Below are 144,179 nucleotides of genomic sequence, written 5' to 3'. Positions count from 1 at the left end.
ATTTAGCTGCCCAAGGTTTTACATTTAAGGTTTTGGAGAGAGAAATGGAAAATTGCTGATGAGTTGGTCTACAGACATACTGAAGGGCTGGTTTACGGGAGGGACATTTTCCATCATTCTGAGATACAAGAAGGGAAAGTGTAATTCTCAGCTGAGGTGAAATAAAGATGGGAACAGATTTGGCATTAGCAAATATGCTATGTCTTAATTTGATTCTGGCTTGCTGGACACAAACAGCAATATCATAGCCAAACCCTTTCACATCTCCTGCAGCCCAGCTAGCGAAGCCAAGCGAGGATACGTACCCTTGAAGGAGTCAGCATGCACACGTGTGCACACACACACCTGCAGACACACGGCCATTTGGTTCCCCGACTCCATCACATGATTTGCTTGCAGCAAGCGGAATGCAATCGCTCCTCTCCACCCCTCTGATGCATCGGCAAGAACTAGCATTACATGTTTTATTGCCATGGGTGTAGAAAAACTTGACTGCGCGTCACATTGATCAGGGAGCCGGTAAGGCGAAGAACGCCTCCTGCGATATGGAGCCTGCAGAAGCACCGCCAAGTAGCGCCTGCAGCACTGCCAAGTGTCACTGCAGCCAGGCACAGAGAGACTCAGTGCTGCATTAAATAAAGGAGGGGGGATGCTGCATTTCCCAATGCAGCTAAAAATAATATTTTATACCTTATCACCTTTTTGCCAAAAATTGCTAAGCGCTTTGCACAAATTAATGACGCTCAGGCTCCAAGCACCAGTACGCGGCAGTTTTCCATACAGCAGAGGGTCTTTTTCATCCCTAACAGTGCACTGCACTCATTATTATGCAGTAGATTTTTTGTTTCTGTACACCAGGCCTGGGTTCTTACAAGGAAGTGATTATGCTTGCCTAAATGGAGATTCTGGTGACAAGATAATTTACAACGCTCTGTTGCATAATCATTGAACCAAGGTCAGGGAAACCATTGATGTAGCACAGTCAGGGCAGCTGTAAATAAAACACACATCACGAAAGGGTTCACTCTCAGTGAGAACAGACAGACAAGAAAGAACCGCCAGCACGCTCGCCATGGTAAAATCTTATTCCCCTCCCTTGCCTCCACAGATCCTGCGGTTGGCTAATTAAAGAAGGAGGTGTAACTACCAATCTAATCTCACTTGTTCTCAGATTTACCATAATTTCTACACTGAGAGGCTGGTGAAATGAAACAGCACTACTACAGTTTTCCATTCATCAGCAGGAAGCAGAACAACTCAGGGAATTGGGCTAAAAATAATTAAGAAGCAGGATCAGGTGCTGCGTGCATGCATCTGTGTCTGTACAGGGCGTGCAGGCACACAAGCATTTACTGGAGGTAGCAGCAGTAGCGTAGGGGGAGATGAGCACCACCAGTAATTTTATCTCAACGTATGAATGCTTGCAGATGTGCTCACAGCATACTTATTAGAGAGGCAAACACGCACCAGAAAATGGCAATCAAATTATGCTATAAACAAAATCAGCTTTTTAAGCAAATACAGCCACCAGAATGATACCATCAGCAGCGCTGCAGATGCCGCTTGGGAGCTGCAGGGGCACCCACAGCACACAGGGTGCTCAGCATGTGGCCCCTGCCCCAGCGCGCTGCGGGTGCAAGGCAGGCAGGTCACCTTCGGGCAGGAAGTTTGACATTTTCTGGGAGCATCGGTGTTATTCCACGTGCACTGCCATTGCCTCGCACTTGTGCAGTAACACCAGAGCTTTTCAGAAAGTATTGCAGCAAGTTTCGTAGCTTTTCCATACAGGCGCAGTAGCGAGGCGCAGGGATGTTGCCAGGGGCTCTGCTTGGCACAGGATGGATGCAGCTGGTCCAGCACCTCCTTTGAAAGACAGGCTGGTCAGACACACAAATATCCTGGGTCACCAGAGCTGTTCTTCAAAATCCACTCAGATGAGACAGCTGGGAAGGAAGACGTACCTGAGGGGCAGGCGCAGGACGGAGGGTTGAAGTAAAAAAGCAGCTCTTCCCTGAGGAATCAGCTATCCAGCAGAACAACTTATGAGAAAGATTCCACATCACAACTACTAGCCAGCCTAAATACACAATTATTTGCCATCTTCTAGGAAAAGCCTTTCTCTAGTTTGCAGCTCCCCTGAAAAGGGTATAAAGAAGTGATAAATGGGCCAGATCCTCAAGCCAACGTACATCAATGCTACTTGCTTTCCTCTGCTAGAACACCCACTCTTTACTTCAGTTAAAGAGCTGACACACAGTATCTTAATATGCATTTATGTTAATATCTTCACTTTGCAGCGGTAGGTAGATTGCGTGGCTGGCACATGTCAGATTAAATGTCACTTCCAAAAGCTAAGGGACCTAACTGGAAGCTGCCATTCAGAGTGACTAGCTGATAACACGTGAAACCTCTCCGGAAAAGCCTTCCCACCTCAAGCACCTCCTTGTGATTAACCTTTCAGATAGACAATACACATTACTATTTTAAAAAAGCCAATTTTTTAAGGACAGAATACATTAACGAACAGAGGAAAATGGGAGCAAATTAGCAACTTCAGGCACTGCAAGACAGAGGGAAAGACTACACAGGGAGAGTAGCCAGGTCCCTTCAGAGACCACAGCTGTAGCCCTGCTCTGCCTCCTGGCACCAAGACAGGATTCAGCCCCAGAATCTAGACTCTGTGCCAATCGCTCCAGAGTATTAGAATTCCAATCAACAGTTCTTTCCCACACGTTGGTGTGGGATAGGTAGCAAACGTGGACATGAAAAGCGAGTGAGCTGCCCAGTAATGATGGGGGTTTGGATCACGCAAGCTTAGAAAACAGTCTGGAATAAAAAATGTGTGCATTACTGCCTTTCACACTGTATCTGATCTTGCACTGCTACACAACCTAAACTATGAGTATCTGGCAGAATTCAAGATATTTCGCAAAGACTTGTCATCCTCCTTCACCAGATTGCTCTCTGGTGGAGATGATGGAGGGGGAGTTGGAATACATCATATTAGAATGAATATAAATGGTAATGATCATGCTCCTCCACAACACTTCCACTCTAAAGAATCAGTTAATTAACCCTGAATCAAGCTGGCTTGCTAGTCAGTAACACAGCAGTTGAATGGAAATCAGCTTCCTGACCCCTACTTCTCAAGGACAAGATTCGGTAACCCCTATTTATGTAAAACATTAGCTTACTCTGTGAGGAACCTCCAGAAATCAATAGGGATTGCGCTACACAAGGAAGACTGGCAGGATCTGATACCAATTACAAACTCAGATTGGCCCTCAGATGGGTATTTCTGTCAGCTTTTTAATTTTTTCTTTTCTTTCCATGTTCCTCCTCCCCCATGTCTGCACCCAAGAAAATGCAGACTCTTCCCTCTTATAGAAGGCATTTGAATTGTTCCTTTTTCTCTTTAATCCAAAAAGTATGAATATTTCTTGTTAAAGGAAGGTAATGTTTGACAAAACTTGGCAGATTTGAGTGTATTTCTAAAGCTGGAAGGATCCCAGCCTTTTCGACAAAATGGAAGCAACGATTTGTGGCTTTTGAATGTGAAGTGGTTTATTTCTTCTTCAAGAAGAAAGTGTAGCTGAACTCACTAGAGAAAGCATTAAGGGAAGCAATCTGCGCTTAAAGAAAAGGAGATATAAGATCTGCACATTATCTTTTTTTACCAGAGTGCGTGGGGGAAGAGGTGGATAGAAACAAGGCGACGTATTTTCCATTTGCAGTTCCTTTCCCCAAATTTTCCCAGAAGCAGAACAGACCATAGTTGAGTAGAGGAACCGAAAGCCCAAAGATACTGGTAGAGAGAAGAATAGCCATGTGATGTAAAAAGGAGGCAGGAAAGAAGAATCCTTCAGCCTTTTCTTTTGAGAAAGCTCAAAGTTAAATTACATCTCACTGCACGGGGACACCATGACCCCCGAGAGCTGCAGCTTGGGTGTCGGTGTCTCCTTTCTGGTCTGGTCTCCTATACTGGACTCCTTCTCCTAAAATGTCACTGCCACGTTCTGCCTACAATGATCTCCTTGCCTCAGTCGAGGCAGAAAAGCACATTTTAGCAGGCGGGACGGGGAAGCTGGGGGGCAGGGGGGCAGCTCCCCCCAGCCTCGCAGGGAAGCAGCTCAACCTTCCACCCTTTGGGTTAGCCCAGCGCACCGAGGGACAGCACACTCTGGCTAAGCAACCCTAAAAGCAAGCCATTTTTTTTACGTCTCCTGATGAATGAGTTGTTACGAGTTGTCCATGTGGCAGAAATGGCTTTTTTTTTAAAAAAAATCAAAACCATTGTTTTAAGGGGAAATTTAGAAGCAGGCCTGTTCTTACAGGAAAGGAATAGTCCCCCCAAAACCCACTGGGATCTCAGGAACAAAATCACGCAGAAATCATCCTTCCAACACTGATGTGCCGGCACAACAGACACCAATGTTTTCTGTTACTGAATGACTCCTGTTCGCTCTGCCTTTCCCAAAGCTGAGTGACAGATTGTGCTGGAACAAGATGGGAGGCATCGCTCCCTTGAAGGCATGTAACTGTCTGTGACTTTGCAACAACAACTAGTTGTAAGTCTCTATTTCCCCTCAGTTTAGTAGGTACTCTTCTGTATGAATTAGATGCTTCCAGACTTTTTGAGCTTGTTTTTCACATCAGACACTGTCTGACTGCCTGAAACTATTGGATACTTAGCAAGCTAAAAAAAAACAAACCCAGAGCTGTGTCTGGCTCTGGTGGTGGTTTTTTGCTCATGTCCTAAAGCCATCTCAGGTTGAAATAAGGTACACAGCATCCCTCCCATCCTCCTTCAACAGTGTTCTGGTTTCCATGGAAAAGAAAACCTGGGGCATATGCCGAAAGGGAATTGCAGCGCGGTCACAGAGGTCCCTGCCACGGAGGAGGGGGCAGCAGGTCTGCAGGCACCTGCCCAGCTGCAGGGATGGAGTCGGCGGCTCGGGGGTGTCTCACTCTTCCTGTAGATACAGACAAGAAGATTTATTGCTGAGCGTAGTATTGCCTCTGGGGCTGGAATTGGATTTCTCCCCAAACTGTTACTTCATTTCACGTTCCTTTCAAGCTCCTCTTCTGCGCAGAGAATTTTAGGAAAAAATGCCACTGGATTACACAGCTGCTGTCTGCCTGGGCTTTAAATGTGCCAATCTGCAGCAGTCTGCAGGCAGTGCTGAGAGCAGGCTGAAGTGTCTGCAGCTTGCCTGTGCTACTAGTAATATCTTACTTGCAAATCTGAAACAATCGAAGTGAAAAGGGGCAGTAGAACTAGAAAGAGCCAGCTCTGAGCTACTAAAAAAAATAAATCCCTCTTTTCTTCTGGGAAAAGCATGTGCAAAACGCAGCACTCTTGAGGGATGCCCTACAAGATGTCAGCATGAAGCTACAGTAATTGATGGAAGAAAAATGAGGTTCACAAAGTAAAAATGTCCCCGTTTGTGTAACTGATCAGGCTGGGAATGAAAATCGTTGAGAACAAGCCTGTCACTAAACACACTGAACACTTTTTAAAGAGAAACAGTATCACTGTACTATGAGAAAGCTGATTCCTATCCTTGTCTTGCAGTCACAAATAATTTGGGTATGAACCCAATTGCAGAAATTCTGGTCAAAAGTGAAGCTCTTCAGCTTTGCAGTTACCCTTTCTGTCAACAGATAAGCAGGCACATTGTTAGGGGAAGCATCACCGTGTAGCATAACTACAAAATCTTCTAATGTTACCTTTACAGTGGGCAAGCAGGTTTTCACGTCTCAGAGAGCCCTGCTATCTTGCTGTTTAGTCTCCGGGTTATGCAAGGACTTTGTACCTTGGCAGACTCAGAAGAAGAGGAGGCAATGTGAACAGCCTGAAAATTGGCTGTCTGCCTTCCCTCTTGTTAAATCAATTCTGCTGTTAAGAGCTGTCTCTTGGGAACCAGACAGAGATACTGGGCTAGGATTCCAACATGAAGGAACTGCCTTGCATGTTGTCTGCACATCCTCAATTTGGGACTGGCATATATGTGCGAATAAAGCGATTCAAATTTAGAATACCCTCAGACTTCTTTTACGCCCAGGAGGAAGGCATGAGCATCTGCTAGTGATGCACAGAGCACACAGATGTTAGAAGGCGAGTCAACAAAACTTCAATTTACTGTCACTTGCCCTCCTTTTGACAGACTTTTAAGGGGTAGAATACAGGGAAAACACTAGATGTGCTCAGTGCTTCCTTAGAGGAAGGTAATAAACACTTCAGGCACAAACACTGGCGAACCAAGTTAGTAAATTTTGTAACCACCATTCTAGAGGCACCAACCTTTGCTGAACGTTAAGTAACGTTATTTCAAGACATTTCTAAATATTTATATCAACAATATCATGATTACAATATTGGCTACTCAGGAGTGCCTGACTTAAGGTTATGTGCTTCATTGCAGCTGGCACATTTGGGGAGCTCAGCGTTCAGCACCGCAATCTAAGCCTGAGGTGAAGCATTTAAAAAGCCCTTAACCAGTAAATTAACATCCCCGTTTTCAAACGGGTGTGTGAGAAGGAAAAAAAAAGGCAGACTCTCCAGCTAGCACTTAAAAACTTAGGTAAAGATCATACAGCATTATTGAGAGAAACTAACTTGGACAGCTGCTGCTCTGATTATCTTGTGGGATTCGTTAAGGCCCTGTTTGACATTCAAATAAGTTCTTGTTTCTGGTGGCAAGAAAGAGAGCGTGTACTTTAAAGAAATTACAGGATTTAGAAATGAAGATGAAAGATTCAGAACCCTCTGGTAGCTACTTTCTGCTCCCTCTGCCCTCTTATGAACTGGAAATATTTTGACAAGAGGTACAGTGTCCTCTGATGTACTGCATAGAAAGAAATGAGAAAGTTAATAGGGGAAGCACCAAATTAAGACACCTGAAAGAAGAGGATTAGAAGACGAATAAGAATATTATAGCACTTGTCAGCATGGCATTATAGAGCCCAGCTTCATTTTTTTTTCAGGTTTTGTTAAGCAAATGACTGGATAGGGCCACTTCTCTCACAGACCTGTGCAGCCTATTAAAAGGGTGGGATACACTCACTCCGGTATTTGCATGCCAACAACACACAAGGCCTGAAAAATTCTTCCATGAACGATGGAAGTTCCTACGGATTTGTATTTTACATCTCTCCTCCTCATCCTAACCGCCCATCACTTTCCCAGGTAGCCCGATCTGTGAGTGGGTCTGAGCAGAGTCCCACCCCCGCTGCTGTGCATCCTCGTAGCTGCTTCACCGGCATCTCTGCAGCCAAGGCACAGATACTCCTTGTGCTTATTTTATTAAGTACATAAGTGAATAGGGTTTGCATCACATAATCCGCCCTTCCTCCTCCCTGACCTTCCCCCCAGTCATCCCATGATAGCATGTAAGATCAGCTAGAAGTTTCCACTATAGCTTTAGGGGAACTGAAAACGTGTGTACGTTCTGCTCCTCATTTATCATTCAGCAGCATTCCGACACAAGGTGTGGACCTTACTGATGCAAGATCAGAACTCGAAGCATCTTAAGAAAATGCTTGCAAGTGCTAAAGATGTCATTAGCCATTCAGGCTTATTCCTCCTGGACTCCCATTTGTTCCTGAATATCCATCAGCCATACGCAAGAGTATTTCTTTCCATACGTGGGGCTGTAGGAGGTAATGCTCAAATACTATGATGATGAAGATAATCTAAAAATATATAAAATCTGAGTGGATTAGACTAAAATAAACACAGACGAGGATGTGTTGGGAGATGATCCTTTTACTTGAAACTTTCACCTTAAGCATGGCAAGGATTGAGATTTTTTTGCTCTCTTGCTACATTATAAATCCTGCATTTTTCCTTCGGCAAAAAAATGTATTAAGAACAGTGTAAGTGGGTGAAAAATATAAGAACAGGCAGATTGAAGGGTCATGGAACGTGTTCTGCTTTTTATCAGCTTATTATGTGAATTTTGTATTTGGTTTTGTGCTGGTTGTATGCCTGGGAAAGATATATTTTATAAATTAAAAAAAAAACAAACAAAACCAGAAAAAACCCAGCACAAACCAAAAAAAACCCAGCATATTGCAGCATGTCTTCACCTGTTATATGCAGGCAAATTCTTCTTAGGAATGGGTTTTCACTTTCTGAGTGGTTTTTAAGAAGTACATTTTGACCTTTAAAACCAACGTCAGTTGTATAGAGGTTTTGAAGCTACACACATTAAAGACTGAGACGCTCAGATATTATACTAACTGGACTGACTGGTATGAACAATATACAGCTATCAGAAACCAGTATGATTTTCCTTTTTCTTTTCAGTTCACACAGTTTGTATTACCTGGCACCTCGCTTTAAAATTTAGCTGGAAATAAAGCTCAGTCAAAATTCACTCTTATCAGAGTGAATTCCAAATGGTTTGGAAGATGGTTTTGTATCCGAGTGCCTCCATTCCCTCAAGCACTCCTTTCTAGAAATAAGAGGTTGAGTTTTAAGATAATTAACAACATTAGACAAGATTCCAGTTGGTCCAATTTTCTTTCACAAGACTTGATCTGTGTTTCACCATTTCTGGCACATCCCCTTACATAAGCTGTACATCACCCCCCTGTCACCATGCTGCATCTGCAGGACTGAGTAACTAAAGCTTTGCAGTTACAAAGGGATGTTCAGCCCGCGCCACTAATTTCTAGTTCCACCTATACGATCCTACTTGATTTACCAAAGGCTGCTCCCTTAGGTATCTGCTCAACCTGTCCAAATTGGCTCACGGGAAACATAGTTCTTGGCATACATACAAGGAAAAAAATGAAAGGAAGAAGCAGGAGTGGAAGGGAAATGATCAGAAAAAAAGGCAAAATAACTGTTCTGTACTAGTTAATCTCCAAGAGTTTTCTTTTATTTTGCATTTTGTCACTGTATACCTCTCAAATACTTAATTACTCCAAATTTGTTGTTATTTTCACAGGGGCTGTGGCAGATTGATCTGGAGGAGCTCTATTTTGGATGTCATTAAGTATTATCTGATCATTCTGACAGCTGATCTATGACACAAAGTCAGCTGTTAGCACTCCTCTTTCTCTCATATTCAGAAATAAACATTTCATTTGAAATATTCTCATTGCAAATTTCAGAATATCTTTTTACACCTGACATTATCTCACTCATTCTGGCCCTCTGAAAAAAAACCTAGGGTTGTTTTCAACATCTTTCATAAAGCCTACACTTCAATAAAGATGAAATGTTTATGTCTTCAACTTTTATGCCTGGAACACATCTATACGACATGAGAATGCATTTACAGAAGTGCTACAGCAAGGAGGTTAAATGCCCACAGACATGTCATGTCGTAAGAACTGATGTAGTTTGGTTAAGGCATCTGACACTTCCTTTTCATGTGGGGACATTCCTAAAGGAGTATCTTGTACTTTGGGAACACCCTTATCTGCTATGTGACCTGAATTAATCCTTTCTTATACCACATCCTCTAATTTGACTTTCCATACTTTCTTCTGTTGAAAGAGTTTCCTTGAGAATCACAGCAAGTCTTGTGTCTTTACTGCTTTTCATGGCCGTTGTCTCTCTTGGAATCAAAATACCATCGTGGAAATCTCCAACTCATTCTCTTTTAGATCCAAGACCTATGTAGGCATCAATTTCCAAAGATACAACCTCCTTTCCCCATCAAAGCATGTTTCTGGCAATGATGCTGGGAAATCATACGCTGCCCAGCTCAGCCTCCTGGCTTCTCTTCAGCTTTCAGTTACATTTTGCCATTACAGGGGCTCCAGAGCAGCCATACTTCCATGCAGTCACGCTCTTTCCCATCTCTAGCCCCATACAACAAGCCCACCCCAACAAGTCCTTGTTCACTTCCAGGTCACATCCCTCCCAGGACATTTTGAAACCTCCAGCTTCATCTTTGTCTATCAGGGAAGACTTTTGAAGCCGTGGTGGGGTCAGGGTTCAGACCCTTCTCTGGAAAAACAAAAGAAGATTTTAACTGTAGCTTATGAGGAATGGTGCAAAGCAACTGATTGCATTTTTTCGAGGAGAATGTACTACACACAGGCTACCCAATAAACAAATCAGTTAAAACAATTTGCAAGCCGTATCGACCCCACGTTCTTTGAGGGGGTACCCTGAAGGATTTTAGAGAGACATTTATGGAGCAGTTGTACTTACCAGGAAACAAAGCACTGACCAGTACTCTAAAAGACTATCAAAGAAATCTAAGCAGCTGCATATTGGAGGGAAATTTCTTCCTTTTCTTGAAATGCAGAAATTTCAAACCACAAAGGGATTTCTAAAGCGCAAGGAAAGACAACAAAAGTAGGATAGCCTAAATCACTAGTGCAGGATTTCCAGACACAATCCATCATGGAAGTAGGTACTCTCATACAAAACAGCAGGAAAGAAATATGTTGCAGAAAAGGAACAGGAATGCATAAAACTAAATGCTAGTCATATACACTGGTCCATTAATGAGTTAGGATAATTATCCCACAGCAACAACAGAGAGGATTATTAATCTATAACCAATCTTGAGAACATAAGGAGAGCCGACCAAGTTCCCAGACAACAATCAGGCCACACAAGTATCCCTTGCATCTGGATGAGAGAGAGTAAGAGGAGCATAAAAGATCCTGAAGGTTGCCAAGATGTTCGAAGGATGTTTGCTGCTTAGCAGAATGGAAAGCTGCATAGGCAAAGGACTGGCAATACAAACAGGACCTGAGACAGCTGGGAAAAAAGGCTGGTATGGGTAAGTTTCTCGATGATCCTTCTGATGTCGTGTGCTTACGAAAATAAGTAAAGACAACTTGAATTCCTTGGACAAAATCCCTTGACTTCATGCCAACTTGCTCTAATGACATTAAATCTTGTTTTGAAACCAATGAGGTTATACAGGGCAAGGGCAGGAACCGGATCCCTATTCAGGGAGATGCTTACAGCTCTCCAGAGGACGACAGGTAATAACACAAAGGCAGCTTTTACTCTTTAAACTTGACATTAATAATGCCAGGCTATTCCCCTTCCCACACTCTTATAACAACTAGTTGTTTTTGTTATTAATAGTAACAATTACTGGTGGTGCAGTAGCGCCCAGAGATCCCAGTCAAGACCAGCCCCACCGTGCTACGTGCTTTGCAAACCCGAGCGAGCCAGAGTTTGCCTCACCCTGCCCAGCACCTCACCTCTAACAAGACACAGCAACCGAACGGTAGGAGGAGATCCGAGCATGAGAGACAGGAAGGGATTCGGCTGGAGGACACATCCCAATATCAGAAGGAAAAGCAAAATGAGGTGCTGGGCTGGATGAGCACCAGCCCGTGCCAGCAGCAGCCTCTTGAGCCCCGGCTGATTGCACTGGTACCTTGGTGACGGGTTTCCAGAGACCTGACGCTGATGAGGATGGCTCTTTCAAAACAGAACTTGCACAAAATCCCCAGATTACTTGCCTACACTTTAATTTTGTGATGCAGGTGTTTGTCAGCCTGTAGTAGGTAGTGTAGGCTACTTAAACAACCCGACTCATTACATTTTTACACTGGTACCTGGTAAAACGAGCAATTTGAGCCCATGGTACGGTTAACCAGAATAACCTTGTCTCTTTTTTGATCCAGGCATCCTCGGCTCCCTTCTGTTATAGCTAGTTATTTGAGACAGGCAAACAACTGTTGGTCTCCCCAGCTCCAGCTGAAGGCAACGAATGTCCAGTGGAAAAGCCAAAAACGTGTTTGATGGAAGAACTACAGTCTGAACACCAGCCTCTCATCTGAAGGGATCACAAAGCAGTTTCCAAGACTGATTAAAAGCTGCCCCCAGCTGCAGGGGGCTGGGAGGTGGCAGCCAGGCTGGCAACTAGCGCATCCTCGCTGCAGGAAGACGGGGAGGTGGAAATTTCGATCAAGGATATGAACACAAATCCTTGTTGCTACCAAGAGCTATAAAATCTGTAACACTGAATCAGTGGAGACCAAACAGGTTTTGTGCTTTTTTTAATCCTTTCAGAGAACTTCAGCTGTTTCTTGCCTATAAAATAGATGGAACACCCTGGAACAAGTTAAAATACATATATTTCAGAGAATCTAAATGCTACAATATTGTTAATCCTCAAACCCAGAAATATCAAGAAATTTTAAGAGGACTCAATTATTTTTCTTTGGGGTTTTTTTGGCACACCAAACTCATGTTTTCCAACTTCTTAACTGCAGATACCAGAACTTTTTTTTTTTTCTAGAAATCAGTATTTTAACATTATTAAATTATTGTTGAAACAGGAAGCTTAGTAAAAACACCAACACAACGTTTAATAAAAACACCAACACTCAGACAAATGCCAATGCTGGTGATGCGAAAAACCATTAAGTCATTTCATCTGACTAAACAGCATAAGAAACAAAGGCCTTTGAATTGCCAACAAGTTAAATTGCAAATTGTAGGTTTTGCTATTAAATATAAATACCACAGGAAATTTTATCACAAACGATTAGAGCTGGCATTAATTTGTGCTCAGCTTCCACTGCACAAAGCCCAAGTGCACCCCTGAGAGGGGAAATCCTTGTGCCTGTGGAAAATCACTGTGAACTTTGCCCTGTGGTAAGTTTGCAAGAGGCTGACACAGGAAAAAAGAAGTGAGTGGAAAGGATCTGACTGGAAACACAATAGCAGACTTAAAAGGCTCTGATAAATGAAAAGTCATTCCAAGATTAGCGTCTCATTCAAAAAAATAACAAAGACTTTTTCTGGTATGTGGCTGAAAATAGATTCCATATGAAAACGCTTAGCAGAGCTTATCAATATTTTTCATTCTCAGCCCTCTTTGAATAAATGCAGCATTTTTAAAAACTAAACTGGCATTTTTAGAACTCCTGAAATTTAGATGCAGAAGCTACACAATTAATGTTTTCATTTTTCAAACCAATAACATAGTTTTAAAGGATTTTGATGTCGCAATTCCTTCATGCTTTTTTTCCCTTTCATCTGCCTGATCCTGTCCTCACTTTTCGCAAAAATACTACACATGAGGAAAAAGAAAACAACTTTCCTTGCCTTAAAACTGAACTGACTTCGGGTCAGTTGATTCAAATGTTCCAGAAGCTTCATGGAAAATTTAGAGAAAGCACTGAGAAATGTTTAGCATTTTCAGATCGTCTCTAGTATTCAATGAATCTTTAAATCTCTCTTATCAGGATGTATCTAGGATTCTAAACTCTGTAAAGGACTGTTGCAGACAGAATTTGTTTTCCTTTTCTATTAAAAAACCCACACTGATTGAATGAATCTGAAGTGCAATTTTAAAAAGACAAAGCAAGTTAAAAAACAAAAAAACCTCTTAAGTTTTCTCAGGTTGCCTAACATCTGTTCATGGTACCACACACAAAAATTAATATAATAATTCAGTTATTTAACAGTAAAAGCACACCTGGGAAAAAAGGTTATTATTCTGTTGATACATTAGGTATCAAAGCCTTGCAGCACAGAGTTAAACTGCTTGTAAGTACAGGCTTAAAGCACTACTACGTTCCTTACACAGTACATTAACTTGGGAGTAGAGATGGTCATAAATGGCACACCGGCAACCTCCCATTTACAGGAATCTCTGCCAGAAAAACAAGACCCGGTCTCCCTAGAGTAAGCTTGCTCTGAACAACCCCTCCAGTCCAAAGGGGTGAGGGACGTTGCTGTCTAGCGCTCTAACTCCCATATTTTCCTTCCAAAATAAACTCCAGCTGGAAACTCCCAGCCCAGGCCACCACGGCTGGGGACAGGAACGCAGAAGACCATGTAGGAGAGCGCCACCTAGCGACTAATGCCTCAATCATACCAGTGCGAGAACCACAAGAGGAAGGGAAACACAAAACTTCGACGAGCACTCGTGCTACGTCCAGTTTATTTCTATATTTTTTGCCTCTTTGTCCTTGGAGAGGTCTCACTGTGGCTAATTATTGTTGTAAGTCAAGAGGCAGTTTAGTTTAAGTTCAAAACACTGGGTTTTGGTAAAACATATCCTCTACGTTTTAAAACAGGCAGGTCTTCTATTAGAATTTGCACTTTAAAACACCGTAAATACGCCGTGTAGGAATCTGGGAATCCAAAACACCAAAAATTCAATTCTGCAACCATGACTCAAGTGAATAATCATGAGACATCTGTGGGACTACTTCCAGGAGTAGGAAAAGCAGCATATGTCTCTGAAAGTGCTTAGAGCAGTACGATTCTGCCAATTTTATCACGAATCTCCTATCTGCTGGTTGAAGCTGCAGCTTCTGGAGTCAAGTGCTTCCACGTGAATCTGAATCTAAAAAGAAAAATTAATTTCTGACTGAAGTTCAGAGAAAAAGCTTGGGGAAGTGTGAGACACATGAACCCCCAAAACCAGAAACCACCATGAGTAATAAAGTAGCATCACTTAAAAATCTGTTTGAATGCCACCGGGAGAGCGTGGGCATGGGCGTCTGGAGCTGACAAGACCGAGCAAACCCTGAACCTGGCTCTTGAGCACGGTGGCTCAGGCAATCGGCCTTCCAGGACAGCCCACCACAGCCAGGCTCCACAGGCTGGATCTGCTGCTGCCGCCGTCTGCTCTTCCCAAACAACCCCGCGCAGGAGGTTGGAAAACCGTTCTGCGTTGCTTTGGGGCCGAAGGGGGAGGAGAAGGGATACTAACAAATCCTATTTATTTTCACAGATCAAATGTGGCAACTGCAGATAATTATAGTCATGTTAACTTGTACAACTTGTAACTACAACGCATCTTCCCCAGCAGAGAAGTAGCCTAAATGCATACAGCTGCAAGAGCACAATTACTCCTCTTTGTGCTTCTATTAAACAAATAAACTAACAAACAAATCTAATTATATGGCTTGTTTCTTCCCATTTCCACAATGATCCCAGGTTTTCTGGGATAGCAGAATGAACCAACCTGTAGTAGCAAACGTTTCCTCTTCATTTTCTGAACTCTGGCAGATCATGTGGTTGTAAGATACTACAGGAAACTTATTTTACTGTGTTTCTGTTGGTGTTTTTACCATTATGTGAATTTTTTGTTGCTTTTCACACCAGTTTGCATCCTTCAGCTGGAAGTCAGTGTAGCATCTAGACTTCTTCAAGCAAAGGCCTTGTGCAAGCTGATGCCCACAGTGGCTCGGTTTAGAGGTTTGCTCTTGTCAGGGAGTAGGGAGAACTTCCTCCTGGTTGCTTCTGAAAGCATCTTTCTTCACTGCATTTTCCATCTGCACTCTCTTTTGTTTACCACTGAGGTCAAGTCTGTGTGTTTCTCCCCACTCTGCCTGTTGCATTAGTGGCACTCTGAAAGTGAGACTTTCTCTGGATGGGAAATGTTTGGTGAATTTTTAAATACCATTATTGATTTCACATTAATTTTCTTTATGAACCAGGAAAAGCTCTTATGCGAGGCTGTAACAGCCAAGAAATATTTGACAAGTTGTTTAAAATCTACTGCCTGGAAGCAGTCTGATAAATTAGTTAATCTATTTTCCTTATTTTTAAGTATATTCTTTAAACATACCTTATCTTCGCTGACTAGTATTATCCAACCTGAAGTACACAGCACAAAAGTGATCTCCTATTACCTGCTGCAGAGATGACTACCTCTTGGACTTCAGCTACAAGAGGTAAGGATATTTTGCCCAGAAGTGGGTTTTTTCCCTTCCTTCAATGGCACATGATTAGAAAATTATTTTGCCTCTGCACCAGCCAACACCACTTCTGTGGCTTCTGTTTTAGGGCATCAAACCTGTAAAAGGGCAGGTTCTTTCATATAAGCAAACTTCTTGCCTGTTAACATCAGTTACTTCACACCCCTTAAGTCTCCTTTTGGATACAGATTATTGACTGCTCTTTAGTGAATAACTTTTTAGTCATTCTTTGGCCTCAGAAAATTACCTTTGAAATGTTTTATGCAAGGGTATTCATTATGAACAATTAATGTACTGAAAATGTCAGCACCTCAGGAAGGCATTATATTATATAAAAGATGAGTAAATTTATGTTCACACATCATCCAAACTTCCTGTACTTTTCATTCTTCTAAAATTTATGTCTTACATTGTAGTACAATAGCTTATATGAATTTGATGACCTGAATGGAATAATGTCAAAACTGCCTTACTGTGTATTTTAGAAAAGGAAAGCAATCAATTAAGAGTTTTCTTTGCTCTACCACTATTTTTAGTTAAGACATCTGGCAGCTTGATAGTAATTCAAATACTTACCCTGGAACATCTCTTTGCATGCATTTTAGTCAGGAGCCAAAAAAAGTGTTCAGAGGAAGCTACAGTCTACATAGGGACATTTATGTAAAGTGAGAAATGTCTTTGATATCAATTGGGGGGTGAAAGGGTTACTTGCACCCACTTATCCTGATATTTACTAGGTTTTAAAGTGTAGAATGATCTGAATTCAAACCTCAAACTTTTCTCCTTGACACATGGAAGGATCTAAGATCACTTTGCATCATTTAGGAAGGTTTAAGCTTTAAAGATGATGCATGTTTCACACCACAGTCCAAATGCTCTACACAGTATTTTAAAGACACTGCCAGCTAATTAAAGAAGTCCAGGAGCAGCAGATTTTAATCTAACTTACAGTATCGTGTGAAGTAACAGCATCAGTCACTTCAGTTGGTTTGCAGGGCTGGAAGGGGGTTAGAACACAAGCTACTCTACATGACCAGCTGCAGTCACGGGTAGCACGTACCTCTCACCATGTCACAGCACCACACCTACCTACGAGAAGACAGAGAAGTTCAATGGGTGGCTCCTCCTTGGAAAAACAAACAACAAAGCCCCCCAAAACCCAGAAGACCCTTCAGCTCCTGAGTTCTCAAAGCCATTGATCAGCCTCCTCTGGTTTACAGCAGTTGCTCTTCCAGGCCACAATACAAGTGCCATCTTTTTATGATTTTAAGGGAAGAAGCACAAGAAGGCTTGTGTTCATGAGAGAAAGGTTTACTGATTGGGCTTTATTCATTTTTTGGCTGACAGAGATAAATGCTAAGTTAATACTAAATTAATAGTAGTATTAATTTTAGACAAAAGTCATTAGATTGCAGACAAATTAGGGATAAATACAATGCCAGTTGCATATCTCTCATACACCACAATAAGGGAAATACTGTTGGAATAAGGTCTGTATTTCAATTCAATTATATTTGGCAGGTCAATTAGAATTGCTCACTAACTGTAATACAAATATTTCCTCCTTGAGTGTCCTATAGTAATGGGTATTTTTCCTTTTGTCTCACGATATGAGTGATGAACAGGATGATTCTAATTAAAACCAACGCCAAACATTCCATTCCCCAATCTTCATCTTTTTATGTTCCTTCACTGACTTCCTTCCACACCTCCAAAAAATTTGACTCATAAATTGGACTGGTACCTTTTTTTTCCCCCACACCTCATAGGCCGAGTACAGAAATACTACCTATACATAGTCTAAGACAGTGTCTTGCAACAGAACACAGTTAGCTGTCAAGACACTCACGCAGGCTGTGGAAACTCGATGATTGTGACAGCTGGACCTCCCCTATCACCCAAACATGTTCAGAACTGTGCAAAATCCCAGCACTGCCCAGCATTGACTACTGCAACAACGTCACGTTGGAACAGAGTTTACATAAGGAAAATTTGATTTGACGCTTTTTCTTCTTTTCAGTTGTTTTCTGCATCACATACCACTGACAAAAATGAAGTAAACTGCCCAGCTCTGTTTTTTGTTGTGAACAAACATTATGCTAGTTCATACTGAAAGCGGTTCACAGAAGTAATGCTATTTACACAGATATAAATCTAAAAAACCCAACTTGCATCGAAGTGTGCCTGGTTTTGCCAAGCAACATTACAAGACAAAGTCATCCATTTAATCACACACAATAATAAGATCACCAGTGTGATAAAAAAGGAAGACAAAGATCAGCTGTTAAGAAATGAAGATTACAAAACAAACAATAAAGGTTGAACACTTATAAACTTCTAGAGGGACAGCTAGTCTACCCATCTCAAACATGCACTTGCAGTGACTGCCAATAATCTGTGTACACAAAACAGCATAGACAAATCCCTTCCCTGAAACCCATTCCTAATAGGAAAATTCTTTAAAAATATTAGACTAGTCTTACTCAAGTTTTCCTTCTCATCTTAGCTAACTGAGACTTGAAAATACATGATAATCTTGATTTTCCATTTTCCTCTTCTGCTTTGCTATGAAGAAAACAATAAAACCTTAACCTGAGCAATGGGAAGACTTTCAGTGACTTAGTAAACCTGAGTTTGCAGTACTCCACAAAGCGAGGAAAACCAGACTTTGTTTAACATATTTACACCAATTGTTTCGTAAGCTGTCTTTACAGTGAGTATGCGTTTACCTATACTATATACATTTCTTCAAGGCCTAGATCACACTGATGCTCATCAGCAATCATTAGTGGAGAGGATTTTACACTGCTATTGATCTCATTTACATGCGCATTCTTCTGAATGGATGATCTCTTCTCCATCTCTGCTTGTCAGCATAAAACTGATGAGATCCCAAGACATTAGTTATAGGCAACTGAAAGAGAGGAGAGCATTTTCCATATACAGCACAGTTATTCTTTATCAGTTAATTTGGGTGAATTCCTGTTTTTATGTCCTCTGCATAATGAAAAGGTCACATATCTTTTGGTATTTATGTTCACATGCTGGGTGACATATAGTTAAGACTAGAGAATACACACCTATAGGGCATATACTACACACTCTGCTAAGGAAGCAATGCAAGCACTCTGCTCCCTTCAACTGCAAAATCCTTGGGTCTTCCAGGGATGCAAGCTACCACTCCACCACCTTGGCAAGCATAAACATCCACCATCTCCAGATTAGCTACTTAGTGGCAAACAAACATTCAAGACTCATTACAAAGATTTTCAGCCTGAAACAAATCAATATTCCACACAAACCAGCCTTTATTCAAAGTCCTGGAGTCTCAAGATGGTCAGAGATAAAAAGACTTTGCTTCAACCAGCAACGCCAGAGCGAAAGGCAGCGAGAATGGTGTCTGGAGAAGGCAAGAGCTGACCTACTGAAGACAAGAGTTCAGATCTCACCAGAGAGACAGGGTCACTGGGGAGACAAAAAGATCATACCCAAGCCTTTGACTGATGTGATAAAGACGGGATAGGAAAACCTTCTAGATCTAGAATAACCTAGGATGACAGCCAAGCAAACATTCAAAAGGAGACACCTCCAGCGTGCTACCTCAAAAATCTCTTATACTTTGTCAGTTATCCTTCGCAAAATACTTTCTGTTGCTGATTAGCTCACCCTGCTGAGGTGTAAGAATATTTACGTGTAAAATGCAGTACAAATAGGTACAAAAATGTCCCCACCGTGTGGATAACTGGAAAAACCATGCAGCACCAGAGCAATTCATCCGTAGACATTGACCTGTAAGACATTCCTTGCCAACTTGTCTGCCACTTGCCCTCAGCAGTGGAAATCCAAAGCTCCTTGAAGGCAACAACCAACATCACCACCACGTGGCAATGAAAAGAAACGAACTGCTTAAAGTCATTATACAGCTTGAAGTCTGTTCTCGTTGTGGAATCCCATGTTGGTCATCTCTTGTGGACATGCCGCCACCTGCTTAAACGGATAGCTCAGTCAAGAAACACAATGTGGCGTTTCAGCAGCAGTCCAAACAGATCCTACAGCGAAGCATTCCAGTAAAACATATCTAATTAAAGATGACTTTCACCCAAAGGCCCAAAGGGAAATGCTAAAGGCGTGCTCCCAAGAACATATTAAGCCGGTATCTGTGCAAGCTTCCTTCACCACACAGGGGCCGTCCTTTCCCACCACTTCTCTGTGCTAACACTTGCCCATGTGCCTGAAAAATAGCTGTGCTTTCATCTGCATTAGTTTTCAGTCGGATTACCTCCTTGATCTGCCTAACTGTGCTGCTGCATAAATGCTAGTTGACAGAACAGGGGACAGCAGAGGGGAGTAAAAAGATGCCTGCAAAGAGCAGGATTGCTTCTTAATGGAAATGACAGTTTAAAACCTAACTGCAAAACGCTCTTCAGGATATTCAAAAACCCTTTCTGGGGAAATATCTTTCAATAACAAGGCTAACTAGACCTTTTTGCTCCCCTTGTCTCAGATAAGCCATGACTGAGAGATGCAACTGACACTGGAAGATGGAGGAAAAGACTTTCATTCCTCTCTTCTAGCTGCCCAATCTGGAGAAGGAGCAAAGTGGCAAGACATACATATACGATGTGCTACATTTTTTCTTTTTTTTTTTTTTTTCCTTCCTGGGTGTGTTCATGAGAATTTATTTCACACCCTTTCTATATTTAAAGAACTCCTCTGTAGAAAAGGGTACAGGATAAAATGGCATTAGCCTACCAGGCAGCAAAGTGAAAAACTATAATATCGCTCACATTCTTCCCTTTTAGCGTGAAGAACTTGTTCCCACCAGTAAACAAAATCAGTTGTTGGTAGGGTACAATTGTCAGATAATACCAATAGCATCCACAGCCACCTGCTCTCAAGATCTGAAGTAAAGGCAAAAATGTACCAAATGTACTTCAGCTGAAAGTGAAGCAAAATGCATAACCACCACGTATGCACGTGCTGATGGTGAGACTACAGACACTTTTGGTTTCTTGTCTCCAGGACTGAAAGTAGTATCTGGGACAGCGTGGCCAGCAGGACCAGGGCAGTGATTGTCCCCCTGTACTCTGCACTCACAAGGCCACACCTCGAACCCTGTGTTCAGTTTTGGGCCCCTCAGACTCGAGAGGCACTACAAATACAAGGTATATCCCATGCTTCTTCATCTCTGTACACACATTTGAAAAGTAGTAGTGAGAAGTAAACCTTGAACAAATGACAACCATCAAATCAAAATATATCTCAGTATTCTATTGCATCTATACAGAATATTCAGGGAGAATCACGCTATTTTGCAGGTGACCCATAAAATTATATGATTTCTACCCAATATATTTCAATTAATTTTAGCAATGTTGCTTTGCATGAGTTCAGACTATCTGAAACATCTAAATTCAGTACAATCCAGGCAACCAAGCTTGGAGACTTCAGTGGAGGGCAGCAGGCGTCACTGGGAAAACAAGGCTGAAAAGATAAGATTGGATGCTTGAGACCGTTCCACCTCTACATGCAACAGATGCCATCCACTCTACCTCAACATCAATTCCCGTCATCGACTGTAGGCTCATCTGCACAGTGACATCTCTGCCCCAATGCTACCTTAAAATTGTCATTCAGGCTTCATCTCTAGTATTAGCTGTTGCTCCTTTCACTCCGAACTCCAGACCTCTTACAATCCTGATTTATAGCTGAGACTGAACATACAATTTTCTCAAAATTTCATTAACGTGAAAAGTAGCTATTGGTCCAGTTTCCTACATGCCCCCATACACAGATCAAGCTGCACAAGCGAGCATGGCACTGAGCCCCGCTGCAAGCCTGCTTCTGACTCTCAAGGGCCAATGCATTAGTCCCAGTGTGACAGCCCTGCCAGAGGCCAGCACTCACAGCTGTGACAGTGGCCCACAGGACCACCACCCCACCCCTCCCTCCTTGCTAGTGACCCAATAAATATATTAACTGGGTGCTTTTCCCCCCCATCAGCTGACATCCCTCACATAGAAAGAGCTTCATAGCCATTCCCCCTCCCCTGAAAATACTCCCCAAAAAAACAGAAGATGGGTGATGCATATATATATATCTATCTGCTAACAAAATTTCTACCAGGACAACCAGCCTGGTAGACAGTTTTAAAACTCAGACACCATCCCTCCAGAACTTTTTTCAGCAGTTACTTTTATTTAAAATATTAATGAGAACTGAAGTACCATTCAGGCTTCCAGAGAGCTTTTGTTAGGGCAGAATCAAATTAACATGTTAGATAAACATGTTGCAACAGTCACGTGAGCTTGCAGGAAACAACACACATTTCCCCACCCTAAGGTCTTTATTCTTTCTGCAGAAATCAGGTTGGTACAGCAAGAGAAAACATCCCAGCCACAGACATTCACCCAGAAGGCAACCCACTAAGGTCACCCAACATCAAGCTAGACTTCAGGAGACATGGGTCCAGGTAAATGGAGGGGACATTTAAAGAGTCTTTTCCTGTAAGAGTGGGAAGGTTTAGCTGCATTAGATGGGATATAAAACACAACCAAGATGAACAGAGTGTCAGAAAAATCGCAGCTAAACAGCATTAAAATTTCAGCAGCACAGCAAGCAGGTTCAACCAGTTCTAGGTATCACTATTTCTGAAAGGCTCATTTCTTCCAAGCTTATGAGAAACAACCCTCTAGGTTTAAAGAATTTAAAGTCAGTAGTCCACACTGGGTCAGGCCCAAATCATCAGTGCAGTATTTTTAGTCCAGGGATATATTAGCAGCTTATGAGATGGTTAGAAATAATAGGTAAAAGTCTTGTGCTTCTGAAAGCAGCAATGTGACACTGCAGAGAAAGCCTGAGATAAGGACTCCTGTACCCTGCGTTCTATCCCTGGCCCCACTAATAGCCTGTAAATGCTCTTGGGCAAGTCATCTCAGCCCTTTTTGCTTCACTTTCATCTGTAAGGAGCAGGAGACATGGGGCTCCTTTGCAAAGCCACTTGAACAGATTAAAAAGCACGATGAAAACTGACTTAAATTACTTGCTCAAATCCACGAGCTGTAGCTAAAGGCTCTGCAGCGAGCTTTGTGTAACAAACTGCAACAGTGCTCTCAAAATATTTCTTGTTCTCACAAATATTAGGAAGCAAAAGCCAGTGAGAATACTGTGTATTTTCCACTTAATTGCAAGCCAGCAATTCAGTGGTGGTTGGTGTTTTGTTTTGTTTTTTTTTTTTTTTTCAATTTGCAGTTTCTGAACAATTTTTAAATGGAGCTTTAGGCCATCATATACAAGTTGAAGTCTGTTCTTATCTTTTTGTGAACACCTCAGAAATAATTCACAGATCACCATTCACTGAAACCCATTATCCTAGACTTGTTTTGATCAACTGTTAAAGCAATACTCACATCCTCAGGGCAAGTAATGATCCTAACTTACATGAATCTGTCCCACATTCAAAGCATTTCTAATGGTCTCTAAAGCAAGGCTTTTCAGTCTACTTTGCTGCTAGATGTGTACTTTAAAGGGAATAAAACAGCAGTGATTCCTGCAGATCACCCTGGCCTGAATCAGCCTTGCTGACTTCACATTTCACACTGCCCCACACCCATTTCCCAATCCTGCTCATTCTGTGGCCACACCATCTCTAGTCTCTCATCTATTCTCTGCTGAGATTCCAGAAAAGGAGTACCTAGCTGTTCCATTACCTTGATCAGATCTTCAAGTTGTTTTAGCTGTCCTCTTCACTTTAGAGCAATTCAGCTGAATCAGTCGCTCTTCTGTCTCTGCATATCACCCTCACAAATAGGAAGCCCTGTATCAGTATTTCCTTCACTACAACTTGCACTACTTCTCTCTATGAAACTGCCTCATTAGCTTAGCTACAAAGGTTTAACTATTCTATGTTAGCACATAATTAACAAGTTACTGTTATTACCACTAAGCTCTCTGTGGCATCCCTTCCTCCATGCAGAAAGGCGTCTCTTCAAAGCAGCAGCCAACTCTTCATGTACATTCAGAAAACCAAATATAATTAACATTTAAATACATCTTCATTTTGAAATTCAGCGCAGCTTAGAAGATAGTCTCTCATGATGAGCTAGCACTTGACAACTCTGCCCAAACTGCTTATCCTATAAATGTTCCACATAAACTCTTCACCCAGGTCTTAGGCCTTTCTGTTCATGGGTCATCAAAAGGTGATTTGTGGTCAACACAACCAGCCCAGCAAGTATTTTTGTGGACAATTATGCAAAAACATCACATTATAGTCTAGTTCCACTTTCCATTCCCTGTCTTCCCAATTTAAATAAAAAGCTGTCCTGACAAAGCCAAAATTATCCTGCCAGTGTAAATCTCACCTGCATTCAGGAATGGTTTATTAGCACATCACACAGCATGGCTTAAAGAATCTCCACAGTGGTCAATACAATGAAGCCTGAATATTAGTTTGGCCTTTCAGTGTCATTTTCATGATAGACTAGTGTTTTTCCTCTCAGAGGCTATACAGCAGCAATGGAGGCACAGGAGAGCCAAGATTTTAAAGACTGTCTTAAAAAACCCTGAAGTTACAATGATCAAGTCCCAGTCATCCGAAATCAGATAGGACAGGTTTAATTTTGTTATGAGAAGAGATACAGAGTTCTAGTCAAAACTTTTAATGATTTTTTTCAGGCTTTCTAATGTCTGGCCTTCTAAAGCACAGCCAAGAATATTAGACATCTGCACTGTAACTATTTCTCTAGTCCATGCCTTGTAAGCTACCAATGAATGCTATCACTTTTTTTCTCTAAAATCAGTAATTTATTTAGTAATTTCATCAAGTTTGTCTTACTCAACATATGAGTTTCTCACTGTATCCCCTCAGAGCATGTTTCACAAACTTCTGCATTACCTTGCAGAGATTGCCCTCAATGCATTTTGGCTAAAGTCAGTGAGCCTACATATTGGACCTGCTTATACATAGACTCACATTTTTCCCTATTTAGAGGGAAATTTGCCAGACTCCCACCATCATATCCCTAACACGAGTTACCACCTTAAAAAGCCAACTACAGAAAGTTTTTCTTAGGCCAAGAGATCATTTGGTTTCAAGCTAGTTCAAGACTTTAAAATCTAAAGCCCACTCTGATTCAAGTTTTCAATGAAGTTTTATTCTAATACCAGAAGCTTTAAATTCTTCCATGCTTTAAGTGAAAATTACTTTGTCATCCATCTTGACCCTTGAATAGGTTTTCAAAGATTTAGACAGAGTACTAAAAGCTCGGAGTACACTGATACTGAGCAGTTTCAGGTAACCTTGCGACACTAAGAATTCATTTGTTAGATCTCAGTGAAGAGAGCACAAGTAGAATGGTCGAACAGAAACGCAGTTAAACTATTAAAAGACCATGTTTTAGGGATTATAGTTTTTTAATTATGTGAATATCCTTAACCATGACACAGTAAGTTCACACAGTTCTTCAGTATGGTCATTCTTCCCATTCAAGAAGGAAAAATATTTTTGTAATACATACATGTAATTGTGCAGCTCTATGGAATGTTTACTACACTAGCCTGGCAATTGTTTATGACAGAAGCTGGCCCCAAATGGAGTGACATTTATTCTCTTTCCATATGAAGGTCTTTTCACAAATGCTTAACTTTATTAGTTCTTCCCCTACTATTAGAGAAGGTGGGAAGAATTACTTTTGTCAGGCATGGAAAACAATCCTCCGCTGTTTCTTCAGTCATTCCTCAAGGCAACAAAATGCCATGTACTGTAAAATTTCTCATATGTTTATTTCTGGTCTGGTAGGAACTTAAAAGCACCATTCACTGTCCCTTACTTTAAAAGCACAAGTAAAAATGTTTCTAAGGCTTTTTTTTTTTTTAGAGCTGTCATTTCCTATAGTTACATTGTATCTTCATTTGTCAGCTTTGAACAAGCTCCTGCCTCATGTGTTTTTAATTACAATCATTTATTTAACTCAAGATAACACACTTTTGCTTTTCAGGCACACACACGGGCCCCAGTTCCACAGCCTCCAAGTGCTTAATTTAAGTAGGACTACACACAAACCCACCTTTGCAGCATAGGAGGCTCCTGAGCAACCCTGCAAAGAGCAGGTATCTTCCTTAGTGCTTGGATTTTGACATCCATTTTATTAAGTGATTTCTGAAAAGGAAAAAAGAGCACAACTCACTTCAATCATTTCCTTCCCCCCCCCCCCCCCGATCTCAGGCCACCAGCTGAGCACCAACATGACCAACACAGCCATGCAGAGGGAGCCTGGTACATTGGCTGAACTGCCAGCCCAAGACAAACAGCACCGTATTAGCAAAAGGTAACCAAACGCGAGTGACCAGGGCACACAGACATGCCCTCAGCCAAGAGTTGTTAACAACCAGCCAGGAGATCCGCAGCCAGCCCGTAGAGACCGAAACGCGAGGGCACCCCCAGCCCCGGCCGCACCACGGCCGAGCCCACACCCAAGGCAGGGTTACCAAGGCACGCAGTACACACAACAAGGCATTTTCGGCAGTCGCCACCAGCCTCCCTTCCCCCAGCGGAGGCCTGCGGGCGCTCGGGCCCTTCGCACTCCCTCTGCGGCGGCCCCGGCGGTACGGGCCGCTGACAGGCACCCGGGCTGCCCTCACAGAGCCCGCTCCCGCCGGCCCGGCCCGCCCCCCTCAAGCGGATCCGGTGGGACGGGACGGGGCGGGGCGGCGCGGCCCTCCCTACCAGGCCCGGCTCCCGCGCCCTCGCCTGACGCTCGCCGCCGGGCCTGGGCCCCGCCATTGCCGCTCACGCCGCTGCCGGCCCCCGCGCAGCCGCCCCACTCCCCACACCCGCCGCCCCGGCTCTTATATAGTGCTCCGCCACCCCACCCCGCGCCGCGCCGCGCGCCCGCCCCTCCCCACCCCGCGCCCCATAGAAGCGGCTCGGGGATTGGCCAAGCCGCCGCCGGTCGTTTGTGTGGGAGGCGGTGATTGGCGGAGCGCGGCCGCCAGCAGTTGCCTCCTTGCGAATGTGTGTCTCTGGCAGTGTCAATGGCTCCTCCTGCCACGGAGCAGCGACGGGCTTGAGACGGGCAGGACCGCGGGGCTCCTTTAAGAGAGGGATTTTCGGGGGGGGCCGGGGAGGGGGGCCGCGGCGCGAACGTCCCCCACAGCCAGCGCTCGGGAGAGCCAGCGGCCGGCGGCTCCTCTGCCTCTCGAGCGAGCCGGCGAGGAGGCGGCAGCGGCGGCGGGACCCGCGCCTGGAGACCCCCCCCCCCCCGCCTTCCCTGCTGCCCGCTGCTGCGAGGCGGCCGCCCCGGGGCTCCCTCCTTCCCTCCCCTCCCCGACGAGGCACCGGTTGCCGGAGGATTCCCCCCCTCCCCTCCCGCCACCCACACGAGTCGGCAAATGAACTCGGTCCGAGCCGCCAACAGGAGACCCAGGCGAGTGTCCAGGCCGCGCCCGGTGCAGCAGCAGCAGGAGAGGAACAACGCCGCCGCCGCCGCCGGGGATCGGGGTAAGCCAGGCGCCGCCGCGCCGAGCGGGGGCCTGCGCGGGGCTCAGCGGCGGCCCAGGGCCGCGCCGCGCCCGGCCGGGCACCGGCAGGAAAAGCCCAGGCTGCTTCACCCTTGGCTCCCGCTCAGGCCGCGCTTTGTTTGGCTTGGGCTCTGCCCCGACTCGGGGCCGCCGGGCCCTGCCGCCGAGCGGGGGAGAGGCGGGGGCTCGGCCCCTTCCCCGGCCGCGCTCCCGTGCCCGCTGGGGAAGAGGCAACCGATCGCCGCCGGCCCCTCGGGACGAAGCGGGTTCGACGCCACCCCGAGCCCCCCGCCCCGTCCCCGGGGGCTGTGGGGAGACGAGCCGCCTTCGCCCGGGAGAGCCGGTCCCTCCCCGCGGGGAGCGGCGGGCTGGGCCCCCTGGGCCGGCGGAGGGAGAGGTGACGCGGGGGGGAGCGGGGACTGCGGGGAGGCGGCGGCAGCGGGAGGGGGGTCGGTGCCGGCCAACTTGCGCCGACACCTTCCCCGCCACCGCTGAGCGAAATGGTGCTCGGGGGCGGCGGCCCGGGTCTGGCCGAGCCTCCGCGGCCCGCCGCGCCGCGCAGTGTTTGCTGCGCAGTTCGGCGCCCAGGCTTCGGTTACAGCGCCCGGCGGGGGGGCACGGGCCGCGGCCGATCGGCCATTTATTTACCTCAGCCACACCGCCCCCCTTCCCCCCCCCGCCCGCCCCCGCCGCGGCAGCCGGCGGTCCCGAGCCGGCCGGAACGGAACGGGGGCTCCGGCCCCCCGCGCCTCAGCCCTGCCCGGCGGGTCCGCCCGCGCCGGTGGGGCCGGGGCCTAGCGTAAAAATAGTGATAATTTGGAGCTAATGGGGGGAAGCACCATTGTCTGAGGGGATGAGGAAGCGGCGAGGTGGGATTCCTCCCCTAATGGAGCCCGGAGCGGGGTCGCTAGTGCTGGGGTAGGGGGGGAGGGGGGGCTCAGCCCTGGCACTGTCGCCCCGGTGATGGCTCCTGGGGGTGCGAGTGTGCGTGTGCTCCCTGTGTGCAGTGCTGGGGGGGGTGGTGGTTTTTTTTTTTTTTTTTTGAAGGCGAGATGGGGGTGGGATTGGAGGAGACATTTTGCATGTCTTATCTGGTGGATTGGATTTTAATTTTTTATGCATTGGCTGTCACAACTCTGGCATGATAAAGGAGACTGATCTGTGGTGCAGTTTTAGATGTACAAATGTCTTTTTAAAATAAAAAAAGCGCCTTCATTGTCATCTGAATGTCTTTTGTTTGAGTATCTAGGGTATCGCGTCGAGAACAAGGTATTTTAACTACAGAGATGCATCGTGATAAATATTTCAGTGCGTTTTACGCAATCAAAACATTTTAAGCAAATGAAGTAAAGAAAATTTAATCTGAGGAAGTATTTTTAATTCTCCATTCCTCCCCCCTTCCCCTCCTCCCCTTCCTTCCCCCGCCCCCCCTCGCACACATTGGTCAGAGCAAAGAATGTTACCCAGACCAGATTGCTGTGTATATAACCAGAGGATGTGATGTCTTATGCCCAATTATGGGTCTTGTGTAAACCTTCCAAAATCTTCAGTAATTATATAATTAAAATGACTTCTCGGGTATACTGACATTTAAAAAAAACAACACAACCAAACACCTGAAAAACAACAAAAAGAACTTCCTCCTCTCAATGATATGCACTGAGGATTTTCATCATTGATGGTCCATATGCAGAATATAGAATTTTTTCTACCCCACAGTTTACTTTTTCGTTTAACAGATAAAAGTAGGGTTTCTAAAAGGCATCCGGAAAGGTGTGCTTATGGATTAAATGCTGTGATTATCCAGTTTTGCACTAGACTGCCTGACTCGAACTGTTCATATGTTATTAATCTGCTAAAGATACAGGCAGAAACTTTTTCTGTTAAAATATGAGGCTGCAATTTATTTGTATTACTCTGATGTTTTGTGGAATTCTGCAGTCACCTAATTTTAATTTTTTTTACATTGTTACATTGTTCATTGCTGTTTGCCATTCAGTGGTGATAAAATTGTAACAAAATCAAGTTCCACAGTTTTCTGAAATTACTGTTCCATATCGATCACTGCTGGCTTTTTCTTTGCATTTTTGAAGGTCAGTTGCATTAGGTCTGGCTTGCCCAAAAACCTATCCACAGTATTAGGGTCTTCTGTTATTACTGTTATATCTACATTTGGGGTGTCTAGTGCAGCTCCTGTTCCTATCTCAGAACTTACAAAGTCTGATCCACTGTATCTGGAAGTTTTCCATTTATAATGGCAATTTTACCTGTGACTTTGATCATGTTGTACAGGGCTGTTACTGTAAAGGATGATGAATAATGCTGCTAAATTATAAGCCAATACAGTAGGGTTAGATTATACCACACAAGTCAGTGGTGACTTTTTTCACCTTTATTCCCAGGCAATGTAGGTCATCTTAAAAAAGGCTCTACAAAAGAATCAGTATAAGTTATTAGGAAAGGGTTTATATTAACCTCAGATTTAAATTTGTGGTTTTTTTTTTTTAAATTATTAGATAATGTGAGTACAGCTGTGATTAAATTAAAATTATTCTTGATTATTAATTTCTTCTCATATTACAGCACAGCACTTTATAAGTACAAATATCATGGAGCAGAGTTGATAATGTAGCATGTAGTTAATCTTTGGAACTTCTTGTTTCATATCATTAGATTGCTTAGTAAAACATGTACCAGGTCTTGAGCTTTATTTATTATTTAATGCTGCATAAGTAGACAGTGTTTTGCAACTGTGTAACAGCTGTTACATTTTCACCACTGGGTAATAATCGAGTTATGACTCCTGTTGTTAATAAATAGATCACTAGGACAGAAATGGTTTTATGAAAGTCCTTCATCAAAAGTTCCTTGTAAGGGCTTAAAAATCATAAGAGCACTGTGTTTTATACTGTGAAGCAATTCTTATTTTGATGGTTTTTATATATGTAGTGTGAATAGATCTAATAAATGCTTAACCATGCTATCTATATTATACATTGATACACAGTGACTGTATACCTGTATTCTGACTGTTGGGGAAGGGAGATCATAAATGATCACAGATAAAAAAATTTTCTTCCCCAAACTCACTGTATTGTACAGCCAAGATAAGATGTCATCAGGATATACTTCCCAAGATGTTTTGCCTTATGTTCTGCTGTTCATGCCTGCCTCCATCTATATTAGCCACTCTGGCTACACTGTGCTACTGTTTCACCTCCCTCCTGATCTCTCCTCAGTCACCAGTGGGGTTGCCAGTGGTTTATTCTGTGGTTTTGGAATTCTGCACAGAAGATGCAGAAATAGAATGGTCTTTTCATTTTCTTTAGGACAATGGTCTACCCAAAAGGAAATCTGGACTGGGTGATGTCTGTGTTTAAATATTCCTGTGTTTGCTTATAGTGCCTGTTTGGTTTTTCTTTTTCCCTTGAGCGTATAGGTTTAGCTACAGTTTTAGGAAGAAGACAGTTAGACAGTTATTTACAACAACAAAAAAAATCTTGTCCGGAGTGCAGCTAAAACTGCCAATCTCAGAGCTATGACATGATTTTTGTTTTATTGTTTCTGTTCTTTTCAGAATAATAACTACATTGGGGCATATGTGCTCCTTTATAACATAGCACATTACTGGATATGGTACTAATGAGGTTCTGAGCTTTATGTCCAGTATTAGGTGCTTTTAGGATTGGATCCTGTATACTGTTAAGTACCAAATGTGTAGCACCGTGGCAGCTGCGTCTGCCACAATCCTGTGTGTTCCTTTTAGGTGGTAGCAGTGTCCATGTGACAAGGCAGTGAGCTGGCTCTGGAGCTGCCTGCGCCAAATGCTAACTGCTGCTTTTTTTTTGGCCTTTTTTGGGGGGTTTTTGGTTTTGTTTTTTTTTTATTATTCCCCAAGTTGATTTTTGGCACAAGTGCTGGTACAAGGGAAGGGATAACACTGAATGCCTGTGGGTGTGGCGGAGCTGTCGCAGCTCCGATTTAGGTTGGGTTGAGCTGGGTCAATACTTCTGGAGTTGGGGCATATTTAATATATACAGCCTGTAAACCTACCTTTCAAGTTTGCTTCCCCTCCTTCCCCCCAATCTATTTTCCAAAGAAAACAAGACTTCTACACCCATACAGTCTGTCTGTCTCTCACTCCGCGACTTCTGAACTTGTTAGCTCATTTCAACCAGATTTGACAAAGGAGTGTGAAGTTCTTAAGTTTTGTGGAAATGATTGGCTGGGTAGAGGAAGAAGACAATGAGGGAAAGACATTTATAACTTACCCTCTCTACCCGTGCCAAGAAGCAGCAACCAGCTGGCCTGTCGGCACACAAGGTAATTGAATTAGTCATTTGTCTGTATAGGGGACATGAGGGCTTGAGGTACTGGGAAAAAGAGTAGGTTAGGCTGTGTAAGATGCAAACATGTAGCAACTAAGCTCCAGAAGATAGCTTGCTCACAAAGCTTGAATTTTGTAATGCTGAGATAAATATCTCAGGAAAGTTAAGGAGTCTTTATTTGGCCCTGTTAGAAGTGTGTGTGTGTAAGCATATGCGTGACTATATTTTTGATATATTTTTTTTTAATATATGTACCAAAAGGCTTATGGTGGTGTGTGCTGGGCTGCGATTAAATGACTCTTATTCCGAAGCAAATGCCCAGACTTGCATCAAAATAACTAAATTGGTTTCAGTTTTTTGTAGGATCATCTCTTATGGCAAGAAGTCAAGAAGTCAGGCATCAGTCGCTCCAGGTGGAAAGAAATCTAATTCAGACTTTTCCATATTCCTTGAAAGAAAGTCCTAGACTGGGAAAAGATATATTTACATATGGATATGTAATCCATGTTTCTGCAATGAAAAGTTACCAAAGTCTACCTTACAGATAAAAGTTTTGAATCTATAAACTTGGTACTTAAAGTACAACTTCTGTTTTCCAAAGCCAGATTCTGCATCATGAGTACAAAAGAGTGTCTGCATACCCCTGTTGTCCTTCAGGTAGGACAAGTACCTAAGTTTATGCTAAAGCTTTCTGTGTGGAAAGATGAAAATCAAGTGGTTTTGTTCTTGCTACACACAGTAATGTTCATTGCCCATGATTTTTGTCATATTTTTGTCATTCATAAGACTATTAACATCTGTTAGTTTCCCAGAAATAGGAAATCTTTTTCAGTTTAGTTTCTGTGTTACAAAAACTCAGCCCAACAGTTTAAGAGGGAACATTTGATACCTTTCTGCTTTGGGGGAAGGTAATGCTCTGTGCCCCTCTCCTGCTCCGGTGCTTCCTGGGAGAATCACAGCTATGGAGTAGACCAAAGCTGTCCAATGTGTCAGGCTTTTACTGCAGGTGTGCTGGGCACTAAGCGCACTAGATATGGAGGATTTAATGTATATGCATACAATTGGAGCACTGTGAATGCTTTGTCAGCCCAGCAGCTGCCTGGGAACGTCAGGCTTGCAGCTTGCTTTACCGCGGCAGTTTCCTCACCAGCGTGGTAAATCTGGTGTGCCTAGCAAGTGCTGAATTTGCAGTGCTTGTGCAGAGTGGCTGCTGCCTACATGTGTTTATCTGGCACATTAGGCACACTTACTCTGCCCATGCACAGTGGTATCACAGGGGAGGCCAGGTGCTAACCAGAGGGAGGACTAGTGGTTTTGCCCACTCTCTGGTCGGGGTCACTTCTGTAAAGGGAGTGAGTATGCACCAGGTGTATGGTAATATGGGTCACCTGTGGCAGCACTTGAAAAGTTCCTGTTACAGCTTGTGGCTGTAAATTGTGTGGTCTGTTGAGAAGATGAGGTAGTGTGTTTCTCTAAGATTTCTAAACTGGGCTGATTACATCTGTATAGTCTTATGTATTATAAGAGACAATGCAGAAAAAGTAAATCAGAACTGTGCAATGCATGGATGATAAAAGCAAAGGAGAGAGGAAAGCATAACTGAACTAACAGGAGTTGGGAAAATGGAAGGTTTTTTTCAGTTACTTTGCCATTAGCTAATCTTCTCATGTTTTCTGGTTGTTAAGTACTTCTGTTTCTTGTTTATGTGGTGTTTCTCTGTTCAGCACTTGAATAGGAGGGGAAGCATACTTGGTGATTTCTGTTGTTCATGGTACTAAACTGTAGTATCTGAATATAGCTGAGGATTTTAGCCCGAGTCCTTCAGTTCATGATTAAATGAGCAGGGAGTGGGGGGGAGGAACGCACTAAAACATGCAGTGAGTTACAGAATCTGCTTTTGTAATATATTGGTACTTTTAAAAAAGACTTAAATTCTTGTAAAAGAGGAGAGTGGGATCTAGGTGTAGATTCTAAAGTAGAGACAACACTCTAGAGGAATCCTCTATCATTTAAATTGTGCTTCCTATTAGAAAGTTTAGTGAACTTTTTTGAGCTGATTAAAATCTCTGAATCTGGAATACTTCTTAAAAGCTGACTTTCATAGCAGTTATTGTAGTTCTTGATAGCTGAGTTTTGCTGCTTACTGCCTGTTCTTAAAATGTTGTTGCTCATCCATACATAGAAGCTGGGAGGACACCGACAGGCAACAAATAAACAGTTGTAAAATGTACAGTTCTTTCAGCAGGTGTTTAGGGACTATCTCTTATGCTCTCCTCTGAGATACTTCATTTAGTTGCATTTTGACAAGATAACTAAGTAATTTCAGAGCCTGTTTGGCTAGAGGAAAGGGGGTTGTCCCATTATTCCTGCTTCTAGCCCTGTGTTCTGATCCTCTGCTTTGTGTCAGCACTTGCAGCTCCCTGAACCACATCACCCCAGAAATTATGCCTCCAAAACACCCTGAACAGTTATCCGCTGGTTTAGCACTTCAAACTATCTTAACTGCAGAATTTAGTGAGTGAGTAAAGAATAGTGGTCGTCATGTACGCGGTTAGGAGTGGGGGGGGGAGGGAAGCGGGACTGCCCCTCGTCCTCACAGCGAACCGTCAGCTCGGTTTATCCGTCATGGGAGACGGGAGCCTTGCATGGTGACTGGCAATGGTCCTGTCCCTTTGAGAGGAGCTGTCAAAATGCTGCTGTGGCTCTGTTCTATGATTCGTGCTGTGATACGTACAATGAAACCTACTGTTCGTTGTAACAGAAACCTGCAGTTTCCACTCCATTGCCAGGTTTGTCAGGTCCCTCCTGATGTCTTAAATGTGAGTTCAGGCACTGCTTTGTTCTGGGAGCTCAAACTGCGGCATAGTTGTTTTCTGCCTAGAAACATCGTTGCTGAGGCTCCTGGGTTTGTTTCTGTTAAGCAGCTATGTTTTATTGATTCTACTGTGTTTATTCTGCAAAACCGTATAGAGATACCATTCCAATACATACCGGACATTACTGGTATTCTGATATCAAAGCAATAGTAGTGTTTATCTTCTTGCGCAACTGGTTTTGTGTTCCAAAAAACTGATTCAGCTGTATAGCTCTACCATTTGAGTGCCAGTCTAATGTTGATAGAGTGTATAAAGTTTTTCTTCGGTTTTTCTCTCCTGCTTGACTTTATTGAGCTTGGTAGGTATTTGGGTTAAGGTGGGTTGGTTGGTTGATGATGACTTTTGCAACCATTAGTGAAAACTGAATTTGAAAATTATCTAAACCTCTTATCAGATAGTGCTCCTGGGCTGGGAAAATACTGGGGGTGAACAGTAAGAGTACATGTGGGTTATTCTAGCTGGAAGCCACTGGAAGGATTGTCCTCCTTACGTTCCAGAGAACTCTTTAGTTCCTAGCTCCCAGAGAAACAAGCATTCCTGGGAATGAGGTTGGGAAGCAAAAGGTTGGGTTTTGTTCTACTATGAATTGCCATTAAAAGACAAAATCAACAACCATATTTGGAATCATTACACTTGCTTTAAATAACCCCTGTTCAGACCGGCAGGAGAGCTGAATTTGCAGTCTCATGGTCATCATGCTATGTGCCTGCTTCTATACCAAAGGACTAGTTAGCATGACTAGGTCATGTTACTATTTCCTTTCGGTAATCCCAATTTGTAGTATTTGGAAACAGCCTGTTTACCTTAAGGGCTCCGATTCGTGGGTTGTCTTCTGTTGCTTGTTTTCAGCTTACACATCTAGAAGCAAAGGTTCAAGGGTTTAGCCTTTTGGTTTCTAAATAGAGGTGAGTTTTAGCTCTCCAGCCAGTCTGAATTTCAAGCTACCTTTGTATTTGGACAGGTTATTGTAGGATGACAGGTTACCATATGTCAGCTGATCTGTGGTATCTGATTCACAGTAATTGTTCATTGTGTAGCTCTTAGCCTGTGGCAAATGGAAGGTAATTTGAGTTAGCTTGACCCTCTTTCATTACGCTTTTTCAAGGCACTCCCTTCTCCACATGGATTGTTAGACCTGCTGGAGTGCCTTGGCTAAAACAATAAGGCAGTTTCTGTCCCCGAGCTAGTTTGGGTGTATCTGTACAAGAGTAAGATGAGGACTTCACCACAGTTTCCTGTATTGTTGCTGTTTTGAGACCATACCTTGCTGAAGGAGTGAATACTATGAAGATGCTGCCCGAAACAATCGAGTCAGATGTTTATAATTACCAGGTGCGTTATTCTTAGCAAAACCTGTGAAAGCTTTTATTAGTGCATAGTAAGACACCACAAATAGTAATTTATTTCACAGTATCTTGGTATACTTCTTTCTTGTTTTTTAAAGAAGTAGGTTTTACTTCGGGTTCGTTCAGAAGGTGCTTGGTAACTGAAATATTCTAGCACTGCAATAATGCTTTTGGATGTTCTGATTCAAAGGCCGCTGAACTCCTGGGCTAGCTGAAAGATTCCCATGACCACAAATGGCACTTAAATTTGATCGAGTGATGTGAAAGGTAAAACGGTTGTTTTCTTAGGGCTTAGCTCTTAATTGAAATTTTATTTTGCAACAGTAAATACATAGCTATCCGTGTCTGGTTCATCATTGAAATGTAAAATGTTACTCAATGCATACAGGAAAGTACTTTTGGTAGTCAGTACTGCCATGCTGGCTTGCTGCCTTACTGAATTCTAAGACTCCCAAAGAGAAACTCAAAACTGCGTTTTGACCCTACCTTGTTTCCCCCTTCTCCCACAGGTGACTGCACTACTGATCCTGTGTGTATATGACAAATAAATAAAAGCTTCTTGCCCGTGTTTCATCTTATGTGGCCATGATGAGGTTTTTTTTGGGAGTATTGGGTGAAACTTACAGTTCCCAGGCTTCTTGTGCTTGGAAAGTGAGTGGAAAAGTGTGCCTTTTTTTTTTTTTTTTTTTTTAATTCAGTCTTCTGAAGACATAGGCCTTGGTGCAGACTTGCTGTAGTCCTCTGAGAAATAAATAGTTGTGAAAGTTTGTCAACATACATTTAGAGAAGACTTTTTGCTGCCAGAAGCATAGGGGAAAAAATGTAAAATTTTAATAATTTTTTCTAATAGCTGAGGTGAAAATGGTATGCTTTTCAGCAAAATAAGCCTTTCCTGACTATTAGGAAGCAAGAGACCAGAAAGATGACCCAAATGCTGTTGGTCATCACTTAAGTTGTGTATAGTAGCTGTTCAAATTGATGTTTGCTATTTCCTTAAGCTGTTGCGTCTTGAAGGAGGAGGGCAGCAACTTGTTTAGATGGCTGTTACATTAGTCCTTTGGTAGATGTGACATGGCCTTTCTCTGAAGGAAGGTGGGAGGATCTGTGGCATCTTTTTTGGCAGAAGGCTTCACCGTCTTCACAGTCCTTCGTGATCAGTTATTAAAAATAAACCAGAATTTACTCTGGAACTTCACTTGCTCTGTTTTGACTTGTATTGACTGCAGCTGCCCAAGTCAAGGTCGTGGATAGGGACAGGAGGTAGCTGAGCACCATACCGTTATGACCTTGGAAGTTGCAAGACTGAAGGTGTAGGGTGGCTGCAGCTTATGAAAAAGGAGTAGTGGGGGTTCTGTCACAGAACCATTTTATTCGTATCCATTTGGAGCTTCTGCAAAGCCATATAGTAACTGAGCTTCTGAGGGATATGCTTGAGATTGTTGTCGAGAGAACCTCCTTCACCATGAGCTGTGCAGTCATTCGGCTTAGCTAAGCACTAGCAGGAGGGCAGGAGATAAAGCTTGGGCTGCTGTTGCTATCTGGATGATTAGAATAAGAATGGTGTGATTGTGATAATAGGTATATCTGAATGACTTCAGGTGGCCTTTTGGTAATGAGTTCAGACCTTTCATACTTGTCAAATTTCTTACCGGCAGCTGCTCATTGTCAGCAGTTTGTGATCATAACCTGCTGACCACCTTGACTGTATCAGTATGGATGCTTGCCTTGTCAAGTTTTGCCTTAATTTAAAGGTTTAAGGTAACTGAAAAAGGCATACCAAGTAGGTTCAGTGGGTGTCTAATGAAGCTCTGTTCAGAAGTTGCCGTAGTATACGTCAGTGTGCTGTTGGATTTCCCATTTTGTCCAAGTAACGTTTGAACATCTGAGCTTGTTAACATTGCGTTAACAGGGAATCATGTTTACTGCCAGCTCTGTCTCATCTAAACCTATTTTTTAAATGCCAGAGAAGAGTAAGAGGTGAAATTATTCTGATTTTCAGTTATAGACAAAATAGCTTTAATATGTAATTTTAAAGGGAAATAATACATTGGCCAGGCTAAAGATGAAATCTTTATCTTTTAGGGGCTTCTTGCTTTAGTATAGCTATGAGCTATAGTTTCTGTAAATGGGCTGAAAACACAAAGTGAGTATAAAGGAAGTGTTAATTTATTTGTAAAAATGTGGAGGGAAAATAATGGAAGATGAATTTTAAACAAAATTCTATTTGAAATTTTCAATATTGATACTATGTGATAGTCCAGTTTAAGATCAGTTTTCACTTTTGCACCATGATTTTTTTCAGCCTGTGTTTTTAAGAAACTGAAGATTTGAGAGTGCATTCTGCTGTGTGTGGCTCCTATGCTGATTAATACAGTGGAAGTTAAAAATAGGTAGCGTGTGGAAAAATCATGATTTTTAACTTCTGTATTTGAAAGGCCTGCCAAGCAATACCTGCCATCTACTGATGCTGTAAGAGTGGATTCATTACCATGTTCTTGGGTAATCCCAACAGACTGACTGTGTAGTTTTTCATTATTTCAGTCATCTTGATAACCAGAACCACAAAGAGCACTATGAGCTGTCAGCGTTGGTTTTTTTGTGTGTGTGTTAAGATTTAGAAATATTATACAATGATGCAAATCAAGAACAGTAGCTGAAACACTGAGCATGCTGAAATCTGAGTTGAACACAGTGCCAGGCTGGATATACTTTGGGTGCCACCCCAGTGTTTCTTCCTGAGCAGCAAGGTTGGACGTCCAGCATTCCTCTGCCTGCCGCTGCTAACAGATAGCCTGCTGAAGCAGTACTGTAATGGCCGGAGATGGCAGAAATTTTCAACTGTTTCTGTCACTTGAGTGGTGGAAATAATTACCACTTCCATAATGAGCAAGTTATAAATAGTAAGAAAAGCTGAATAAGTGGTCTGTTTCAGTATCTTCGTGATGTTTTATTTAGGTGTAGTCACTAAAATTGTTTATATACTGTGTTAACATTCACCATGATATTTTTTTTTTTAATGTTTGTAGGGTCCTGTTAGCAGGCAGGTTATGTGTTTAGTAATATAATGCTGTGTGTCTGTTAAGCAGTTCCTCCAGCTACCATGAGCCTGGGTGTTCTTTTGTAAGATTTCTGGATAAATATTTCTCTCTTCCCAACAAATTCTTCTAGTACTGCAGAAGTGGCCAAATATATTACAGAAAATGAATTTTAATTCCTCTAGTTTGTGAAATCAAAATATGGTTTGAGAAAGGGGCAAACAGGGATAGATAAGAATAGCAAGATTTGAGAGCTTGGTGTCCACAAATCCTGCTTGTGTTGGTTTTGTAGACTAGTTAAAAAAATAAAAATCAAATCAACCTGCTCCTTTTGTGTTAATACAGATAAGAAATATATTTCCTCCCAAGGCATGCCTCCTCTCCCTTGCCCCAATCAGATATTTTTCACATATGTGGAACAAAATTCTTAAGTATCCCTTTCTCCAAACCTAACTGGCAAAGTATCCCTACCTAGATAAAATTCCTGTTAGTGAAAGTCTCTGTAAAAGACTTAATGATCTTGGGGATTTAAATGAAATAAGAAATTACTTTTTCTAGTGACTTTTCTTTTAAGAATAGGCTCATATGTATGTGTGCATATGTAATTTTTTTTCTTTAAAGTGAGAGGACTAATTTGGTGGTTCTTTGTTTCCTCTTTCACTAATTCTAATAACAGTAACGCAGTGGGTGGAGTGAGGCTAAGGAGCAGTTTCTAGTCCAGTAGGTTCCTGACTTGCTGATTTCTTTACAGAAATCCTTATTTTTGTATATGAAAGAGTTTACTTAGGGGAAAAAGCTGCTCAAGCATTCAGTGGTGTAAAAAGATACTAATCAGTGGCACTCAGTTTTAATCTTTCCCTTCTGCCTGAAGGTCTTATGTTGGGGGTTGCAGTAAATGTGGGGAAATGTCTTTTATCCCACCATTTCTTAACAGTGATTCTGGTGATGGCCTGGAGTACTTTCAGGTACTGGTGAAGGGTCCCCTTTGTTTTACTGATTTGGATGTTTGTCTTGCAGTACTCTTGTGTCTTGTAAGCTTTCACTCCTGCCTGTAGCTGTCCTCATTGCACACCTGGGATGTAGCAAAGTACCATCATTCTGACTTCAGCAGTGGGAAATGAAAGCGTAAAGAAATGACATAACTTGCCCAGAGTCACCAGGGAGGTCTGTAAGCACAGTTTCACCGTTGGTTTAAGCAGTGTAATTGCAGATGGACACCAGAAGGGATGTTCTTGGTGGGGCTTTCCTGCTTCCTCTGTAGGTTTTGGTGACAGTGCACCTGTATAATCACAGAATGTTGCGTGAGGGAGGTGGTGGGAAAAGGTCTGTGCTCTCCTTCCTGGTAGTGTTCTACTCCTAAATTGGTTTATCATGAAACCACATCTGCGGCAAGGCACAGAATTGAACATGATGCTCTTGGGTTCCGGGGGTTGGTAGTCTAGTTCTGAACCATACAGTCTCTCTTGATACAATACCCGTCTTCCTTCTGGACCTTATTTCAGTGCTCAGCTTCTCCCAGGGTAAAAACAGATACTTGAACTGGGAGTTGTTTCTCTCAGTTGTCATTTGTCCTGTGTTCCCAGCTGATCCCTCTTCAAGACAAAGATCACTGAACAGCTCAAAATAAGGTTGCGGTGGTGCTTTAATCTTTCAGGGCAGCAAATTAAGGTAAACGGGAATTGCAGTTGGCCAGCTTAATTATGCTAGGCTGAAAACTGGAGCTGCTCTTGAATTGCCACGTGAGCTGTATGGCCATCTGTCATTGGGGCAACAACTTGTATTCTAAGGGGCAGCTGGCAGGGTTGAGGCTTGCTTCAGCTGGCAGATTTTTTTTAATTTGCCACTGCATGTCAGTCAGAGCTCTTATTTGTGGGTAAGGAAGAGAGTAGGGGTTGCCTTAATTGTTTGTGCAATTAACTTAAAAAATCCCAAGAGGAACAGTGGGCATTTCTGTGAGAATAAATTAAGTTTGTATAACCTGCATTCTGTGTTCCTATAGCCTTTTTCTTGCGGGTTGGAGATCCAATATGTGACAGTTGTGTAGCCATAGGTGTGCCTGTGGGTGTGTTGAACCATAGATAGGGCATAAGAAAATGGTACCTTCTTGCTAAAATGCAGTGTTACATTGTAAAAGCACAAATACTGAAGGAAATATATTTCAGAGACAGCCTACAGAAAGGATCCTGTGGAAGATTCAAACATTTATATTTTGTAGTAGCTCTTTAGAAACTGTATCTTAGAGGCTCCTGAGTAAGGATGCGGTAACTCTTAATGGTACTGATCATATGGACACATTGCTGTGAGCAGAGAGAGAGAAAAAACACTTATAACATCGTTTTATCTGAGGGAGACTGTGTGGGTTTATGAAAGGTGACTGCTGAGAAAATAAGTAGTGGGAGAGTACACTGCAGTTGGCAGTCAAACAATATATAGCTTTTAATTTTAAATGCTGTGAATATTTTTATCAGAAACTGGGGTGCTGATCCCTTTGGTTTTGGCTGATTGGATTTTTTGCTCTTGATTTTTCAAGACCCGGAAGAAGTTGATGGTTTACTGAATTTGGGAATTCTCCGGGAGCCCAGGATAGCATTTTACACTTGGCTCTTGCATAAGTCTAACTGTTACTACTTCTTCATCCCATGCAGCCACCTGATACGCTGGGGGTAGAGGGCAGGAAACAGCATAACTTTAATAATGGATTCTTAGTCCTCAGTCAGTCTGGACTGGTACAGGTGATACTCTGCTCTAACTTAAACCAGCTGCTGGCTGCTCTAAAAGGACCTTTATAAAGGTGATGGTAGGTGGCATCCATGTGCTCCGTCCACTTCTTCCAGTTTTCTAGCATGCCCAGTAGACCAGAGACCATTAAAGGGAATATGTGCAACATGCATTTACTGACTTTGTGCTGGTAGGAGACACTGGTTTGGTCTCAGAATCTGTCTCAGGGCTCGTTGTGCCTTTCCAGTGTTTAGAAATAATTGGTAGGGCCACCAGGTTATGGTTTGAGTCTTATGAACATGCAGTAGAGCATGTCTGAAGCATCCCCTCATTGTTACGTGTGGCTCAGAGAAGAGTCTGGAATTAAAATTTTCTGTAGAGCTGTCCTACTAAATTATGACACTTGCTAGGTGAAAGCAAATTTTTGATGGGAAACTTTTTTTTGCTCTCAGATGTGGTGGAAGTCTTTAATTGCTTCAGATTTCCAGGAAATTATATTTAGCTCTCTGTACATTTCAGTCTGAAAAACATGGTTGATTTGGGCGGTGGGGGAAGACTAGGAATGAAAAGTTACAATTTTAAGTACCAGAAGGGGCAATGGCAAACTATTATTCTCGTTTATACTGGAGAACGAAGTTCAGTGGCACTTTCAAAATTACTTCCAGTGTAATTATTTCTGATGAGGGATTTGCCTGATACTGTCTGTATTTTGAAATGTTCAAGCCCTTGACTTAGTTGCCTTGATTTTGATCTTTATTCTATTAGGAGGCATGGTACAGTTAGAGCCAGCTCTGTGTTGGCAACCATGCTGTCTTGTCTGAGGCTGTCCCATTGCATGGGGCAGAAGCTGTGGAGTCCTGGTATTATTATTTATTTTTTTAATGGTTTTTTAGCTTGTGTTTTAATACACATTGCTCTCTTGTTTCCAGTGTCGTTTGTAGTGATAAGTGGGGAGAATGTGGTGGTGGTACAACTTTTTCCCCCCCTCTTCTGTCTCAAGTCTCTTCTTTGGGAATCCAGAGCTTTCCTGTATTTACAGGGAGCAACTAGTTCACAGTAAGATTTGGCTTCATAGAAGATGAAAATTCATTTTGAACTGCTCTTTACTCAAGATGTCTACAGCTCTGTGTTTATCCACTAAAGGCACCAAACCAGGTCTCTTTTGGCACTTCTGTCATTAGCAATTTTGTTGCTGTGTTGGTTGTAGACATTTTCCCTTTGTATGATTTTCTTCCGTTCCCAACACTGTCATAGCTGAAAGTTTGCAGATATTAGCCACAATTCATTAGTTTTCATTAAAGGAAAGCTGCTCTTCATAGCCACATTTTCTGAACACCATCACAAATACTTTAAAAAGGCTTTTTTCTTCTGCCTGAAAATCTAAGCCAAAGTAGCCAAACTGGATTTTGTTTTTGAAATGCATGTGACTTCTTTTATTTTACTTTTTAGGTTTGAGGGCACTAGCTCTCAAGTGTCAAATGTGATTAAAAAAAATTTTAAAAATCTGTTATGTTTTCTCACAGCTGTTCATGTTGCAGGAATTCTGACATTTTCTGGCTAATAGGTGACACCACATGTAGCATGAATTATTCTTGCCCTTGGAACATAGAAGAGTCTGCTGCAATGAAAGATGGATTTAGTTTTTTACCTGGCTGCTGCTCGTAAAGTCTTGTTAGCATAATACTGTTTTGTGTATGCTTTAATTATATGTATTCCACAGCTTACTGCCTGGCAGTACATCTAGTCTCTACATATGACTTTTACTCTTCCAGTCTAGGTGGTTATAAATGTTTAATGTTATTTTTTTTAATTCTGATAACTGCATTTGACTAGTGTACTTGATCTAGAAAGTATCTAGTATGTTATTGCTATATGATTTACTTAGTACCAGATGGGAGCCCATGATATATGTGAATTGCTTTTCTGTATGTTTGTTAAAAGTAATAGGTGCATATTGCTTAAAGGAGTTGTCAGCTTCTTGCCTGTATGCAAGGCCTAGAGCTGCCTGTGGACTGTTTCTCATACATGGTGTCTGTGTATGTGCTTTGAGTAGCACAGACTGCTGTATCGTCCTCGTCTCAGTTAAGATATCAGTGTGACATACAGCTGTTACCTAGCACCAGCAGAGCTCTTTATTTGTGGGTGAGAGGGTTGGTGATGGGAAGAAGGTAGGAATAACAGTTCCTTCTGCTGAAACTACAGGAGAAATTACTAGAAAATAAGAATTTAGAAGTTTGTTTTGAGTAATTCCTCTCCTTCCAGCCCCCATTCAGGAGAATTGGAGGGTGTAGAACAAAAAAGCGGTAGGTTTTTTTTTTCTTCCTTACAGAACTTTATTTTTAATTGCAATAAGTATAGAGGTCAATATATTTTTTTTTAAAATTATAACCTAAACTCCGAGTGGTTAATGTTTCGGTTTTGGGTGTGGGTTTTTTTTTTTTCCCATTTCCAACTTATGTCTGCTATTAGTCTTGAAGAACTTGAATGCTCCTTCAGTAGGAGAGGACATGTCACAGCACTTGCATTGATGATGGATTCCCTTGACTGTGTTGGGTTGCTTATTTGGCTGGTGTCTCCTGTTTCGTATTCCTGCCCATGCCATTGTATTTGGGTTTGTTGTCTTTATTGTGATAGCTGCCTTATTCGCATGTACTGTATGTGCACACTTGGATAACTAAAAGTAGGTGGATGAGGATATCTGGAAACTCAAAACTTTGACTATACCATGCAAGTGAAGCAGATTATTTTTCTACTGAAAAAGACTTCAGGTTATCTATTCCCAGCTGTGTCTGTGGAGACCAGTTGACAGCTGAGGAGGGAGAGGTTTATAATTTTGCAATTAAGGATGGTAGGAGTAGAGGAGAATCAACTGCAGGTAAGTGTCCTGACTCAGGGCAGGTGTCTTGTCCTGCAGCCTCTTTTAGCCCTTAAAACCGAATGACCAAATGTAGGCATCTCAACCTCACTTGGAGAAGTCTGTTTTGTGGTCAAAAACTGGAAGTAACTCAGTGGTTGGGTGCATCCTAGGTGTGGACAGAGATGCAAATGCAATTTGATGAGGAGGAAAAGGCAGAGAAGATCTTAGCGGTGTTTTATATTGTTACTGATAGGTGGGTGAAGGCTAAATTGTTAAGTTTCAATGAGAAGGAAATGAAGGGAGAGAATTTTAGAAATGGGTAGATGTATTCTGGAGTATGTTTATTTCTTTGCCTAAATTATTATAAAAGTGAATCTTAAAGAGGTAGTGTATACTGGAGAATTGTGCTGCGAAGGCTTCATCCTCTTATTTGTGCTTTATGCCTTAAACTTTTTGAAATGTTTGGGAGCCAGCCACAGCCGCTGTGGCGGTCACTTTGTGTACAGATCCATAGGTCTGGAATCCTCCTTTGCTGCCTTCTGTGGCTTTTTCTGCAAGTGAATTTTGTAGTCCAAAACACTAAACCCTCAGATTTTACAGAAGCTTTGCATTAGATAAGATTATCTGTATTAAAAAGTTTGTACTGGTACTGGTTATTTAAAGAACAGATGGAAAAATATTTTAGATGCCTAAACCAAAGGGCAAATAGCTTCTCACAGCTTTCTGTTAGGGTACATGAGGAAAAGGTAAGCAAAAGATGAAGAAAATGTGGAAGAGGCAAGATGGTAGTAGAATTTTTCGGTTTTCATGTTGCAAAAAAAAGGGAGTCTTCTGCAAAGGGATTTATGGTTCTCGGCAAATTAAACTAGCCATTGCTCCTTAACAGAGGTAGAAAGTTCTTGGAAGGAATACTCATTCCTACCAATATACTAGTCTTTGAAGTTGGGAATAAAAATCCCCAGTAATCTACTAACCCCCAGAAAGCTAACCCAAATGGCATACTTGGATCGGTATCTCTGCTATACCCAGATGATGTATGTGGAGGAAAAAGGGTAAAGTTCGTTGTAGAAAACTTCTGAATTAACTTCAGAATGGTGAGACATGATCTTTGCTGGAAATAAATACTATTAAATAATTACTTTTAAAATCTGTATTCTGTATAAAATAGTCATAAAATTGTCAACAAAATGCTTCAATAAATATACTGTATTTACATAGAAAATGTTTATTCAAGCTATAGAATATGAACAGTTTGTTTTTAAATTAGCCATAGTTTGAGAATAAACATTTCAGGAATTCAATCTGACAGTTGTTTAGAATACATCTTAAGACAATTTTTGTGGCTATGTTGAGCATGAATATAACAAAGATGGCTAATACTCCATGTGCTCAATCCAAGTACGGGGGGAGTGTGGCAAAGCTCAGTGCACTACTTGTAAAATATTCTTGATGCATATTAGAACACTTAAAATATCCCAGTTTTGCTAGTGGAAAAACAAACAGTGAATGGAGACCTAAGGATGCTGTTCTGGATGGAGCATAATTAATGGTTGACAAGTACCGCATATCTTAGTTCAGTGGAGGAAAATATCCATGTACTTAGTAGGCTGGATTTAACTGTGTTCATGACCCATGTGGCATAATATTTTTAAGTGCACAAAATACATTTTACTTGCTAAAAACGTTTTGAACGCTTGTGGTTTAAGAACAGCTCGTGAAGGATGCTTGAGTGTTCAGCGATACTGAATCTGCTTGTGGCTACGCTTGCACTTCAGATACAACAGATTGGATGAGTGTAGTTATGTAACGGGGTCTTTTTATGCTTCCAAATGAACGGTGTCCTATACGTTCTGCACGCACAAGATTTGAAACTTACTGTGATAGGTTGTACTGGGGTTGCACTCTATACTCTCACTATCCTATGATAGGTATTGGTCTGCTGGGAAAGTGGATGGGGCATATGGAATGGCTGTGTAAAAGGTAGTATCATCAGTTTGTAGGTGCTTTGCATGCCAGGTCTTCTTCTAGGGAGACTTAGGAGCTCTAGAGAGGATCTCATCAAGGTAAAGATGCTGGATGGTCAATAAAAACCACTTGCCTTTAGAAGTGATGGTTAGTACTGGATTGGTGCTGAATTGTTGGCATTGACCAGCGTTTGCTGAAGCATTGGAGTTCTTCAGGATCAAATCATGCAGGAAAGGTGAAAGGACAGGAGCAGAATGAAGCAGGCTCTGGCACTTCTTAGTTTTTAAGGTTCTTTTTTATTATCTAGAATCTGTATGCATGCATGCGTAGCTCTTATTTTGTGACAGAGGTCTTGAACTTTCCTCCACCAAAGACAGAACTTGCTGTAAGTCCTTTGAGAGTCTGAGATATAAAGTGAAATATTTTTTTTCTGGAATTTTGTTTTTATACTTTATAAACATCTTTGAGAGGTGTCTGTTAATGGAAATAAATTTTTATGGTGATGTCTGTTTTGCTTACGTGTTTATTTCTGGTTATAACTGGACACTTCTAGCTACCATAACATTTTCCCAGAATATAACTGGTAGATAGCTCAGTGCATCTGTCTGCTACTAGTGTCCATTGTGCCCATCGACTGGAAATAAAAGATTAATTCCATCATAGTTCAGGCTCTGGCCTGTTTCTCATCTTGTACCAGTATCAGAAATCCACACAGCACTGACATGATACAATTCACTGGCTGTTAAGTATTACACTTCAAAAATAGCAGCCTGATTTGACGTCAGGCTTCATAGTTTTTCAGTCACGGTTTGACTGATGCACCAAAACTTCTTTGTGCTCCTTACTTCTTAGTCACTTAGTCATCAATGGTGGCATATGCTCTGACATCGGGGGGGGGGGGGGGGGGGGGGGAGGTGCAATATTGTCAGCCAGCTACTGTACACTGACAGGGTTCTTCAAGGTGTAATCTGTGTTTCAAAGTAGCCTCCCTTCTAGCCTCACTGGCTGGAAGCCTTAGGTTTCTCAGGGTTTGACTAATGCCTGCTTGTCCAGCCCTTACTTTGCAGCATAGAGAAACCATGGGCTGTGTGGATGTTCTTCACAAGCATAACTGCTGCCCAAAGACCTTCTGGGCGTGATATGTTCCTGAAACACATGCATGCTTGCGTGGCATCAACATGCTTTCATTATCTTTGGGGGGTGAAGGGAAAAGGTGGCCATTCTATCAAAATTTCAGTTGCACAGTAATGAGCAGGACTGTGTAGTTTGCAAGTTCAGTAAAGGAAAATGTGGGGTTAGTGGGGTTAATGAAATTAAGGGCTTGTGGTACTGAATTGATCTCCTAAGCATTAGCATGAGGTAAAGTAATTCAGGTTGAAAATTGGAAACTGTAGTTCACTAGGTGCTCCTTTATAGTCACTAGCAGTTTTCAGTAGTATTTAAATTCAACGGGGTTCATAGAAAATACCCCTGCTGTATAGCAGTGATGTCTGAAAGAATATAAGCAGCTATATGTTTTAAAGCCTCCCCACCTACTTTTGGAAGACATTAATCATTTATGTGGTCATGAATCAGGTAGAGTATGTTGAGATGGCAGCAGCCAGTTCTGGATTGGCTCCAACAGTTTCAAGCATGTCTTTGAAGGCAGAGGTCTTAAACAGACGTGGCCATCTTCCTAGATGATCAACTTGGAGAAGAGATGACTGTAAGCAAGCCAGCAGGGACAGAGATGTGAGTGTTGTTCCTGTAACCCCAAAACATTGTACAGTCAGTATGGAGGTATAAGCCTCTGTGAAAACAAACTCAACATGATTGCTTTTTGTGTCTTAGCTTTCTCTGGTTCTCTGTCTTGCTCGCAACTGTGTCTGTGAGCTCTTCAGAAATAGCGTGGGTTTTCCCCCTCTCCTTTAAGTGTTCTAAGTGACTAACTTGGCTGTGTCTCCAGGTGCTACTGCAAATTAATCAAATTAATAACAGTGGAACAATTGAGTAGTTTACAGGTGTGTCAGATTGGCAAGTTCAGAACAGGTGAAACTGTGACAGGATGACTTGAAGGAAACTGAAACTAAGACAGTGATTACAAGGATTGACAGAAAATAGGGCCAGGAAAATAAATTCAATTTGTGGATGTTATATAACCATCTTAGTGCAGTCTGTAGATTCATTAGTTTGAGAACATACTTTGTAAGGTAGAGTGATTGCGTGTGGCTTCACTTTTAGCAAATTGACTGTAATTTAGAGTGAAGGTGTAGGAGGTTGAATGTATTATTACTCTGGTTTTCTAGCTGGTGTGATCTTGTCTAGCAGGTGAGTCTTTCAGTGTGTTCAGCCAGCATGTGTTCTAGCATACTTCAATATACAGTTGCAAAGATCCTTGAAACCATGAACTGGCACAGTAGCACTTCCTGATTTTTATTTTTCTTTAAACACTGATGTCCTAAAACAGTACTATGGGGGGGAAAAATGAAATGCCTCTTTTTTTTTTTTTTTTGTGTGTTTGTTTGTACCAGGAGGATACTTGCAGATTTGTACAAAGATGGTGTACAGTAGTAGTGTAAGTATTTCATTTCAGATGAAAGACACGGCAGGGGGACATAATATTTTGAATATCCACCCTTAAGTAGGTGGTACTTGTAAGTCAAGTACGTCATCCATCCTGGCACAAACAGAAATGACTGGAAGAGCAAGAGATGGGGATAGGAAGAGAGCTAAGGGAGCTTAGCTTGCTGCAGTTATCTCTGCTGGACGCTCATTTTTTCCGAGCCATGGGTGAGCTCAGTGTGTACAGCACAGGGGTACGTGCCTGGCAGGACTGTGAGCCTCTGCTTGGGTCGCCATGCCCAAGAGGGCTTTACTTCTGAGCAAAGGTGGGAGGTTATCACTGCTTTGTTCCCACCCTAGCACCTGATCTTGAAATTCTCTTAAGGAAGATCTGTTGTATGTCTTGTATGTTTGTCTCACTTTTTTTCTCAACTCCAGTGGTAAGTGGTAAAACTTTCCCTATAGCTCTGTAATCAAAGCTTTTATTTTTCTTATAACCAGGTTTGAGCAGTGTAAATGAGATCACATGGTCAGGCAGCAGTTTCTTTATTTCTGGGTGGCTGTCTTCATGCCCACCTTCCAGGGTAATCACAAATATCTCTTTACCTTTTGGAAAATAATGTGGAAGGGTGAGGAGGGAAGCAGCTTGAGTCCTCCCGTTTAAAACTTCTGCAGATTACCTTTGAGATTGTTTAACTATATCTACAGGAAAAAAAAAAAAAACACAGGAAAAAAAAAAACCACAGAAAAGATCAAAGTGATGTTTTGATCAGTTACTAACCAGCATTCAATTTTGTAAACAGGTTGCTACTACTCCTAAAATAGTTGGGTTTTTTCTTTACAAATACCTCATCAGTTGCTAGCCCTGTAGCTGTTTTGTGATTGAACATAGTGTGTTGTAAAGGCTTGGTGATATTTCACTCATCTGGTCAAGTGTGTAGAAGTACCCTGTGACATTTTGCAACCTAACTCCTGGTCAAAATACTTGGTAGTAGTGTTTTTCCCCCTCATACCACTGGACCAGGAAGATGATGAAATGAAACAGGCTAACAGTTGGGAATGAATAAGGATATCTACCAGAAGAAGGGAGTTTCTATAATTGCAGAACACTTTAACAAGATATATTTTAGTACTTTTAATTATAATCAGACCTTTAAATCACTGTGCTGAGGACGTTTTGACTTAACCTAAAATATTCTTCTTACCCCTTCATAATAGGTTTCTTGCTGACAAAATACATTTTGGTACAGATTCTTCAACTGCTTCACATAGTAACACTTGCCAGTGTAGAAGACATCCATGTTTATTTAGCTGTGTAAAGCTGTGTAGTTTTACGGGCGTATCATTGAAAATACTGTGGGTCTGCATTCCTGTCCTGATGTCACAATATCTGGGATTTTTGGATGTGTGGAGTACTCAGCAGGGTGAAAATGGGCTGAGGTTTTATAACAAAGCGTTCTTTGGGTAAAAGCAGGTGGTTTGGAGCTTCAGTGTACTAGTGAGGCCATGTAATTGGAAATCTAGAGGGTAAAATACTTAAAAGTCTTGATATGTTCAGCAGGAGTGGGAGAGCTGTTGCCTGCCTCATGGGAATATTGGAGTCAAGCAAGGAATGAATCATTCTCTGGTGGTACCTTCTCCCTTTGCTGACTGTTTAGGGGGTCTGGGCTCCTAGCTCTGGTGATCCTTCAAAAATGGATGGAATATCTGTTGCTGATCTTTTGCTTATTGTCTTGTTCGAGCTCAAGCCATATTGGCAAAACCATGGCACCCTTGGAAAGAGCTCACGGTCTGGAGACTCCACACACTCTCCAGGCAGCCTGTGCCAGTGCTCAGTCACCCTCACAGTGGGGGTGGGGAGCTTTTTATGTTCAGTTGGAAAATTTTCTTATAATGTCCTTCCAGTGCTTAAATGCTTTCTTACCTTATTTGTGTAGAGCTCTAAGCTAGGTGAACTTTTGCAGTGCTTTGAGCCAAAGTCGTCTTTGGTTTTACTTTAAATAATATTTGAGCAGTTTGTTCTCCAGAAGAGATAATTATCTGTAAGATTATTTGTCATACATAACTTATCTGAAGGTTTGTTAGCCATCTGTCTTGTTTGTAATATGATGTTCTTCTTCATGTTAATACTCTTTATGCCTGCAGCCTTTTAAGGATATAGTCAGATGACCTAAAAACTACAATAAATTAATACTATGAAGTGGCAGCTCTCCTGAACTGAGGTATTGCAACTGACCTGGTCTGTTGATGTACTAAGGAAAATTAGTTTGGCTAAATGAGTGGTGTTTATCTTTTCTGTTGGATCAGCATGTCTGGAGCTGTTCCAGGGCTGTACACCTGTGACTCTTCTCTTAAGATAAATTTTAATATATATATATATATATATCTTAAAATTGTCTACAGAAGAATGCCTTGACAGCAAACAGCTACATTTCTTTTCTGTATGTATTTGTTTAACTTTCCATCAACACTAAGAAGTACTAAAAGGGACAGGATCAAATTGTGCAGGCTTGTTGGGAGTAATGGGGGTAGAGGGAGAGTCAGCACTAGTCGTGGGGGGGAGGGGAATCTCCCTATGGGGTAGCTGCCATCTTTTGACATCTTTTAACACTACATAGTCTTTTTCCATTTTTTTCCCTATTCTTTCTCGGGGGGGCGGGGAATACCACCAAAACCACCAACAACCCATACCTGGGAAATGTAGATGAAATAATCAGAAAAGGAGTTTTAATGATTTTGTTTTTTTCTGCATGTGTTTTGTCCGCTGACTTTCCAAAGTGTCTTGGTCTCTAAATACCCTGCTTTGTGTATATGCCTGAGAAAAAGTACATGAGGCAGATGAATACTGATAGAACTATCCAGACATGAAAGGAGAAGTTGCATATTAAGATGGTCAGTCTTCTAGATCATCTTTAATTTTTTGGCATGGTGATAAAGAACCCTTCTTCCTCTTAAGCCTGTTTAGGTCCTTGTGGCCTTCTAGCATAAGAGTTATGATAGCTGTTTCAATTTGTATTTTAGTGGCTCACGACACAGGATTACTGTGTGTAGTGAAGGGCTTTGAGAGCCTGGAGGGGGCTTTGTGTTACTTGATTCTTTTTCCAACCGTTCTATTTCCCCACTGCTTTTTGTTGCATGTATTCAAACAGCTTTTGCAGTCAATGCACGTTATTTTGGAATAGTTTTTAAAATAGAAACTTACCATCCTCAGGCATGACAAATCATAGGGAGCTTGTAGGAAGCGTGGTAGGTCAGGGCTTCAAAATGGATATGGAGTAAATGAGAGAGCGATTCTGTCTGCTCTCAAAATGGGTGAATATCCACAACTGTGGAACTAAACAAAATGGAAGTTTAGGTGCACGAGGAGGAGGACCTGTTTAAGAAAAGGCCAAGTTGGGGATTCTGCTGTAGATAGACAGAAAGACAGGACATAAAAGGTAGTGGAGAGAGGAAGAACATCCCTTTTGAAAACTTTCCACACTTATTTCTGGATATCGTAGACAATATGAAGAAGTAGTTGTTCTTCTCTGTTTTCTGCATTAAGCTTACTCTTGGGTAACCAAGCTTACGCTGGGAGAGGGGACTCTAAAAGGCTTTTATATTTTTTAAGATGATGTTTCCATATTGTCTAGTATAACAGAGCTTTAGCCAAATCGGGACCATGAGAAAAAACAGTTGAGAAATGCCAAGAAAAGAAGCTATATTTTATTTATTTTTTTAAATGAAAATGTCAGCAGTTGAAAATAGTTCAAGATACAGGGCATAATCCACCAAGTTTTAGACTTGAGAGCAGTCACTGCAAACAGGTCTCAATTTGGAAACTCTTGAATTAAGCTGCCATTACATTTTATTTCAGAATTTCTCAGAGAGAAAAAAAATGTATCTGCGTTGGTGTAATTAGTTGCCAAAAGACATAATAGACAGCCAAATAGACTGATTTTCTTGCCCTCCACCCCTACACACCTTAGCAGCTGCAGGTGTTTTAGTCTCCGATGTTTTACTGAAAACTGAGTTCCTCTGTCAAAATCAGTTGTACTATGTGTTAAAAATGTATTTTTTTCCTGAAGTTTGAATACACTCAAATATATACATAAACCCATGTGAAGAGCTACTCACAATGTGAGATGACAGTGCTAATAGAAAATACTAATAGAAATTTAATAGCTGCTTAGAAAAAGCTTTTAGAAGGTCATTGATGCAGCATTTCGTGCATGATACTGCTTTTAATGGTAAAAATAACATGATCAGGCTGCATCTGACAACATGTTTCCATTGCAGCTGAAAACAGGGGAAGTTAAAACTAGGTGAGTGTTGTAGAGTGGCTGTGAAGTGCTGTGGAATTAGCTGCGTAACTAATGTCTATAGAATTAACACAGTGTATTTACATTTTAAAAAAGTGTCTTTACAAATAAACATGGCTGAAAAAAAAGTTCTGTTTAGAAGGAAAGAAAATAAACATCATAGGTAGAAACTTGGATTAATATAGCAAAACTGTGCCATTTGGTTTTCTAATAAAAAATCAGGATGTAATTATTTCCCCCCCTCCAGATGTCCAAGAGCATTAACTGCTGGGTTGGGGTGCTTAGGCGATCCTTACTCTACAGGGCAAGGAAGAACAGTGTCTCCTCCCTGTGCTGCAATTTCCTTGAACACATAATACAAAACCTTGTTTCCAGCTTTCCTGATGTTTGTTTTGCAACACACGTTGGCTATGGAAAACAGATAGTAGCGTTCTTCAATTTTGTATTTATATACTGTATTAATATTGTAAAACTTGGTAGAATAACAATTTAGGCTTCCCTCCCAGAGTAGAAGGTTTGAATATGGTTGTTCCCTGTACAGGGTTTCCTTTCTCAAAACAGCTTGGGTTTAGGTAGGCTGTTCTTAGTACTACAGTGTTTGGTGTTGATAGCATTTTTTTTTATTTTTACTGTAGCTCTGAACAGATTTAGATTTGAATCAGAAGTTGCCTACTACACTGGTGTTACATAGTTCGATGACAGTTTTCTTAACCCATCTTAATGACATATATGCTGGCAAATAAGTAACGAGTAACAAAGCATTTTCTTCCCGCATCTTGATGATGCTCGCTTTTACTATAGTTCCAAACGCTGTTTTCTTAGTCATTTCCCTGAAGTTAAACAGAGCCATGCTTTCCTGCTCTTGTCAGGCACTTTGGAGTTCATAATTCAAGTAATAGAATAATAGGAGCAGTCATTTAGAAAAGTTTGCAAAGTAGTGATCAGATAAGTCTGACTCGGTGCATGCAAACCTTGCCAGAGTTAGCCTTGTACAATTCAGCCTTATTACAAAGTACACTAGATGCAACATACTTTTGATTGATCCAGGGATAATAAATGTTCGCTTTCTTTTTTGTGCGAGCATGTTTCTGCCTTAATTATCATTGAATAGCCTTGCTGAAAGTCAAGTTAAAAATAACTATGTACTGTAATAGAGGGTCTGTCTTTTTGGTGTGTAAAAGAACACTAGTTTGGGGGGATCTAAGGTCATGGGTTTTCCTCCCCAGTCTGTAGTGTGTTTAAGTTTTCAGTATACTGTTGCTAGTCATGTTGTTAACATGGTGGTATTTCATGGAGGTTTTTTGAGGTTGGTTTGGTTTTTTTTCGTTTCAGCTGCAACATCTGAAATACTGCATAAGTGTTGGTTGTAGTGCTTGGGCAGGAGGAGAAAGTAGTTTGTGTGTTGATTAGCAATGTCGTTAGGGAAGGTTAGTGAGTTAGGGGGAAATAGCTGAAACAGGTAGCAGAACTTATATTTGACTTTTTGCAATTCAGTTATCTTTTTCTAGCGACACACTCTTGGATATCCAAAACTGTGAGTATTATTAGCTCAAGGTGTGTTTCCTCCCAGCTGTCAAAGTTGCAAGGTCTAGCTTTTTGCCTCTGAACTGTTTGGTGTTCCTCTGCTTCTTCCTAGACTCACGGTTGCTGTAAATTGCCACTGCAGCTGAACATGGCTTGGAAACTTTGCTTGGTACAATGTGTATTTGCCCATCTGTACCAGCAGGGATTTTTCCAGAAAACCATGCTTCATAGTCTGTTCGCTTGTATTGTTTCTGAAGGCTATGACAAAGTGTTACCTGGGATCTATAAAAAAAGTCAAGAATGATAGGAAGATTTTCTTGGTGACCATCTCTTTTCCTAGTTACGTTAAATTGTATAAAATGCTTAAGTTGATGGTTCCTGGTTGTTCATGATTATTTTCCTTTTCTTCCTCTGGCATAACATAATAGTAGGATACAGAAAGGGAAGAATGACAGCCAAACCCAGTAAGCTTTAAAGTACTGTAAATGTATTCTTTCCTCCCCTTTCTTCTTTCTTGGAGGAAATAATACTGTCTGTACCCCCCTTGCCCCCCAGCACACAGAAAGAACTGTCTGGCCTTCCATCTTAGTTGCCTTTTTTTCCTTAGGTTTTTTGCCCCTGCAAGACAGATCCGTGATTGCCTTTCCTTGTCAAGATGGGCATTTCAGAAACTCTTAATTCTGAAGAACCTTAGGAAATTCCTAGTTTAGTATATCAAAACTGCTCCTCGACATAACTAGCTTCCAGCCGGGCCAATGTATTGATAGATGTCAGTCACTTCTGATACAGAGTCCGTAAAAGGCAGATGGCTTTGCATGGCAAGTATCCCCAATCTGCTACTACTCTTAGTAGCAGGAGATACATGTGTTATTTTTTTCCTGTTTGTGTTACAGTAGTGCTCTGCAGATGTGGCTTACGGCAGAGAAATCTGTGGGAGTCTTTCATTTCCTGAAAATTTGGTGAAATAATTGTGCCCTGAGATTGTTTTACAGGAGCTATGCTTGAATCGTTGCAATAACGTTCAGTCATAATGAGGCTCATAGCTATGTGGCTGTACACATGAACTTTCCTGTGCTTCCAAGGGGAGCCATGTTTCTCTGAGCAAGGTTTCTCTTCGCTTCCTGTGAATCACAGAAAATCTCTGCAAGTGGATCAGTAACAGGCCATAGAAAACTTGAAGTGTGACTAGTAGATGCATTAAGTGAAATCTCTACATTCTCGCTGAATTTACTTGTTCCTGTACTGCGGGTTTCCCCCTGTGTTTTGTTTGTTTTTTTCCAAAGATACCAGAAACTCAAACAGAAAAAAATAATGCAGTCATGTTCATTCTTTGGTTCCAGCAGTGCTAAAGGCAGTTACTCATGCAGGATGAGATTAGGCTGGAAATAATTGCCACCGGAAGTTAATAAACCCAGGAATTTACAAACTTCTAATTCATTCTCTTCAGAGTTTATGGGTATCAAGAATATCCAGACTTATTCTAATTAAAGAACGTAAGCTTTCTGCTTCGTAGCTCAGCTATTCTCTACTTATTAGAAATAATCTATCCTCACAAATATCTCATATTTATTTCACATATGCTGGCTATGTCATTTTTCTTGGAAAAATGTTATCTAGTCTGAGCCAGGCTGTCAGACAGGGTAGAAATAATGATTTGTCTTAATGGCCATTCCATAAAACTCATTTACTTAATTGTCCCAGCTGACCCCAGCCAGAGTCTGCCCTCTTCCCAATACATATGTTCTGGAGGCAGGTTTTCACCCTATCAGTATTTAGCCATTTTGCTAACAGTATAATTCAGGAAAGCAAGTTCTCTGGTTTGTGGGGGGGTTTTTTTGTTTGCTTGTTTTTTGAAGTGCTGGTGACTGCTTGGTTCAGTAATTCCTTTCTGGTACCAAAGGGCATGTGTTCTTCTGGTCACTTCGGTGTTGCTCCTGGAGAATCTATTACTTCTTGCTGTCTGAGATGCCACCTCCTGGTAAAGTGGGATTTTTGTAATGAGGAAGAAGAGGATTGTGTTTGGATTTTTCTTTGGGGGTTGGTTTCTATCACGGTAGCTCCAAGGGTGTTGGTCACAGGGTTGTATTCTCACCTCTGTTCAGGCACCTTGAAGTACTACCTGAAGTTAAAGTATGGCAGCTGATAAGAAACTGTCCTTCTGGTCAATTGTGATGCAGAATAAAATGGGAATAGCTGAACCTTTTTCAGTTGTTTTATTGTTGTCACTGGCTGTGCTTATTTAATGAGATGGAAGTTGCTGTATTTCAGCCAAAGAGGGGGATGATGTTGGAGACTGGTAACTTGACTGCTCCAGCAAACTAAGCAATATGACCAGGTAGAAATTTTATTTAAATTGGTCCTAGATGCAAACTCGACTCAGTATAGACTGAGAATAGACAGGAAAGAAATAATCAGCTTGTAGCAATGAAGTCTTATTTTCTTTAGTATCACTCAGAAGCATAATGAGGAAAGGCTCTTAAACACGATATATTCCTGAACCTTTAAAATCTACTTGGTCAGCTTTTTCACTGGAATATCAAGGAACCATGCAGCAAGGCCACAGATTTGAAAGTATTGCTTTATTAATGAGGAATGCACCCAAAAAGGGATCCTTGTCCCTTCTCAATGAGAGCTTGTCAGAGCAGGAGTCAAGCTGCCTGTTAAGCAGGAAGGGAAGTTCTCATAATAAAATACTTGCAAAGCAACCACCTGGAGATTTGTTTATTAGTTTGTTAAATGTTATAGACGGTGCTGTAATAAAGTTATCATCAGTTTGGGAAAGCAGTGTAATTTTAAAAAATACCAAAGGAAAAATCTATCTCCTTATTCTGGTTTGTTGGTGCTATTGTTTGAAATGCGCTAATGCTGCTTGTTCTAAAAATTAAGATTTATTTTTTTTCTTCACTCTTTAAATTGAGTTATCTAACAAATAGCTCAAGTATACAGGTACTTGCACAATTATTCTTTATGTCTAATAAAAAATGCATGTTAATGTTTGATTTTATTTTTTTTTTGGGTGGTTAGAAATTCAGTCTTTAACCTGGTATTAAAGATCTTTTTTGGGGGAGAGGGGTGGGATGGAAAGAAACTTGAATTTTTCATGAAATCCTAATTATAATTTTTTGCTCTTGGTTTCTGAAAAGGAAAGTAGTCTTCATAGTACCTAGAGTGGTTTTTAACTGGTGTTCACAAATAGTTTTTGTGCTACATTGTTGTAGACTGTGAACTCCCTAGTGAACAAGGTTCAGAGGTGTGAGTAGCTGTTTGACAGCTGACAATTTTTAAAGAAATATAGTTGGGGACAAATTTTGGGCTTGCAGCCAGTTTATCTTTCCCAGTTGTCTCTTTTTACTTCCTATCTGCTTTGTGCCAGCTCTAAGAGCTTAAGTTTTTGCCTTGTGTATATGAGCTGTATTTTAGTATGCAGCATGTTGAGGGTGCTAGTTGACCTAACAGACCTTTGAGGGAGGGTTTTCTCTCCCATTTGATTAGTGACCTATGTAAAAAATGCTGTAGTGGGTTTCACAATACATTGAGAAGGAGAAAAGATTAAATTCTTAGATAAAATTTCCCTTGGATCCTAAGAATAACAGAAAAAATAATCTGAGCCTTAAGAAACCCTCTACCTGGATAGAAGTAGTAGTTTTCTTTGTAGAAAACACGTTTAAATGTGTTGCAAAACTTAACATGCGCTTTTGAGCAAATACAGAGTTGAGCACCTGATCTGTTCTTACTCTTTTTAGGCCATCATGACTGCACGACCTATTTCCAAAGAGTAATAAGCTGACTCATTTGGGTATCGATGTTTAAAAGCTTAAAATGTAAATTTCAGAAGGTACTGTTTGATTTTTGGGGTGGGAGTGGCTATGTTTTTGTTTTGTTCTATAGAAGTACCCAGTCTTTTAGCTTAAAGCATAAATTACTTTCTTTCCACTCTGAATTTAAGAATCTTATCTAGAATTTTTCCTATATGGATTCCACATAATTTTTGTTTATCAAATGAACTGTTAAAAATCACAATAAGCTGGCATATTGTTATATCATATATCTTTGGTTTATTATCAGTAAGAAATTGTATGTCTATTTAAAATATTCTACTAGTCAGTAATGGTTATTGTGTCTAGTTGTTGCTTCCCAGAAGGCAGAATCTCCTTATTCCATATGGTGTTCAGCAAGTTGGATCTTCCCGCAGTCTTTAAGAAAGCATATATTTTTAATGCTAGGTCTGTCCCCTTCCCAAACTGAAAGCCTGCTACTCTGAGTAGAGATCTGATACAGTCTTTTCCTTGCTGGTTCTCTTCCAGTTCCAAACAGCCTTGACTCCTGTCGGGGATTAATCCTTCTCATTGACCTGTGCCATCAGAACCTAACAAGAAGAGCAACCCTTAGATTTTTATCTTTATGTGAGTCAAGCTGCTTTGGATATTGCTTGGAAAATACTGCAGGGTTTCTTTCCCTAATGATAATTAAAATATATTATAGTATTAAAGTCTCTCTTGTGTTTAAGTAGCTGCAAACTCATCTACTACTCTTATTTTAATACCAATTTTTTAAAACATTAAACATAAAATGGAGTTGCTGTATACATGCCTTCTGTTTCTTTTGTGGTTGGGTTTTGTTGGTTTCTTTTGTTATTTTGGTTTTTTTGAAGTCCGCTTTGGAGAAGTGGAACTTGACAGTGAAAGACCACCAAAATGGTCTTGCCTTTAGGACATGTTGGATACAGGCTCAGTGAACTTTGCATGTGATCTTTCTCTGTTTTGGAGTTTGGGTTTGTTGCCTTTGGGTTTTTGGTTGTGTGTGTGTGGTAGTATTCCTAGCTAGTGGCTTTCTCTTTGGAGAGATGCTCAGATAACTCTCAAAAGGAAAATGGTCTTACTTCAAAAGCAACCTGCCATACCCAATTTAAACTAACCCTTAAATGTTGCCCTGGATCAATGGGAAAGCTTCTACTGGTGTGAGAAACTTTTGCTTTGAGATACAGAGTAGAATGTACCATTTCTATACTCGGTATCTTTCAGGTTTTGGTACTATATCTGCTTTTAAGTGTCAGCAACTTGTTGGGAGTGTTTGCAAGGACATAGGATGAGTGTCAGTCACACTGCTGAGACATAGATTTATTTAACAGCTCGCTCCCAGAGCTTTTCCTGCCTAAAGAAAAATGGTGAAGACGTGGGAAGACCCAAGGACAGTCTGACGCTCCATAGTCACAGTTTAAAGATTCATCTAGTTGATGTCTGTGCCCGCTGCTGAATTTCTTACCTGGTGGCTGAGCTGTCTCTCACTGACTGTGGTCCTGGGAAGAGTGAACTGCTATTTGTTCCTGTGCATAGATTAGATGGTGAGAGCATAAAAGACAGATCAAAGTTAATTTTTTATGGAAAGTGTTTTCCATGGGTTTTTTTGGGTTGACAGTTTGTAGCAGAGATGTTCATGTTTCTGCAATTGTTCTATGTGCAAATAAAGAACACCTTGTATTTCTCTTCTTTTAAGTTATTTTGCCTTTGTTGCTATTAGTTTTGTGTGTACTTTCCTCTTGTGTCGTCTTCTCCGTTGTAATTTTAAGCTAATCCAGCAGCGAGGTAGTTGGAGCTGTCATCTCACAGGTTGGCAGTATGCCTTATCCATGTTTCGCCAAATATATGGCAAGATTTGCTCTACCCAAAGCAACTGAACTCTATCAGATCACATTTTTAGATGCATTTATCAGATTTTCTTTTAATTATGAAGATGGACAGCATTGGGACTTTTTTGCCTTAGCAGTTTATTATTTCATTCCAAAATTGCACCAGTTCTACTGAAGACTGTACGATGAACGCTTGCTACTGTTGGAATTTGTTTGATAGGCAAGGTGAATTATGACTTCATTCAAATAGGTTCAGTATGGGTCAGTTTTTCAGTGGTGCTCTTCTAGGACCTACTCCCGGGTTGATATGGATTGCTCTATTCTAAAACTGGTTGGTTGTTTTTCACCATTCCCCCACACCCCCCAGTCTGCAGGAAAAGTTTCAGTGCTCTGTCTGTTTGGGAATACCTGCCGCCCCCAGCATTTTGCCTCTCTTGACTACAAATTCTTTTTTGTTTTGTCGTCTGTGTCCATCCACGTGTCAGTCCCCCCCACCATTTTAGGAAGATATGGAAAAACAGCACAAAAAAAAAAGTGAAATTGCAGTGTTGGAACTAAGTGGTTAAACACTACAGCTTAGTGTATGAGCTTCCTCCCTTGAACCCCCTGCCCCCCTTTCTCTTTTTTTCTGGTAAGAATGTATTTTAGGGGTTTTAAATACTTTTTAAAAAAAAAAAAAAACAGAAAAGTATTTATCAGCCTTGCTTTCTTTGCAACAGTTGTTGTTAACGTTCAAGATGACTTCTGGAAATATTATCTGAACACATGTAAGGTAGAAGTGAAACCACATGTGCATCTTTCTTTGAAGATGGTGCAAACATGATGAACCTTCTTTAGAAGTTAATTATATATTTTTTAATAAACTATTTTGATAGCCTTTGTCACTTTTTTGGTAACTTAGTGTGTTCATTAAACAAAGTTAATTGTGTACTCTTGACGTATACACTTAAAAGTATGCAATTCCATAGCATTTGTGGAAATATAAGACAGTCTTGATTGATTTTAGTAGTTGGCAGAGTGGCAGATTAATTTTTTCTTTCCCTCCTGGAAGTATTTGTGCTTACTGGTCTTTTGTGGGTGTTAAAGCTTGCAGTGTTACGGGTCAGGTTTCATGAACTGTTTTGAACTATCAGATAAGATACTACTTAGTGACACTGACAGGTCACAACTTGCACTTAAGTTTTTAATTTTCAATAAGCATAATTTTTTTTCGAAACTGTACTATCTTACTGTACAATATAATTGGTGTAAAATATTCAGGTAAATATTTATTTCAGAGTAGACAGCTTAATTGAATCTCTTACAAACTGCAAATGTATTGATGGTTAAAACTGACAGCATCTGGCAGTCATTTCAGCAGGTGTTTGTATGAGGATATTAACACTACACACACATTCCTCCAAATATGTTTATTGACTTTTATACTTATACTGTCAACAAATGCAATTATAATGCTTCTATTGATGTTACTAGATGCAGTAGCTGATACTGTTACCCTTTAAAATAGTGGGGGTTTTTCAAAATATTTTGGAGGCAGTGAGGTTCTGTATTGTAGAATTGATTTTTCCACTTATAAGCAGGCATATATCTGTCATGCCAGTGTGTTTTTTTTTTAGGGGAGGATTTTCAAAATTCAGCTCTTGAAGTTCTTCTGCGTTACGAGTGCCTTGCTTGCTCAGGGAAGGGTAATGCATTTCCTGAAGACTGCACTCCTTTGAGGAGTATTGATGTGAAAGCTAGGCCTGTAGCTGGGTTGCTCTGTTCGGAGCTTACAGTGGAGCATCTGGAAGGCTAAAAGCAAGCACCGAGGCTATTCTGTTACAGATTGCTTAAGACTTTCAGGTTTCCTGGTAGTTACTGTCAAGTGAAACACTACACAAGCCACATTTAGAAAAATATTACCAATCGTCGTTCTTTCTGAAATGTTAGAAATCTATGTGGAGGCCGGTCAGCCCCTCAGAAGTGTGACAAAACCTGCTAGTAGAGAAAGAAGTCATTAACTCACCCGGCTCTCGTTATCCTTCTATAGCCAGCAAATTACCTGTGCGCAATTAGCAGGTTTGCAGCAGGGTCAGGCCAGAGGCTCTTGGTTCCCGAAGCACTCCTCTTTCCCAGTGAGTGCCGCCGTCCCGTGTGTTCCGTGAGCACCGTCGCTGGGTGTGATGTCCGCCGCCGTCCCGTGTGTTCCGTGAGCACTGTCGCTGGGTGTGATGTCCGCCGCCGTCCCGTGTGTTCCGTGAGCACACCACCACCTGGGCACGTGCCTGCAGGCCAGTGCTGCTCAGCAGTGATGGGTTCCTGGGCACCCTTCTGCTTCCCGAGCGCTCTGTGGATTCGTGCTCCCCTCCTGCCCTTTCCTCATCTTCCTCACCATTCGGATGGAAGAAGGGAAGTTTTTAATTCTTTTGATACCTGCTGTGAATCTGAGTGAATGTATGCATGTCTCTTGATGTCATCTGTGCCAGAAAAGTGATCTTTGAGCAGGACTCCTGCCATCCTCCTAAATCCACAGCAAGAAAATGAATACATTGCTGCTGTCTTTCAGCGTTCCAGTCAAACTGACCTTTACTTTCCTTTTCCCCCACAGGCTTCTGCCTTCTCTTTCCAGCAGTAATATGTTTTGTCCTTAGTGGCATCCACTGGTTTACTTCTAAGGACCTGACCTGGGGGTTGTCTCTGCCCTTTTCATCGCCTACCAAGGGATCAAAATTCTGTGCTTTGAGGGGCTTTTTTTCTTCCTCTGTCGTCTTTGCTCATTATGCTGTTGCTGTGTTTTATGTGGCAATTTTGAGCTATAGTACGGACTGTCTGGAACAAGGGGAAAACTCCAGCCGTTCTGACAGTCACGTTGTATCTTCAGTGCAAAATAGGGGAACAGGTTCAAGGCAAGATACTCTAGATCCCTGAGGAGCATGCATCTGGGGGATATTAGCAACAGAAATCACAATTACTGTATCTGATCTTAAGTAGAAATGGGGAGCACAAGGTATGTTTGAGTACGCTTTGGTGTTTTGCTATGAGTGCCTTGCTGCTCGTGGTGGCTGCTGAATTCCTCCTGGCAGAGCCCACTGCAGACCTGCAGCTCCTTTGCGGCTCTGGTGTGCAAGGGAAGGCTGGGAACACTCCTGTAGCAGCTCTCTCCCACCTGCTGATATCTTGTTAAATTGCCAGGGTATTTGCAATCAGAGATGAAAAGAAACAGGTAAAACTAGGCAACTGAATCGTGAGTATGCAGTGGGTCTGCTCTGGGGTCAGAAACCTCTTGCAGGTGCATGATGGCAATGTTGGGCCAGATGCTCCTCCACTGGAAAATGCTCTGCAGGTCGTTTATCAATATCCTTTAGGTTTTTTGCATAATGCATAAATACTTAGCCATAATACATAAATACTTAGCCTTCACAGGTAGAGGAGTATTCAGATGCTTACGAGGTGTGTTGTGTAAGTAGCAGACAGGGAGAGTGAGCTGAAATACGGAGGTCGCTCTGTTTTAAAAAGCGGTGGGTTTTTTTGATAGTCGTTTCACAGTTCACTTCTGTCCTTAGAAACCTGCGCTGTTGCTGCAGAAGGGGGTGGTGGCTCTTCCCAGTCATGTGGTCTCATCCCTTCCTCATGGCTGTGCAGAGCTGGACCAGCTGCTGCGCTGGCGAAAGGCTAACTGTGGAGGTGGTACTCACAGGGTTAGTTTCCAGGTGGATTAATGAGCTGACGACACTCTCTTAGATTGCCCTGAGCTGACTGTTTGAAGCTGAACACATACCACCAGCTAATTTTGTTTTTACCAGCTTCTGTCCTCTATTTAGATGTCCTGGTAGTGTTGTGATCTGTTCATGATATGTGGCAAAGTTGGCAATTTATAGATACCTGCTAAAGTAGAAGAAAAACTGGGACAAGAAAGGAGCAGGAGGACACTGAAATAGCTTTTTCTTCAGAATTTTGTTGGTTTGCTGTCACTGATGTGGCAAATAGGGCTATGATGGCATGTGTAATCCTATATAAATGCAGTGTTTTGTAATTTATGTTAAAAAAAACCAACCAACCACCAAACAAAAAACCAACAACAAAAAACACCACCACCAACAAAAAACCACCAAACACAAAACCCTTAGGAAAATCATCAGATTAAAATCTTGAAGTGTAAGTGAATCTTTAGACCTTTTTAAATTGCTTTTCTTTGTTTTTTAAAGAGAGTGGTTTAATATTTGAAGGGTAGGGTGTTCCATGGTGGGCTGTTTTGGGGTTTTGTGTCGTGGGTTTTTGTGTTTTACATCAGTCTATCTTCATGCTAATATACTCAGGAAAAGTGCTTACTTTACCGTATTTCTTTTCTGGCTATCACTTCTACATCATGTTTTACCCAGTTTAAAAATGAGAAAGCAGTTAAAAAGAAGTCCAAAATTATTTTCTCACAGTTAAGAATCTGCAGAAAGTATACCTCTTAAGTGGAGCTGGGCTGCAGCTTATTTTCTAAAGATGGCTTTTGTTCTGGCCTTTCTTAAATTCTTCTAACTTTATAATGTGATGCTAGTTGTAGGGTGTGCAGTGATAAGTTTCCTTGCTTGTTTCAAGGATGTTCAATAAATGTATGAACACAGAAGACTGAAACTCATGAATTAATAACCCTTAAAATTATGCTCATCAAGCTTTCTGTGTTTTTTTGTTTTTTTTTTTTTTTTTTTTTTAAGTGGCAGGGAGAAAATATACTCTTACTTTTCTAAGTATAATTTAGGCAAACAGAATGTATGTGTTTAAAACTACCTCTTTTTTACTGAAGGATTTGTATTCTGGCCTGGGCTATTGCTGAAATGTTTAAGAAAAATCTGCCTTGAGTTTTGTACTAAATGCCATGTTTACCAAAGGATTTCTTGATAACATCTGGTTAATAATTGAAATTTCACTGTTCCTCGTTATGCTGATAGTGTTAGGTGAAACATTTGAGGTAATGAGGTGATAGAATTAGCACAGTGAATTATATGCTTGCAGAGAAACAGAAAGCCTAGGGTTTTGTGGTTTTGTTGGTTGCTTTTAAGCAGTTTTTGGTATAGCTGGTGTTTACATATGGAAAACATAAGTTACTTCATGTGTATGTTCTCATGTAACTTTATGCCATGTGTATTCTGAAGTTCTCTGTGCTCTAGCACTTCATCCCCAGCCTCCTGACTGGATGTACTGTGAAAATTTCTGCAGCATTTTTCTGGCATAAAACAAAACTACAGTTCCAATAAGCAAATTGCCTTTTTTTGTGTGTGTGTTGACAGATGATGATGTACCTGCAGATATGGTTGCAGAAGAATCAGGTCCTGGTGCACAAAATAGTCCATACCAACTTCGCAGAAAAACTCTTCTACCTAAAAGAACAGCTTGCCCTACAAAGAGCAGTATGGAGGTAACTTCTGTTTTCAATTGTAAAGTAAAGATTACTGTTTTAAGAATACAGAGTTAACTGATCGTTTTCATAAATTGCCTAATGACTCAACTAATTCTTATTAATTTCATTAAAGGGTGCCTCCACTTCAGCTACTGAAAACTTCGGTCACAGAGCCAAACGTGCTAGAGTATCTGGAAAATCCCAGGATTTATCAGGTAATAACTTTTTGTACAGAATAGGTGGTAGTGGGATCGGTGGAATCATTTTGAGTTCACACACACACACGCCACCCCCAAGCTTATTTTTCCTGTCTTGTTTTCCAACTAAGGAACAGTAGTGAAAACACAACTGCAAACTTGTTCTGAACTTAAATTTGGAAGCATGATTTTAATCTGATTTTTTTTTTTAGAGTCTGGTCCTTCAGTCTTCCTGCTTCACTGCAGGCATGTCGGTTTGGGGGTTGTTTTTGGTTTTTTCTGTTTTGTGGCGTTTTTTATTCTCCTCAGAGCACTGCATAGTTGTATCCAAGCTACTGTTAGAAGCAGTAATGCTGTGATAGTGCAGTGCTCTGTCGAGGCTTATTTACCATTTCTCATATCGATGTATTGTTCCACTATATTGTTTAGAGGTAGTGTTGGTATGTCATTATAGCACTTCATTGTGGAGAGAGGGAGAGAGGGTGTGTTTATAAAAAATACACATATACCTGCTTGTATGTATTTCATACACATTTACAGTATATGTATGTTGTATAACACATTCATGCAATACATCTGTGTGTAACTATATTGTATGTTTATGTGTGTGTGTTCTATTTGGCACACATATCCTACTTGTTCTTTTTTCTACGTCATTTTTCAGTGTCTCTCTTTCTACCCCTTTTTGTCTCCTGACACGCTTTTTAGTTCCAGGGGATCTGCTGTCACTTTTCCCTGGAAAATCAACACCAGTGCTTGCCAACTCTCCTTGATGTGGTTTCTGTTGCTTTTCTTGGGTTTTTTTTTAGTCCATGTCTCCCTTAACATAGTGAATTAAAACTGAGCAGCTGGCTGGCACAAGGCTTTGGTCCATTTTCATTGTTTCTGTTGAAGTCTGCTCTATCTGGCTTCTCACCTTCTCCACAGTGTATATTTCATCTTTCAAGTCCTCTGTCTCTTTTCTTTCTCCCTGTTTTATTCTCATCCTCCTCTGATTAACTCTTTTAATTTCAGCAACTGTTTAAGAATCATTTAACCTCAGATTTATACACTTGAAATAGCCAGAACAAACTGAACATCAGCCTGTGTCATCTACTTCCAGTTTCGTTTCCTGATTTGATATCTGAAGCCTTGTGCAAAGTCGTCTTGTTATAATCTCGGCTTCTCTTGCCAGTTCGTAATTTCTCCTTCAAGGTCATTCACTTTTGACGCGTTCCTCATTACACTTTTACTTGCCTCCTTGCTTTAGTGAAGGTATGTAACTTTAGTCAAGTCCTGTGGTACAGATTGCAGCATGAATGTTGCTAATTTCCAAAGGAATTCTCCACACTTTCACTGCGCGTTCCTTTTGTTACATTCTTGAGTTCATGTGGGGAAAGTATGGGGATTGTGGAGGCTTCTCCAGCATGGAATTAACAGAGGAATTGTAAACAATGATTTTATAATTGTACTTTTAATAATGTATTCAAACCAGTTGCAATCTAACAAGGGAGTGTCCTTCTCTATCCATTTTGTATTTACCTCTTTCCCGGTATGGATAATGGTTAGTTTTTATTTTCCCCATTGAGTTTTTGAAATATTCCTCCAGATTTGTACAAGCATTGATTGCGGTGAGATTTCTTTAGGGTTTTTTCCCCTGGTTTTTGTTAGCCTAGGTAATGATAGCTGTTGTGACTGAGTTGTAACCATGAGACTTTCTGGATTGTCATCAGTGAAGATTGTATATTGTCTTCTGGAACATATAGTTGTTTGTTTTAGAAATGTAGATGAAATGAAGGCATGGGACTAGAAACATAGGAAGATGTCTTGGTGGAGAACCATTCCTTCTTGTATGGACCTGAGGGAAATCTGCCAGAGATGGAAACTTTAATTGACTGGCATTTCTCCTTACAACTGGAGTGGAGCCATTAGTGTGAAAAACAGAAGACTATTCCTTATTTTAATACCGATTTCAGAATTAGTGGTGCCGAGAGAAGGCTGCTATTTCAAATTGTAAGAAAGAAAAGAAAATTGGGCTTAGATACTGTCAAGAAGAACACATTAGACTTTTGAAATATTGACATGGTTCTCTTTCTGTTATTTGTAAATCTGTCCTCCGGTGGACAATGAGTTCTTCAGTCCTGAGGTGGAAAGATTAGTGAATATACAAAAATTTTGATGAGAAAGCTACACATAATAGAAAATATGTAAATATTTTTTCACTTAAACTCTTGTAAGTAGAAAACCAAAACATGAAGAAACAAAAAATTTAGATAAGGAAAAAGTTATAGTTATGATGGGGCTGTGCTGCTTGCATCACAATTGACTGGTGCGTTTGATTGACATCTGTGGAAAATATTTACAGCTTTTAGATCTTACTGATATAAATATTTGTATCATATGCTAATATAATACTTACTGATTTACAGAAAGGTTTAAATTCAGCATATTCTGACTGTTGCTTTTACGTTACCTGAACTGTAAATGTACGCTACTGTTTACTGGGATATTTCAGTCTTCAGTTATACTTGTCTCCTCATGTCATTTTAATCCAGGGTTTTAATTATTTGACATACTCTTCCTTTTTGTTTATTACTGCGTAGGTTTTTTCCTTTCTTGCTTTAAGATCACTATATTTGCATAGCTATTACTGGCTAGTGTTGCTGACTTTTAATACTCTGGAAGACCAGTTCAGGGACAAGTAATGTCTGTCTTTTCACTGAACTCCAGAGTTGCAGTAGATACTGAGACTCTGGGCTACTGCATTGCTTGTTGGTGGTTCCATACATTAGGTACATGCACAGCTTGTAGTTCACAGAACTTAATGCCTATTTAAATTTACTCTTGACTTTTCCTGTTGATTTAAAGGATATTTTTCCAAGAACACAACATAATATGTTTTCTGACATATTTCAACTTCTTAACAAGAAAATATTTTTACTAAAGGCCTCCTTAAGGAACAAAAGCTATGTTTCTCCACTAAAATGGACAGAAATGTATCTGTACAAGATATAATTTACAACTCAAGATTCATGAGATAGCGTTCTTGGTGTCTGTACGAAGAAGGTAATTCGCTTTCAGGCAGATTTCCCTGCCCTTTGTCTTGGTATTACTGTACTAGTTTCTGTCTATTAAATGATCAAAATTGAAACTGAATTAGCTTCATGTATATCCTGTGGAAACAGAATGACATAACGAGATGTGTTTCTAATTTTCAGTTGTCTAATATATTAACACTTTATTAAAATCATAAATAGTTCAACTGACAGCTTATGTTAGGGCAAACATAAAGATTGGTGATGACCTCTTGCACTTTCTTATTTTTGTCTCTTTTTAACACTTACTTGGAAAACTGACAGTTTCTTAAGAGCGTGCATTTGGTGCTTAACCTTCACTTTGTCAATAGGCACAGAACCGTCAGGAGCAGCAGCACACCAGCCTTTCTGATTTGGTGGCCAGACAAACCTTTAAAACTGTTCTGGCTTATTTTTGTAAACTGGGAGGAAGAACATATTGAATGCATTCTTGCTTTGACAGATTACTGAAAGATACCCTAAATATGAAGTGTGATTTTACGAAACAAAAACATGGAGTTCTTTCTTGAACCCAGAGGATGTTTAAGTCTTCACATTAAGAAGCAAATTAGGTTTTTCAAATTTTACTGAAGAATTCCACCTAGTAATCGCTGTGTCAGTGATTTGAGTGGAGAAAAAAAATCTTAAATCAACCCCTTCTTCTTAATTGAGCAGAAGGGCAACATAAATTAAATCTCTCACTTCTGCAGGATTTTGGAAAAAGGTTTGGGTAAGGATAGTCAAACCACCTGTAAAATTATCATATTCATTTTTAAGCAGCACTTAAGTTTCCAAGTAAATATATCCTGAAAAACTGACGGGGATGTAGGGTTTATTGTGGCTTTTTTTTCCCTTATTTTTTCTTTAATTGGAAGATATTTTTTTTTGACAATTTCTAAGTTGGTCCCTGCCCCATGCAGTGAGGGAACACATCTGGATTTCAACTTCCATTTTGAGATAAGACCTAGGGAGAAAAATGGGAATATGAACTGTTAAGCAATGGGAGGCACTATACCATGAACTTCCCTCTTCGGTAAAAAATTAATTAAGGTCCTAGTATATACAAACGTGAAGGCAGAAAAAATTCTGCACGTTGTTTAGGAAAGTAACTGATTGTCTTGGGAAGAAGATCAAATTGCGTACCTTGGGGATTTCTGTGTTAAAAGCAGAAGACAGGTTGTGGGGGGCTTGTGAGGATGTACTGCCTTGCATTCTGAACATCACATTTCAGCTTGTAAGCCAGCAGAAGAGTGAACCTCCATATCTAACTGGAAAGCTACCAGAAAAAGATGAATTCAGAAGCAGTGTCCAATTATCCTGTGATGCATTTCAAGGGTAATTAGGACTGTAGAATGAATTGCTGCTGCCTGATAGACGCAGGAAAGAACCTTTCTATTTCCAGTGGAAAAGGATCTTTTTAAAAACCAGCATTGATCATGTACGTAACTTTTTTTTAGTGATGCCCAGCCATGCTCACCTTATAGACTGCTGGTATATGGTCCCCAGACTTAGGGTTCCCCAAGTGTCTTGAACATAAGACCTTTCCAGACTACTTGGCTTTTTCTTAGTTTTGCTAACTTACTGGCTGCTGAAGTGGGGGGTGGGGGTGAGTTTGGTTTTTTGTTTGTGGGTGGCTGGGTGTTTGGGTTTTTTAATACATTTTTTAATCTGGCCTTAATAATACTGCTGCTGAAGAGAGTATCTTGGCCAGCTTCCGGACATTCTTTCCTGTCTCCTTCCTTGTGCTTATGCTAGCACTTCTGTAGCTTGCTGTGAACTGCAACAAGGCACTGATCCATAAAAAAATCAGTTTGGAGAAGGATGGGTAAGGATGAAGAGGAAAAAAGTTCTGGTTTATTCTGTCCACGATCAGTACTAGCAACCCAAAGGATACTTAGGGAGCAAATAGCTATGGGCATGTGAAGCGGTGACACTCATCCTTTTTGTACAGCATAGATTTTTGTTGATTAAAGTGGCATGTACCTATACCTTGTGACTGTAAGCTGTGTTACTGTTGAGAGTAGCCATCAGTCAGTTGGGTAAATGCCTGCCTAGCATCTTAGTGGAAATCAGTATTTGTGAATAACCAGGGTGACATTCATACAATGGGGAAACAGGGAACAGGTTCAGGGAAAGTCAGTAATATTTCAGAATTTCTGCTAACTGATCTGACCACAGATGTAAGCTTGACATCCTGGGAAAAAAGCTGTAATTGGTTCTCTCATAGTACACTGGTTCTGGTGATATGGTCTGTAGACCACAGTTTAGCATCTTCATAAAAGCCACAGTTCTGGTCCTTGCAATTCATATCTTCTTTCTCTTCTAGCTAGAGCTAATGTAGTTTTTTGTGCAGCTTGGCCCAGGGAGGACTTGGGGCTTACCTCTTTTTCTTTTTCTCTTGTGTGTGTGTGTGTGTGTCTGTGTGTTTGTATAATCTCACGTGGACACTATTTTTCAGAATATTATTCCCTCAAATTTAGCAGATCATCTTTCTGAGGGTCACTTTAGTAGTCTTCCTGTAGTAGCCAAAATCATGATCCTATTGCTCCCTAGGTTCAGATGTTCTAGGAAAAAATGAATAATGCAAGAGGCATTACATGGATGTAATTGTATTATGAATGTAGCAGGAGTTTTTAATGCCTTGCGTACAAATCCTCTGAACTTTGGAAGCTGTCCTGTACAGTTCTGCCTGAGGAAGGATCCCAAAGACAATAACCAAACAAGTGACCTGTGCAGACAGATCTCTGCTGTGAGGTTACCTGCCACAGAAGGGTCTGGTGAGAACACGAGCGACAGCTGGGGGTTTCCTATACGATCTGTTGTATGTAGTGCACGTGTGCCCAGGAGCGGGGGGTTAACGAAGTGCACTCGGCATCTCCACACAATGGTACGGGAATGCCGCTTTCTCAGACCTCTCTCAAGAAATACTTCTGGCAAGGGTAATGCTTCCTCTGGCTTAGATTTTTCATTTTAAAAGAAAGAGCATGAATGGGAGTTAGTGGAAGGGAGGAGACTTTGGAATTGTTGCTGGCTACTGGTTTCCTGCATCCCAGACATCCCTTCTCCCAGTGTGTTCATTGTGGGAGAACAAGGGAGTTTTGCTAGTAGCTCTTCCAGACAGTGATTATTTCTGAGTAAATTCTTTTGTGTTTGAAAACATTTGCAGAGATTCTGACTTTGGGGCTGTATTATTATTATTATTATTATCCTATGGATAATGTGGGTTAATTGAACCACAGTGAAGCTAATAGCAGTGAGGAGCCAGTATATCTGGAACGTGCACAGTAGCCTACTTAATGTCTGCAGTTGTATGCAGACTGATTCCTCCAGTACAAAAGGTGAACTAAAAAGTTTTGAAAGAGGACTTGAAGCCTGTAACTCCTACCTGACTCCAGAGTCAACTATTTAGCTCTTTTTTTGCCTTTAGATTTAGATGAAAGGAAATTTTTTTTTTAAAAAAAAAAAAGTTCCTTTGAGATCATTGACATTTTAAATGGGACTCATTCAAATGGCAAGTTGGTGATCTGTTTTGGTCAGGATTTGGGCTGGTTAAATATGTCGATAATCTCACATAGATTACTGTTTAATAGCAGCACCTGCAGAACAGTATCTTCAGGAGAAGTTGCCGGATGAAGTGGTTCTAAAGATCTTCTCCTACCTGCTGGAGCAGGATCTCTGTAGAGCAGCTTGTGTGTGTAAACGCTTCAGTGAGCTGGCTAATGATCCAATTTTGTGGTAAGTGAAAAGCTATTCCTCATTATCTTGAGAAATGCTGGATGTGCAGCAGGAGATGCCAGTACAATAGAAAAATTGAAATGTTGGTTACAATTAGTTAGATTAAAACCAGTTGTGTTTTAGTATGTCTGGTTTACTTAAGCATTATTTGTTACTTAGGAATAGCTGGTTATGTGTTAAACAGTGAAACTTCTGACTCTCTAGTAGTGTAGATACTAGTTAAATAACAGCTCTTTTAAAAAAGATTTTTAAATCTTTTTTTAAATATACCTTCAGTAGCTACTCCTTTCCTTCTTCCTCTTCAAAGTTTTTCAGGCTACTGTGGGGATTGTGTTACTTGATGCAGAAGAAACAACACGTTTTTTAATATTAGATGCAAGTTTTGTCTAGTGTTAATTAGATTTTTGTGTGTATGTTTATTTCATTTGATTTTTTGTTTGTTTTGTTTAATGGTTGGATAGTCAGGCTGTTTTCCCTCATGAATCCACCCTACCTCTGGGTTTTTGAGAGCTTGGATAAATGGGATCTAAATTATCTGTAATTTTTATAAGAGAAAAAAATCACATTTCTTAGGCTGTTTTTTTAAAAAAAAAATTTAAGACTAAAAGAAAAAAAATTGAATATAACATCATTAAAATCCCACCCCCTTCTTTTTTTCCTTACTGTCCTAAAGACAGTTCTGGGGATATCTTGTCAGATGAAGTACACCTTCTGAGATTCAGTGGCATCCTGTAAGTCTGGGCTTAATATCAGCACACTCAGACAGTGCAATTTTTTGTATTCTGGCACTAATAAAAAAATCCAGTTGTGTGCTGTTTCATTCTTTTTAAGCCACTGTAATCTGTCCACTGATTAACTCTTTTTGAAATACAGTGCATCGTTTGTTCTCCATGAATGCATTTTTTCAGCCTTTTTTTTTTTTGCCAAGGTGAGGAAGAAGTGGTAGCACGCTTTGTCTTAAATTTTCTTATGGTACTAGCTTTTGTAAGTGTTAAGGCAGTGCCGTAGCTGATGTGCAATTAGACTCTGATTCCACACACAGTGTAACTAACTGCTTAAATTTCTTCATGAAAATTACATGTTGAGAACTCTTTGCTTGGATCGTGAAACGCATGTCAAAATTTTTTCTTAGAAAAACAGCAGTCAGTCCAACAGAAAAATTGTTGTGGAAATGTTTTTAAGTGGTTGTTACTGATCTTGGTCAAAATCACTGTCACAGACTGGCAAATGCTTTTGGAAAAAACCCAGTTTCTAACATTTGGCGTTACATTCAAATGAAAGAGTAATCAGAAATACATTAATTTTCTTTTCTGCTTGACATTTCTGCTCAGGAAAAGATTGTATATGGAAGTATTTGAGTACACTCGTCCAATGATGCATCCTGAACCTGGTAAATTTTATCAGATTAATCCAGAAGAATATGAACATCCAAATCCCTGGAAAGAAAGCTTTCAGCAACTGGTAACGATAATATTCATTTATATTCCAATTTAAAGGTGATTTTATAAAAGCAAAAACCTCAACTTCTGAAATGTGGCTGACAATAGTAATTATTTTGGTTTTAAACTTTAAATAAGATGATGGGACTGAGGAGGTGGGAAGAGATATTCCTGTTGTGTTATGCAGTAGGGGAGTATCTGAATTTATTTCCTGTTTTGAGGCACACTTTAGAGAGACACATCATGGTAAAGTGGAATGCTTGAGCATCCAGCTCTCCTGTCTTGGGTTTGCCTGGTGTTTTGCATCACTGAAATCCCGTGGAAGAGATTGTCATGATCTGTGGCACACAAATAAACTTCAAATATATTGTTGTCGTCATATCTTACTAAACCAGTGTGCATGCTACTTATCAGATTCATATGCATCTTCCTCTAGTAAACCAAACAATATATTGATAATATCACTTAAGCTTAGCGATTTGCAGCTGACATGACTGGAGCTAAACAAGTTAGCTTTAAGGTGCATGATTGAACCTCTAATCCAAAGTGTCAAAGGTGTTGTAAGGATGGCTGGGCATGATATTTGAAGAACGTAAGTAAGGGAAACAGATACTGAGGTGAGTGTATTGTACAGTGCTGTGTGTAATTGGTTCATGAAATTCTGAAGCTTGTTGAGGACAAATCTTTGACTTGGTGTCTTTGTTCAGTACTCACTCAAAAGTGAAGGCACAGGTTTCTTTTTTCCTTGCTGTATAAATGCAGTTTGTTTTGTGGCAAGCGGCTAGAAAATAAAAAGGTAGAAATTAGAATGCTGTGGAGTGGATAAGGTGTGTGAACATTTTCAGTCACTTCAGAGGCTTCTGGCTGTGGAAGTAGGTTAACCTCTTGGTTTAGTTGATCGCTCTTAGGCTCAGACTAGTCTTGATGTTGCCATTTCAAATTGGTTGCCTAATTTGGGAGGTCAAATATGATCCTTAGTTCCTGGAACAAATGGGTATCAGCAAATGGCTTATTAATTAGGGGTTTAGTAGGTCTCATCTGTGCATTCAGATCCACCTATCTGCAAGCTTATCATAAAATAACTTTCCTTGTTTCAGTACAAAGGAGCGCATGTAAAGCCAGGTTTTGCTGAACACTTCTACAGTAATCCTGCAAGATACAAAGGAAGAGAAAATATGTTGGTATGTTTCTAAAGCTGTTCTTAAGAATATCTATGTATCTTTGCGTGGATATTTCTCTAAACTTGTCCCTTTTCTTCTAGTATTACGATACCATTGAGGATGCTCTTGGTGGAGTTCAGGAAGCTCATTTTGATGGACTTATCTTTGTTCACTCTGGTATATATACTGATGAATGGATATATATAGAATCTCCAATCACCATGATCGGTGCAGGTATTTAAACAGAGATCCGATTTGTCTCCAAATATGATTTGTGTTAATTACACCTTAATTACAAAGATATTATGGTGCATTAAATACCCAGTACAAATGCCAGTCTTTCTGTACAAGTGTCGCCAAAGTAACTGATGCTTCAGACTGAAGTACCATTGTCTGCGTGTTAGTTCTTGGAATAATTTATTTATCTCTTCATTTCATTAGGAGAAAAAAACCTGAATTTGTCAGAAAGTATACACAGTTACATGAGTGCAGTTGAAATTTTGAGGTGGTTCTTAGGAAACTTGTGTATATATAACCTATCTCCAGAGTAGAATCCAGCAGTGAGAGCAAGCCCAAATTAGTATCTGTCCCATTTTTTTCAGCATCATAATTCCGTCTCGAGGAAGAAAATGAGAGCATCCAGCAGAAAGATTCTGAGACTGGAGGTTCTTTCTCGGCTTGTCTCCCAACTAGCCCCTCTAAAGGAGAACCTTAATGGAGAAGGAAATATGACTTTCAGAATAGGAATGTTTTAGGAAGTTGATAGAGTACACCTGGCTGCAAATTGTGGTGCTTGTGAAGCTATTTGCTTTTCTTGACCTACTGTGAATATGCTGATCCCTGGTAGCACATGGCATAGTAAGACTGTCTTACGGTCTGTGGTGACCCAGAAGTGAATTGCCTGCTGCCTGCTTTTTCTGAGATATTGTCTGTGTTGGGTTTTTTTGGGTGGTTGGTGGGGTTTTTTGGGTGGTGAGTTGTTTGTCGTGGGAATTTTTTATGGTTTTGGGGGGGCTTTGTTTTTTTGTGGGTTTTTTTGTTTGTTTTTTAAAAAGTCCTTTTCAGTTATCTATCTGTTCTGCATAACAACTGTTTTGTTGTTGAGTGAGCCTGTTCTGGCACTTCTTGCCTGGGTTTTGCAGCCTTGGCAGCGAGAATAGCTTTGAGCAATGCAGTCAGAGTGTTTCCAGCGTTAGTCTTAAAACTTGTCCCTGCAGAGCTGCAAGATGCAGCTGCCTTAGTATGTTGGTTTGTCAGTTCATTACTACGTTTCTGAAGCTAACGTCTTGAACATCCCTACTTACAGTGTTTTGGTTTGTGTTGTGGAGCACAAGCTGGATTCTTTTTGGATGAGACTAATTTAAGAGATGTGTTCCTAGAATATTCTTACTGCACTCCAGTGGTTGGTGTATGTTCAGTCAGAGGGACCAGGTTAGGACTAGTCCAAAGTCACAGCATCTTCTACCCTTGCTGCCCCACAACAGATGCAGCATGGATGTCTGATCCTCAGCACTATTTGGCTCTGTAGTACCACTCATGTTGCACCGCAGTGCTTGCTAATGCAGACGTGGCCTTAGACAAATGACAAAATACCCCTGGCTTCTGTTTTGGATAGAGGATGGCAGTAATAGATGCCAGTACAAACAGGGCGAGTCATATTCATGGAGTGTTTAAAATCCAGAAGAAACTGGATCAGCCCTGTCCTAAGATAATTTCTTAATTACCTCATGAAACTTGAAACGACATCTTTGATGTCTGGTTAAACTTCTGCATGTTCTCTGGTTCCTTTTAGATTTTGAAAGGCCCTATGCTTTCCCTTGCACTGGAATTAAGTTATTCAGAAAAACAGTTATCTTAACTACAGTTCTTTAAAAGCAAGGGATCTGCATTGTGTATTTTTGTAACACAATAGCTGTCTTGGGGAACAAAATCTCCAGGAGGAATCCAGAAATGCTAGATGTATTTACATTTTCGTTTCTGGCACTGCTGACTTTTTTGCTTCCTCAGACTTTCTCCACTGAATGGTGAGTGACATTGCAGAGGGAGTCAATTTTCATTTGTCTGGAAAAGAAAACAAATTAAAGTGAACCACTAAGCCTTGGAGAACTACCTCTTCTCTGTTCAGTCTGGCATGCTTTTTGGAATGGTAGGATTAAGGCAGTACCAAATCTCACCGCAGTTCTACTCAAATTTCTTTAATAGTTTCTTCTGCTGACTTCTTCTTCAGGACAGCATTATTAGAAAGGCAGCTTTACATACCTCAAGCTTTTAAGAAGCTTCTGCTTTCTCATATAAGCAACATGTTCTTAGAAAATAGCACCTGGTATTCTAGGTTTGTTGTTCTGTTTAATTTTGGGGTTATTTCTTTCTTTCCTTAAATCTAGGGGAAGGAGTCGGGTTCAGGAGAAAGCCTCTGGATGTGTTACTAGTACTGTGGCTTATCTGAACTGTCAAGTAAGAAGCTAGGGTAGAGGTCCTGTAAGAAAATTGATGCATCTGGTTCAGTGAACAAATAGCTGTGAATTTCTTAAAGGAATTCTACTTTGCATGCTTGGGGAGGGGGGGGCAGATCACTGCATGAATACAAGCCCTCCGTGGAGTGCCCATCTCACTCAAGATGTGAAGTCTCTCATCTTAGTAGCTGGGTTTCAGCATACAGACATATGTCCTGATCTGAGAATCTTCACTGAATATGTGCGTGTTCTGTATTTTAGGAGATACAGCTTTCATTCTTTCACTTTATTTTCCATTTGACATAAACAATGTGCCAGTAAGTGCAAAAGAGATTATCGAAGGATTTTCCAGTCAAGAAAAAAATTAGTAAAGCCAATAAGAATTATTGTGATTTTAAGAGTAGAAAAATCTAAAATGATAAAGATGGTCCTAATTAGGTGTTTTTTAACTTTTAAGTGCAGGAGAACTTCCATATGCCTGTACTCTTCTTTAAGTACCCGTTCTGCATCTTTGAATTGAAAATTGTGCTTTAGACCAGTTTAGAGCTGTGTTCTTTACTGTAGATTTTACAGACTGCAAGATCTGAAAGGGCCTCAGCATTTTTTGACTGGTACAATGGAACAAGGTCGCAACTATTTCCTGAAAAATCTGGTTATTCTTCTGTTAATGCCCTGAAAAGTGAAATTGTTTTATTCCTTTTGAGGACTAAAATAATTCCGAGGCAACATCCAGTTAATTTTTAATTCTTTAGGCACTCCATTATTGTAGGCTTTCTGTTAATTTTTTTCTAAATGGTCTCATCTTGGTCCTTAAACTGAGTGTGAATTCTGATCCCATGGAACACAGCTCCCTTAGACTTCAGCAAACAGACTTCTTGAGAACTATGTTTTGCTTGATTACAAAATTAGGGGCCGTTTTCTTTTCTTCCCCTTTCTTATGCTGGTTTCTCTCTTCTAAAGTGGTCTAAGCCAAAAGCTGAAATACAGGTATTTCTCTGAGTAATTCTTTTGCAAAGACTTAATAGGATGTGTCACAGGGTTTCTCTGATGAATTTCATAAGAAGCCAATGCTTGAGCTAGTCCCCTTCCCTCCTCAGCCTTTTCCTGGGGGTGGATCTAAACGCAGTGGTGTTAGTAATTGGCATGTTCCATAACGGGCATCCTGGGACCTCCCAAACTCAGAGACCTGTAAAGTAACTCATGTGCTGAGAGGAAAGAGATGTCTGTAGAGAACATCATCCAAGTGCACGGCGAATGCCTCCAAGCACGATTCCACGAATCTCTGCTTTGTTTGACAGTTTCAGAGCATCCATTGTGAAGAGCAATTCCCCCCCTGCCCCTTCCCCAAAGGGAACGCAGTTCTGATATTAATTTATGGCTCTTATTTCCTGTTATAAGGGTTCCATTTATTTTCTGGTTTTGGTTCACCTGCAATACCGTGTCATTCTTTCTCAGGGGGTGAGGTATACAGATGTGTGTATGCCAGCGCATTTGCACTGGCAAATCTATATATTTTTATTTCTATATATTATATATAAATGTTACTAGACCACAGAAAACGATTTTGTATGATGACACAAATCCTCATCAAAGCCTCTTTTAGTTGTTATCTAGTACTAAGTGAATAGTGGTACGAAGAAGAGCTAGACTACCTTAAAATATTTGCAGCTCTGCAGCAATGAAAGCAGAGATCTGGCTTTTAGATAGTGAGAACAGGCTGGATAATGATGTAAATGTTGCTTCATTCTGACTGGCACCTCTCTGCAGAAGTGATAAAGAACAGGACATACCACTTGTCTGTACTAGTGTCAACAGACAACAGAAAGATCTGCTCATAAGAAATCTTGTGAGTAGGCTCTTCAATAAAATAGAGTTTAAGGCAGATGTCTGGTCACGTTTGTGTGTGTTGAGTTGGGAATGGTTTGAAATTCCTATCAGATAACTTACCTGCTATAATATGTGAAACTTCCATATTTACATTTTGTCTATTGAGAAGGCTTCTTCTGGCTCGCATATTTAATGCGCAGTTTTGAATCTAACAAAACTGTCTTCCTTGTATATGCATCATTGAATTTGTACCAACGTAGGGCTGGCGTTACCTTGTACCCCCTCTGCTGGCTGTTACCACACCAATGTAAACATTTCCTTCCTCTGCATTAAGGGTGAAGAACAGAGCAGAGCCTTGCTGCTCACGCAGGAAATCAACCTGCAGGTTATGGGAGCTTGCAGACAAACCGCTTTCAAACCTTCTGTACATGCTTTCAGAAGTATAGTTTAGTCTAATTTTAGGTGTTCTTCTAAAGCATAATGAGGATATAAATTCAAAACTCTGAATCTTCCATTTGAGAAGTGTGAGGAGGTCACTCATAGGTCGTGAGCAGATTACGAAGTAGTTGTTTAATTTGGTTCAAATTAGTGATGGAATGTATGTGTTTAGCTTGAATAAAAGGGTTTAGAGTACCAAAATAAATTGTACTTAGTAACAGAATTATAGTGCTTCTGGACTGGTACCCATGTTTAAACTGTTAATTCGGTTTGTAATAAGTAGTAGTCAAAAACTAGCTCTGTACAAGAGAAGATTTTTCTCGTGGTACTAGATACTAAATTGGTGCAAGATTGTCTTAGTTAAAGACTGGTTTCTTCATTGTCTTTGAAACCTTGTGTTTTAAGATTCTTCTGATGTAAAGAATGTATGTGCCAAGAGTAGTATTCATTTTCCTTCGTTGCTTTGAAGAGAATTCTGTAAATCTTTTGAGGATTTTTTTTTTTTCGGTGGCATAAACTAAGACTCAATTAATGTCTTTTTACAGCACCTGGAAAAGTAGCAGATAAAGTTATAATAGAAAACACTAGAGATTCCACCTTCGTTTTTATGGAGGGTTCTGAAGATGCCTATGTTGGATATATGACAATCAGGGTAAGATTCTCAAACTTTAGCAGAGCTTTTAATCATTTCATTTTAATGCCTAAGCAATTAAATAAACACTACGCTTCTGTATTGTCTGTCTTTTGCAGTTCAACCCTGATGACAAATCTGCTCAGCACCACAATGCACACCACTGCTTAGAGATTACAGTGAACTGCAGTCCAATTATAGATCACTGTATTATTCGAAGTACTTGTACGGGTTAGTAGGCTTTTTATTGTTTGAAAGTAACACTGTTGAAAGGTACTAAACTAACCAGGACACATGGAAGCAGCACACGAATTATGATCACTATTGACATATTTCAATTTTTGATGCAGGTGTTTAATGCAGGTTTGCAAGCCTTGAAGTGGCATTATTACAGTGACGTCTTTCTATCCAAGACTTTGTGATCTTGTCTACTTGGTCTTCTATTGGAATCAGTTTGGAGACTCAGGGCAAAGAGTTTAAAACCTGGAAAGTGACACTTAAAATTGTATACAAACTTACCTGGTTTTGGTATATATATATAATTCTAGCTGGCAGGAGAGGGCTTTTGAAGGGGACACATGTGGCACTTGTACGTTAGGTTCATTGCAATATGCCATATTGGGATTGATGGTATTAAAACAGTCATGAGCTGTAAATGCTAAGCGAAGTTCACTTTCCTGTCAAGAGCAGAATGACTTTACATACTCCAAGTATGAGTTCCTAGCAATACAGACAGAAGAAATGCATAGTGTGGAAAGTTAGACTCATTTCACCATCAGAGATAATAAGGAATCCTGCTGTGGGGAAACATTGGTAGTCTAGATTAAGGAAAGAAAGGGTCAGAGGCAGTGGAGGTGAGAGGCTGGATGGCAGTTCACAGTTGTTGGCAGGAAGACATGGCAGTCTGCAGTCGCTAGACTCAAGACGTGGCAAGCTTAACGTGTTTGAACACAACCAGGTGAAACGGAGTTGTCAGAAGAGGGACAAGACAATTAAGATACTGTCTTTGCATGGAAATGGCAACGTGAATTTTATATACCTAAGTTCAGCTAGTGAAATGGGATGGATCTACACAGCAGAATGTGCATAAAGGTTGCTCAGCTCAATGTGAAGGCAAGGAGACAAGGAGATCTTAAACTAGATATAAAACCTGCACTTTTCTGGTACAAACTATGGAGGAGGGAATTCTGCAGGGAACCATAATAAGAACAGTGGAAGCATTCCTTGTCTGTGTCTTGTAGAGGAAGAGACGCTTGCTCTTGGGGGTTTCAGGCTATAAAGCTGTACAGTTCTGGTCAAGGCACCTCTGTGCTTCACATCACCACCTCTTTTATTGGAGACCTATCAGCTAATATGTGGAAGTGTTAAAAATGGAAAAAAGAGGAACAAAGGACAGCTAGCTGCTCTCAGTATCTAGATTTCTTTGTTTAATGCTAAATACTGGGAAACTGAAGTATACAAAGAAAATTTGTTCTGGAAGTTCCTATGTACCAATATTGGGGACCCTGATAACAAATCAGAGTTGTTTCTTGGATCACGTTCAGTTTGGTTATAAAAATAGGTTGAAGAGCTGCATGGCTTCATGTTGAAACGTGCTCATAGGTAAGCTAGTAGATCTTGATGTCTTTGAAAATTTTTTGTTAAAACTAAGCTTTGGTAGTTCTTGTGATGACCACTTTTCATTATGGAAGGCTGTTCCTAAGAATTCTGAACTTTTGCCCTCTCCACTATTCTGGATTTCTGAATGTTTGCTGCATTGAATTGTTGCTTCTTTTCCCCACAGTTAAAATTTCTTGTCAGTCTGGGGGGCTGTGTAGGCTGTGCTATCATCATCACTTATTGATTATTAATTTTTATTGACTTCAAGTCCTGCTCAGCCTTGCTATAACCTACTCAGGAAGTACTGAGTGCATGTAAAAAGGCAGGAAGAATGGCAGTCTGCCAGAAAAGGCATTTACTGTTTCCAAGTCAATGACATCTCTGAAATATTGATCCATAAGCATTCAAAATCTTTCCTAGCACATGCTTGATACCCTTTCTGTGGATCTCCTAATTGCATTAAAGCATATTTCTACATTATGTCATGTGTAAAGCTCTTAATGTATGTAATATGTAAAGGTGTGAGCTATGTAAGTGCTAGTGATTTAAGCTGGAGGTCTACTGCTGCCAATCCAAAGCCTCTTTGAATTATTTTAAAATGAAGTTTAAATGGCAAGATCCTGAGCCCAGAGGTTGTATTGCATCCATTCTAGAGGAAATCTGTATTAGTTTTCACCTTGATAGATAAAAGTAGTAGTGGATGGCAACGTGCCTTTTTGAAGTATTGCTTAAGTGTGTGCAATCGTTACATTCTGGGTAAACAAAATAAAACCTAAACCAGTAGTACATGTGCTTGATACTGGAAAAGGACCAATTTCACACAAACAATAATGAAGTCCAGTGACGTGAATCAGAATATAAAGATTGCTTTCACTTAAATAAGCAAAATGTGATAGAGGTATGCTTTTAAAACATCACAGTGGGTTCCCAAAAAATCCACGTCTCCTTGGTATCACCAAAAGAGGTAGAGGAAAGAGGGTGAAAGCAATTATGAAATACAAGAAAGGAGAAGTTATTAGCAATTAATATAAGTAGGAAACTGGGAATTGCAAGAAACCGAGACACACACCCCACCTCACCCAGACACCCCAACAAAATATTCCTGACCCCCAGAAGGAAACTGATAAACAAGACAAGATGTAAGATCTGTCTAGAAGAGACAGTCCTTGTGTCTCTTCTTTGGGAACGAAGGTGGTTTTAGCAGTGATGCTGATCAATCATAGAATGGAAGAATTCGAATGGCAAAGTGTTGTGTAATTTTTGTTCCATATTTAATGAGAATAGGCAGGAATGATAAATGTGCTCGTACCCTAGAGGGATAATGAAATACGTTCCATTCTTGACAGTAACCGTGGATGAGGTTAAACAGCTGTAAAAATAGACGTTCTAAAATCGTGCAGGAGTTTAAAAAGAACCGGCCAAGAAATCTTCTGGGCTCCTATTATGTATCATCAGTAACTTGAAACCTGGGTGAGAGGTGTATGTCCCTGGGGCAGGGGGGAGACTAACCAGAATGAAGTACGGCAGGTAGTGCTGCCTGTTGATCCTGGGCAGAATAACGAGAGAGTAAATGTGGGGGGTTGGTCAATCAAGAATTTGAAACATATGTCTGAAGCAAACTAATGCATATTTACAGAAAGTTATAATGGTTGCATCACACTGTTTAACATTTTTGATTACTTTCTTTGACTAAACAAAGGTAGCAGTCCCAGTAGAATTACATAGGTCCTTGAAAAATATTTGACTTCAACATGTGATGCCTTAAAACATTAGAATTTTACAGAATTACCAGAGCACACATTAAATAGATGAAAAATAACCTTCAGGGTAATTTGAAAGAGCCACGAAAAAGCCATTTATAAAGACGACTTCTTGACTTTAAGCCACTTTATCAGTGACTTACAGAGAAGAAATAAAATGCATGCTGATGAGATTTGTAGATGATGAAGACTTAAGGTGTTATAAATAACCAGGAGGATGGGTTGCTATGCCCTTTCTGGCAGGTGGGCTCTCAAACAACATTCGTATTACTGTGGACAAGTGTGAAGGTTATACGCACAACTTGCTTTTGTTCCCAGTTTTAAGTGATCAATCTCTGTCCCGAGAAGCTGGATTCCTGGGAAAAGCTTAGAGGGTGAAAGTGGGTAAACAGCTACATATGAGCCTCTGTGTAGTCGAGTGGCCGAAAGAATCGATGTGATCCTTAGTTACACCTGTGGAAATATTGAGCAGAAGAAAGAGACTCTTACACCTTTGCTTAGTCCTGCTTCAGAATAAAGTCCTCTTTCCTGGCGACCATAGCAACATGTTGAAAACTCAGAAACAGTTCTGTGAAAAGGCCTACAAAATAAAGCAGGAAAAGTCAGTTATAATAAAAAACATACTGACATTTGTTACTTTATCAAGAAGGCTAAAGGAGTAAATTGCTTGCGCTAAATACGTGTGTGCATTGTGTATGGCATACATTGGTATAAAGAGAACCAGTATCTGCGTGTTAAAGCTGGAGGAATTCAGATGAGCAATTAAAGTGTAAATTAACAGGGTAACAACTCTGTAACCAGTTAACAAGTTTTATGGTGCTTTCTCAGTTGCTGGAAATACTCAAATCAAAATTAAATGTGTTTCTAAAAGATATGTGCTGAAGTTCCTGCTACTAGAACTGAAGCAAGAATTAATTCGGGGAATTATTATAGCCTGTATTATTCATAAGGTCAGACTAGACAATCAAAATAACTTCTTTAGGATTTGAAAAAAAAAAAAAAAAAAAAAAGCTCTGTAAATGAGTCTATGAATTATTAAACTATAGTCTTTGTGGTACTATGCTAGAAAGGTAATACGAAAACTTACTAATAGAGCGTGTACTGGCTTGGTTATTTAGTGATGTTTAATTGTGGGGAAGGCGTGCGCTACGCTGGCCAGCTACTTATTAGACTGAGATGACTTGCCTTTCTGAAATCACTGTGAACCTGCTGTTGATTTTCAGTGGCTGCAGAAGTTCATGTTTTCACACTTTGTGAAGTTCAGGGGATGGAGCTGCTCTGATGAAGTCCTGAGCAGTCTGAGGTCTAGTTGCCTGAAAAGAGTTTGTTTTCTGAGTAATGGTATGGTAGCTGGAATCATCCGAGGAGCTTTGTCATTTAGCTGGGAAGAGACCTGTTGGTTTAGTACTTGAGATTGTGCTGTTTGTCTCCTGCTCATCTTTAGTTAGACAGTGTGTCTTTGTGTGCCACAAAACTATTATTTCTTTGGGCTCTTTGAAGTACTGGGTTATGAAAGTTTAAAGGGAAGTAAAATAAGGCGGTAATTAGCATAGAATTTTATTATATTTTTGTTGTCCTTTGTTGTGAACAGTCAGTGTACAGTCAGCCTAATGTAGGGAAATAAATGAGTGAGAACTTTCATAAGAATGAATTATTATATAAGCTATTGTCTATTCTGGCAATCATATGCAGCTGTGTATCCTTGGCAGAGTGAGTCTTAAAGCAACTTCTACCTCAGGTTTTTTGCATCTGCAAAATGATGACATTAGTGTTTTTCTGCCTGTGGCTTGCAATGCTTTGGCACTGTGCACGCCGAATCTTTTTAGAATACCAGTTCACGCTAACTTTTCTTGCAAAAGCACTGCCAGACTATTTATAAATACGCTATGCTTTGAAGCTATGGTAACTGTACTGTTTTCTTCCAGTTGGCTCTGCAGTATGTGTTAGTGGCCAGGGAGCTTGTCCTACTATTAAACACTGTAACATCAGCGACTGTGAAAATGTTGGACTTTATATTACAGACCATGCACAGGTATTTTTTTTATATCAGTTTCTTTACTTTGATAAAATTGTTTACTGTTCTTGATTCCCATCTTGATTTATATTTTTATTTCCCAGGGAATATATGAGGACAATGAGATCTCCAATAATGCGTTAGCAGGGATTTGGGTTAAAAACCATGGAAATCCCATTATCAGACGGAATCACATTCACCATGGACGTGATGTTGGCGTTTTCACTTTTGACCATGGCATGGTAACGTATATGTTTTCTTCTGAAGAAAGAAATAGAGATGTTGCATAGCTGAAGTCTTCAAATTTTGCCCATCATTGAAGAAATGTTAAAAAAACCCCACGCTTTTACATGTGAATAGGTATTTTAAACTCTTGCCCTTCAGTGAGGAACTCTAATGACAATTTTAACTGAAAGAGGTTTAAGCAAGCTTTTTGCAGTTGATTGGCAGCCTGCTACATCGAATTATGTTGCAGTGACAAAATACCTCTTGAAATAGGATGTAAATGGTAGGCTTACATTTACAGTATCACTTCGTTCTTTTTCCTTTGAAACGGGAAAAAAATAAGGTGCTGAAAGATTTAAAAGTGAAATAAAATGCTCTGTGGAGACTCAAATCAGTCTTATTTTAATGTTAGATCTTGGAAACAGGGCACGTTCAACTTCTTTGGGAAGAGGACTTTTCTAGCATGGAGTTAGTTGTGGAATTTCAACACAGAATTTCATTTGAGAATTCAGACCTTCTTTCATAAAAGTGTTTGTTTCTCTGGGATGAAGGTGGTAACTTCCACGTACGTGTAAAGCAGTGAGTAATAAATTTGCATAGCCCTTATAATAAACAGAACAGATTTTTGCCACTGAAATAATAGATTTTTATTTGCTGATTTGTTTTAGTAAAATATCCTGCACATCTTCCAAACAGTGCCAAATCGATGTTTTTCCTGCTTGAATGACCAAGTCCCAATTCCCCACACACACGGCAAAATGAGCAGTTTTCTTCTAGCCTCCTTTCAAATGGCAGACTTTAAGGATGCTTTCCATAAATTGGAAGAGCTCTCAGTCCCCAGGTGTAAGAAATCAGGAAGGGAAGGCAAGGGACTAGCATGGATGAGCTGAGAACTGCCGGTGAGACTGAAGGGCAGGAAGGAGGTGCACAGGCAATGGAAGCAGGGAGAGGTATCCTGGGAGGAGTATAGGGATGCTGCCCGGTTGTGTAGGGATGGGCTCCAGAAGACCAAGGTGCAGATGGAGCTGAACTTGGCAAGGGATGCGAAGAATAATAGGGGTTTCTGCAGGTATGTTAGCCAAAGAACACGTACCCCCCAAAGAGCAAACTGGTAGCAACAGTTGAGGAGAAGGCCGAGGGTACTCAACAACCTTTTTTGCCTCAGTCTTCACTGGCAGCCACTCTTTCCCCACCTTGTGAGTGGATGGACCCCAGGACAGGGACTGGAGGAGCAGAGTCCCTCCCACTGTAAGAGAAGATCAGGTTTGTGACCACCTGAGGAGCCTGAACATATAAGCCTATGGGACCTGATGAGAAGCGTCCCAGAGTCCTGAGAGAATTGACCAATGTGATTGCCAAGCCACTCCACGATATTTGGAAAGCCATGGCAGTCAGGTGAAGTCCCTGGTGACTGACTGGAAAAAGGAAAACATTGCACCCATTTTGAAAAAGGGTAGAAAGGGAGGACCCTCAGAACTACCAACCCGTCAGCCTCACCTCTGTGTCTGGGAAGATTATGGAATAGATCCTCCTAGAAGCCCTGCTAAGGCACATGGAGGACAGGGAGGTGATGGGACACAGCCAGCATGGCTTCACCAAGGGCAAGTCCTGCCTGGCCAACCTAGTGGCCTTCTATGATGGAGCGACTGCATCAGTGGAGAAGGGAAGAGCTATGGTTGTTATCTATGTAGACTTCTGTAAGGCCTTTCACACAATCCCTTACAACATCCTTCTCTGTAAATTGAAGAGAGATGGATTTGATGGGTGGACTGTTTGGTGGATGAGGAATTGGTTGGGTGGTTGTATCCAGAGGGCAGTGGTCCATGGTTCAATGTCTGGATGCAGATTGGTGTCCCTCGGGCGTCGGTATTGGGACCAGTACTGTTTAATATCTTCATCAATGACACAGCGTCTGTGTGCACCCTCAGCAAGTCTGCAGACAACCCCAAGCTGAGTGGTGAGCTGACACACCTGAGGGAAGGGATGCCATCCAGAGACCTGGACAGGCTTGAGAAGTGAGCCCATGTGAACCTCAACAACACTAAGTGCAAGGTCCTGCACCTAGGTCAGGGCAACCCCAGCAGCAGTACTGGTTGGAGGATGCAGGGATGGAGAGCAACCCTCAGGAGGACTGGTGGTGCTGGTGAATGAAGAGCTGGCCATGAGCCTGTAGCGTGCACTCACAGCCCAGAAGCCCAACTATATCCTGGGCCACATCAAAAGAAGCGTGGCAAGCAGGTCGAGGGAGGTGATTCTGCTCTGGTGAGACCCCCCCCTGCAGTGCTGCATCCAGCTCTGGGGTCCTCAGCACAGGAAAGACACGGACCTGTTGGAGCAGGTCCAGAGGAGAGGCTGGAACCCTCTCCTCTGAAGAAAGGCTGAGAGAGCTGGGGTTGTTCAGCTTGGAGAAGGTCCAGGGACACCATATGGTGGCCTTTCAGTTTTTAAAAGGCTTATATGAAAGATGGAGACAGACTTTTTAGCAGGGCCGGTTGCAGTAGGGCAAGGGGTATGGTTTTCAACCAAGAGAGGGTAGATTCAGGCTAGGGAGAAGGAAGAAATCTTTTATGATGAGGCAGCAGGTTGCCCAGAGAGGTGGCAGATGCTTCATCCCTGGAAACATTCAAGGTCAGGTTGGATGGGGCTCTGAGGAACTTGATCTGGTTGAAACTGTCCCTGCTCATGGCAGGGAGGTTGGACTAGATATGACCTTTAAAGGTACCTTCTAACCCAAACTATTCTGTGGTTCTATGAAAATCACACACATAAAAAGTACAAAATGCGATCAGAGTATGGTGAACTCAATGTCCAACTAAATAAGGAACGCTGAAGTTAATACTGCCCACTGTCAGATTAAGTGTTATGTTCAAAATCGATGTGATTTCAGTATTCCCTCTTGCCTTCACAAGCATACTGCAGAATTTCATCATCCCGCTGTAGGCGCTGGATAGTGCAGGCCATGGACTGCCTGTAACTTCGTTGAATAATAGTCAGTTGCTTGGGGGGTTGCACTTTTAAAGATGCTGTAGATAAATAGGACCCTCTTCCCTGGTGCTGTGTCGCTGCTGTAATGAAAACCTCGCTGTAACAGCCCGGATTTCGGAGCGTTGCTGAAGAATGAGGTCAGCCAAACCAGCCCCTGTCCCACATCCTCCGGGACAGTGGTGCCCAGTGCCCTCCCTGGGTTCGTTCCTAGCCTTGCTACCCACCGCGCTCCTGGCCTGGCGATGGCTAAGTACATGCTCGGCCTGTTCTCTGGCAAGAAGACCATAATTAGACCTGGTATGTTATATCCATGGATGTTGTTTTAAGTAAATGCCTTTTATCACCTAAGTAGTAGTTTTTCTGGTAGATCTTTAGTTCCTGAGAAAGATAAATAATACTTGTACAAAATACTCATCAAATTGCAAGCGTTAGACACTGATGGCTTTGACCAGCTGAGAAAGACGAGTCCCAAGTCACACTTCTGCAGGTCTAGCCTGAGTGTAAACTGGACCTCTGTTTTCTTGTTTAAATTTTTTACGTTATCTGCTGACCTTTGGGTCCACTGTTCCTTCCATACCCCCTCATGGGCATTTCAGCTTGCTGTCACCACCCCCCTCCCCTCCCCCAGTTTGGTGTGGTCAGAGATCTAGCTACAGTAGACAGGGATTTTTAACTTAGACTTTCCAATTCTTGCTCCAAGGAAGCTATAGTCCACCACTTTAACCTTATACCTAAATAAAATCTTCATTAATTCAGGTACGAAATTGCTTTAGCTTTCTTACTGAATGTCTGTACGAGGATTTTCTGCAGTGTGTTATGTGTGGGGTGACTGTTGCTAGCTAGGTCTCACATGGCTATTGAATAAAATAATAATCTCTTGTAAGATGACATTTCTTTGGGGAAATAAATTTCCATAATTTTGATGAATGATTAATGCAATTATAGCTAATACATAACATAGCAACCTTTCAGAGGGGAAAAAAATGTAGTTTTATCATGGGTAAGAGGAAGAACAGCAGATAGTTTTGAAGATCAATTACTTTGATCCCTGACTGGGTGGGTTTTGGCTCCCTAGATTTTTTTCCCCCTTTGTTAGGGTATCTTCCTATGTAAGTATTTTTCCTATGGCTTTAGTTCTAACCCAGATCTGGTTGGGTTCTTGATGAGCATTGGCAGCCTGGGAACAGTATTAACGGAAAATCCACCGTGGATAGAAAGTGGTAAGGCTTTTCTCCTTTCCAGCCGGGTTGCTGGGGACGTGGGATGAAGGAGCAGCGCAGTACTAGTTGTAGCTCTTTGATTTGCGGTTGCCTGGTCTCAGTGGAAGGTAAACAGGTCACAGAGTGCTGCTGGTTTTGCTGCTGGCATAAAATCTTGCTAGTGGAAGTCAAACATAGTGGGATTCTCCTCTGTTTAGTCCCTCTTCTCCACTCTTAGTTACGTCCTAAGAAGCATGTTTGTTCTGTGTTGGGCAAGATTATAGCAGCCCAGAATAATGCCCTTCTAGCAGCTTTCTGACAGATTTCTTTATATCGTTTTATATTCTCTAAGAGATGTAGTTGTTTGCCACCCCTCTTTGCAAAATGGCCAAACTAATGTTGTGTCTTTGTTTTGTATTATCTCATTGTTTGGACACTGGCGCTGCTTCGTTTAAGCTGTATTAGCATATTATATAAGCACTCCTAATCTGCTTCAGTGTGTACATACATGCATACATCCCTCCAAGACTTGAACAGGCTCAGAAACATGTAATGGAGTGATTTCTGCTATAGAAAAGCTGGTAAAGTGCTTCAGTAACTGCTGGCAGGGGGAGATGCCCGTATGTAGGCTTGAGGGTTAATTGGAAAGTCTGGCTGGGAGCTGCTGCCTGTTTAAGTACTGAAGTATAAATATTAAATATATAAGTACTGAAATATTTAAAAAAATTTAAAGCCAGACTGAATTCCCTTGATTCATTTTAAATAAAAGTGTATTTGGTCTATTTTGTTACCAGTGGAATGCCTGTTCCAGTGCTCTGATCAGTGTGATATCACAAGCAAAACAGAATAGAAATAAATTTTTCCTTTTGTTTAAAGGAAACACTAGCACATTAAAGAGAACATGTGATTAATATTTATCTCGGCTGCAAATATTATTGAAATCTTTCTTAGTCATAAACTCCTTTGAAAGATTCCCCCCATCAGTCAGCTGTTGGCAGCATCCTCTGTTCTGTATCATGCTAGTGATAGAGTTGTTGAAATGACATAATTGGCAATATTTACGTACTCTTTAAGAGACGTCGTATCTTTCAGATACAAATCCTACATAGCTAAACAAATTAATGAATTTTCTATGCTCGCTTCTTTTGCTTCCCTTCTGTTATTTTTGGGTGCATATTATATTTTTTTCCATTGCTTGTGACTGTGAAGTGGGGTAAGTACATTCCAGTGTTGAATTCCTACCCTACACATTCTTTTCCCGTGGGTTTCTGTGCTGGAGTGCTGGCTCTGAAAGGTTCAAGAGTGCTTTGTTTTTCAGTTTCATGCTCTCAGACTGTTCTTTGTGTTTTGATACTTGTAGAAACTTAACCTCTTATTTCTAAACTGGCAATATTCTGACGTTTGCTTTAGTGCTGATGCCAAACGTTTAACAAGCAGGCATTAAAAATGCAGCATGGCATTGGCAGCGCTCGGTGCCTTATGCTGACCTCTCTTGCCAGTTGCCTGAGACAAGTTACCAGACATTTGTCATAAATTGTATTTAGTAGTTGTATGCAGACAACAGAGTAGCTCTGATTTACTGTAAGAATAAGCATGATTTTGTAGCTTAAAGCAGAGATCTAGGCATAACCGTTCATTTTTGTTGCTCTCAAAAGAGAAATGTACCATTAGTGCTTGTTTTCTTTATTTTTGATGAAAGAAAAGTATAGTAGCATGTGTTAAAGATGATGGTGCCTAATTGGCAGCTCAGTCTCAAATACTACAGATCAGGTAATTTTGAAGAAGCATGTATATAAACTCCAAAAAAACCTATTTGAAGCTTATGCCAGTTTCTATACAAACTACATAAAAACTCAATTGGCCTTTTGCTGCAATAGCAAGTTTTTCCTGTGCCCTAAAAATAAAGTGTTTGTTTTGTGTCTTGAATGTGGTTTTCTTTATGCTGCATTTGGATTTTTATAAAATCCACCAGTTCTCAAATAAAGACCATTCCAGGCTTTGGGAAGCGAATTCTTATAAACAGATTTTTTATGCCGTCAGTCACACTTAGTATTGCTATTTAATTAAGTTGATACGGAGTCAGATACTCTTTTAGCAGTTTTTTTTTATTTCTATCTTGGTCTCCTGGGTTGGTTTGTGGTTTGTTTTTTTTATTACCCTGTTGGGACTACAAGTGTCAGTAAATATTTAGGAAGTGTTGAAGCTTGCACGGTGATTGTCTTTTTCTTCTTCTTCTTCTTCTTTAAACACCTGTGTTGTTCAAACAATAACATGAAACACCCGTGTTTCTGTAATGCTGTGATCTTTGAGACAGAGTAAGAAATAAAGCCCTTTTAGAAATATGTGGGGAAAAAACTCCTCTGAGAAGAACAGCAGTGAACAAAGTCCCATCAGTTCCAAGTTTTAACCCTAATGCATTTCAAGGCAGTATTTGCTTTCTGCATTTTTATGTAGCCTAACAAAAAGAAAAAAAAAAAGCAAATTAAATTACTGTATTAGTCTTAATGTTAAAAGTCTACTGAGCTCATCCAGCTGTGCAGGAGCCCTCCTTTGTCATCACATCAGCTTTTTCTGTACACTTACATAGTGTGTGGAAGCATCAGCATTACCATTGCTGTGGTGTCTGTTGGGGATTACTTTGCTGAGACCTTAGCAGGCTGCAGGGTGTGTTCTTGCCCACACTTTCTGTCACTGTAGTTATTGTCTTGTGCCCACAGCTAATGCTGTGCCTGGTATTTTAAATAAATTTGGCGTACAGAGCTGCTTTTTAGTATTTAGGATTTTTCAAGCAGAAAGTTACTGCCAAGATATTTTGAGTGTCCTTATACCTGGTATTTTTGTGTCATTAACATTGTATATTTTTAATGTAATTTATGTAATTTTTCTGCATGCATCCCTTCTTCCTTAATCACAGGGGCCTTTTTTTCTTACTAAGCAATCCTGGCACTGCCAACTGCTGCATCCTCCAGCTTCTTCTACCGCTAGTTGATGAACTGTAACCCCAAGCCATCACAAAACACAAGTAAAATACCCGTCACATTTGAAAGTCATTCTTAGAAGGAGGTGGAGGCAATGTAACGCTTGCAATCCTTTTATCCAGAGGAGGAGTGCTGACCTTAATAGCCGCCTGGCAGGGTCTCTGTAAGGGATCTGGGCTCGAGCTGCCCGACAGCTGGACGGAGCTTAAGCGCGGCGGGTCGGGAACCCCTGCATGCTCTTAGACAGAAGCGGTGAGAAAGGAGCAGGCTGCTCCTGATGGTGTTACTGGTTGTAGCTGGAGCTGGCAGTAAGCTTTGGGTCCGCAGACAGCGTTCGTGGGCCTTGGAGATAATAGATCATTTAACCCTGTCCTTAGAAACCAAATTTCCTTGTTAGTTCCTTGTTCACAAAGTAGTTAACTTCCCAAGAGGAAAAGGTCACCTGAACCCACATGTGACTTCCTGGGATCCAGAACTTCATCATGTCAGAAAAACACTCCAGAACGTTAAAGGGAAGACATCTTGGAGAGGATATAGTTCAAAGGCATAGCAATGCCTTTTGGAGGCTGTGGTGGCTGGAGAAGATACCAGGGATTGCTTGGGGACATTTTGAGGCCTAGATAAGTTTAGCCCTTCTCCCTAGGGGGTGAACGTGGGCCAGAGCGGCTGTTGGTTTCAGCAGAGGATGGCATAGGGAATAGGCAGGCTGGGAACAAGGTGGTCGCTCAGGGCTGTAGAAGACCATGTGTTTCTGACAAACAGTGATTCTGTTGGTTTCCGTTTAATAATTATGCACACGGGTGGTGGTCAGGCATGGTCTCAAGTGCAGAAATAGGCTGGGTTTAACTGCATCAGTTCAAAGTAAGCAGTTCAGCTTCAGCTGACGCTGCTTGAGGTGGGCTGGACTTCTTAACGCAGTTTCTGTTTATGAGCGTTGAATGCTATAGGCTCCTACCTAGCAGATAGCTTTGACTTTCTGACCCAGCAGTCACTCTTATAAAGAAATCTGAGGTACAGATTTACTTTTTTTCTTTCTTCTCCCTCTTTTGAGGAGCAGCTCCTTCAGAGGCTTACAGCAGATTCTCAGTCTCAGCCAAGTCAGCAGGCCTACTTTTTTGAGCAGGTAGAAGAGCCATCATTTTGAAGGCTCCATTTCCTACTTTTTGAAGAGCTGACATTTGTACTCTGTTGTCCAGCGATATTACGGTATTCTAGGGCGTAGTGGGCAGAGTACAATTAATCTACAGGTACCTGTTCTGCTCCTCTCTGAAGTTGTATATTATGTAGATACACTGGGACACAAGCAGAAGTGAAGGAGCCTTCTCTTTCACTTCATTTCCAAGCAAATTTAAAAGTTGTGCAGTATGTGGTATTGTTTGCAAGAACTAGAAGTATTTGTACCGAAATTTCCTTCCTATTAAATAACAGTGCTTGCTGAAGCTCACAGAGGTGTTGCTGAGCACATGATAAAGGCTCTGCTTGGTTGTAACTTCTACGTGGCGTCCAAAAAGGCTGTAATGAAATACCTCTTCCTCATCGTGTTGCCCTAGTTACAACATACGGCGCTCAAAGTTGAAGATAATCTGTGAAGTAATTTAAAAGATAGCAGACCATGTATAGTAATATTTTACTTGAATTTATGTATTGCATTAAAAGGATTAAGCTTTACCGTATACCAAATTGTCACCTTCAGGTTCTCTGGGGGCTTCATTTTAAGTGAAAATGAGGGGGAAAAAAAAAGTGGTTCCTCTTGTCCCAAAGGCTGCCTGTTGGCATGAAGGTGTATTTCTGAGATCTTTAGATTCCCCTGTCTGTTAGTGTGTAGCTTCCTTGAGAACCCTCAAAACATCTTGACTCATTCTGAAGAAATCTGATCCTAAATCCTTGAAAACAATATATTCTGAATATTTACAGAAAGTAAGCTTTTTCAGTTTGACTTCTTTCTTTGTCACCCAGAGGGGCCTGCGGAGCCAGGCTGTGTGCACTGATAGTACTAATTTGGAGAATGTTTAATCAATGCAATGCCTTTCCTGGCTGCAATCCTCAAAGTAGGGAGAAGTGCGTGCTGTCTTGGTTTCCTCACTGAACGTGTATTTCTGCTTCTTTGTAATCAAAATGTGTTTGATGAAGCCCCTTAGCAATTCACAGCACATTAGTACAACAGTGAAACAGTGTTTTCTACTTAGGTTGGCAATAACTTGAGTAATTTCCATGTGGTAGGTGGTAGAAACTCTGGGATTAAGTGCTCATGGTAGTAGGTCATGTGAGTACGGAACACTGGAATCCAGTTACACTGAGCAGCAGGAGTTGTGCTTATTTTGTAGTTCGCAAGTAAAACAAGCCCTGCGATTAGCAAGACTAAGTAACGAACTAAAGTGGCTGCGGTGTTTGGACAAGGTGCCTATGAGGGTGACAAAGATCGGTGAAAGTCGGGCCCCTTTCCATATGGGTCAGATGGTTTACCTATATACGTGTTGCCGTTTCATTAAACAGGTAATCTTCTGCGTGATGAGGGCTGATACTGCTAAAACTGTAACTGGAATCGTATAGATTGTTTTATACTGTAGGTGGCTTTGTGGAGCACAGAGCCACATAGATCTAGGAGAGAAGAAAGAGCTAAGGTTGGTTCGCGTTATCTTTCAGCCATGTGTTCTTGGTGTGTATTTTTGAGTGCAGTTTTGGTTGCCTGTCAGCAGCAGAGTACCGCTCCAAACGCCACGTGCTCTGGTGTTAGTCTTGCTGGCCCCAGCTGCCCGCTGGAGATAGCCAGGGTGAGAGCTTTCAAGAGCTTGCATCCAAGCCATCCACGGATCAAAACACGTCACCTGGTGCTTGTCTGCCATCTCTAGTAAGAGATGCTTCCTCTCCTTCAGTTGTTCAGTTTCTGTTCTTGTAGTTGGTCAAAATGGGCATATAATACCATTCAGATCAACCTCAAAAGAACAGGTTGAATTTTAGTATCAAGATGTTCTCAAGCCATGTCAGGAAAATGCTGTGGAAGGACTGACACCATTACTTTGGCCCTGGAATGAACTAGAATTGGAGAAAGCATTGGACAGAAAACGGCCATTTTGCCGGATGAATTTTCAGATGGACCAGTTCGTCGTGCTGCTAACATGAGAGTTTGTTGGCACAGTGAGGGGATCATGCCTGGGAGGGCTTTGTGCACTGGGGGGTTTTGTTGTGGAGTTGGTTTTTTTTCTTTCCCCCATAACTATGCTATTTATAAAGCATTTGTTTAGATAGTTTTGTTGTAGGCCTACTACTACTTCAGTGTCTAAACAAAAGTGTATACCCTTTTAAAAAAAAAAAAAAGGAGGTGGAGAGTAGGGGAATGGGGTAAGGGGGGAGTTTGCCAGTTTCCAACCCTGGAAAAATGACTGATCTCCCGCATCCATATGTATTTATTCTGACCAGTTATTTCAAGGAAAGATACTTCTTCCTAAATAAATCATATTCTTACCAAATACGTAGGGTTCTGAGCCTGAAAATACATAGGTAGTCTTCTCCGTAGCACTGTCCTTTTTACATTGGACCTGTGGCTTCGTGGCCTTTGGAAGGAGTCTGATGCCTAGATGCTGGTAAGGAAACGTGGTATTCGGTCCTCTGCGAGGTGCTAGATCCAGAGTTTTTCTCAGTATTCCATGGGTAGTAAGAAACAGCAACATGAACAGTGTCTTCGGAACGCTGTTTTATTGAGAGGTGGGACGGGGGGGAGCAGGGAGATAGAGTAGCAGTAGCTATTCTTAATTAGCTATGCAAGTACTTCGGTGTTGTCAAATTTGGTACTGTTTGCTTTTCAATGAGGACTGGATTTAGAGGGGAGGGAGGGTGGGGAATAGCCTTAAAAAAAACTTTTAAAAAAAGTTTAAAAAAAAAAAATTAAAAAGGACTTTTACAGGAAACTATGTTTTTTTTTGTTGAAGGGTTATTTTGAAAGCTGCAACATACATAGAAACAGGATAGCAGGTTTTGAAGTGAAAGCATACGCCAATCCTACAGTAGTTCGGTGTGAAATCCATCATGGCCAGACCGGAGGAATCTATGTTCACGAAAAAGGAAGAGGACAATTCATAGAGAACAAAATCTATGCAAACAATTTTGCAGGTGTTTGGATTACCTCAAACAGCGACCCAACAATAAGGTATCGTTCTCATTGGTATTTTACTGCTTAGAAGAAGAGATTTGATAGGGATGGGAAAAGTGCACTTTTGTTTCATTTCTTTAGAAGGAACTGTAAATACTCCTGCATATGTAAAAACAATTTTGTTGTCTGTATTCAGTTGAACTGAATTTTTAATTTGTGTGTATACTTGGAAGTGTGTATTTCTCAAGTTGACAGAGCATAGATTCTCTACTTTGGATACTGTACAGTCCTAGACATTACATGCACATGTAGTGTTGTACAGCATATAATAATAATTTCATAACTTGGATACTTCTGTTTCTTAGGGGAAATGCAATTTTTAATGGGAATCAAGGTGGTGTTTATATCTTTGGTGATGGAAGAGGCCTTATTGAAGGAAATGACATTTATGGTGAGCTCACTTGCTTATTGCATCTTGAATTTTGAGAAAAATGAGTATGTAAGTGGTTAACAAAAATGTTATTTAACACAGGTAATGCATTAGCAGGAATACAGATTCGAACAAACAGCTGTCCCATAGTTCGACACAACAAGATTCATGACGGTCAACATGGGGGAATTTATGTAGTAAGTATTACCTACAGACAGGCATGCAAACTTGTTTTCTGTTCAAATAAGCGTTGGGAAAGGGTATTCTACGTAAAATATTTGATTGTACTTGCAGTGACTGAATTTCTTACATTAGAAACTAGGTTAATTGTAATAGGCTGAAGCTGGTGCTGATATTTAAAAGATGAAGGCTCTTACGAATGTCACTAAATTATTTCTGTTAGAGTAAAAAATTTACGGTGGGATAAATGACAGAATTTCACCATTTCTTGGTTAAAAGCTTTTTAAAGGTTTAGTTTTCATAGTAGTTTTTCATTATTAAAAAAAAAAAAAAAAAGGCAACCTGCTTGACTTTTTTTGGAGTGTAATATGTTTACCAGTAACTTCAGAAAATCATTTTTCTTTTGCCTTCAGGATGCTATACACTGCAATTGCTGCACGGTCCATGTACTGTAAAAGTGAGGAATAAAGCGCAATTTCCAGCATGTGCAAGGGCTCTGCTAGTTGAACTGAAAGAGCTGTCAGGCTCCCTTAAGCAATATCAGATTTTGAGAAATATTTGTGTATCTTTCTGCCAAAAGTTACCTAAGGTTCAGCTAACACTGCAAGTGTGCAGCTGCATCTACTCGTTCTGAAAATCTAACCAGAACAGCTTACCCCGACCAAGAATACTGTTGCTTTACTTTGAAGCACAGACACTAATGATAATTAACCTTCAGAGACATGCCAATTTTTTGTCAGTCTGGTGGACAGGGCTGAGTTTAGGTTTAAAGTGCCGGGTGCCAGAACTTTCAACCGATTGCGTGGCTGGGGAGAGGTACCCCTCTTCCAACAGCTAGCAGGTTTGCAAATACTACTGCAGAGCCTTGAAATGCAGTGGTCTACATGCGAAGTGTTCTTCGTTTCATGGAAAACTTTCAAAATCATGATGCACTGTTATTTAACAAAGAAAATATGTACTCAAATGGAAGAAAAATTACGTCGCCACAGTAAGGAAGCCATAGTGGGGAGATATGGGTACAGCCAGGAAAATAGTATTGGCAGTTAGCAGGTTTTCTCAACTCTTAAATTGTCTTCAATTTAGCATGAAAAAGGACAAGGTGTGATTGAGGAAAACGAAGTTTACAGCAATACTTTGGCTGGAGTCTGGGTGACAACAGGGAGCACTCCAGTCTTGAGGAGAAACAGAATACACAGTGGGAAACAAGTGAGTTTTGCTCCGTGGTTACAAGGGGGCCGTAGAGCAGAAAGCTATTCTTTATACTTCATTACTTTGGAACTAATAACGTAATTCTCAATGTGTTAGGTTGGAGTTTATTTTTATGACAATGGACACGGCGTGTTAGAAGACAATGACATCTATAATCACATGTACTCAGGGGTTCAGATAAGGTAAAACACATTCTGGTTTTGTGTCAAAACAGATGTCGCTTGTTTTATGCTCTTTTGTGTCTTTTTAACTGTTCTTGTCAGTTATTTTTAGAAACACATTTTTTTCAAAACCAGTATGTCTGAATAGCCTCTGCTTCAACTTATAAGAAACTTAGTGCTGATGCAGCCTGGATGTTGCCTAGGACGTGTGTCCCTTGAAGTCTGTAAAGCTGAAATATGTTTGGAAATAATGGTATTTTAGTAACATTTTTAAGCAGTGAGATTTATGGGGCATTTCTCTAGAGGAGTTTTAAACGTTCGGCCTTAGGAGACAGTGAACAGTTTTAAATTATTTCTTTGCTTACATTCCCCTCTAGAACTGGAAGCAACCCCAAAATCAGGCGCAACAAGATCTGGGGTGGTCAGAATGGTGGGATTCTTGTCTACAATTCTGGTAGGTTTGTTTGTCACGTTTATCCAGAATTGTTTATGTTCTGCAATATTATCTCTTCCCATTTATTATCCTTTTCAATTTTATTTTTTTCTACCCTTCCTTCAATTTTAGGTCTCGGATTTATAGAAGACAATGAAATTTTTGATAATGCAATGGCTGGTGTATGGATTAAAACAGACAGTAATCCTACACTAAGAAGAAATAAAATCCATGATGGAAGAGATGGAGGCATCTGTATATTTAATGGAGGAAGAGGTAGTTTTTTCCCTTACTGGCATATACTGAATATTCTGGATCAGAGTTTAATTTCAGATTAAGCAGTGTCCTTTTTAAAGTGCTCTTTAGAAACCTAGCTCTTGTCTTCTGAAGTAATAAAATAATTATAATGAACATACACTGATGCTTTTTAGCCTTAATTACATCAGTAATACTGAAATCTGTGGGAGGCAGAGAGGTAATTAATCTCATCCGAGAAGACTGTTAGATTGCTGCTTAGGACAGTCTTTTTATCCCATCTGCTTTTGTAAGCTTTGCCATTTGACTGAAAGACAGTGTTGAATGCAAGTCGTGTCGCCAAAATCGTGCATCTGGACGGTTCAGGTTCTGCCGGTGTCAAAGATGTAGGGGCGGGGGGTGGGGGGAAGGTCTTTAAGGCGTCTTTTATATGCTTGCAAATTTGGAAGTGGTCCTCCTCTGAAATCCCCTGGCTGTTGTGTGTCCTGGTACCAGCTTCTGATATTTTGTAGCTAATTGCTTGCTGTGAATGAGATTTAATTTTAAGTTAAGCATTTTAAAGTAATCCTGTCCTGCAATAATGAAAACGCAAGTTAAGCTTTGCTTTGGGAGGCTGCTCATTTTAGAGGGCCAGAACAGAAAGATGTTGGGAAAACTGAAGGAAAATTTGGGAAGTGAAAAGACTCGGTGGTTCCTCAAAAATAAAGCGGAGGTTTCTGTAAGGGTGCACACAATCCCAAATTCTGTTCCGTGCAGTGGAAGAAATACACTTAGATGATTGTACGCTGAAAATTAAACTGGTCTCACTAACTTCAGTGCTCTTGGTGGGTATCCCCCACATGAAAGGAGTTAGCGGGGTGATGATGATAACACATGAGATCATAGGAAAATGCTTCACAGAAGGGTTGCAGGTAAGGAGCTGTTAACGAGCTCGGGCGGTGTGTCTGTTGGTCTGTCGTAGGTCTCCTGGAGGAGAACGATATCTTCAGGAATGCTCAAGCCGGTGTTCTTATTAGCACCAACAGCCACCCTGTGCTAAGGAAGAATCGGATATTTGATGGATTTGCTGCAGGTTTGTGTTTTAAATCAGATTTTGAAGCATTAGAGCTTAGAGTAAGCTCTTCACAAAGCTAACTCTGAGTGTCTTTGCCCCACAGTCCTTAGACATTTGAACAGAGATTGGGATGTCCTTCGGCGTATTCTAGAAATCACTTGAGAATTCAGAATTGTAGCCGGAGTATCTTTACAGCGGTCTCTGGGATTAATAGCATGTTGAGTAACAACACATAATCTGTCTTAGCATTTTTCTGTGAAATACTTTTCGATTATTTTATTTTAGAAGCAATCGATAAAGTTGGCTAGGTCATATTTATAGTTAATCTGCTGGATGCTGGTTTGAATATTTTATCACTGCTTAAAAAACTAGGAAACGGAGCAAATAGACTTTAAAGAGATTTGAATTGCATCTCGAGCTCAACTTTCTCACTCCACAAACTTGAAAAATTATTAAAATGAGCATTTCTTACTCCAAAAGAGGTGAAGAATGTTTAATAGTGATTTTAGTACAATTACTGTTTAATGAGCACAGTTCCGTACATCTTGCATTCCATTCCATTTCAACTAAAATTGCATTCTTGAGTTTTCTCCCATCTTTCTTTCAGAAGAAGCAAGTTTTCTGAGAAGAGCCTCTAAAGGTGTTGTTTCAGTGTGGTGGGGGGGAAGGATAGGTTGCTGTCAAGAGCAGTCCTGGACAAATGACTTGGAAGACACGGGTTACTGATAAAAGCTAAGATTTAAAGAAATGAATTTTAGGTGCCCATCTTGAGAACTTTTTTAAAAAGCTATTTTAAAAAGGGTAAGGTATGTGCACAAGAACTTTCAATTCTACGTGAAGATGACAGCTTTAAGTCATATCCCCCTTGAAAATACATGATCATAGTACCATTTTAGTATCGGATAAACTAGTAGTGTGTTGTTTCTAACAGAAACCATGCATGCCAGCTGTAGCTCTTTGAAAGGATTCAACAGAAACGTTTGAACCTCAGTTTTATAGCTAGAAATTGCACTGCCATTTGCTACAGCATTTTCCTTCCCCCCCCCCCCCCGCCCCCGAGTTTATGACTGTTTAAAAAAAAATGAACAAACTAGATCATGAGAGGGGTACAAATGCACAATCGGGATTTAACTTTCCCCACTTTCTTTTCTCTTCTTTGTTCTCCTGAACCCAATAAAGGTATTGAAATAACAAATCACGCAACTGCAACATTAGAAGGCAATCAGATTTTCAACAACCGCTTTGGAGGTTTATTTCTAGCATCTGGTGTCAATGTCACCATGAAAGGTGAGTCTGAGCCCTGGTTTGTCATGTGCTTCCTTTGTACTTTTTTTGTTGTTGTGTTTTTGTGCTGGGTTTGGGGTTTATCATGCTGCTTTTTCCAGTTTTGGCTCAGATTTGGTACCACCTTAAGCTGATTTGTAAATTCAGAGTTGCAGCTGAATGTTTAGCTTGGCTTACTACCATCTTAGATTTTTAGACAGCCACTTTCAAAGATAACTTAAGGTTTTCCTGCCGTATTAAAACACTGTTATTAGCTCTTCTGTCTCAGAATTGTTTCTGAACTGGTTACTGGTCTGTGGCCCATCTCACATTCCAGTTTCCAGTTAGTGTAATGGAAGGGCTTTTGCCACATGTCTGACGGCAAGTGTCCAGTAAAGAAATACACCTCCCTGGGCTTTCAGGATCTAAGCCCATGAATATTCACAATCCCAAATCACTTCTTTACAGAAGAGAGGAACAGTTTGCATACATAAAATTCCCACGTATAGTGGGGAAGCGTGCATGGGACAGGGTCCTTTGGGGGGAGGTGGGAGCAATGGTGTGAACGCCAGAGCCCCAGGGTGTTACTCTAGAAGAACAGAGTTCAGTTTGCAGAATTTTTACCTGCTTGGTTGTACTTGTTAAGCCCTTTCCTGTGTGTTCTTTACACCGCTCACAACAGCAGGTCTGGCTCCCGCTTCGCGGCTCCTGCTCACCGAGTGCCTCAGTCAGCGCAGTGACGCGGTGGGGAGCAGGCAGGGCTAGTTTGAGGTGCGCTGAGGGCCTTGGCAGAAGATCTGGCAGCTGAGTAAGAGAGGATTCTCGAATTCGGTGTGCCTTGGACACAGCTTTCAGGTGCTGGTCAGACCTAATTCCCACTTCTGCTGTGCTGGAAAGTGCCTTGTTCTTAACCTCCCCTGGGCTGGGGAAAAGCCGCACTTTTCTGTGTAAAAACTAACAGCAGACGAGAGGTTTCCAGACATTTGGGTTTCAGACTGCTCAACAGCGAACTTCAGCCCGATAGGAAGGCTTGTCCCTCTAATCGTTTATTTACAAGCGAGTATTTAAAGGCAGGCTCATCAGGTGTTCCACGCGGTGCGTGCAAGGAGGAGGGCTCGCTCTGGTCTGAGGCGCGCGCTGCGCCGCCCGGCCATCTGCCTTGTAATCTGGCACGGAGGATTTCATGGGCTTAAAGGCCAGAACTAAAACGCAGGCATAGAATGAACTGTCCGGGTGCCTTTAGCTCTTAAAGGGGTGGGGTGGGGTGGGGTGGGGGGCTCTGCTGTAACGTACCAAGGGGGAAAAAAAAAAAAAAGTCATTGATCCAGATGTGATTAGTTCTTGGGTTTGGTTTTTTATTACTTCTTGCCTGTTTGTGGTTTTTTTCACAACAGATAACAAAATAATGAACAATCAAGATGCCATAGAAAAAGCTGTCAGTAGGGGCCAGTGTTTATACAAGATCTCGAGTTACACCAGCTACCCGATGCACGACTTCTACAGGTAACAGGTTCTTTCCCTGGGTTTGGGTCAAGGGTTTCTCTGCTGGCGCGGCCCTGAACAGCTGCTGGCTGCCCGGGAGTGCCGCGGGGCCCTTCCCCAGCTGCAGCAGGAGGGGACTGAACAAGTTCCCGTTGTCTCGAATTTACTGGGGGTTGCAGAGAACGTACCCGAGCCGGCGGGCTTGTACCGCCAAACTGCTATTTCGGAATGCGGAACCGCCAGCATGCCGTGAAATCCAGCTTCACCACCGGTTCCCAAGTTTTTCAGTCCCACGTCCATCCTCGCCTTGGTGCTGTCCTGCCCCTGCCCCCTCCCCCAGCGCCTGGGTTTGTGGCTCATGCCTAACGCGGTGCCGTTTTCCTGCAGATGTCACACCTGCAACACCACCGACCGCAATGCCATATGCGTGAACTGCATTAAGAAGTGCCATCAAGGACATGATGTAGAATTCATTAGACACGATAGGTATGTTTCAAACGAGCCCGTTGAGTGGTTTCGAGGGCACCAGTAGAGCTGGAAGCTAAAGAGCTCTCTCTCTTTGTAGGTTCTTCTGCGACTGTGGTGCTGGAACACTGTCTAATCCCTGTACGCTTGCTGGAGAGCCTACACATGATACAGATACACTATATGACTCTGCTCCACCTATAGAATCTAATACATTGCAGCACAACTGAATTCCTTTCAGAAAGAAAGTCCTGCCATTCTAATATCATAACTATTAAAACTTTTTTTTTGGAGGAAGTTACACTTGCCCATTTCTGCAGAAAGAGACTGTATTAAAGCGGATGTGTTGAGGTGTTGACACTATGGAGCTCAACCTACCAAAAAAGAAAGTGGCAATATGTTGACTCAGGATAACAGAACTGGGCGTTTTAGCATTACTGTGTAAACAAAGACTTTGAAGGGACAGAAGTGAAGAAAAATAAGCTGCAATTTTGTACAGATACCAACTTCTGAAAGCTGGTGTTTTTACAAGTAGCATTGAAACACAGTCCAATTTGCAGTAGTACTATTCTGTAGACAAGCAGCATTCTTTGTTGCTGCCTTTATGGACATGGGTACCAATTGCTTTTGTAACATGGTAAAAAAATGTGAGCTAGCACTTCTGCATTTCTTTTGATTTTTTTTTTAACATTTATTCAGATTGAGAAATATGATTTTAATGCTTTAATCTCATGTAGTTTGTTTCTAATTTCAAGCAAAAAAAAATCTTATTGTACTTGAATGTGTCCTGTTTTGTTAGCACACCTAGACTTGCTGTAACTGTACTCATGTCCCAGTATGTACGTTCTTTCTATGAAAGAGAAAACACTAATCTTAAATTATATCCAGCAATTTTTCTGGTGTCCTCTGAAGTTAGAATAATCTCCTTCCCTGCCCCAGCAATAGTCTGTACTCAAACCACCCTAACAAAAAAAAAAAAGGCAAAAAAAAAAAGCAGCGAGTGTTTTAATGAGACTTCCTAGACTATAATGCACTATAAAACAAAGTACCCATGTAACTAAGTTTTGTGAAAGAAATTTTACTATGTTTTAAAGTACACAGTAGAAAGTCTCCTCAAAACAGTCTTGTACTTTACTCTGTTCATAGTTTTTTTTGAACAGTTCGGACATTACTTACATAACCTGCTGGAAATCACAGCAATTTCCTGCTCTAAAGAAGCTGAGACAAGTATATATACAGCCCTATACAGTTTCATAGCTTTTTTCCATTTATGTGTATTGGTGACAGTGGGTAATCAACAGCCTGAAAGTGTATGCATGTACCATAACATCTAGACTTAATATATTGTGGAGTACTCAATAACCATTATGTAGAGGGTAGGTAAGAATTAAAGGGTTTAATTTCCTAGGAAAGACAATGGAAAAATGGTCATTTTTAAAAAATAAAGTTTATTAGATCATAATGTTGTCTGATACCACCTTTTTGAGAAACCGCCAGTACGAAACCATCCACGTCCTTAAAGACGATTGATCATAGCGGTAAGTTTCTGCACAGCGTTTGCATCACTTGTTGCGCCATCCACCACCAGGCAGAGATACCTACGGGAAATAACGCGTCAGCCTCACCCGCACGGACAGCAGCTGCCTGCAGCCTGCACGGCCTCAGAGGCCAGAGATGCCGCTTTGTGCCTGGCGCGGCAGCTCGGGCATCCCCTCAGGTGGGCTCGGCTCGCAGCCAGCCCAGCCCCTCTGCCCCTGGCTCGCAGCCAGCCCAGCCCCTCTGCCCCTCGGAGCTCTTGGAGACCAGCAGTGACTCCAGGCTTCAAATGCTGCCTCAATGCCTCAAACAATGCCCTGTTACTCGCGGGATTGCTGCCCTCCTGCCGTCAGGTTTTAGTCCTTCCCTCCCTCACTGCTTGGGAAGTACATTTGGTATTTGCAAAAATCTGTTGAACCGCCCCCTGTGCTGTGAGGCTGTAAGCCAAAGCCACTGCCCAGACTTTAAGACGGAGGCCTACTAAGCAATACGCAACCTAAGAAGGGAAAACCAAGGCCTTACCTAAATACTCTCAGCGAAATGGTCGCTTTCTCAAACTCTTTTGCTTTTCTGTGCCCCTTCTGAATAATTTCCTCTGGAATATCAGCAAGTCTCGCTGCATTGAAGCCATAGCTCTTTGGACATGCCCCTTCAATGAACTTGTACAGGAACGTAATTGTCTCCTGGCTTGGATCTTCACTCTCATTTTCAACCATACATGCCTAGAAAGAGTTAAGTTACAAATCAGCGTGTGTAATGCTTACCTACAGACCAATAAATGCATGAAACATCCCTTTTCTCAGGACAGGCAGAACACACAACAGCGCACACAGCACAAGATCTGCCAGCTGCAAGGAAAAATCCTGTACTTCAGCACTCGCAACTCGTGTGTTACACTAAACTTACACATACCATGTGACCGAGCTGCACAGCCACACTGTGTGAATAATCCTCCACCAGCGAGTGGTAGTGTGTGGAGAACAGCGTCCGACACTTGATTCTCTCCACGAGTTCCTTCACGACTGCACTCGCTATAGCTGTTCCGTCAAAAGTAGCTGTGCCTCTGCCTGCAGAAAAAAGCAGAAAAGCTTTGGCATACTCAGGAACAAAAGCAGCCAAGTAAATTCCACCCACGGTTTGCTTGCTCCTCAAGACACACACCTTTAATTGTTAAGATTAACAGAAAAACATCTTCGCTTCTGTTCAAAGACACACACAGTGCCTAGTTTGCCTTGTATCAGTTTGTATTGTTGGGTTATTCACCCTGGTGGCTTGTGGGGAAGACTGGCAAACAGCAGGGAGCAGGATAAGAGCCACCAGTATCAGTGGGAAGTGACCCCAGTATTTGCCCTGTAACAATCACACTCTTCAGCACTGCAGGAGGCGGCATTTCTGCTCTCTTGAGACTTGCTACTGGCTTGCTCAAGGTTTACTGCAAGTAATTATGCAAAGGCAAGCAGAAAAACTCAGCTAGAAATAGGCTAGTAATGACTGGGGGGTGGGAGGGGGTGTAATAGTACTTCTTGGGTACCCTGCAAACATGTTTCAGAGAGAATTACGGACACTGACCAGTGAAACACTGGGAGCATTACGGCAGAACAGCCCCTGTCAACTTGGTTTCTATTTAAACAGCCCAACAACCTTCATCTAGTCTTTAATCTTAGATTTAGTTTCCATCTATTACAAAATGTACTAATTACCCAGTTCGTCCACGAGAACAAGGGAGTGCTCTGTTGCATGCTGGAGAATGCTGGAAGTCTCACTCAGTTCAACAAAGAAGGTACTTTCACCTTTAAAAGAAATGACCAAAAAAAAAAAAAAAGCCATTAAGTAGTCAAAGATCTGACAGCCACGACTAAACCCCTATTTACCCTGCACTGGAGTCCTGGTCAAGCTAAAATGAAACATGACAGCAAGCTGCAGATGAACACACACAGACAACTGCTTTTCCCGGGTGAAAGTGGCAGATCTGCATTTGCCGGAGAAAGCAGGTTTTGGTTCCTAAAGAGTACAGGCATAGGCACAAGTACAAGTAATTAAGCTCTAGGCCACCTTATCTGTCTACTTTTAATAGCCCTGGTCAGATCTACCAGCTGGACAAGAAGAGGGGTGCAAAGGATACAAGACTGGGAGAACCTTTTGCTCCTTCTTGCCCTTAAATGCATGAGGCAGGCCAAGGTGTGCTGCTTCTCTGTGTGAAAAAGCAAGCAGAAAACCTTGAAATACACCACGAGCCTAGACTTACTAATTTGGTTGTTGATGTTATAAGGTAATTAATTATTCAAATAATTAAGGCTGTACTCATATGTACTCCACTTAAGTACAACAAAAGTAGTACACTGCTGCCAAGGACTGAACATCTTCCAGGACCAGGTAATAGGAGGCCTGAAAATGTTTTTGCAGAAGTACACAATTAATCAGACCCTTGCACACGATAAGTCCACATGTCTGAAGTCCAGATTTACTTGTTCTTTGTAGGGTTCATGCCAAATAATCACATGCAGCAGCAATGAATGTAATTTCAGAGCAGGCAAGTATTTACTTCCCGTACTCGCACTGCATGAGCACTGCCGTGCTCTAACATAAGGTTTTCGACATGAATTATTAAGCGGTGTCCAGCGATCCTGATTTCCTGTATTTACTTAAAAGAAGTTTTCAGGACTTACTTTTTAACAATGCTTAGGAATAACTATTTGTTCACTGTAGAAAATAAACCCCTAAAATCACATAGTCAATTTTAAAATTATATTACTTAAAGTTTACTTCATAGAAGTCCTGTTGACCTCCATTACGAAATGACTGCCATGGAACAACTTCGGCTGCGCTTTCATTTCTACGGTGTGGAAACCAATGCATCAGGAACAGATTTCAAAGCTAGCTCTGCTGTGCAGCGTTCAGCCTCATGATAGGAGGTGTTAATACGTTTGTGCACATCTTTGGAAAAGAGTAGCTCCCCATTGACAGAAAAAAAAAGCTGAAAATGCTACATTCTTCTAAACCACCTCTCTTGCAGAACAGGCAGTTTTTATTTCTACCGTAAGTGCTTAAGTACTCTTCCGTTCTTAAGATTTCCTTTTATACTAAAATTAAATAAAATGGAAAATAGCTGGGCAAAGAAAAGCTTGATTTGGGGAAGTGTAAGTATTTTTTTTTAATGAAGAACTCTGAACGATTCGTTTCCAAATTCCTTATGTGCAACCAGTTCAGTAGGCTTAACTCCTTTCACATTCGCTGACCCACATTTTTCAGCAGAAAGATCACAGAAAATCCGCACCCTCCTTAAATGAATTGTGATACTCACTACTCTTCTTACCACAAAAAACACTTTTTCTAGCCCCATGACACTTTGCCTACCACCGCAGGCAGACTTTCCCACTCCATCCGTTGTGTCCTCCTCCACTTCTGTCTTCCTCTCCATGGAAGAAACAAAATACTCCAAGAATTGTCAACTAACACTTCCAAGAAGGAAGCCTGCCTCCTCTCACCTCCTGAAGAAAACAGATTTCAGACACAGGGCAGGCACCCTGACTGAAACACGGGGCCTCTAGTCCCTGCAGGAAGGTACAAAACCAACTCTACACCAGCTACCTAAGCATCATTGTTCTACTCCAGAACACTTAGAAAGAGATGATAATTGTACAGTTGATTGTTTTCTACTTACGCAGGTTATCTTTCTACCTATATAAAGTAGAACACAGTCAACTGTACAATATCCAAAATTATATTCCTCAGACATGCATCCAGCTGGAAGGCAGGCTTTTAATATTAGAATTCATTAAGAAGTAATCCCATGTGTCAGTCAAAAATAATGGAGGACAGACATATTGAACAAATCAAGCATAACTACAACCCTATTTCTACTCTGAACAATGAGACACAACAAATTAGTTGTCCAGCTCTCCCTAAAAAATAATAATAATAATAAAAAAAATAAAAATCAGACTATCCCTTCCCAACCCGCCACTCAAAGCAAGAAAAGGAACTCACTGGGTGGCAAAAGCACTCTGGACAGCTGGGTTTCAAAACTCACCTGACATAATTCTGTCTGAGGCACCAAGCCTTGTAAATACTCTGTCAATCGGTGTAAGCCTGCAGACTTCAGCAGGTACGTAGCATCCCAGCTGAGCCATTACAACCAGGAGACCAGCCTGCAGAACAAACAATAAAACATTTACATTTTTACTACCTGCTCGGAGCTTCAGTTCCACACAGAGAATGAGGGAATAAAACTGTATTTCCCCTAAAACAAAGACTAGAGTACATAAAGCATCCCACTGTTTTAACAGCTCCAGGCTGCAACATCATTATCTCAAGCAGGACTGAACCACTCCGAAAGCCTTCAAAACACGAGTTATCACAGCAAGCACTGTTTATACAGCAAACTCCCCGCTGCTTGCCCAGTTGCTGCTGTTCTCTATTCTCATCTTGTTCGACCTGCAGAAGCATCTCTTGCCAGATGATGCAAAGTCCTGGATAAGGCCACTTGAAAAAGGTAAGAGACTCTCACCGCTTTTTCCCAACCATCTCTCATAACAGAAGTGAAACTTACTCCTCACTAAAGCACTGAAAGTAGAAAATCTACTTATCTTAACATGGGCATCTTCTACCAGATTATGCTTTGTCTTTACTGTGTAATTGCTGTACTGTACGCCCTGAAAAATCACTGCTGGGACCTCCTTTCACATTTTAAACAGCCAAGTCTTGCAATTCCTTTATGCAAAACACAGAGGTATTCTGGAACATTCAATCTTATGTAGATAGTCAATCACCTGTCTCATGAGCGTAGATTTGCCACCCATATTCGGGCCAGTTACTAACACACAGGAAGCTGCACTACTGCCATCTTCATCTCTGCTGCCTATCACAATGTCATTAGGAATAAAATCATCCCCAAAGAAAGTTTTTGTAATGCATGGATGGCGTGAATTTTTAAGTTCCAGGAAGGGAGGAGCACTATCTACAGGCAGTAGAATTACGGGTCGGCACAGTGGTCCATCACCATCTTGACTGTAGTTAGCAAGGGACATCAAGACATCTATAAGATAAAGAGAAATTCCAGTTAAGTCACACTTTCACCTTTCTCTATTCATCCACTGGAATGCACTTACGGAATAGCATTTTTGTAAACACAAGATTCCATTTCCATTCCATTTTCCTGTTAAGGAAAAAAATCCAAGAAGTACTCCAAAAGAACAAGTAAAAGGTGGGGATATTCACAATTTCTTTTTCTCATTCCTTCCAGATTTCTAGTGGTGTCAGATTAAAAATCCTCCCCTCCAGTTTTCAGTTTAAAGGCCTTTAAAATCCACATCATTTCACTTCCAAAGCCATTTTTTTTTTTTTTTAATGTACACATATAAAATACTATTTTCTTGCATTGGTTTTTATTTTGGAACAAGAGAAGTAAAGAGGAAATCAGCTTCTGCAACGATGAATTACTTTGTTAAGAATCACTACTTGAAAGTTACCAGAATAAATTTATATGAATATCAAAATTCTGTCGGCCTCACAGAAAGCAGCAGCACAACCCCCCTCAATCAGACTAGCTCTAAGGTTCTAAAAGCTGCTTGCTTACAAAATGAGACCACATTACGTGATTTTTTTTTTTTTTAGACTTTTTGTACACATATTACAGCTGAGCCTGAAAGCTGTCTCCCTCCCCACTGAAAATCATCTCTGTACTTGCCCTGGTACTGTGGTGTACCTAACGTGGCTGCCTCCCAGCTCTCCCAGCCCATTCAGAGGATCCGTTCCCAGACAAGACTCGCTGCCCGCCTGCCACCCCCCCCCCCACCACCTTTTCTCCCCCAGTGGCATTCAGAGGGTGCTTTAATTTTTCCCTGGAATAAAGACATCCCAGAGAGCCTCATGCTAGCAGAAAAATCACAGTACGAGAGTATGCCAGTCCTGAGAAGAGAATACAAGAGACTCTTAGATATTTTTTTTTTATACCTCCATCTGCATCACCGCCTTCATTTACTAAGCAGATACTAATTCATACACAAGAATCCTAGAGGCAGTGCGAGACCCCCCGGGCTACGCTGAACTGTGAGAAATCCTCAGCTGCATACCTGCAATCACACAACGGGAATAAAAGAAGAGCCTGCAAACATCAAGAGCCAGCAATTGTTCTGCCATTTACCGACAGGATGCAAACAGGTGATCCCTGTTATTGCTGTTACCACAGTCGGGTTTTAGACTACAAATCGAGAGTCTGCAACAAGCCTTTTTTGCTTATCCAGCTCAGATTTCATACTACACTGTGCAAGACTTTTTTACTGTATGTCAAAATGAAGAAAACCTCTTACCTAACACAGCAATGCATTCCACAGCTGTCTGCCAGTCTTTGCTATTTTTATCAAAGTTGTAAAATAAACGCCTCATACAGTCTTTTAGTGCTGCATCTCTGCGCTCTTCAGCGTTAACCATCGCAGCCAGCATCTTCTCAATCTCCTTGGTCCAGTAACGTTTATATCCCTTCCTGGTTGACTTCAACTCGTACTCCTCAGGCAAATTACGTGATACAACGCTTTCGGGTATTTCCATTTGGTATCGGTTTTTGCCTGCCCCCCAGTACAGCATGGATTTGAATCCAAGCAGTTTGCGTTGCTTATCCAGGTAATTGTGAAGATCTTCCTCAACAGCTTTAATATCCTGTAGCGCTTTGTCGTAATCGGGGTCAAAACCTGCCTTTGGGGTAATCACTCCTGTCTTCCGAGCCTGGTTATGATCAAAAGCGGTATCCCACCTTCTAAGCTCTGCACTCAAGTCTGGGAAGCGGCCACCTGGATTTTTGGCTTTGCGGGTGACTAGCTGCTTAAGGACTCTAGATTTGAAGTTGCTGGCAACGTCCTCCATGACATCAACAATTTCATTCATTACTTTAAACCCCTCCAGCGCAGACAAGAAGTCAGCAATTTTTTTTTTGCTGTATTTGATTTCTTCATAAAAGATGGCCCTGCTGTCGGGATGGTTCTGACTTTTAAGTGGTGATCCAATACTGTGAATTTTGCTGAGCAGCCTTTCAAGGTCAGGAAGTTTCTTCAGGTGCTCACTAACTTCAGACATTTTATCTGGCACCGCCAGCAGGTCCTCCACAGCGTCTAAACGATCATTGATGGATTTAGGATTACAAAGTGGAGCGCAGAGCCACTGTTTTAGGAGTCGCTTCCCAAATGGGGTACAACAAGTATCAATCCTTTCCAACAAAGTACCTTCTGTGGTTCCGTTGGTTCCATTCTGCAGGACTTCCAAGTTCATCAGGGTGACTCCATCCAGCACCATCCGCTGGTCAGTTTTGGCAAAGAAACTGCTTGAACTTGTAGTTTTTGCAGTATCAATATCCACGGGGATGTACTCCTCAAAGTTCGCCAGCGATAACAGCTCCTGATCAATCAGACATTTTTTGAGATAGAAGACACATCCCCCAAGAGCTGACAAAGCTAACTCACTGTTTTCACCAGGAGTCAATCCCAGCGAGTCACTCTCTGAAGTCAGAGATTTGATTACAGAGGGCAGAGAACATCCATTTTCAGAGTTCTGTTTCTCCTTGAAATAGCCTTCTTCAAGAAGGACTTTTAGTGTTTTAGACGCATTCCAGAACTGGGAACCAGAGATCAGCCCTTCCTGAATGCAAGAAACAAGAGAGCCCTTCAGTATCTTCTGTGTGTCCACTGACAGGTTCCCCTTCTCATACAGCACCTGCACAGGAGTGTAATGCGCTACTAAAGTCCTAAACCTCGAACAGTGCCGGTCATCTGAGAACTGACCTATGTAAAACTTCCCCACCGATGTGTCAACAAAGCAGACCCCATAAACACGTTGTCCAGAGGACTCTTCTTTTTCCTTAACGCACAGAAGGTATTTGCTGTGGTTCTCAGAGGGATCACAATCCAGCACACTGTAAGTCTGAGTTCCCTTGGTGATGATTCTGCATATTTCTCTGCGTACAACCTTGTCAAATTTTGTTGGGTGGGCCATTGACTTGTAGCGCGTTTCCATCATTTCGGGAGTTTCTGTCTGCTCAACACGGGCTACCTTGTAGCCTTTCTGCACAAGAACATCTGAGAATCTGCCAAACACAGTTTCGGGGAAACCCGAATGGGCCCAAGTACCCTTCATAAAGATGAGGCCCAACTCGTTTACGCCAGTGACTGCATCCATATGATACAACTCATAGAATTTACCAACTTTGTAGAAAATCACAGCATCAAAGTTTTGACTTTTCAGCTGCCACCACCTCCGCATTCCTGGCGTGCACTTGTTGAGATAATCCTCAGGTACATACAGAGTACATGGGTCATAATCAGGGTCACTCTGCCGTCTCCTATGCGCATCTTTCTTTTTCCCTTCCTGCAGCCAATCCAGCTTTTCATGTTCCCACGCTGCAAAGCCACCGATGCCTCCTCCGCTGCAAGCATTTGCTTGAGATTCAAAGCTTTCAGGTGCTGCAAATGATGTCAGCTTAGACTTGGCTTCTAAAGAAACTGTTGCTGCTCTTTTGGGCGTTTCAGAACGTTCATTTTCTAAGCTACTCCTTTTAGCAGGCTTGTTTATCTCTCTTTTCTTTCGTTTAGAAGGGACTTTTATGGGACTTTCTGCAACACTCTCTGAGTCTGTCTCTGTGTCAGATTCATTTTCATCCACCCCACTACTAGCTTCCTCGCTGCTCGCCACTTCTTTCACATCAGGCTTGAACTCTACATCGGAGCCATCGTGATCACTGTCGGAATCCAACACTCTTCTTCTTTTGGTTTTTACGGCACTTTCCCTGCTCATTACTCGCTTATTACTCTTCACGTCCTCCTCACTATTGCCGTCATCACTATTGCCTGATGCGCTTTCACTCATCTGCTGGGAAAATAAATTATTTTACCTACAGAAAATTCTGGCTACAAAGTAAAGCATCACTGTTGCAAAAGCAGAAAGAAGCACAAAAACGTGCAGTAATGCAGTAAGCTATGATACTCCAAGCAAGAGACAGCAGAGCCACAGCCAATTCCATTTACCTTCACATAATTAACTTTTTTTCTGGGTAACAAACTGCTGCTGGCCAGTGGCATAATTACTCCTCTTTGTATTCTTTACAGTCTCATTCATTACCTTGCAGAAGTGATGCTGATGAACAAAACAAACTGGACAAAAGACATATGGTATATGAAATTCAGCATAAAAGAGAAATGCCTCCATAAGCTAACTGTGCTGCGATTTTTTCCTACCAACCTACATCAGATATGTGACTGGGTTTTGCAGCCTCTCAGTGCCAGCCTGTGTGAGTACTCGTGATTTGTGGGGGGTTTGAGTTAACTGCCTATTTCCACCTACAAGCATACTACCTCACAGTGACCTTCAAGAAGATCATGCACATCTAGGAGAAAGAGAAGAAACGCCATTATTTGCCTTTTCAGCCTGAAGCTTTAAGAACGCCAGCGCCAGTGCTAGAGAAAAACAGCAGAAGAGGGGCTGTTACAAATACTAAGTGTGCCAGTGCCCACTGCACTGTTGTCACGAACATAACACAATGCCTGGAGCGGCACCTGTCCCTCAGGGCAATGTCACACTGGAGAAAGAGTTGATGGGCCACGCTGACAGAGGAGGTAAGGAAAACCACCATCCCACTGGCAGTTTTCTCATACCATTCTTTTCCAAAGAACTCTATTCCAACGCATACGGTGGTACTGAAATAACATTTGAATCATTCGCATTACAATGTGAACACAATACAATTTAAAAAAAAAAACCAAACAACTTTTTAGTTACCCCACCACCAACAGACTGGTGTTAACAGTACAAGAATTTGTATTTTAGTGCTACTCTATAAAATGAGGGCAGCCTCCAAAAATCCAATTTAACGCCTCAAGATGAATACTCAAAAAGTTAGAAATTTCTGTATTATGACAAATTAAAACTTCAGATCGAACTCAGGGGAATTTGGAATATGAATAGCATATAGAGAAGATTAAAAGATGCACCAGGAAAAAAAGTACTTTCTGAGTGAGAAAGTGGGTCACCTGGCTTACCCAGGGAGTGATCAACGGAAGATCACTCTTTCAGAGAGTTAGAGAAGTTAAGTAACTTCTGAGGCCAGTCCCTACCATACAGAACACCAAAGAGATGTTAGACTTGTCTTTCCAACTAGAAAAGGCAAGAGGCCAGCATATGACCTGACAACACAGAAACAGTACAAAAAAAGAAAAGACATATAGATACATACGGATGCATGATTAAAGAGAAGCTATGATTACTGTACCAGGGAACTGAGGATATTCCAACACTTGGTTCCAAAAGACAGCTTCTAAGTTCTAGCACTATTTCTGAAAGTGACTGCAAGCAAGAAAGATTTTACCTCCATTTCCTCCTCTTCCTCCTCCTCTGTGTCTGAAGGTTCACTGCATACTGCCAGTTCAAGTCGCTTAGTTTTATCTTTACTCATTGCATCATCCGCTAGCACCATTGCTCTTTTAACTTCGGGCTTTGCACTATAAAACATTCCTCCCTTCAGCGTCTCGCCATCTGATGAACCTGTAAAGCCACAAATAATTTGTCAGAAACTGAAGCTAGTCTAGCATTTAGCCAGTCCTTTAGCGTTCAGACTTCACTTTTAAATGTATTCAGACAACTAGTATAATTATCAAAGGTTCTGTGTTGTTACCAGTCATTCTCACCACTTCTTAAACATAGCAACCCACCACTCATTCAGCCTGATAAACCACCTCTAGAGAAAGTATAAATACTCGCAAATGGAATGCCTACCTAATACGTGAACACTTAACGAACTGCTATTTCTGTAACTCATTACCACATCCCAATACTTCTAAGCTAAGCTCAGCTCTGAACACCCTCTAACTAGGGTTGCTACTGAAAAGTAACACTTTATACTAGGAGACCTGACTGAAACCTCATGGCTATTTTAGCAATGACGGATAAGTTCAATCATAAAGTTATCTTCAAGTTACGGGCATTGATCATCTATGACCTAGATCTCCTGGCTAAAGCTCTGCTGGCCATTCAAACTGCTACTGTAAGTGCAGCAAGGCATCCAGACCCAACACCAACCTGTTAACCAGATTAGCTGATCATCAATCACACTGGCAATTCACCCTGACACTGCAAGGTATCAAGCAAAGCCTACTATTAGTAACCGCACCATTCCCTCGCCCTCTTTCTTATCCCTTGAGCACCATAGTTCCTCCTTCCACTACCTGTAAATAAACACAAACATAAAGCCAAACAACTCACAGACCGATTTCTAGAAAGGGTCCCCAAAGACACTGAGATTCATCTTAATGCCATGCTCAAGAAATGGATGGTATATATAACATTATATATTCAACTTGGGGAAAGAAAGAAGGGGGACATAAGAGCACACTATAGATGGGGAAGGGTGATGCCTTTTTTGCTCTTCCGAGTTTAGCTGGCTGTACACAACAGCAGGATCTGCTTGACCAGGTCCTTACACCTGCTCTTGTTAATCCCTTCATACGCCGCTACTAACTGAAACTCCAGCTTGTCAGTGTTAGACAACAGGCAGCTGACTTGTATGTAGGAGGGCAAACCATCTCAGAAATAAGCTCAAAAGAATTCTCTCACACGCATTGCTTTGAGCTCACAGTAGCAAATCATGGAGTTACAAGTAGCTGCTTCTACAGCACAAATGCAACACGATAACAAACCAGATCTCCTTTCAGTTTTGCAAATGCAGTGAGACAATCCACAAATATTTTAACGTTGACATTTTAACAATGGCAGCAAGAAAATCCCATCATTTAACTGCACACTCAAGTGTGCAACGCCTGCATATTCACTTAATCAACTCATATGTAACTCCACGTCTTGCATGCCCAACTGTCAGAAGTCTAGCCCTGTGCTGTCTGTATTTATTCAGTTATCAACACCACAAGAAACTTCCCCGTTTTCTTACCCAAAGGCCTCTAACACTCTACATACAAAGAAGCTTTTTGTCCAAAATTAAAAGCAAAGCTTGTATTTTAAGTATTTTTATTCTGTTCTGCATTAACCACTTTTCTTGTGGATAGACCAGTGTTTCTGTGCTTAAACTTTTTTAGCACCTACTTTTCTGCAATCTTCTTTTGGTAAACAGATCAAGTGCCCTTACCTGTATTCGCTTCTAAGTGCGACTGCAAGCTATTAAAATATATTTCATTCTTTTAAAATACCTTCAGGAAAGACACATATAAACTATGGACTTGCATTAAATTATGCTAACACAGTAATGATGTTACCATTTTAATTTAAAACTAACTACAGCTGGAGTGCAGTACATTTAAGTATAAACAAGCCAAAAAAAGATGACTACATGATCCCCAGACAGAACTCTGACTTGTAAAAAGGAAAAAACTGTTTAAATTCAGTTGTTTCGCTGACACCATAAGCAAATCCTACTGCACACCTAACATACTTTGCACCGAAAGTGCTTGTTTGACTAACAAGAGTTTACAGTGACATGATTTACACGACAGTTTGCAGCCAATAATTTAGTTTTCAGCAATGGTGAAATTATAAAACAAGGGGAAAACAAATCATGATTAGTGATAAAGTGAGATTTATTCTGCAAAATTTTAATTCTTGATTACATTTGATTTTCATTAGTTAGCCAAGTCATTTCTTCAATATGACAAACCAACTCTGCTCTGTAACAACAAGCAGTACCCTAGCAAATGCTCTGAAGCCTCAAGCAATGTATTTTATAAACAAAACTGTACTGCGCTGCTTAAAAGAAATAATACAATGGTAGAATTAATTTTAGTTACCCGACATCCTGGTGTCTAGTCTTATGATTCTGGACAAGCTGCAGTTCCCAAACACCTGTTTAAAAACTGGGTTTGATATTAAGGATTTCAGGGCTAAAAACTGAAATAGTGGATTCATCTTACAGATTTTTTTATATTGATGGGAGAAATAAAGGAAAAAAAAACCACCTACTTTAAAACACAAGTAAGCTTTAAGTTTGTGTCCCAATCTAATAAATAAAAGTACTTCAGTGTTTTATGTTTAAAGAATATACAGAAGTATAACCATAAACACACCTGTAACCCTCAAAAACTTGCTTTCTCTAACTTAGAAAGTACAAAACACGCTTTCCCACTCGATACTAATCTTGGTTTTGCTGCTCTCTCTCTCTCTGAAGAGCATTTTATGCTATACTCCACTTCTGTTTTTCAAAAAACAGTGGCATGTTTCCATTTTAAAAAGTTTTATTTATATCTCTTACCTTTATATGGCCTCAGATATTTAATGCTGACCCAGCCCCTTGTAGGGCTGTCATCAAAAAACTGTACGTGGACACGAGTGGATTTCCCTTTTCCTCTGACTATTGTTCTTTCAGTCGGATGGTTGTATATGAGACAGGGCCACCAAGGATAACCTTCCATCTTGGCCCAGACCAAGTCACCAGGTGAATACTCACAGGAGACACTGCAAAGACAACAGCTGTTTAATTTAAGAAACATAAACATTCAAAGCAGCTCTCTTCATAAACGTAACTGCACACTGCTGCTGAGCAGCCTGCCCTCTGAAGGTCTCGGTGGTGCAGCCTGGATTATACAGTCCTGTATCACCACCAATATGCTTCTTAAATGATTTTTTTGCATTTGCTCCTCGAAGTTCTAGTGGATCCTCACTGAGATAGAGCTTTATAGTCACAGAAGATGGGCTGAGATGGGAAGGGACCTCTGGAGGTCATCTTGTCCACCCCCCTGCTCAAGCAGGGCCACCCAGAGTCCCAGCGGACTTGTGGAGGAAGAGAAACTGGGTCCAACCAGAGATTAACTAAAAGGAAAAGACTGCAGACTACGCGTTGTGAATTGCCAACCTACATAACTAAGGCGAGTTCTCCTGTAGAGAGCAATTCTCAACAGGGCACCTCAAGGAAGTGAGTAAGGTTTCAAAACACCCTCCAGCTAAAAAAAGCAATGAATACATAAAAGCTCTTGTCTCCATTGCAAAGCACCTGACGCAGCTTTATCTGCTCGCTCTTTCTCCCCGAGATTCCGGCCCAGGCGCCGCAGCGCTATGGCGGGGCACTCCTGCCGGCCGCGGGAGCTGCGGCCTGGAGGCAGCCGGCACCGAGACACCGCACGGCGCGGGAGGGACACGGGGCACGGCAGGAAACACGCATCTCAACCCAGGAGCCACCCCCAAACACCGCCCCGCCGGCAGCCCCGGCCCCGGCCCGCCGGGAAGGCCGCCACCGGCCCCGCCACACGCCCCGCGGGCCTCCGGGCGGGGGTGACCGCACGCGCGGCGCCCCCGCCCCCCCGCAGGGCCCGAGTCCCGCCCCGGCCGCGGCTGAGGCGCCTGAGGCGCGGGGCTCGCTGCACGCCGCCCCCCGCGCCGGGAAGGCCCCGGCGGGCCCAGGCAGCGGGGGAACCGACCGCGAACGGGGGCACGGACACGCACGCGGTGCCCCCGCGCCCCGAGGGTCCCGCTCCGGCCGCCGCCGGCTCCCGCCCCCCCTCAGGCAGGTGGCGCTGCCGCCGCCTCTCGCCGCGCCGCTCACCTGGGCGCCTTGGCGGCCGCGCCGTTCTTCTCCCCCGCCTCCTTGCGCCGGGCCCCATTGCTCGCCGCGCCGGCGGGGCTGGTAGCGGCCTCACGGCCATTCTGCTCCCCCGGAGCGCGGCAGCGGGTCCCCGGGCCGGGCTGCGGAGGAGGCGCCGGGGAGGCCTTGGGGAAGAAGCGGAGCAGGGTGCTCTGGCGAGACATGGCCATGGCGGGAAGCGCGGCCCACCGCCCAGCGCGCCAAAACCGCCCCGCACGCCCCGCCCCGGGGCGTGGCCGCTCCCGCTCCCCCCCCCCCCCCCCCCCGCCGCTGGCGGGAAGCGCTGTGGGGCCGTGAGGCGGGGTCCGCCCCGCCCCCCCCCCCGCCCCCCCCCTCCCCGCCGGCCCCGGCGGGCTCCTCAGGCCCTCCCAGACGCGACCCCCGCGTTTGCCCTCCCGTGTGTGGCGGCTGGCGGGCCCGGAGCGCCCCCGGGCCTACCGTGTGGCAGCGTCCCGGCCTGCCGCGCCGCGGTGGCCCGGGCGGCCGTTCCCCGGGTCCGGCAGCTCCCGGCAAGGTCTGCCCTTACGAACTACCGCCCTGCCAGCCCTGCTGCTTGGCCGCTGCGAGGCCGCCGCGGCGGTGGTGGGTGCTGCTGAGGTGGGGTGGGCTGGGGCCTTCCCACGGGGTCACCCCCAGGGCAGCAGAAGCTGTGGCACCTGCTTTCCGCCCCTGCAGCCGGGGGCGAGGGCAGCGGTGTGCTGGGCCGAGAAGCAGCTTGGGCAGCTGCTGGCCCTGCTGCCGGCCTGCAAAGATGGTACTTCTCAGCCAGCCTTACTGGCAAGTGCACAGTAAAGCTAAGAAATGGCAGCTAAAATAAATTTCCCCTTCCTACATGTGGGTTTTTTTTTTCATATTCGTAGGTGAGGCTATGTCCTTTCAAAGCCATTTTCTGACGCATCATAATACAATCCATTTCACGGCTCTGTTGCGCTTCAGCAACACCATTACAAAGCAAGAACAAGAACTTACTTTTATCAGCATAAATTCGGAGAAAAATTATTTACAATCACTAGCTATCTGATAGCAGAGCTTTTTCGTCCACTAAAATGGCCGTTTCATATCACAAGCTAAAACCTCTCCCACCGTTCAGCACAAACTGTAGCCAAAAATGTCACAGACGTTTTTGTCACCCCAGCTAAGTGGAACTGCAAGGCAGGGATGTGACCGCAAGAGGTCACGCAAACCCAAACGATACTGAAGGATTTTAAAAGCGTGCTCCTCCTAAAAGTTATTTCAGTTTAATTTCAAAGTGTAATTTCCGTTTAACCTGTCATCTGTTGCTTTCAGAAACAATCTGACGTGTCCTCAGCTACACACACCTCAAACTGAACTAGCAAAATAGCTGCGTTTTTTAGTCCATGGGGATTTCAAAGCACCTGGACTGTGTAAAGTGCTTGAAAGTGCGATGAGCTGCTCCATAACCACCTCGGCAGGTATCGCTGTTCCTATCAAAAACACTCACCAGGAATGATACCTGTACAAATGTTTGGGTAGCACGTTTTTTGTCGATTGTTTGCAGGAAATAGGCAACCCTATTTAAATTTGTAACTGTCTGGAAAATTACACCCTGATCATCCGTCTGGCAGGTAGAAGCAGGGAGATGGGCTGTGGCAGGGAGGGGAAAAACCTAGGAGAATGCTGAAAGCAGGCCCAGTCTTTAAAGATGATGCCCGTTTTGAGCAGACTCCTGATAGATCCTGGTCTCTTCTCTCTGGAGAAGACTATTGTCAGTTCATACAGAATCATAGAGTGGTTTGGGTTCAAAGGGGCCTTAAAGACCATCTAGTTCCAGCCCCCTGCCATGGGCACGGACCCCTCCCACCAGCCCAGGTTGCCCAAAGCCCCGTCCAGCCTGGCCTTGGGCACTGCCAGGGATGGGGCATCCACAGCTGCTCTGGGCAGCCTGGGCTGGTGTCTCATCACCCTCATAGTGAAGAATTTCTTCCTTGTAACTAATCTAAATCTCCCCTCTTTCGGTTTATTTTTCCCCCTTGTCCTATCACTACATGCCTTTGTAAAAAGTCCCTCTCCAGTTTTCTTGTAGGCCCCTTTTATAAGGAATGGAGATGATAGAAAAACACGAAGGGTGATCTGAATTTGGTGGTGTCCTGAGCCAACTTGGTATAAGAACCACAGAAGTCACCGGTGTTGGAGTTGGTTTTGGGAGCCCTGGGATTCCTCCAGGGCTGACAGGAGCATGAGAGTCAGTCTGCTGGAAGAAGGCCACATTACTGATTTGGCACAGCTGTGGAAGTCTTGAGAAGAGTCTGTGGTCTTTAGAATTGATCGACCACATGGTCCAGAAGCTTGAGTGATGGACCTGGAGTATGCACTTTTGAGAAGATTAATACTTTGTTTTGCGGCTTTTTAATTTTTCCCATCCAATGATACCAGTTCTCCAGGTCTGTGGTGTCCCCCTGTCTGATTCTGGGCATTCCTCGATTTATGGTGGCAGCCACTTAAGAAATGCCACACTGGAAACATACCTAAGTCTGTATTTTAGAAAGTCTGGATCCAGTGTCAGGTGCCCTCCCCAAGGTGGGGTAGCACCGCACATTCATATCCACAAAAATGTAGGAGTTAAACTTTATGATACTTTATCATTGTACATCCCCTTTTCTCTTGTGGGATCAGGCTGGGGGAAACACAGATCACACCAGTATTTGTTAGATAACCTTCTATTATTCTGATATTAATAGCAAGGGACTCATCGCACACTGCATTCACTTACTCCCTCATATTCAGATATATATATATATAGTTCATAAACATGCGCACTAACAGGTACCCAGGTGGGGCAAGGGTTGGGATACCAACCCCAGCTTTTTACTTGAAAGCAGAGGCATGTATTGATGTACCAGAGGCTTTAAGGTGGGTGTTCAGGAAGCCCCTCCAGATGATTTGTTTCATCTTATATATGTATATCTCCATGTGTATTTTACATATTTATATGCATAGATGGATGGATAATTTTGTAGTTTTGCATATAGCAGCTGCCTTGGATATAGCCTGGGTTGTATGGCCCATGATCGATGCTAGTGGATTTGGACAGATTCAGCACAGTCTCAGTGTTCAGAGTTTATCAGAGTTTTTTGTGAATTCAGCGTCAATGCTAGTCTCTAGAGCTTATCAGTTCTTGGCAGACTTTCGCATGCTACCGCTTGGCACGTGTTTCCCCTCTCTTCATCCTGCTGTTTTCTCGTACCTGTTTCTCCATGCACACACATGCCTGTAGAGCCATTTACGCAAACTCACGCAGAGGGGGCTTTTATGGCACAGTCTTCCATTTATCTCTAGTAAAATATAGAATTTGACTTGATTTTCTACCAGTCTCAGCAGGGTAGGTTATGGAATAATTAAAACATGAAAGTCTTTGAAGTTGTTTGATAGGAGGCTATGAAAGGTGACATTACTGAAAACATTTTAAACAACTCTGTCCTTCCCCTTCTTTTTAATATCCTCTTTTGAAGAGAAAACCATAGGGAATTGTTAAGTTGCTGTAGTGCAGATTATACACAAAGCTCCGCTGAACACCGAAAAGTGCTGTATTCATCTCAGTTCTTTTCCTCTCTCTCCCCCTGCCAATGCATACGCAAATACTCCCACACAGCCTTCAACTGTGCTTTTTAGCTCCCTAAGTGGTTCTGAACAATTTCTATTCTAGGAACATTGGAAATGGCAAGGATTTGTCTTTTTTCAAGGTAATATCTCAAAATTTTTGAAGCTGAAACAACTTCGGAAATACCTTGTTTTACTAGACCATACAGTATCTCTCTACAGCTGATAACAGAAAAGGATGATGAGCTCGTTAACGGTGGAGCAGGATCCAAGAGCTAGCTTGCAATGCAGTGACTTTCTGCTATACCTAGACTTTTCTCTGGAGTTTGGAATTAATCATTTCTATCTTGTTGGATACTGGAATAAGGAAAATGCTAGCCAGGTAATTTTGAGGTCTTTCTGGAAAAATGAAATAATGTAAATCAAGAAGGATGCCTAGAACAATAACCACAACAGAAAAGCAAAGTACATTTGAGGCCAGGTGCCTGGTTGTTTATCTTCTGTAGTGTTTGCTATCTCTGATATTCTTTGGCAGAAACCTAAGACAGGAAGGAAGAGTCATTCCTCAGGTAAGGGATCTTGTTCTTGAAATTGCCAGGTACAGCCAAGAGCAAACTGGTGAGGCTTAGGGAACAGCAGGAGCAATGGTTCTCATGGCACAGGCAGTGCCCGCACTGACCATGATGGAGACCCACAGCATCTGAATCATAGAATCCTAGAATCACAGAATGCTTTGCATTGGAAGGGACCTTTAAAAATCATGCAGTCCAACCCCATCTTCAACTAGATCAGGTTGCTTAAAGCCTTGTCTTAACCTTGCACGCTTCTAATGATGGAGCATCTTCAACTTCTCAGGGCAATCTGTTCCAGTGTCTCACCACCATCACAGTAAAAAGTTTCTTCCTTATATCCAATCTAAACATGCCCTCTTTCACTTTAAAATTTTTGCCTCTTGTCCTGTTACTACAGGCCCTGGTAAAAAGTCTCTCTCCATATTATAAGCCCCCTTTATATATTGAAAGGCCACAGTAAATTCTCCCTGGAGCCTTCTCCAAGCTGCACAACCCCAGCTCTCTCAGCCTTTCTTCAGAGGAGAGGGTTCCAGCCCTCTGACCATTTTCATGGCTCTCCTCTGGACCCGCTCCAACAGGTCCGTGTCTTTCCTGTGCTGAGGACCCCAGAGCTGGATGCAGCACTGCAGGGGGGGGTCTCACCAGAGCAGCGTAGAGGGGGAAAATCACCTCGACCTGCTGGCCATGCTTCTTTTTCTGCAGCCCAGGATACAACGGGCTTTCTGGGCTGCAAATGCACATCGCTGGTTCACGTCCCCTTTTTTGTCCACCAGTGTCCTTTCTCCTCAGGGCTGCTCTCAATCCCTGCATCCTCCAGCCTGTATTGATACTGGGGGTTGCCCCAACCCAGGTGTTGGACCTTGCACTTGGCATTGTTGAACTTCCTAAAGTTCACATGGACCCACTCCCCAAGCCTGTCAAGGTCTCTCCAGGTGGCATCGCATACTTCAGGCATGTCAACAGCACCACTCTGCTTGGTGTTGCCTGCCAGTTTGCTGAGGGTGCAATCCATCCCATGTCATTAAGATATTAAATACTATTGGTCCCAGTTCAAACTCTTGCAGGATACTGCTCATTGCTGGTTTCCACTTGGACGTTGAGTCTTGTGGGCAGAGCAGGGTACCGATAACCACAACATCCCCAGACAGGCGAAGGGATGGATCAGATCCAGGGTCCATCCAGGAGGCAGGGCTGCGGGCAAGCACAACTGCAGCGAGCATTGCTCAAGCAGGGGCTGGACGCCCAGGGCAAACAAATTGTTGATAAACTTTTGAAAGCTCTTCAGGCAAAAATTGCTAAACCATTAACAAAAGAGCTATATCTATGATAGTTAACGTCAAGAGTGGTCTAGGAAATTTCACTTTGGTTTGAAGTACAAGATATGTGCACTGCCTCTCTTTATGTATCTGCTGAGCAAAGTAACAAATTTGTCTTCCAGAGCTAACAGAAAGCTCTTAAAGTGAGAAAAAAGAACCCTGGCTATTATAGATAGGATTTTTTCATTTTGAACAAAACGTTAGTAAGTTTTTCGTATTCCAATATTCTACAGTTATCCCACTGGGACAAATGTAACACTTTTCACTTTTCCCCTTTAGTATAAACACATTTTCTGAAAAATTGTCATATCTTTTATTTTCATTTTTTGGCACAAGACAGGATGATGGAGGAAGATTGTGAGTCTTAACTGTTTTTTTATAGGGCTGCCGCAAATACCCAGTAACTCTATCAAAACCAAATGAAATTACTCTGGGATGCAAATAGCTTAATGGGGAGTGGAAGGAAGATTCCACTGCTTCATTTGATTAATATGTGTCTTTTCTCTGAGGTTGACTTGAGCTGCTTTTATACCCATAGATGTGAGATAATCAGAAGCAACCTTAAAGCACTGCTAAATGCTTTATGGGCCTTACCTTGGTGACAAAGGGTGCCAGACTGATCTTAGATTGTGAGGTGGAACAATTTACAGAAATATTTACATCATGCTCATATAGACAGGACTGAAGACAATGTTGACCTTTCACAGAAATTGCCCCAAAGGAGAGTTTAAGCATGAGATGTACACTGTAAATAAGGTAACCAGTGAAAAGTGAAGTTTTAAGAAAAATATGACCGTGACAAAATTTTAGTGTGTTCTGATGTCATTCTGACCTAAATATAATTGATCTGCTAGGCTGGTAAGAATCAAATATCCTTGATATACTAGTTTTATGCAGGCTTGGAAAAATGAATATGTAAAGATGTTGTAAAAATATGTTTAAAGGGCATTTTCCCCCTTTAAATGCTAACAAATTATATTTATTATAATGTAAATGCTAAGTTTACTACTACTCGGTTTCTTCCTCAGCATGCGGCATACTTAAAGGGCTAAGCATGAGCATGAAAATAAGTCAGAGACTGTTTATTCAGTAGCTTATTGTTCTGTAATTGGGTTGAGAAACCACCTTTATTTTAGTAACAGTTTGCTTTTTGCATGTCTGCAGACGTGCAGCTTCCTTGTACCACTTTTAGAGAAGCTTGTATAGCAGCAAGAAATGCATATTTATTTTACGTTTTTTTCTTACATGACAAGGCAGCAAAAGGAAGAGATTAAACTGTAAGATTTCTGAATAAATAATATTTGAGAATGTTTCATTTACAGTATGCCTTTTTTTAGATACAGGTGTGAAGCAAGATGAGAGCTGCTGGAATGGCATGTAGCAGACCTAACAGAAACAGAGAGTTCAAAAATCAACAAAAGTCTAAACATAACCCATGAAAGTGATTCACAACCGAAACTGCAGACAGACTACATCTCCAATTCAGGTGTTTCTCATGTGATACAGTGTAGATCCATGCATAGTAATAGAATGTCCTAAAAAATAGGAAAAAAAAAAAGCAGGAAATAACAGAAAAATGGGTCGGGGCTGAAGATGATCAAGCTCTTCTCCATGGTTCCATCCTGCTCCCACAGAGCAGGAACATTCATCTGCTGGTTTTGTTGGGTTCAAGATGCTCCTGCTTTTTGAAAGTGTAGTAGCCACCCACAGTTACCCTGCTTCCTGCCTTCTGTTTTATTGTGCTTCTATTAATAGTATGAACCCCTGTGGCTTTTTCAATGATACAGTTTAATAATTTCAATTTGCAAAGAAAAAATAACTCATAAATCCAGAAAAAAACAACGGTAATCAAACAGTCTGACCTGCATAGCACAGGGCATTGGATGTCCTTGAATCAATCCCTATTAAAATCAGATAATCTCTTGTGGAAATCAAACAGTTTTGATTTAAAGGTTTGCAAAGACAGATCATGACAATGGCCTGTTAATTAAGTACCCTGAGATATTTGCAGCTGTCAAGGCAGGGAACATAAATTTGAGCTGGATGGATAGGGTTAAACAAGTTCTTTTTTTCCCCCCAGCACTGAATTAGCAAATCAGTGTTGCAAAAAGGAAGTATTTGTATTTTGTATGACTGATGTTCTCTTACTTCAGAGATGTCACCTGTCAGCATTGATGATGGGTGAGAGAGGCAAAGGGAAAGCAGCCTGGTGCCGAAGAACAAGTACAGTCACTGCTTGGAGAATTCTCCAGTGTTTTGGTTCTGTATCCCTGCCAGATACTGCTTGGAGAGCCAAAGGAAGATTGGTTCCTACTAATTAAAATGTGAGGGGAAAAAAGAAAAGGCTTCTTGATTTCCTGCTTAAATCTATAACTTTGTTCCTTATGGAGAGCTAATCTACAGCTAAGTGACTTTGTCACTAAATCTGGGAAATGTCTTCCAAAAGTTGTGTTGCTGATGAAGGTGGGGATGGAGACAAGGATGAGATGCCATGGCTGAGGTGGTCTGTTCTGCTATGACACGATTCTCTGAGTTTCATGCTTGGAGGACTGTTGTGCCCACCGAGCCCTGCCCATGCTGGATCCATCCCTCGCCTTGGACCTTAGCTGACAACTGGTTTTCCTAGCAAGAGAGATGTAGTTTAACTATGAACGTTTGCTGAATGAGTATGCTTTTATTAGGAAATAACCACTAAGCTTAATGGGAATTAATAGCTTATTGGAACTAGTGCTCTGAGCCCATTTTTGCAGACTTCTTCATGCAGATGCTCTGCGAGGTCTCTTCCATGGAGTTTCTGTTTTGTTAGCAGCTTTATATTTAATGGATTTATTTTCAAAGTGTGCGTACACTGAGTTTGTGACAGTCAACAGTTCATTGATTGAAGCAAGTCTGGAAATTTATTTTCCCCGTAACTGCCAGGTTAGTGCTTGTAAAGAAGCACACAGGGCAAAAGGTCTAAGGCACTCAGAACATGAATTCAAATGTTTAACAGGAGTTTATTTCCACGAAAATCACTTGTATGCCTGTATGCTTGTGGCTGCACTAGAGAGCTGGTTCAATATACGTTTCTCTAACCTAGTAGTTGATGCTGTGAGATGCTTCAGTTTTAGATCACTGCTTTTTTTAAGTAGCTTGGTTTTCCACTATCACTTTATATTTCAGCAGCCAGACTTGGGAGCCTCATAACATGAAGCTTCCAGGGAGACAGGGTTTGAGATCTCTGAGATGGCAGTAACGAGCTCTGCTTCAGCTCAGAGAAACAACTCATGCTTGGCCCAAGGCAGTGCAGGGATCGGTCCCTGGTATGGGCAGTAGAATACAAACATGGGGAAACATGGAAGTTGAAAGCTCACAATAGAGCAGTTACCAGGGTTCCCATTGTGCTCCTCTCCATACCATTTTTGCCATCCCTCACAAGCTCGGGTCCCTCTCTGTGGGTACCTCCTTTTTTTGCTGCGTACACCGTATCTCTCTTCACGTGCTGGGGAAACAAGGTTTCCCTTTCTTCCTTATTTTTCTGTAAGCCTTTCTTTTCTCTACAGGCATCTCCAGTCCCTGCCAAGAGCTCCACTTGGTGCTGTTTTTCTTTTCTTTCTCTTTGAGAAGGAAGCCATGCAGAGTGCTAATATTATATGCTCCACCAAGCTGCTGTTCAAAACTGACATACATAAGGGCAATGCTATGCTGTAAGGTGTCGATCTGTAGGCGGTTATCAATCTGTCCTCATTCCCCTCCTAGTTTTTACAAAGTTTTGACCACCATAACTGAACAGAAACAGCAGAAAACCCTGCAGACATACCACTGCATTTGGTTATAAAGTCCAGTTCATTATTTTTTGATACTACTTTGAATTTAGGGTAAAATATTGTCAAATCATCAAATAGTACAACCAGTACTGGTCTTCTAATGGGCACCTAATAGTTATCACTGAAATCATTTGCTAGTGTAATTGTTTTGGTAGACAGTTTATTTGCTGGTAAGTTATATTGTAACCTGCAATCAGTTTAGTAATCCCCTATTGCAGTTGTTAAAAGAAAATAAAAATGTATTAAATGTATCTGGATGGCATGCTATTTCATGACACGATATGGCAGTTAAGCAGGCTGGGGAACCAGTGAGGCAAGGAGTGATACAGGGGCAATTTGCCTACAGTACAGAATTATTAGATATATTTCTGCAGCTGGCATCTGCGCCTTGGAGAGGCAAGGGATTTAAAATGAAATGCATTTCAGGTAAGGACAAAGGTATATCTTCAGAAATTACAGACAGTGCCAAATACACTAATTCTTTCCCTGGATCAGGCTCTGAAAATTATTTCCTTTCTCAAGCAAGTTTCTATTTTAATTTTAAACCCCTAAGATTTATCGCTATCTAAAATAGGCTACTATATAAAGATGTCCTTCTCCACCCCTTCCTTTAATTGCCTGCTAAAGCCAACAATTCAGTCATGATCCGGTGACAGCTGCATGCCATGGAACCACGCAGCCCTGCACTGCTGATCGCAGTGGGACTTAATGCAATCCTGGTGGTCTGCACTGAGCAAGAATGTTATTTGAAGCTTCAATTTTAGGATCACTGCAGTATTTTCTTCCGATTTCCTGTGAAGAATTTGGAAGAGACTTGCATAAGGCTTTTTGCCAGGACAGAGCAGGTAGTAACTACATGGAGTTATGGAAAGGATGCGCAGCCAGCCCTCGCGTGCTCGTCATGAGACTGACATTCTGTTACCCTCTTTGTGTGATCCAAAGAACATGCGGGCTGGCAGTAGCTGGTCCCCCTCCTCAAATACTGGATGATCCCAGTGGTACTCTTCCTTATCCAAGGGCTTCCTAAATTGCCTACAGGCTTCCTACATTGCTCTGCAGAGCCAAGTCCAACTCCCCCTTATGCTGGAACATGGAAGGGTGTGAAAAAATGATGGGCACCACCTATATTCATTTTATGGGAAACAAGTGTCAAAAACATATAAAGTAAATAGTTCTGACTTTAAAAGGACACTGGAAAAGTGCATGGTTTCAGAGGTTTTTGCCAGACTGTAGTGGGATAATTACCTGTCTTTGAACAGAACTGCTGTAGCCATGAATGATAAGTATCTCACCTTTGTGACTCTATAACCTGTGTACTGCAATTTTCATCAGAAATGTGAGTTCATGTGCCTGTACCAGACAGAAAATATCTATATTGCTCATTCTGCACTGGCATTTTCACAAATTTGACACTGAGCAATTGAGAGGTTAGACTAGTTGCGTGGCAAGTCTGCTATCGGTGCTGCCTGAACTTCAGAAGTCAAAGCTTGAATGACATTCATTCACGCATAATTTAAGGTATAATCTCTATCACTAAATTTGACTTTTCCACAGGGTTACCGGGAGACAAGATCTCATTTTACACATTTTACTGGGTTTTTTGTTTCACATTTAATGGTCTTCTGTTTGACACATGCTCTTTTCTTCATGGTTTCAGGAAGGTGTCTTCAGCAAGAAGACTTCCACTTCATTGCTTGACTTGTCTATTACCGTGTGTCTGAAATATCCTGTTTATGGTAATAATACAGTGCAGCTTTTGTACTAATTGAAGTATACCTAAATAATTTTCACTTGTCTCAGAGCATCTGCTATCTCCTCCCACATTCTTCCTTAAATCTTAACACAGGGTCTCTTAAAGAAAACCCTGCTTATAGATAAATTAGCTCATTGAATTGGTGTACTTTTTAAACACATTTATTTTTCTGTGAGTGGAGAATGCACTTCATTAGTTTGAAACACTTTTGTATTGGAAAAATGACTAAATAGCTGAAGGATAATTTGTTAATTTTCTGAATAAAGTTTCTGTCCACTGTCTTTTTCTCTCCCCTCCGGTGGTGGCTGACTTACCTCTCAGCCCATTACAGCTGGGCAGCACTCACAACAGGGATTCATAATTTTAGAAGAAACTCTTGGAAACAGATGGCCCCGTATTTTTTTGGTGAGGACTGCTGAACTCCTTTAGTGTCTAATTTAAGTAAAATCTGTGAGCTGACAGCAGACTTATGCTATATTGCCAGCTTCAGGCATTAAAAAATAACAAGTTTTAAAAATGTAATGAACTTTTAAATTTGCCTTGTCATTTTTCAAGCTCCAAGTGGTCTAATTTTCAAATATTTCTCTGGAAGGATGACAGCTAAGAACCTGCCTTCCTTTCAAATAAAAACTTAAATTCTCATGCAGCCCTGGGGATTTGGAAACTGGGTTTTCACAACAGTATCATGTGTTGAGAATTACAAAGGTAGACATGAGCTCATATCACAGATGTTCACTGATACTGCACGGATAGACAGGAGTAACACACAGTATTACTTTGCTGCTGAGAGACCAGGTAGTGCCCTCCTGCACAAGCACCACTGTCATTCCAGGTGTCTGCAAAGTAGATGTAAATATACGTCTTGATTTCAAATAGGTCTGCTTAGAATAAGCGCAAACTGCCATTCGACCGTTTTCCACATCAGTTCAAAATGCAGCCCTCAGTAATTTGTTTCTACTTGATTAACTGAGAGCAGACCAGCTAGCACAGGGATGACAGGACAAACTGATGTCATACCGCGCTGAGATGGGGCACACGCAGATGCACAGACCTGCCCCGTGGTCCCCAACATACTGCCTCTCATGGGTGGGGGGGCGGCAGAAGGTGGTTAACACTTAGTTTTCACGGTATTGGTGCACTGTAATAGCTGTAACATCAGGACACTGAACCAGTTTCTTTTGGGGCTGCCAGTGCATTTTTCTCCACTTTAAGGATTTTGTGACCATGGTTGATGCTATTGTCAGAAAAACCAACTCCTTTTCAAGCATTTTGCCTTATACAGAAGTGGTGAGACAAAGTTCAAAAAGGGAAAATAAGCCCAAAACAATAAGGGGAGAAAAAACCAAAAGGAGGTAACAAGGATCAGTGCATAGGAGAGAAAAAGAGACATAGCTGGAAAAGGAGACTAGCAATCCATAGAAGCAGGGGGCAAAGGAAGCTTAAGAGATATGGGACTGTATCTGGAGCCCTTCTGGAAGAACATCCCACCACCTTAAGGCACCTCCCTGCTTTAAAAGGAGCTACAAGGCTCCAGCTGCCCCTGAATGCCTTTTGGTGGAGTGCTGTGTCTTTCTGCCAGCTCTACTATCTGAAAGGAAATATATCTTCATGACTTACTCTGCAGAACTATTTCTTACTGGGCCAAATTTATTCGTGTAGTCTTTGGGGTTGATTGGTTTGTTTTTATTTAAAAGGACTGGTTGGTTGGTTGTTTTTTTTCTCATAGCTAAGCCAGAGAACCCTGACAGGGACCAGCAACACCATCTATGATGCTGCAGTAGATGGAGCCACATCATCACCATCCATAATCGATAATGTAAGTACATTCCACTTACCTCTCTCGGTGAATGTTTGTCAGCCAAGTGAACTCTCATTTGTTTGGGTAAAAGATCATCTAGAGAAAGAAATGAAATGTGTGCTGAATGCTCAGCCCTCCTCCATCACTACAAAGGACCTATTTATTTAACCAATACAAAATCAGAGCTCTCCCAGTCAGAAACATAATCAAAGAGGAAAGTCAGTGCACAGATCCTCACCCAAAAAGAGTTTATTCTGTTAGGTGATTGCCTCAGCTAACAGGTTAGATACAGTTTTCAACTAGTTTCAGGCAATGTTGTGTTTACCTAAATAAGCTTGTCTGCTGCAAGCTCTGAAGAAAAAGGAATAATTACAAGAGTACATAACGTGCCTTGTGTTGGTTTCATGACAGTGATTTTTCTGTTAATCTCTTATCTTGCAGTAATACAACATTCTGCATGTTAGGATGCTGGATACCCTTCATGAAGTAAGATAAATTGAAAGAAATAATTAGAAAAACAATTCTTAACTCCAGGTGCTAAAGGTTTAGCATCACCACCAGGTGTTATTGTCTTTGAATGCAACTGTGACAGGTTAATACAGTATTAATCATGGCTTTGTTACAACAGAGTAAATAAAGTTTAACATAGTTACCTGCTGAATCTTGACCCGATAGGATTTTCAGGAAAAAGGGTGTGGGGTTTTTTTTTTGTTTGGGGATGTTTTTCCCCCAATGTTCAAGAGCCAGACTTCTAAAGGCATTTAAAGATCAAAAAAATACAAACGGAAGGATCAAATGCTGCTTTTTGCTCTCTGTATCTGTTTCTTAAAGAGCTTCTGTTAAGGCTGCCCACTCACTTCTGGAAATAGGCTTAGGCTATGTATCACTCACGTGTTTTTAAATTGTACTCGAAGCGGTTTTACTAGAGTTTGTTTTTATTGGCTGAAAATAAGCATCTTTTCAAAACAGGTTGCAAAATGTTATTGCTTCAAGACTTTCTCAATTTTTATGCTGTTTTTGTAACATTTTATGTTGTTGCTGTTCAGTTTTCACTTTTGCTTCATCACAGGATAGACTAATTTGTTTCAATATCAAAGGGATGGAGGAAGTGTATTTTCCTAACATTAAAAGTACAAATGAGTACATATTACTTCAGCTTTCTGGCTTTAATACTTGAAAATTAGATAAACTGGACGCCGAATGGGTATTTCAAAGGGAAAAGAAAAGAAATTGTTTTTCAAAATTAAATGAAACCAACAGATTATAACTGTATCCTAGGTGGTATAACAGACAGGTAAACAAAAAGCTTAAGTCACTGCAGATTCAGGACACAGTTTGTTTATATTCCGATGACGTTGTTATAATTTTAAAAGTTACTAGCTACATGTTGAACCTAACTTTTACAATAAATTGCCATTAGAAAGATGTTATGATTTTGAGATCCTTTACATGATTTTATAAATTGGATTATTTTATACCCTTACATAATCCATTCAGACTACAGAATCTGGTTAGCCCAATTGCTCTTTATTTCATCTCTTCCAGAGCTTTTGTTAAGCTGAAACACACACACACACAAAATTAGTAATATTGCAGATTTTATAATTTTTGGGGGTCATTTATAAAATTGAACAAGGCTCCAATATGAGATCACTTTTTAGGGGAATTCCAAGTTTACATAGTATTTTAAAGAAATATGCAGGGCGGGCATTCTTGTTGTAGTTGGTAGTATTTCAAATCCTGCCAGTAAGTACAGTCAGTAGCAGGTTCTTACAAATGTTTTTCATTTTTGCTATGCAGAAATTGTCTTTTTCCCTGCTTATACATTTTGACACCCTTACCTTTTTGTCCCCACCTTCCCTAGCATTATTGCTCTTGGTGAAAGGCAGGCATGTTCATGTTTGTACTGTTCAAGGTATCTCCAAAATTCTGTGTGGTAAACAAGAGCTCCATTACCAACACTAAAGTTCTTTTGTCGATGTATTCTTATTAAGGAAAAGTTAGATGATTATTCATTTTGAATTGTAGAGCAAGGTAACAGGAAAAAACGAAGCTAGGAGAAATTATACTTGACTGATAAATGATATTCCCTAGGTTTGTTAAGTAGCACATTAACGATGCATATGCATTATTAAATTCTGAAGAGTACATCACTGGCATGTAAATTTCCCTGAGGCATGGTGTTAGATCACTAAGTACCTGCATTTTTCTTTTGAAAGAGTGATTCATGCATAGTTGATCTGTGTAAATCCCCCTTCTGACTTTTTGGTCTGAATGTTGGTAATAACCTTTCGTTACTTGGACACCTGAGAGCTTGAAAGTAAAAATTATCAAAAGATGGATGTAATATCGGGCGTATTCAGAGGTGATGCTCAGCCTTTTCAGATGTAAGGACAGGAAAAAAATTCTGGCACAAAACAATTCTGCTTTTAAGAGGATTAACATCTAAAAGAGAATTACCACAAATTACCAAGGTAGACTCTAGTTTATTTCAGTTTAATAATATGGAAACAACATGAGTGATCTGTCAGTAAGTGTGTGATACAAGCAGTTTGAAAGTCTGACTTTATGCAGTTTAGACAGGAAGGGTGTAAATTACACTCAAACTAGATTTCTGTGTGCATTAATTACAACATTCTATTTTGATATTCTGTCAAGTAATAGAACACAGGGTACTGTAGTAGATATAATTTTGTTTATGATTGCAAATGGAGAGATTTGTGTATAAAGTTAGCTGACATTTTTCATATAAAAAATTGATTTCCTGATAATGCAGTTTTGGATCAACTGGAATTATTTGCAAATTTACACTAGAATTTGGCCAGTAAGCTTCAGTCAACAAAAGCAGAAAATCCCCTAAAATATAAACTGTGTTTTTTTAATATAATATTTTATAATGACATATGCCACTTTTTTAAATAAAGCATTATTTTAAAGTGAAAATTGAGCTAACTATTTAAGATAGCATGAAAGTATATTAAAATCTACTGAAATAATAATACTGAATTTCAAAACTATTTAGTTTGACCTAGCAATCATTGTTACTTTCTATTTTGATCAGGATGAAACCCCAGACTTCGCTTTTGAGTAGACCTGAAACAATTCTTTTAAAAATCACCTATTTGTTCAGCTTCTTTATTTAAATGAAGAATGTATTTCGTCAGGTTTCCTTTTAGAAAATGCTCTGAGCCACCAATATACAAAATGCAGCTTGAATGAGGCTCTGTCACTTACCTTCTGCTAGCAGATGTATCACATGGGAAGGGAACCGGGCCTATACCTTGCACATTGCAACAGAGGAATACAAATGTACGACTTAGAGATGCTTCTGCTTCTTAAACTAAATGATATGTGTGTCTAGTAATCGTGTAGTAACTCTATATGTGGATGTTTTGCAAGGCCAAGGAGGATTTTGTGAATTATAGGAATGATTGCTAGTAGACATAATACTCAGATTTTCAAAAAGCCTTTGACAAGACTCCTCAATAAAAGCTACTAAAAAAAATTAAATTTCCATGGGATTGGAGAAAAGGTCCTTTCCTGGGCTGGAATCTAATTACAGGAAATTAAAGCAAAAGGAAAGGCAAAATTGTCACTTTCTTGGGTGGAGAATGGTCAACATTAGCATCTCTCGGGAACCGGTTTTATTCAACATGTGACCTGGAGAAGGTGGCAGACAGCAAAATCTGCAAGTTTATGGAGACAGCACTCAGCTGATGCACTGGTGATGGGGCATTAAGTGAGGAGCCAAAAAGGTGGCAGGTATGCATCAATGCAGATAAAAGTGTACTTAGTGTATCTAAGTCATGCCTACATGATACTAAGCTCAAAACAGGCAAGTCGGAGCACTGGAGAAAGGGCTCCTGCAGCCATCACTGGCAGGTCATGGAAATCGTTGGCTCAGTGCACAGCAGCAGCTGGAAAAGCAACACAACACCATCAGGGCACCACCAGCCAGGGTCCTGGCAACGAAGTAGGTGGCATCTCAGGGCCACTGCAAAGGGCCATGGCAAGCCCACAGCTTGTGCCCTACGTGCAGGCAGACCTGGTCCTATGCACCTCAACATGGGCAGACAGGCATTCCATGGCATTGACATTCCCAGAGGATGGAGCCATTGCCTTGCACGGGAAGACCAGAAAGGCTGGAAATGTTCCTTGTGGAGAGGAGAAGGTGGAGCGGGTTATACCTGAGGTTTACGAAGTCACTGTAAGCTGAATGGAGAGCTGGTCACCAAGACTTGCAGTGTGAGAGCTGAGGGTCACTCAATGAAACGAGGTAGGAGATGGGTTTAGAGGTGTAAGATGCTTTACATTGCAAGGTCTGAAATTCTGGAACTTGCTGCTCTGGGATGTTGTAGTTCTGATGCTCTCAGCAAGCTCAAAAAAGGCACAGGCAAACTTTCTTCAGACACTAAAGGGCCCTACCTTCTGACATCCCTAATCCGATCCAAGTTGTGGATACTGAGGGAATGCACTGGAGAAAGTGGCCAGGATCAGGTGCTCTCCTTACACAGCCTCTCCTATTGCCAGCGCTGGGGACACAGCATTTGGTCTGGATGGTCCCAGCAGCTGGACCCTGCAAGGATGTTTTTTTCTATTCTTATATGCCAAATTTTCAGTTAAGTATGGGCTTAAGTAAGTTCCTACAGTACTGAAAGCAGCTTTACTAATAGAGCCGTCACCCCAGCCCAGGGTGGGTTTGGTACCAGCCTAAGGGCTTTCACAAGTAGGGAGGAAATAAAGTTGGTAATTGCTTACCTTCTCAGGGTTCCCACATGGAAGCTGGGTACAGTCTAAAGATTTTTCATGTTGCCTTTAATTTATAGGGGTGAGAACAAGCTTTCTACTGAGATTGTGCATGGAAGTCATGGAATGACAGTGAGTAGTTTGATCATGTTCATTTTCACTATAAAGTGTGAATCTTCCTGTCACTTCTCAGAGACAGTGGCAGTCCCTTCTGTAGTGTTTTTTGAAATACAGAATAAATTGAGAATTAGGAAAGACACGCTCCTGTCTGAGTGACTAGCCCTGTCCAAGTAGTAGCTCAAATCTGTATTGTTCTGGAAAGGCTCATAATTGCGGATGCCAATTTGAAAAGTACTGGTTCCTTAATAAATAACAATGAGTAATTCTGGTGGAAAGGGATTGGGCTGGCACAAGACACCTCCCTTCTTGGTGTAAAAGCCATCCCACAATGTCAGATGCTTTGACTGCCTTTGGGGTGCCAATACTGCCTGTAGGAGATAAAAGCAAGTATGCATTAAGAGCTCAATAATATGGAAAACTAAGCTGCAGAGTCTTTATGTGAGTAAAAAACATCCAAAACTAATCCATAAGCCTGTAGAAAAGGACAAAAAATACTAAGGTTTATGATGATAAATACTTGTCAAAGGCTTAGAGATCTAATATGCCTCAATTTTCAACCATAAAGCTTTTTGTGAGATTTCTGGAACATGAAGCCAGACACCACTGCCAAATCTATAGCCACAGGGGGCTCCCAAGTCATTAAAAAAAAGCTTTTTATTCCATTAACTTCTTTGGGTTTATAGGATTACTGTGCTGAGGACTGGGCTCTATGCTAAGCGCCCTTCCACAGTTCAACTGGCTGTTGAGAGAAGAGTCACCAGTTGTTTTCCCCACTGAAACAGATCGCTCTGAGAACATCACAACTGTAAGGCTTCCCACTCAAGTGATATCTCAATGTCTCACCCAGCACCTCCATTCACACTCCTCTGTGCTGAGTGAAATGAGGGATTTCACAGTTTATTGACAAAGCTGTGAGATCCACCCTCAGGCAGACAAAGGATTGCTTTGCAGAATCAAGATACCGTCTTAGGGTGGAAATACTGATCTGGCAAGCAGAGAAAGGTGTTTCTTATAGCTTTAAAAGTGGGGAAAAACACCCACCAAAACAACAGAAAACCTACTCTTGAGTTGCACCTGGAGACTTGCTAGCAGCCCATGCAGCACAGATCACTGCCAAAGACTCCTCTGGAACAGGTCCTCAGTTACAAGCAAACCACTGCATTTTGCAGTCTCCTCTTCCACGTGGCTTTGAAGCTTGTATTGCTGTAGATCTTTGTCACTCCACCGGTACATAGTGCAGATGGTTGATACATCTGAGCCAGATTCTGCCTTATTTAGTGGGGGTTTTTTCTCTTAAATTTTTCTTCTTCATTTCCTATTCCTCCAAACTGATGCACTTTCTCTCCCATTCTGTTTGCGGTTTTTATGCGTCACGTTCTGCTCTTAGCTACAGTAGTAAAAATCTGGTGTTGTTGGATTTAGCTGATCAGAAATGCTCTCCTGGCAGCTGAGCAGGGTTATTTATTGGGTTTACTGTCACCAGGTAGACCCTTGGATGGATGCCTCTGCCCCTGCAGTAGCACTGACTTTGGAGCTGCTGGTAGGGTTGCCCATTTAACGACTCCCTAAAGTCAGATAGCACAGCTCAGATCTGTAGGTTCAGTTACGCCTGCAGATCTTGGAAAAGCAGTAACAGCGAGGAGGAGGTGGTGCGGAGCAGTTTCAGCATTAACCTCTTACCCAACTGGAGCCAGAACAGCAAATCTGGCTGTGGCCTGCGCTGCTGTTCCCCTTCTTTCTACCGTTATTGTTTGTTAATTTATTTCCCTCATTACTTAAAGTCCTGAACATCTTTTTCTTTCAGCTTCTTTGCTTCAGAAATGTAGCCACAGAAATGGGGCTAATGAGAGAGAGGTAAAAATAAGTAGAAATGCATATACATAGAAATATACCTCTGTTCCTATTTGTATTCCAGGTGCTTTACCATGACTTCTTTCTTCAGCTCTATTTTCTTTTAAATCCCTGTTAAGGTTTTCTTTATTCTGCAAGCCAATAGTATACCAAAGGTTATATGAAGTTCACTGTGGGATAGAGACCTCAGTCAGTTAAATGCCATGGTTATTTCTGGTAAATCAGAAATGTGCATATTTTTAGTCCCTTGAGAATATACTGTTCTATCGCCAGTATTCAAACCAACTACTGTTAGCAGCCAAGCAATTAAAACAGCTTTGCCAGAGAGGGGCAAAAAAAAAACCAACCCAAAAACATTTTCAAAACCCACTTTATTAATTACAAAAATACTTACAATGATTTAACACATGAAAATAGTAACAAATATCAAAAGGCCAGATGATGCCTCCAGTTATACCAAATAAGTGAGTTTAAAATATGGAGATGGGCCAATTCTATAAAGTGAAAGTAGGCTGATAACGTTATGGCTCAAAGGGAAGAATGAGCTTCATTAACTCTAGTTTTCTGCAGAGTCTCAGATTTTTTCTGCTTCTAGCTGTAACTGCGTAATTGTTCAACACAGTTTCCTGACAGATTCAGATTTCCCGTATCCCTGTGTGTACTTCCAGGGCTCTTTACACAGAAAAATAATAGTTTACCAGGCCGTGCAACATTCACGAACTTTCAGCATTACTGTGTATTACATGCACATATTACATCCTCCTGTTAAATGACATTCCCAATACATGGTGGTTGGAATAAGACACTTTGAGGCCCACATGTTGCCAACGAGCATTCCGTGCTCTGTACTCGGTAATCTTCTGCCACGGTCCTACTTAACCAGTGGAAGTAGCAGTGGGAAATAGGAACCTTTTCTTTTTGTAAGAGGGGAAGAAAGAGCAGCAGGATAACCTGTAACATCTGCATTTAATTTGCAGGGCACAGTGACTGAGTGAGGAGACAGGACTTACCACAGCTGCTGTTCCTGCCTTTTCACTGCTGTTTGCAAGGGGTGGTTGTCACTGGCTTCGCTGGGATGGTGATAAATACGAGATGAAGATGCATGCTGGAGTTCGCACTCTTTAGAGCACATTTCAGGCTCTCAAGCACATCACATCAGACTCTTTAGAGCTCTTGTTTCAGGCTGTCAGACAGACGACATTATATCAATTTCATATTTTAAAGGTTTTCTTCTTCCTTTAAAGCTTTCTGTAAGGGCAAGAAACTTGCCATTTCTTTTTTACGAAAATGCAGATTCTGATGTAATTGTATGGCACTGTGAGCCAAAGCCCAAAATAACTGTATTATACTGCTTTGGCTGTAAAATTACTGAAGGATTTACAGTATTCCCTAAATGTTCCTACAGAGGAACAGCACTACTAGTACAAGAGCTAACATTATTGTAAGTCCCTTAAACAGCACAGGGATTACAAAACAGGGCAAAGTCTCCCCATGTGCGTTGCACTGTGTCAGCTCAGATGCTCCTGAAGCATTTCAGTTCAAGCAACCCCAAACTGTGGGATGGTCCCCTCTTCACAGGGGGCGATTCTTAGGGAACCTGGTAGGCCATTGTCCTTTCATGCTCTGCAACAGCATTAAGAAGAAAAAAAGAGCCCTGCCATTACAGAAATCCAGGTTTTTCTTTGCAGTTTACCTATGGAGACGTTGATTGCCTGGGTGGTATTCTGTGCACACCCACCAGGGTCAGGAGCTCAAGCTGCAAGGAACGTTCAGTGGAGAGCGAGATCAAAGGTTTCTAGGAAGACAATATTTACTCTTTGTTTTTGCATGATGCTGACAAATACTACCCAATATCAAGGAAACGCCCACCAAAAGTTTGTGGTTGTTTTTTTTGTTTGTTTCGTTTTGGTTTTTTGGGTGTGTTTTTGTTTTGATTTGGGGTTTTTTTGGGGGGGGGAGGTGTTTAAGTGGAAGGACCCTCTAGTTCTTTCAGATTTGGGAACCTGGTATTAATGACAGTTTGACTTCGCCAAAACCGGTGTCAGGTTCTTAAACTTATTATCTTTATTTTACACTGCATTGCACAGTGTAATTTCAGTTTAATTATTTCTGGGATGTGGGTTACAGAATTTGTGAGGTGTAATATATCAACCACAATGCACTAGATTTTACAACACCTAAAAAGAGAAATATCAACTATATGGGTGGGCAAAGTGATCTGGTTTACTATTTCACAGAGCAGGTCTAATTCTCTCAATACTTTACATTTATAGAATCAGAAATAATAATTTCCCTCTGTAGTAGTAAATCTCTGACACTTGTGTCTGTTTGGTTATCTACTAAGAAGGAATTACTGGGTAGGTCTTTTAATAGTTTAATTCATAATATGAACAAGCTATGCTTTTTGCAAGGCTGCTGCGCTACTTTTGTAAAAATAGAGACAGACTTGGTAGCCAATCTGTAAGTCAGACAAAGCAAATAAATGTAGTTAACACATGAAAACTACTCGCCCAATGAGCCCAAACGTGTTCATTAAGGGTTGCATTTTGTACCCACAGGGAATTTTTGGAGTTAATATTTTTAGTCTTCAGGTAGCTTCCGCTGGACAGAGCGAATCCCTCCCTGTTTGGATGTGCTAGGCCTGGCTTATGTTCCCTGAACAGAATTTGAACAGCGTCATAATAAAGCACCATTTGCCAGCTGGATACAAGATGTATAATGGAAATTAGTCACAAAAACAAACAAACAAAAAAAAGTGAACACCAGCAAATAACAAAGTTGAAATTGCTCTCTGAGAATTATTAATATGAATTTCTAGATAAAGAGAGTATGACTGCATGCATCTGATACCTCTTAGTCCTTAATTGTATTTAATTAGATCTGTTGTTTGGGAGCTTGCTATACCTTCTCGGATTCTCAGATAACTGCTGCATGAGTTCTGATATGTCTGAGTTCATAAGTAACTTCTTAGGGTTAGTCTCACTCTTTCCAAAAGCTTCGAAACTTACAGAAATATTCTGGTAGACAATTTGTAGCAGTGGGAAGGTTTTCACTCTCTGAAACCTATGTGACGGGCATGAATATTATTTGTAATTTTGTGACCATCAGTGCTACATTTGCTTGTGCTTGTCTTGCCCAGCTGGGTCTTTTTCCAATCTGTAAATAGACAGATCGAGGGCAAAAAAATTATCAGAGGCAGTGGGAAAAAAGCCCCCATTTTTTGAAGTATCAGGATCTATGTTACAAAGACTAAGCAGGGAGCTATAACCATGATTCCCCTCCCTCAGTCTTTGTTTATTTCCAGTGTTAGAGCTGGAAATTGTGCAAGCAGAGCAGGAGAAAATCGATTCTGAAATACAGTATGAGATGGTGCAAAGCCCTTTGGACACAGCACATAAAATAAAAGGATTTTATTATTTCAGGAGACAGTGAAACTACTTAGATATGCAAATCCTGCACATTCAGCCAGTTTTCTGCTTTCAGGAGGATGGTGGATACCCATGTCATGCCCTAGTGTGGAGTTGGGACATGGCTGGACCCAAGATCTCATAGTTACAGATTACACACCTGTAAGGGTTACCAATCTTCTGAAGAATTTTTATCTTGCTGCAATAAATCTTGTGATGTGTAAGGAAATCTAGTTTAACTTCACCCAATTAATTCCTTTCCCTGTAAACAGTCATAGAGTAAAGCTACATTTTTCCCCCCCTGATTTTCAATGTTGTTGCATTTCTCACTGTGATTATTTCAGGTTTTTTTCAGCACCAAGTGTTTTAAAACCCCAGTAGTAGTACTGTTGGTCTAAGAGAAGCACCAAGGGTGCTAAGCAGGAAGGATACATTTTGTCAGATAGGCGTGGAAAAACAGATAATCTTTCAGGCAATTAAAAACTGGCTAAGTGTTTTAAGGAAATACTCTAGGTCTCTCTTGAGAACCTAGGATGACTTGAAACCAGCTGTGTTTTTCATCTCTCATGAATTTAAAAAGCGTAAAGAGGCTTCGAGCAATCCTAACACATTAGCCCCTGTCATCCCAAATGTTCATTTTCCACTGCAGGATGATTATTATCTTTTTTACTCCTCAAAGTTCACACATTCATTACCTGGCATTCTTTCCCCATGATTCCATCATCTTTGCCTGATTTTCTTCCTCCTATAGACTGAAAATAAGCACAGTCCTTATATATGACTTGCCTCTG

General features: G+C 41.4%; 2 protein-coding genes across 4 annotated transcripts; one reads left to right on the top strand and one right to left on the bottom strand.

Moving 5' to 3' along the window:
• Positions 1 to 26,688: 26,688 nt before the first annotated feature.
• On the top strand, positions 26,689 to 105,830 carry FBXO11 (F-box protein 11). Of its 2 annotated transcripts, none has more exons than XM_037406086.1 (23): positions 26,689 to 27,154; positions 65,547 to 65,674; positions 65,790 to 65,871; positions 72,500 to 72,641; positions 73,973 to 74,102; positions 75,178 to 75,261; positions 75,342 to 75,474; positions 80,504 to 80,610; positions 80,709 to 80,820; positions 85,874 to 85,980; positions 86,067 to 86,204; positions 97,276 to 97,493; positions 97,802 to 97,887; positions 97,969 to 98,063; positions 99,130 to 99,252; positions 99,352 to 99,437; positions 99,794 to 99,870; positions 99,982 to 100,125; positions 101,066 to 101,176; positions 102,338 to 102,445; positions 103,816 to 103,924; positions 104,291 to 104,389; positions 104,469 to 105,830. In XM_037406086.1, the coding sequence occupies exons 1-23, from the start codon at positions 27,046 to 27,048 to the stop codon at positions 104,596 to 104,598; spliced, it is 2,658 nt and encodes an 885-aa protein (XP_037261983.1). In that variant the 5' UTR covers positions 26,689 to 27,045; the 3' UTR covers positions 104,599 to 105,830. The 2 variants fall into 2 exon arrangements, with proteins under 2 accessions (XP_037261983.1, XP_037261982.1); XM_037406085.1 differs by having other exon boundaries at positions 72,497 to 72,641.
• On the bottom strand, positions 105,797 to 120,675 carry MSH6 (mutS homolog 6). Of its 2 annotated transcripts, none has more exons than XM_037406082.1 (10): positions 120,423 to 120,675; positions 119,136 to 119,338; positions 116,250 to 116,425; positions 112,213 to 114,757; positions 110,674 to 110,939; positions 109,935 to 110,052; positions 107,605 to 107,694; positions 106,817 to 106,971; positions 106,427 to 106,626; positions 105,797 to 105,966 (listed from the first exon to the last, which is right to left on the bottom strand). In XM_037406082.1, the coding sequence occupies exons 1-10, from the start codon at positions 120,629 to 120,631 to the stop codon at positions 105,885 to 105,887; spliced, it is 4,044 nt and encodes a 1,347-aa protein (XP_037261979.1). In that variant the 5' UTR covers positions 120,632 to 120,675; the 3' UTR covers positions 105,797 to 105,884. The 2 variants fall into 2 exon arrangements, with proteins under 2 accessions (XP_037261979.1, XP_037261981.1); XM_037406084.1 differs by having other exon boundaries at positions 112,213 to 114,754.
• Positions 120,676 to 144,179: the final 23,504 nt, after the last annotated feature.

This window comes from Falco rusticolus, chromosome 12 (genome assembly GCF_015220075.1).
Source record: "Falco rusticolus isolate bFalRus1 chromosome 12, bFalRus1.pri, whole genome shotgun sequence".
NCBI classification, from domain to species: domain Eukaryota; kingdom Metazoa; phylum Chordata; class Aves; order Falconiformes; family Falconidae; genus Falco; species Falco rusticolus.
The sequence above is the reverse complement of the archived record's forward strand: the minus strand, read 5'-3'. Positions and strand labels throughout refer to the sequence as shown.

Bases quoted from the DNA above. Each gene is read 5' to 3' on its own strand.
- FBXO11 (XM_037406085.1), top strand. From the start codon at position 27,046: ATGAACTCGGTCCGAGCCGCCAACAGGAGACCCAGGCGAGTGTCCAGG. The intron at 75,475-80,503 runs GTATTTAAACAG...GTCTTTTTACAG, and splicing joins AATCACCATGATCGGTGCAG to CACCTGGAAAAGTAGCAGAT. The intron at 101,177-102,337 runs GTTTGTGTTTTA...AACCCAATAAAG, and splicing joins ATTTGATGGATTTGCTGCAG to GTATTGAAATAACAAATCAC.
- MSH6 (XM_037406082.1), bottom strand. From the start codon at position 120,631: ATGGCCATGTCTCGCCAGAGCACCCTGCTCCGCTTCTTCCCCAAGGCC. The intron at 114,758-116,249 runs GTAAAATCTTTC...TTATTTTCCCAG, and splicing joins AGGAAGAGGAGGAAATGGAG to CAGATGAGTGAAAGCGCATC. The intron at 110,940-112,212 runs GTAAGAGGTTTT...TTTATCTTATAG, and splicing joins GGAATGCATTGCTGTGTTAG to ATGTCTTGATGTCCCTTGCT.